Below are 144,179 nucleotides of genomic sequence, written 5' to 3'. Positions count from 1 at the left end.
TCGGTGGCGTCCACTAGGCACACACCCTCCTTCAGCTGCTTGGTAATCATTGTGACGGTGAACATGGCTCGCCTCGTGTACTCAGGTACAGAGGCGATCTCATGACTCATCATTTCACGTTTCACATTAGCGTTACGAATGCCACGATTTAATTCGTCTATCAACAATTCAAGGTCCTCATGGCTGTAGGCCTCCCTATACAAGGCACACTTTGTGGATATGTATGCTTGTATAGGTTCTGTCGAGTGTTGCCTGTAATCCCTGAAGGCTTGCTTCAAAGTCTGGGATTCAAAGGCGGGACGAAATAACATTTCACACTCGGCCTTGACTTGTTCGTATGTCAAGGCTTGGCCTGCCTCGCCAAACAGATGAGAGGCCATCTCCGCCGCTTGCCCCACCAGTGACAGTAAAAGGGCGTTGCGGCGGTTTAGTGTGTCATGGGGCGGCACGCGGTAAGCCGCCCATGACATCTCGAGCCTGCGGATGTGGGAACTCCAGGATTGCTTGGGCGGTCCTCTATACTCCGGCAGGTTACTCAGCATCAGCTTGTGGTACTCGGCTGGAGCCGGTTGGGGGTCATCCTGGAGCCATCCTTGGGCTTGGTCGCCTCCTGGCGCTTGTGGCTGCTCCATCGGGTCAACGGTTCAGCGGCGGGACACAAAGTTTTAAGTCAATACTATAAATGGTTTACACTTGAGGCTTTCTAGCCTAGCAGCCAACACTGTTTATCACTAGGTTGGTAGTTTAACTACAAAGATGTAACTTAGATGTACTTGTCACTAGTTTTTTTTCTGAGTTGTAGAGTAGGCTGGTAGGGGTAGATAGCTGTTGAGGGTCTGAACTGCTGTCAGGAACTGATTGGGTTTTCCTTTATCACACTATAGATAGGAGGGAGAAGCTTGTAAGTCTTGTTTTCTAAAAATATCTCTGTTAGATGCTATGGAGTAGCTCCGCTCCTGTGTGTGTGTGTGTGTGCGTGAAATATCCTTTCCTTGCAGCGCGCTTACGCACCGTCAAATCCGCGCACACAGTTAAAACGCGCACTTATCCCTCAACTCGCTCTCTCATTGATCCGCTTTGTCCGTTGAATTTTGTGATATGTCCCGAACTCTGCTGCGCGACCCGTAAATGGCGCTCCGTTCTCCCGGTCGCTATCTCCACACCGTGGGCGGACTTAGTCAAGTGTGGGTAGGAGGGGGGAAGCGCGTGAGGGGACGGGGTAAAACCGTCCGTTCCCCCTGTGGGGAAGGGGGGAGTGCTGTGGGTTTGAGGTAACTGTGTGGTGAGGTAATGGTGCCCTTTCTCCTTAATCCTGGGCTTATTGTTATGTCACCTTGATTGTATTTTCTTCAATGGATGGTGGGCCCCTCCCTTTCCTCTGGAATAAGGGGTGTATTTGTTGTGCTGGAGGCTTGGGTGGTTAGATTGTTTATCAATGCATTGTTATATTACATCTAGATTCTATTTTTTGGCCTTATCACAATACATAACAGATTTGCTTACCAAGCCTGTTCTATTTTTAGTTTTATCACAATACACAACAAATTGTTTACCAATCCTTGCTCATAAATCTATTGTTCAGCCTTCACACTAGGGTGGTAATCCCTACAATGTGATATAATATCTGCTTTTCTAGATGGGTGGCTGCGCTCTAGCCTCTCAGGATACTTGGAGTTGACGTAGTTTCCTCTGCTTGGTACACTACACTCGTATGTTGGCTCGCAGCTCGCAGCTATTTGGCGTGTTTCAGCCTGTCGGTGGCAGGGAATGTCCCGTCCTGCAGCGCCGTATATCCAAATCCGGCTGGTGGCGGCAGGGAATGTCCCGTCCTGCGGCGCCGCTTGTTCGAATCCTTGGCTTGTTTCAGTCTGTCGGCGGCAGGGAATGTCCCGTCCTGCAGCGCCGTGTATCCGAATCCGGCTGGTGGCGGCAGGGAATGTCCCGTCCTGCAGCGCCGCTGGTTCGAATCCTGCTATCTCTTGCAGTAAATGCTGGCCTATTTTCAGCCGTTTACACTTAGTTGGCCTGTTTCAGCCCGTCCGCAGGCCTGTTTCAGCCCTTGAGCGCTCGATTCTCCGTTAGATGTCGGCGCTTCTCGCGGTTCTCCGTCAAGTTTCGCTTCCACAACTACCGGATGCAGAGTTAGACCTTGCTATCCAGGGTGGGTAATTCAGGTTGCTTGTGTCAGTTTTGCCAGTTTCACTGCTGGGAGTACCTTAGCCTCAGCTGCGCGTCTGCTCTACACTTGTGGTTTGCCGTAATCTCACACAGCTGTCACCAAAAGTTGTGGTATCCGCCTAGGATAAATGGCAGACACCAGAGTTCAAAATGACTACGGCAGTGTGAACAGACGTGGACACCTATACTATAGAGAAGCTACGCTTCTCTAGCAATCACTAAATAATAAACAGCATCTATTCAGTTGTTCCTTTATTGAAGGTCTAAGGATTACTAAAGTTATATACAACAAACAATAACTACACAGATAGGAATAAATAATCATAAAATAAAGCAACATAATACATATACAATAGTCAGTTTGGGCAATAATGATCCCCCATCCCTGGAAAGGGTGGGGGGAATTAACAATACAGCTTAACCATAGTAAGGCTGTCAAAATCAGTCATTAATTTTAGGCATAGGGAGGGGGTCGGCAGACCCCTTCCCCAGGACTCGGGGGAGGGCCTTTGGCCCTTCCCCGAACCCCGGTCAGGGGTGCCATAGGCATGGCTCACGGTTGCCGAATACCACATTTGATTATGAAAGCTGTATAATACATGAAGAGGCGCGCAATTACCATGCTCTGTCCAATTATTTTTCTTCTTCTTGGGTTGGGGATAAACCCCTTCCCACCTTAAAGAAACAAATTAGGTTACAATTGTTGAACTTTCTGGCAATAGGAAGTAATTTTTCAACAAAAATTTACTTTTGTAAGTCAATAAAAACTATACTTCTTTCTTCATGTGTCAAAGATGACAACATCTGTAAAAGCGCAACTTCTTAAATACAGGATACTATTTAAGGACATGGTTAGGACTTGATTACAGAGAGGATTTGCTTATAACATTGAACATTGTTGTAATAGGGATCCAAAATCAGATGAATAGGATAATTATAAGTATAATATACAAAAATTGATTGCCAAAAAAGTTTTTAAAAAATGAAAGTATAATTCAAACACAAAAGAGCTGTCAATGACAGGCGGACAGACGAACCGACGCTATTTATAGAAAAGCTTCGCTTTTAAAACTCTAAACACTTGTTAAAAAGCGCAATCTTGAATGGTAAATGAAAATAGTTTTTAGAATTGAAGCTTTTCTATTGTTAGGATCATCATATTCACTAGCTTTTTGGTAATAGATACCTAGTACTGTAAAGTATAATATTACAAGCTTAGGATCTTTATAATCAAGTCTTAATGTTCACTTGTATGACCATTATGCTTAGTTTTTATGGATGTTTTCATCCTTGTTCTTTTTATAAATTATTCCTTCCTGCCCAAAAATATTCACACCAAATTATAGTTTTATGCATATAGCCTATTTGTTTACTAAACCCAATTCTGTTGTAGCGCGGCTACTCAATAGCTATGGTCTGTCCGTCAGTGCGGCTTGACGGATAGCTCTTATCGTCAAATTAAATTGAAACATGTAAAATCAACTATTAAAATTATAAATGATGATTCCTATAACAACTGGAAAAATATAGATATAGTATATTATATATCATTATTAAAAGTCTTGGTTCAATTTTAAATATTGTAAGATTAATTTTCCTATAATTTTCAGTTTTAGAGTAAAACAATCGAAGGGGAAGGGGTTAAAAAACTGTATATCCCCACCCCGAAGACCAATGTCCACTTTCAACCAAAGGCGTTGGGAATACTAACACAGCCAAGTCGCTACAAAAGAGCAGAAAGCAATTTGCTCGCAGATGAAAGAGGTCCCCAACAAGGGGATCTAGGCAGATGATTTTTTCAATGCTGAAATTATCATACTGATTTAAAATTTTAAATTTTGTAAACAATGAATAAGAATCAGGTTTTTATGTAAAACTTATAAATAATGTTAAAAGTGTTCATGCTCAACTTTTGTAGTTGTTACCATCCTTGTTATGTTATAGAGCCTATTTGTTTAGAATACAATACATACTTATTAGCAAAATCGAAGCTGTTTTAAAAATAACTTTGTGCACAATTTTAAAGCATTTTACGTCCAAACTCCACAGGCAAATATTTTAAAAACAAATAAACATTTGTTTTTGTATCTTAACCATTTTTTATGATATCAAGATCTGTTTTGACACTACAAGTTTGTGTAACCAGCCAATCAAAATGCAAGAAAAGCACCCAAAGATTTTTATTCAACGTTGTTATAAATCTTTGGGTACCAGTGTAATTTACAGTCCAATGTCCTCTCCCTCCCTGTTAACGCGCTCTTGTATTATAATATTTCAATTTGCCCCGGCTAGCAATTCAATGAAAAATGAACTCGTTTTAATAAATGATTATTGCTATAGGCCTTCCTTAGTAATGGATGTGAAATGACTATCATAAATTTATGCGCAAAATTAGGTATTTTCGGTACCATTGCCACCCAATAGTTTTCTAATGATTTCAAAATATTTTTTTATTTGCATTGACGTCAATAAGCCGAAATTTTCACTTTATTTGTAAATCTAAATCTAAAGCTGCAGCCGCCATTATAAATACCTATAATTTGCGGAATTTAGTTAACTAATAAACAATATTCAAACAACAGACAGTTAATTACTAAATGATAAGAGTATTAGATAAAACACCTAAGCAAACTATAATCATCTCAAATGCCATACTATTACCGGCTACTTTGCTAGCAACTTTATATTTTTGTATGGTGGATTAAATGAAACACGCGTATATATGCAAAAGGATGTGGTTGGGCAGTGTTGCACTTTACTATAATGTCCTCCATTCCATTGTAATCTTATCCCCGTATCCTACTGGAGAGGTTGCGTGATAATGTGATTGCGTGAATCTCTTATATTATGGTAGGTTACGTTATGTTGGTTATTGTAACCTAACCCAACCTAACAAAGCTTATATTTCATGCACGCGCAAATGCCGCCTAACCTATCTAATGTGATAGGATATGGGATAAGATGCCAATGGAACAGCTTTTCGCAAAATGATTTCTTACTCTTTGCTTTTTGGTTTGAGTGGGAAAGGGGGGGGGGGTTACTTTCCCCCTTCTCCTCTCATCTTTTTTTTATGACGTCACACATAACACTTTCCACAATTTTTGCAATGGATGTACAGAAAAGTGAGTGATTTCCCTTAAAGTACCTAGATAACACATCTCCCCACCCCCTCCACCATAAACTTATATTTTTTTAAACAGCAAGGTGAAGTATTATTTCTTTATGCCTAAACCCTGCGGGACTGCCCTGTATCCAATATAACCCGGTCTAACCTAACCAAGCTAAAGGTATCTATCAACACCAGAAAAAAATTAACCCCAACCCTTAATTCAAATTATTTTTTTAACAGGAGGGGGGGGGGGGAGGTTGCAACTGTGCTTGACTAGACGTATTGAGGGAAACCGCAAAACAGTTAAAATAGTTGTATTTACAGCTTTAAAAATCACTAGAAAAAGACCCTACGTGAAAATATTTGGTTATATCTTTTTTTAATAAATTAGAAAAATCAATGTGTATCCATTGTTTATGCAAAATGACCAGGGAGACAGGAGACATTGGGCTGTAATTTTTTATGATATCCAAAGTTTAGTGTACACGCTCTCTCATTAGATTTTTTACAACTTGGTTCAAACTAGCAGTGTCTAAACTTTTAAACCAATAATTGTAATCAATAGATTAAGTGATTTTGTTCATATACAATGGGGATATGCATCAGTTCTTCCTCCATTGTCTTATCCATTATGATCCATGAAAATGACCGATATGGCCTAGAGTATAAGGTGTTTTGTTGCAAGGTATTTTTCAAATACAGTACAAAAATCCAGGAATAAGGTATAGCCAAGAAGCGAAATAAATATAAAATTATATTTGGGGGCAAAAGTGAGGTTGTCAATTTTACTATATGTTGCCTTCTTCTACAGCTCAAAACCACGTATAGGTTTCTTGATTATTAAAGCTGACATGCTGTATTTTATGCCTACAAAGAAAAAAAAATAATCATTTATTGTTTTTTCACTCGCGGAAAAGTTACATCAAAATCCTAGCACATTTTACGTCAACATCTTTAATGGTAGTATAAAATGAACAAGATCGAAATTGTCATAGATGCGTGGATGTGGTAAAATTTATATCCTGAATCTAGTAAAAGTGGCTGACTCCGATTATGACGATAAAAAAATTAACCAATGAGAGGCCACTATAAATTTTACTATTGGTCAATTACAGTGTATACTGGCCTCTCATTTGTTAATTTTTTTTGACGTCATAATCTGAGTCAGCCACTTTTACTAGTTTCTTATATCCTTATATAAAAGTAACGATATCTTTGTCTATCTCTCTGTACCGAAGGATCACGCTTACCACTGAACCGATATGGTTCCGCTTTACAATTTAGCTTCTCATAGGTTCTGGAAAAATTATAATTATTTTAGGGGGGGGGGGGGGGGGTAACCCCTAAAAATAGATTATCAAGGGAAGGGTTATTAGTTTTTGAAACTAAAAAATGGAAAGGTCGAATTCAAACTCCAACCACCTCAAGTGTCGCTAGAGGCCTGGGTACTTCTATCAAGTTTCATTGAGATTTGCATATTAGTTGGGGTGCTAGTTCGAATCCTAGATTTTTAAGTTTTCATGATTTTCTAGACTCCTAAATAAATTCAGGGATAAAATAATTTCACATTTTACATATTCCACAAAGTTTCTTGAAGATTTGCTTATTCGTTGTGGTGCTAGATCGATTCCTAGATTTTCACATTATAAATATAAAAGGTTTCGTGATTTATTTTAGTTTTTTTTATATTACTGCTCAATAGTTCGTTTTTTTCTGGATGTCTATTAGGTCAGGTTCATATTGGAATGAAACAAAGAGAGGCTATGCAACAGATAAAATATACTTTTAAAAAATATCTGACCAAAAAAGAATTTTTAAAAAAGGAGTTTTATAAAACTCTTAAAATATGCAAAGACGACATTCATATAAAATACTCTCCAATTATATTCTCAGTTCCCATTACAACTAGAGGGCTAAATTTTTTAAGGCATTTTTCATTTCTAAATCAGTCAAAAACATATTTCGCTTCCTTACCCTTTTATTTACCAACCTTTGTTTTATGTCCTTTTCTGCAAAATTTAAAATGCTGTAATTTTCTTATTTTTAAAGCTAGAAGAACATTTTTTTTCAGGAAATGTTTGTTAATAATAATATAGATATAAATTTCGGTGGCAGCAGCTGTACTTGGCTGCTGTATTGTGCAACTACTGCAATTGGCGATCGGCGGCAAAACAGCGGCAGATTTTTCACAAAATTTAATATTTTATGAAGACATATTAGAAAAGCTTACGTTTAAAATTTGATTGTATTTAAGTCAAAAATTGCGGTCACAGGAGCCATTTAAAGTTCGCTGGAGCCTGGAGGATCAGGACCTACAGGATCGTACCGGGAATCTGAAATTGACTTGAACACCTATATTTCATATTAGGATGTACTACTAGATGACATTTTAGTATTTTGGTAACATAAAATACTTTGTTTAAATCGACCCACCTTAATCAATAATTTTTAAGCTTCGCTACTTATGGATGTTGTCACCCTTGTTTTTAAATGAAAGGATTCAAATATAATCACCAAATATGAGTTTCAAAATATTAATGTTTATATAGGAATCAAATATTACAAATACAATTTTTAGTAGAACACATACTTTATTACCCACTTTGTCTGTCCGTCAGTTTGAAAGTTCTTTTGTCTGTTGGACAATCAGTCTAATTTAACTTATATTTAAGATAGACAGGTGTTTTTGTAGCGAAGCTACTCTATAATTCACTTTGTTAGTCCGTTAGTCCGTCAGTAAGTCAGTCCGTAACGCTATGGGGGAAACGTGATTTTCTCGGCCCTATTTAGGATAGGCAGCTGAAAATTTTAGTGAAGACTATATATGCCCATCTAATATATACATTTTTTGTGAAACTGTCTGTTATTTGGGGTGCTAGATCGATTCCTAGAATTTTACGTTTTTGTGATTTTCTCAACATTTCTAGATAGAGTGCTGAAATCTTCAGGGATTAATTAATTTCACATAGTACATATTTTCCATAAGTTTTATTAAGAATTGTCTATAAATTTAGGTGCTAGATCGATCCCTAGATTTTTAAGTTTTCGTGATTTTAAAGGTTTTGTAATTTTCCTATTTTATAAACTTTATTGTATGACACTACTCTATATTAAATATTTTTCCGATATCACTTCATCATTTTTGAACTTCGCTACTTATGGATAATGTCATCCTTGTCTTGTAAGTACTTTGCATTGTAAAATTCACAAGTTGTTTAATGTATGAGCTTTGCTTCTAATGGAATTTATCCTCCTTGTTTCTATATACTTTAATTGAAAATAATCACTTATTTAATATAAAAATATATAAGAATAAATGTATAGAAAACAAGGAAAGCAAAATATAGATGAAAAGACACTGACAATTATAAAGAAATAATGCATTAAATGTTAAACGTGATTTTAAAATTCTAAATGATTTTATTATTTCAAATCACTTGAATATTGAATGTATAATGCAGACAAACTTTAATTGAAAGTAACGATACCCTAATTGTCAAAAGATCTGTCAAAAAATATGACATTATGATATTTCTTTTTATACAACATAAGAAACTTAAGATCAGACTATAATTATACAATAACTGCAAAGCTAAACAAAAAATGTACTAATTAATATAAAAAATTTATAATTTAACGCCTACATTTTTATTTTTAAGATATTTTTTGGTAATTGATTTTCAACATTTGTTTAAATATTCATTATATGTACACTGACAACTTCGCCACTAGCCTCTAGAGGCTTTGCCTCTGTGTTAAAAATGATATAAAACATATAATATCTATTGACAGATTTACAGGCATTAAGATAGCTTACTGGTTGCGATATTTAAATGATTTCTATATTTTTCCACAGGGTTAACACTTTCATTTCCTACTTAAGTTTTAAGAAGCTTGATTATATGGAACAATTTATTTCAAAATCTCCCTTTCTATCATATTTAAAGTAGATTTCTATTTATAAATATATTTAAAACTCGACTATTATACAAATGAATCACATGTGAACAGGGGTAGATATTGTAACAATCAAATTTACAAAAAAAAATCTCGAAACCTTTTACATTATGTGGAAGTATATTTTGTTTTCTCATGTAAGTGAAGAGGGGTGGGTAAGAAGGGAATGAAAAGGGAAGGGGGTTTTGGGGAAATTGTTTGTCAGAATATCATTCCCTTGTTCCTGCATGTGACTAAATATAAACAAAAAAGCTTTTTCTGGCAGAAATTCCTATTCTTTGTTTGACGGTAATTTTGTCTTGTAGACCATCTAAAGTAATATATCTATTTGTTTATGTTTACAGCAAGAAATAAATTGAATCTAAAAATTACATAGATACAGATATATTAAAATCAATTAACGTCATAAAATTAAGATAATCTATAATGGTTTGAAAGAATTCATTAGCAATATATAAAATAATTTGATACTTATTAATTAAAAACTTTCCATCCCAAAGTACTTTTACTCTCGTTTCGAAAGCATAGGAACTCTATAATCGTCACCAGAATGGCCGTACATCTATTTTCAACATGTTTATTTTTTTTACTTTTTTAACAACAAATTTTTAATTATCTGATTTTTGGTATACTGATTCCTGGGACAACAAATTACAATAACATAAGCAAAGCAACTCTATAATCAAGTTTTAAAATGTAAGTATGTCCTTAAATATTATCCTTCATTAAGCAATTTTACAACAAATTTACTTACAATTTTGCTTCGACTCTTTTGGTCAAAGGGATACCCCCTGCTATTATTGCTGCAGTAGGAACCATTTTTAACCATTCTTAGTCATAACACAATGTTAAGCCAAGATTCAAACCTATCACCTCCCCAACATGCAGATGCACTACATGTTTAGCCGCAGTGGCAGTACATCTGTGGTATGCGGCAGCTCTGGACCATGCAGAAACCAGGACATTATAGTGATGCTACGCACCTAGCTAAATCCTGTTATTCTACAGTTATAAAGCCACCTGAAAATATGTCAGATAACGGTACTGGTTTCATCTCTCAGTTGTCCTGCAAATGGAGGGAGGGGTGTTACCCCTCCCTCTCCCATCTTAAGCACCGGAACCTTCCCCTTCAACCACCAAGTTATCAGCACCACCTCAACCCTGAGGATAAAGGATCTAAACCTGCCCTCACCTGATAGAATCACCCCCATACAGATTGTTGTTGTTACAAGTAATCATCAAACCTTCCCTCTTTAGTACCCAGACCTACCACTCAACCCCTCTATGCTTATCTACCTATTGTGCTGCTCCAGGGGCTATCCTGCCTGCCCCAGACAGGGATAGCCATCTACCTAACCATTGCAATTATCCATGTTTTACTGTATGATTTATCTTTAACTATCTTTATTCCTAATCCATATGTATTTATATTATGGTTAACCGTATTCTTAATCCCCCCCACCCTTTCCAGGGATGGGGAATCATGATTGCCCAAACTGACTATTGTATATGTATTATAATGCTTTCATGTTATGATCATTTATTCCTATCCATGTAGTTATTGTTTGTTGTATATAGCTTTAGTATCTCTTAACCCTTCAATAAAGTGACAACTGTAAATAGATGTTGATCATTATCTAGTGAAAGCTAGAGAAGCGTAGCTTCTCTATAGTAAGGTGTCCACGTCTGTCACACTGCCGTAGTCTTTATTCGAACTCTGGTGTCTGCCATTTACCCTAGGCGGATACCACAACTTTGGTGACAGCTGTGTGAGATTACGGCGAACCACAAGTGTAGAGCAGACGCGCATCTGAGGCTAAGGTACTCCCAGCAGTGAATCTGGCAAAACTGACGCAAGCAACCTGAATTACCCACCCTGGACAGCAAAGTTTAACTCTGCATCCGGCAGTTGTGGAAGCGAGACAGCGAAATTTGACGAATAACCGCGAGCAGCGCTGATATCTAACGGAGAATTGAGCGCCAAAAGGGCTGAAACAGGCCTGCGGACCGGCTGAAACAAGCCAAATAAGTGTAAACGGCTGAAAATAGGCCAATTTTACTGCAAGAGATAGCAGGATCCGAACCAGTGGCGCTAGCAGGACGGGACATTCCCTGCCGCCATCAGCTGGATTTGGATAAGCGGCGCTAGCAGGATGGGACATTCCCTGCCGCCGATAGGCTGAAACACGCCACATAGCTGCAAGCGGCGCTAGCAGGACGGGACATTCCCTGCCGCCGATACGCTGAAACACGCCACATAGCTGCAAGCTGCGAGCCAACATACGAGTGTAGTGCACCAGAACAGAGAAAAACTACGTCAACTCCAAGTATCCTGAGAGGCTACAACGCAGCCACCCATCTAGAAAACAGATATTATATCACATTTGCAGGGATTACCACCCTAGTGTGATGGCCAAACAATCGATTTATGAGCAAAGCTTGGCAAACAAATTGTTGTGTTGTGATAAATCTAAGAATAGAACAGGCTTGGATTATTGTGTATTGTGATAACAGCTAAAAATAGAACAGAGTTGGTAAACAAATCTGTTATGCAATTGTGATAAGGACAAAAATAGAAGCTAGATGTAATATAATAAAGACCCTGATATACAATCAAAACAATCTCAAGCCCACAGCACAACAACAATACACCCCTTATTCCAAGGGAAGGGGAGGGGCCCCTCTCCATTGAAGGCAAATACAATCAGGGTGATATAATAGATAAGCCTAAGATTAAGAAGAAAGGCCCTATTACACCAGCACACAGTTACCCCCCTCCCTCACAGGGGGAACGGACGGAGTTACCCCCGTCCCCTCACGCGCTTCCCCCTTCCTACCCACACTAGACTGAGTCCGTCTGTAGTGTGGGGCTAGCGATCGGACACACAGAGCGCCATTCACGGGTAGCGCAACAGAGTGCGGAAAATATCATAAATCCAACGGACGAAGCGGACCAATGAGAGAGCGAGTTGAGGGGTGAGAGCGCGTTTTCCCCGTGTGCGCGGATTTGACGGTGCGGACGCGCGTTGCAAGGACAGGAGATTTCACGCACACACACACACACACACACACACCCACACAGGAGAGGGGCCACTCTCTAGCATACATCAGAGATATTTTTTTAGGAGAAAAACTTGCAAGCTCCTCCCTCCCTGTCTACAGTGTGATAAGGAAAACTAAACCAGTTCCTTAAACCCGCTCACACCCTCAACATCTCCTAGCCCTGCCAACCCTACTTCAAAGCTGAGTGGTTAGTGAAACAAATATATGTATATATAAATACCCAAGTGATAAATAATGTTGTTTTTTGTATCATGGGTACAAGCAAGTGAATACTAACCTCACCAAACAACACTGGAAACTGATATGGTAACTGAACGAAAGTACGCCCACCCTGTGGACATAGCCTGACTTGATGCCCCACACTGGGCAGTGGTGGTGTGTACCTGGACCATCGACCTCATAGTTGTGAACTTTATACAGAGGAAGCGTGATTTTTTTTGGAGCAAGGAGGAAAGCTAGCTAGCTCTGGGGATATTCTTATACACGTATATATATATATGGGAGTGTAGCCATATATATATATATATATATAGTTAGCCTACCTATCCATATATCTACCAGCGGATACGCTCCTAGAGACATCTGTGGATGCCTAACATATTCCCTGTTACCTTTAAGCTAAGATCCGCTGGTTACCACAGAAATCAAGAGCTATACTGGAAAGGAGAACAACTCAGGCTCAACAGTTAAACAAGACGCTGGCACCAACAAACCAACCCCCTGCTACTTATCATGGGGGCGCGCCAGCCACAGAAACTCTTGAGCCAGGAGGACCGAGCCTACGGCTACGTGGACTACCACCCTAATTACACAGCTATAGTATTTATACTAGGGGTGAGCCGGCTCGAACCTCCTTGCGGCGCGGCTACTCTACTCTGCTTCTATATCTACAAGATACTACTTCTGTTATTACTTTGGCCTACTGTGTTGAGTACAGTGAACATCAAACACATGCCAGGTCACAGACCCCTGGTCCCTGAGCTGCCCTTGTCTGGAAGGGTGACTAAATGTCCGCTGCACAGCTCCTGTTCAGTTGGTGCGCAACGCACGAGAAATAGCAATACTGGACTGGGGATTGCTGAACCTGTAGGTGTCCTCCTGGGGGTGTTGAACGATGCAACTGAGCCTAATAAGAAGGTGACAAGCTTCAGAGACTTAGTGGCCAGCCCCAAGATGGACACTACCACCAGAACTGAGACTCCAACGGGGCCCAGCCCTAGGGCCAGTACCACCTGTTTCTGGGGTGGAAAGGTCCTCCCTGGCGCTGGCCCCACCAAGCTGGAGGATGGGGAGCTGTCCCAGGGGAATAGGCTCTTCACCCAGATGCCCGACGCGTACCTGGGGGTGGGGGAGCCGCCACCCAAGCCTCCCTGGGAGCCCCCAGGCATGGAACGACTGGGGACCGGCCTAAGGATGGGGACTGGTGACCTGCTGCAGTGGAAGACTTTACCCAGCACGGAGGGAGCAGGGTTGACCAGCAGCAGTGAGGCTGTTCCCCCACACTCCAAGACCAGATGCCGCTACTCTGTTGAACCACTGCACATGTCCCAGCCAAGTTCCCCCATGCTGCTGAAGATGGAGGCCCACCAGGATGCAGAGCTCCAACCAGGGACGTCAATAAGAAGGCCACCCCTTGCCAAAACCAGAACCACCGCAGGGGCTCCCCACCAGCAGCTGACGGAGCCTGGCAGGGACGCCATACCAGCTGGCAACTCTGGCCCAACTCAGGTGGCTATCAACAGTCTGCTGACAGTCCGGAATACAGTTCAGGCTACCATCAGTATGGCATCTTCTGGGCCTTGCTGGTCCACCTGTGGGTACCTGTCCACACACTGGCCACAGGTACCCCCCAGAGATCATAGCCCCCTTTCCGACTGGCACCATCAACGGCCTTTGCTACCAACCACCTGGCATACCCAGAGGCAGGATCCCTCATGTGGAGAAGCACCTGCAGAAGCTAAGGCCGAGGCTGGCCTCGCCACCCAGGGGAGGAGAGCCGCTGTTGGATGGAAGGAACCTGTGTGTATGGGGAGGAGGCTGAATGTAACCAAGGAGCCACCACAAGCAGCCCAGCACCACCTGACCCCTAGTAGGGGAGACCCTGTTTGTCAGCTGGTGCCCCAACTGGAGGAGGAGAGACCTGGCAGGTTGATACACCCTGGGGAAGCCGGCCTAATGGGACCCAGCTGGACGAAGGGGCGCTGCCGCTTCAACGGCCACACAGCCGCCAAGTGTAGAACCGGTGGGGACCGGGCAATGAAGAAACACCAGGCCGCCCAACAACCTGCATGTAACCAGTCTGCCACCCAGGTCCACCTGGAGGGAGATGCCCAGCCGTCACCCCAACTAGCTGCCGCCGCTGGGGCCGCGGCTACCAAGGAGTCTGTGTCTCAGATTGGGACCATGGTGGCCAGGATCAACGTGCTGGGAGGAGCGGCTGAACCCAACCGGGTTGGCCTGGACCTCAGCCGCAACCACAGGGGACCGGTGTCCGTAACCCCTGTCACCCCCAGCAAGAGCCGAGGGGCGCTACCCAGCGCCACCGGGACGGTGTACGAGGAGGCCCTGGCGGCCGCCGAGTGGGAGAGGCAAGAGGCGCTAGCCAGCGAGTCTGAGTCGATGTATGGGACGCCAACCGGCGTCGCCACCTGGAAGGAACGAGAGGTGCTTCCCTGCACCACCAAGCTGATGTCTGGGGCGACAACCGTCGCCGCCACCTGTGAAGACTGGGGGGTGCTATCCAGCGCCCCACGCTGGTGCCTGGGGCGACAACCGTCGCCGCCACCGAGAGACCTGGACCCCTGTGAAGACTGGGGGGTGCTATCCAGCGCCCCCACACTGGTGCCTGGGGCGACAACCGTCGCCGCCACCGAGATACCTGGACCCCGGAAGGAGCCCGCAGCCCCAGAGGAAGGGGTGACACCCGTCACCCCCAGCCAGCCAGAGCCCCCAGCCAGCAGGGAGAGTCCAGCTGTCCCACACCCTCAACTGCATCCAGCTGTCTACCTCCCTCAACCAAGCCAGGGTAATTGTATTGCACTGGTGTACCAGGAAGTTTGGACTGGGCCAAACTTGCCTGCGCCCCCTGCATCTGCCCCAGGAGCCAGGGTATCAGCCATTACCAGCCAAACTGAAGAAGCTTTGACCGCTGCCTGGGGAGTAACACAACTAGATGCGCCAAGTGCCGAGCCTAACCAAAGAAGTAGAGGATCCCCAACAATTATGTCTACCCAAGATGGAGACAATGTGCCTGGACCCCTTCAGGCTAGGGGAGGAAATCCGGAGCCTTGTGCCTCCAGTCCACCAGCAGCAGTGTCCGTGGATGGGCCTGTCTCCCAGCCAACTAGAGCGGAGCCACCCTTGCAGGTCCAAGACAGCCTCCGGCATAAAGGATGGACTGTTGCCTTTCCCTACCCCGCAGGTCGGACTGCCATGCACCACCCTGCCAATGTCCAGAATGAGCCTGAAGGAGGCAACGCTCCTACAGTATGGCAACCACCACCTGCCCGCGTTGACAGAGACCCTGGAAGCCGAATGAACCTGACCAGCCCCGAGGGCGAAGAAACTGCGCCTGCATCCAGTAGCCAGCCTGCCAGCAGCAAGGTGACCAACACGATGGAGACCACCAGCCCAGTGGAGAAACCTGAAGAGGTGTATACCAGGCGGCTGTTGGTCCAAGCCCCCTCATGTGCTGTGCCACCCCTGGAGGTTGCCAGGGTGGCCTCAGAGGTACACATCCAACGGCCAGAATATCCAACAGGACCAGCTACTCCAGCAGATATAGCCGACTCCGTTAGACCTGGGGAGGGCTGGAGTCCACCACCGTCCAGCAACTGGTATCCTGGCGGACCCATTCCACAAGGACAACAAACTGAAGGCCGCAACCACTGTCGGAAGTCTGGCGGTGCAGACAACCCCTCCAGCCTTCCGAGGGGAGAGTTGTGGTATGCGGCAGCTCTGGACCATGCAGAAACCAGGACATTATAGTGATGCTACGCACCTAGCTAAATCCTGTTATTCTACAGTTATAAAGCCACCTGAAAATATGTCAGATAACGGTACTGGTTTCATCTCTCAGTTGTCCTGCAAATGGAGGGAGGGGTGTTACCCCTCCCTCTCCCATCTTAAGCACCGGAACCTTCCCCTTCAACCACCAAGTTATCAGCACCACCTCAACCCTGAGGATAAAGGATCTAAACCTGCCCTCACCTGATAGAATCACCCCCATACAGATTGTTGTTGTTACAAGTAATCATCAAACCTTCCCTCTTTAGTACCCAGACCTACCACTCAACCCCTCTATGCTTATCTACCTATTGTGCTGCTCCAGGGGCTATCCTGCCTGCCCCAGACAGGGATAGCCATCTACCTAACCATTGCAATTATCCATGTTTTACTGTATGATTTATCTTTAACTATCTTTATTCCTAATCCATATGTATTTATATTATGGTTAACCGTATTCTTAATCCCCCCCACCCTTTCCAGGGATGGGGAATCATGATTGCCCAAACTGACTATTGTATATGTATTATAATGCTTTCATGTTATGATCATTTATTCCTATCCATGTAGTTATTGTTTGTTGTATATAGCTTTAGTATCTCTTAACCCTTCAATAAAGTGACAACTGTAAATAGATGTTGATCATTATCTAGTGAAAGCTAGAGAAGCGTAGCTTCTCTATAGTAAGGTGTCCACGTCTGTCACACTGCCGTAGTCTTTATTCGAACTCTGGTGTCTGCCATTTACCCTAGGCGGATACCACACATCCACTATGATATTCAAACTATTAATAGTATATATGATTAAAGATTGTATGTTACTGAAAATTTGTTTGTCATCTATAGATCTTCTACCATTTTACACGTCTAAGTGTCTATTAGAAACAAGAAAATTTTCAATTCAGCATACGCATCAGATATTCATATTTAGTAAAATAATATAAAGATTACCATGATAAACTATAATCGTTCTAGTTATTTTAAAACAAGAAAAGTATGCTCTAAGAGTTAATTTGTCTAAATTAATTCATATTATATGTATGATTAAAAGATAATATATATATTATATAGATATCTTATTCCTTCCCCCCCCCCTCCCCATTGTTTATATTAAAGTGTTAAGAAATTTAAGTACTTTGTATGAAAAGTTTGCTTGTAATTTGTTTTTTGTAAATTTGATTAATAATCTGAATATCATTCTAATTTTTCTTTTAAATAAAATATTAGAAATATCTAACGTCACATTGGAATATTAATTGTTAAAAGAAAATATTTGATTTGAAGATATATTTTGCTCTCAAGAGGTTTATAAATTGAGTGGGATAATATTAATTCTTGGTCAATTAGTATAATATTATACATTTCTGTGAAAGCATAATAATCTTTTAGACATTAAATAAAAATGATTTATTGTCTAATCTTTTAAAGAAAACCTATTACTTATGAACAAACAAATGAAGACAAACATAATTCTTGGTGTCTTCTCTTTTGTTGCACTGATTAAAGACTTTCATTTACTTCCGGTATATATCAACATACCGCTTCACCAAATTATATGTACCATAAGCTTAATAGCAGATATCATTGTATACTGCTATTACTTAAGAATGCCTGATTCAAAGAAAAATGTATTAACATATGTTTTCAGGCTCTTATCGGTAGTGAGTGGAATAACAATTGTTTGGTATAATGTATCCCAAACAATGATTGAATTAACAGTGGTAACTAAACCATGGCTAGAAAAATATCCAAATTTAGTCTGTAGCATGCTAAGATCAGAAGTAATGGGTGAATTGATATTTGTTGGCTTTACTCTGATACAGTTTTGTAAAGCAGGCTTAGCATATAATGCATTGTTATTTCTAAATTTAGATCATGAAAGGTTATTTAAATTTATATTGAGTGGAGTCATAATATTATTTCTAAGTGAAAATATTTTCAACATAATTTATGCAGGAACATTATGTACTGAAACTAAACTACAGCGTTTAGCTAAGGTTAGTCAAACTGTAATTCCAAAAGACATGATCAAGCATGCTCCATCTTTATATATTGTGCATGCTTTTGTAACATTAATTGCAACTGTGATATTTAAAATTGTAAAAATCAAGAAAAGGGAAAAAAATAGGATTGTACCAATAACTAGTAATTCTCTTATAATCAATGTTAAAGAATGTAAGCATAATATTAAACCAGAAGAAGGTCATAATGATTATACTAGTAGAAGAAATCATAACAGGGTTTCAGTAGCTACAGTAGACAGTATAATTGAATATTACAATCTAACTATAGATACCCCTAAAACAGCTGAAGGTGATTACTTTTCATATAGAAGTGTGATTGATTTAAAAGAGTCCACATATTGTCCATCACTTAATAAGTCTCTGAAAGAACATTCACCTAAGGGTCTATCTGATATATCAGAACATCAAAAGGATCATCCAACAACTGAAAGAGTCAACATATCAGAAATGACAGGAATGTATTAACAAAGTAGAACAAAATAATTTTTAAAAATTAAATGAATTTAAATCAGTTTTATTTCTTTTCCAATTATTTATAGTCTAATTTTGTAGTATGAAAAATCTTGTATGATAAATATAGATTTAATAAAGTAATTAGATTTTATTTAGATTATCATTATTTTAAAAATTGATAAAAACAATTTTTATTACTGTATGATACATTTTTTTCTAGATCCTGAGGATGACTCTGTAAAAGTAAACATATCTGTGTCAATCAGTGTTTGTATAGCAGTTGTTGGCCTATCATCTTTATTCTCAGATGGTCAAATCTTTCCACATATCCTGCAAACTGGAGTATCTTTTGGCATTCAAATCCTACCTATAACTCGATTGCTGAAATCTAGAGATCATGTAAACTTTGCTATGCGAAGAATTAAACAAATTAAGCAAACCTATTTTAACTAAGTTTACAAATCCAGGGAGAACGAAGGACATTGACATATAAATTTTGTTAGTATCCAACATTACTATTTCATTCATTTGTTCAAAAATAGATAATTTCTTTCATATTGAAATGAAATAAATGTCATAAAAAATCATATTAAAATAAAATTATTTATTTAATATTTATTTTTCATTTAAAGCCATTTATACTATTAAAGCAGTTTATGTATTTTTAAATTATTTAACATTATTTGCCCACAGTATGGAAAACAAGGTCATGTACACAACTATAATTATTGACAACATCCATGAAAGCGAAGCTCTAACATCAGAAGGAAGGACAAACAAACAATAACTCTTTAGTAAGCATAATATGAATTTCTAAACTAAAGTTGCAAAATTGCGTAAATATAAGATACAGTAAAGGAACATTTTTAGGGTTTGATTATATAGATATCTAGATTTTGATACTGTATATTGTTTTCCTAAGAATCATTATTTCAAAAATCAAATGAATAGGGTATTGATATGACACAAAAATATGTATAATGTTAAACAATGTTTTAAATGGACGTACAGACTTTCTGGTAACGATTATAGAGTTGCTACGATTTCTAAATTGTACCTAACAGTTATAGTAATCATCATGCAAAGTTTAAAATCGAAAGGATAATTCTAACATGTCTATTTTAACAATTATAATTTATATCATACAAAAAATGTTACATTTGGCATGTAAAATTTGAAATTGATAGGACAATTCTAACTTGTCTAGATTAACAAAAAAAGCTAATCGTTACTTACGGACGAATCCTGATAATAAAAATTTAAATTTTCAAATAATAGTTTGTTATCAATCGAGATAAAAACATTCAGCTGCTTTTTATACCTATATTGACAGTTCCTAACAGCGTATACCAGTATAAAATTTGGGTACCTGTATAAAACTTTGGGTACCAGTATAAATTTTGGGTACCAGTATAAAACTTTGGGTACCAGTATAAATTTTGGGTACCTATTTATATTAAACTACAGCCTCAGCCGCGCGGCTTAATTAAGCTTAAGCCTTAGAATAAGCCGCGAGGCCTATGTTCTCTTCAGCCTCTTCAGCCACTATAAGCCGCAGCTGCAATGAGCCGCGCGGCTTAATTTTCCCATCAGCCACTGTAAGTCGCAGCCGTACTAAGCCGCGCGGCTTTCAGTAAGCTACAGCCGCACTAAGCCGCGCAGCTTTCAGTAAGCCGCAGCCTCAGCCACAAATCTTTCAGCTACTGTAAGCCTCAGCCACTCTAATCCTCAGCCCCCCTGACTCTTATTCAGCCGCAGCCGCATTCAGTGGCAGCAACACTCAGTCGCATTAAGCCTAAGCCATCCTCAGCCACAGCCACTTCAATACAATAAAACTCAGCCACGTCAGCCGCAGCCGCAAACTAGGATTAAGCCGAAGCCGCAGCCGCGCGGCTGATAGCGCGACTTCCGTACCCTGATCCCTAATATTAAAAAGAATAATTTCTTCGATTGCACGACCTTTGTAAAGGAGTTTAAACTGTGCATGTTAGGAGTAGAACCTGCATGAGGTGCACATCTGACATAGCTGAACTAGTGGATTTTACGTCTTTAGGGTCGATATTCGAACTTATTCCCAACGAAGAGCATTGATATCAGTAGTTAGGTTTTTAGTTTTAGTTATTTATTGCATCGTATCAAAGACATCTTTCCAGGACTATTAAAATAAAAAATTATAAGACTAAAACCAGTTTTGTTAACTATGGGGGGGGGGAGCCAGTTCTAACAAAACTTGTACTATTTCATCATTGTTTTAATATTCGTGGAAACTTGTCTGTAATGCGATGATGTCCAGCGGATATTAATTGGTTTCAAAACCATAGTGGAAAAGTCTTTCCTTTCCCACTGAAATCATAATTAATGTTTTTTTTCTATAAATATAAAATGAATAAACTGATTGACTGGTGCTTTTTAGATAACCTAACCATGAGATAGTTTTCAGCCATTTTTAAACCAGGAAGCTCCAATAGAATTCGCAGTGCTTGTGATGCTTGTAAGTTAGGAACATACTATACTACGAATAGTTAACTAGCTGCTATGCTACAAAAAAATATGTATAATTGTTTTAAGGCAATTCCCCTCTAGCCAAACAACTGCCTAATGAATTGATATTTTATAAAGATGTTTCCTCTTGGACACAAATTTTAAAAGCGAAACTTTTCTATAATTACCATTATTGTCCTCCTTGTTAAATTAGTCTTTTCATCTATACATAAATAACAGGCTGTGTGTCTGTTAATTTGAAAAGTTATCTTAAACATCTAGCGGACTAACGCATCTTAGGGGTGAGGGGAGGGTAAAACTCCTATCCCCATCCAATCCCGAAAAAATATAATTTACCTTGCCCCAAACCCTCCAAACTTGGACGTCCTTAATTCTAAAGTTATCATCAAGAATGATGAAGAGAGGGGACAAAGGGCTGTTTATTACAATAATTTTGGAGCCTTTTAATGAAATTTGATTAGTTGTTTCATTAAGTTGAGTGTTCAAACGTTTCATCCAGTAATTATAATTACTGAAGGGGTAATTTTGTGCATCATCATTAGGAATTTACATTAATTTAACAGCAATTGTATTATCCCTGTCAAACGAATCGCAACGAATCTTTTATATTATTTTTGTTGCTTATTTTTTTGTGATTTAAGTCCCTTTCCTTTCTAATTCTATGTTTCCTGAAATTTAGAATAAAATATAAATTAAGAGAGAAACAGTTAGGTATATAAATTAATCTTTTATACCAAAGCCTATGGCAAATCCGAATATAATAACAAGGATGACTATATCCATAAGCAAACAAGACTCACCTCATCAGATGGGGGGGGGGGGTGCTCTAAGAGAATGCCTTCTATTTCATAAATATTTTAGATTTAAATGCTATACTTTATTATACTACTAGAGGGTACGCCCCTAGCATCAAGGGGCTCTATTTTAGCTTAAAACCATCCGATGACCTATAAGAAGCTTCACTGTAAAGGAGGACTATATTGTTCAGACAAAAAAATCTTACTACTTTATATAATAGGATAGACTAGCGGTTGCATCAAGGTGCTTCATATTAAAAAGATATGATGAGAACAAAAAAGTCATGTAAATCTTTGATAGGTTGATATGTAAGTTAATTGTTCAAACATTTGAACCACTAATCTTAATCTCCAGAAGGGGTGATTTTTAATCATCGTTTACTATTTTGTATGAACATTTTATAGAGAAAAGAGAAAAAAATACAATTAATAAATAAAAGCTAAGCTTTTCTATAATAAGAGTTGGTCTGTCCGTCCGTATGTTAGAATGATTTCAAACTTTAAATGATGATTCATATAACAGTTAGGTATGAATCAAAAAGCGTAGCAACTGTCTAATCAAGTCCTAAAAATGTAAGCTTGTTCTTCAAACAGTCATCACTTTCAATTCCATTTAGCTTTTTTAGTTCTGACATTCTACAAGAGTAAGTGTTCGTTTTCCCTACCGTTTCAGAGCTTCGCTTTTATTGACGTTGTCATCCTTGTTTATAATTGATGTTGTCATCCTTGTTTATTATTGTTGTTGTCATCCTTGTTAATTTTTTGCTCTTACACTTTCTAACCTTAAAATACTGAGACAATGACATAACAGTTTTTGAAGTACAAATATTTCAACATCCAAATGATTTTTTAATTATGATTTATTATTTAGCTATCTTTTATAAAGTTACTGCAATATTATACCAAAAAAAATAATGACTGCATTTAATTTTTGTATGTTTAACTGCCACAAATAGACCCAAATGCAATGAAAATTTTAAAAGATTTCTATGCTTATAGGTTGCCAGTAACTATCTTTAAATTCATAAGCATAAAATCATAGTAGAGAGAAATGAAAATAATGTAAGCTCTGCTGTGATTTGTTCTTAAGCTGATTCAGCCTTCTACTTTTGGTACAACGAAATTTCTTTTAATGACTATAGAAATAGGTCAAATATTATCAACTTTGCACTGGTAATATAAGCTTGTGGTTTGTTAGTAGATTCATGAAGACGTTATAATCAGGAATCCCACCCGACTTTCAGAAGTATAAGCTTTTTCAGCCTTCTGACAGTCGAGTGGGACACCTGCCCCACCTACACCACCCCTAACATAATTTCGGCGTTGGCCAGTTTCGGCGCAATGGCCAGTTTCAGCGTGTTGCCAATGAAACCCTAAAGTGTAAGCAAGTGAAAAACAAATATTAATGTTGCATCTTTATTATGACAGCAGTAAAAAGAAAAAAGGGACCAATCCAACAACCAAAAAAAAACCAACCCAACAACCAAAAAAAAACAACCCAACAACCAAAAAAAACCAACCCAACAACCAAAAAAAAACCAACCCAACAACCAAAAAAAACCAACCCAACAACCAAAAAAAAAACCAACCCGACAACCAAAAAAAAAACAACCCAACAACCAAAAAAAACCAACCCAACAACCAAAAAAAAACCAACCCAACAACCAAAAAAAAACCAACCCAACAACCAAAAAAAAACCAACCCAACAACCAAAAAAAAACAACCCAACAACCAAAAAAAACCAACCCAACAACCAAAAAAAACCAACCCAACAACCAAAAAAAAACCAACCCAACAACCAAAAAAAAAAAAACCCAACAACCAAAAAAAAAACCAACCCAACAACCAAAAAAAAACCTACCCAACAACCAAAAAAAACCAACCCAACAACCAAAAAAAAAACCAACCCAACAACCAAAAAAAAAACAACCAAAAAAAAACAACAAAAAAAAAAAACAACCCAACCACCCAAAAAAAACCAACCCAACAACCAAAAAAAAACCAATCCATTAACCAAAAAAAAAAAAAAACAATCCAACAACCAAAAAAAAAAACCAACCCAACAACCAAAAAAAAAACCAACCCAACAACCAAAAAAAACCAACCCAACAACCAAAAAAAACCAACCCAACAACCAAAAAAAAAACCAACCCAACAACCAAAAAAAACCCAACCCAACAACCAAGAAAAAACCAACCCAACAACCAAAAAAAAACCAACCCAACAACCAAAAAAAAAACAACCCAACAACCAAAAAAAACCAACCCAACAACCAAAAAAAAATTAACCCAACAACCAAAAAAAAATTAACCCAACAACCAAAAAAAAACCAACCCAACAACCAAAAAAAAACCAACCCAACAACCAAAAAAAAACCAACCCAACAACCAAAAAAAAACCAACCCAACAACCAAAAAAACCAACCACCAAAAAACCCAACCCAACAACCAAAAAAACCAACCCAACAACCAAAAAAGAACCAACCCAACAACGATAAACCAAAAAGAACCAACCCAACAACGATAAACCAAAAAGAACCAACCCAACAACGATAAACCAAAAAGAACCAACCCAACACCAAAAAAAAAGAACCAACCCAACACCAAAAAAAAGAACCAACCCAACAAAAAAAAACAATAACAACAACCAAAAAGCCAAATCTGCAACCAAAAAGAAAAAACAAACCAGGGTAAAGTTTTTTTTGTCGTTTTTGAAAAAATTCTAGAAAATTTTGAGAGGGCAGGTTGGGAAGGGGAGAGCAAATTTCCTGAAGATTAGAGCAATAACAAGGATGAAAACATACATAAAAGCGAAGCTTATATTATGTTTAAATATGAATATGAATGTATAAAATTCGAAAAAAATAAAGTAAAGCAAACTGCTTACATGCAGGATAATGTTAAAGGATTATCATCAAAAAAATTTTTAAAAATCAATATGAACACACATCATTCTGATAATGAGTTGCTACTTTTTCTAAATCGTACCAACAGGAATCACCATGCTAAGTTTGAAATAGATAGAGTAATTCTAACATTCCTAACCATAATTTTAGAAAATATTAGCTTTTTTACATTTCAGACAAAATTTAAAAACTACTTCCATAAAGTTAATTTAGAATTTTGGGGGGGATGAAAGGTAGCATCACGAACACTGTGTAAATCCTCTGGGATAGTATGTACAAAATTACCCGATTAATATTCCTGCCATGCTGTGGCGTACTGATACGTGTACCCCCCACTGCTGGGATATCTTATAAAAATAAAAGAAAAATTAGTTGCTGTGATTCAGACATCCATAAGTAGTTACAAGTAGCTTTAAGGTGTATTTATTAAAATAAAGAATAGAAAATATATAGATATATGAAACCTTGAATCAAAGTACGGACCAACCCTAATTATAAAATACTCACAAATTTCACCATACAGCATCACTATTGGAGGACTGACAAAGCCAAATGACATCCCACCAAGGGCCAGGAGCAGTGGTTTTCAACAAAAAGAACGACACACAACTGAAATAAAATAATTATATTTACATTATAGAATCTATACAAAATTAACAGGATATGTGTGTATGTAACAGACAATATGCCCATAAAATAATACCCCCCTGAAAAATCTTAATTTTAAACTAAATTAAAAATAGGAGTGTACAAATCTTAAGACGCTTGTGTATAAACTATAAAGAAGGTTAAACCAAAAAAACCACCCAGCAACCAAAAAAAAACAACAACAACAAAAAAATAACAACAAAATAAAACATATCAACCAAAAAACCATCCCAACAACCAAAAAAAATCATCCCAACAACCGAAAAAAAAAACAATTCAGCAACCAAAAAACCAAACCAACAACAATCAAAAACAAATCCAACCAAATAAAAAACTAATCCTACAACCAAAACACAAACCCAAACAAAAAACAGCCTAACTTACTAACAATAAATAAAAAAACCCTACCTACTACAACAATCAAAAGTAAACCCAATCTAATACAATAATCAATAACATACAGACGGGCATTTTAAATTTTAGAGTAGCTTCGCTTCCACACCATACAACAATTTATAAAACTATCATGTCATTATGTTACAACAGTCAGACAGACGAACAACGAAAAGAATAATTATTGTCTCAGGGGAAGAAGGGGTGCTATTTAAACCATTTTTCTATAATATGACTGATAAATTATAAATAATAAATTTTCTTTGTACATTAAATGCCTAGATCGAACTTTTTTAATTCTTGCAAGGTTCCTTTAAAGTATAAAAACAATGAGAACATCCATAAAAGCAAAGCTCTGAAATAGTATGACAGAGCTTTGCTAACAATATAACTCTTGTATAGTACCAGAATATGAATATATAAGTTTAAAAAATTATACGTAAATTTGTTACAACTTCTTAAATACACATACTGTTTAAAATGGACGTACAGACATTCTAAATCATACCTAAGTTATAGGAATCGATGCCCAAATTAACAAAAAAATATATCCGTTACAGACGGACTGATCCTAATTATAGAAAAGCTTCGCTTTTAATAAAGATTATATATTCAAGAATAAACATGCAAATCATATTATATAGCAAGATGAATATAGAACCGATTGAGCACAAAACAGAATACCAGAAGTAATGTACATATGACCACTCCTGATGCCCTGTTACATGCCCAAGAAGCCCCATGCCTGACTAGACTTTAGAACAAGGAACTTCTTGAGGGGAAGGCACACACCCCTCCCAGTCGGCGCCGGATAGCGCACCCATTTCTAAAAATAATGAAGACAAAAAAATCTTGAGGGGAAAGGTCAACACCCCTCTCAGTCTGCGCCGGATAGCGCACCCATTTCTGAAACTTTCTAAAACAAAAGAATATTAATAACATGAAAATAACAAAATGGGTATATGGGGAACTTTAAGGGCAAAACTCAGACTAACTCTATTTACAGTTACTTTAACCAAATGGAGCAAATCTCATTTAGAAAATAAGGATGGGAGAACTTCAGCCACTTGATAAAAAAAATGGAATGAACTAAAACGGTAAGGCGCCTTTACCGTTTTAATTCAAAAAAAATCTGCATAAACTATTTTACGTCACACCATATTGTTGCGACAAAAGGAGAAAAAAAAAAGAGAGGCTTCAGTTCAAGGGGGAAAAATGAATGTCCATGTCTATATTCTTTAATTTTACGCTCAGAAATCCTCACGTAAAATTGCAAAAAAAAGTAATGAACATAAAAAAACTAAATGAACAAAGTAAATGAGATTTACTTCAAATGTGGGAAAATTTGAGGAGTAGAAAATCAATTAACCTCCCCCCACCCTCAAAAATATTTTGCTTTTCTTTTAAAAATTGGGCAAGGGAATGAAAGTGCACCTAGGGGATTCTAGGGGCGTAACCGTTGGAAGAAAAAAAAATAAAAAAAATAAAAAAATAACTTTCCTGAAAGAGATCCCCGAGATGGAGTCAGACTTGTTCACCAGAGGTGGCATTACACCACCTGAGTGCCCTACCTGTAAAATATTAATTATATCAGGATAATTATCATTATTTCTATCCTATTATATAAAGTAGTAAGTGTTTGTGACATCTCGCTAACCGCTAAACTCCTTTACAGTGAAGCTTCATAGGAAGGTTTTAAACTATTTTTGGGGACGGTGTCTTCACAAAATATATTTAGCCGCTAGTAAATTATCAAAATTTTCAATTAAACCTAATAAAGTCCGAAAATAAATAAAATCTGATGCCTCCCGGTTAAATTTCCTTTAGTGTAAAGACATACAACCTCACTTTCAAATGTCCCAAAAGAATATTTTATAACTAGGTGCTATTAAGTAAAAAGATTATTTACTCAACCCTATTTTTATTGTTCTCTGATATGTATCTAAATTATATTTATTGCCCTACTGTTAAGGAATGTAAATATATTTACCTAAGTAGGGCCTGAACCGTGCTTGGGTTAGGTAAAGTTCCATCGCAGCAAGGACCCTAGAAAAAAAGGATAAGTATTCTAATATTCTAACAAGGATACAAATATTCATAAGTAACAAAGTAACCAAAAAAAGTAAAAGAGTAAAAGTATTTTTGCGCCTTTAAAGAATATGGAATCCTCTTATTTTTTTCAATTTTGAAAATTATTACACCTCCCCCCTACAGAACAACTATTTTAGGTTAGGTTTTAGGCTAGGCAGGCAACGGTACCGAGCTAGAGTTCATATTTCTGTTGGGGGAGAGAGGGGGGAGAGATAAAAATTTTAAAAACATTTCTAAGAGGATATTACCCAAATCCTTAAGTAGCATAGCTCTTAAATATTTTAAAGAAATAACAGGTGTTAATTAAAGCTTTGTAATATAGGGTTGCTACACTTTCTATACTGTACCTTCCTACTACAGGAATCACCATGCAAAGTTTGAAATCGATAGGACAATTTTAACATGTCTAAGTTAATGACCTAACCGTTACAGACATACTAACCGACCCTTAGTATGGGAAACTATGAATACCTGATTATCAACCTTGCCAGACAGTGTTGACGGACCATTACCACCCTTGTGATGGCTACCTCCTGAACATAATTAACAAGGTTTAATAACTCATACTTTATGTCAATACAATCAGAGGAAGAAGAATTCGGCCATATTATTGAAAAGATTTTTGTTGCATAAGTAAGGTAACTTTTTTAAAGAAGCAAAACTACTCTATAATCTGGTCCATCCTATTTAAGATATACAGCTGAAATTTTTAGTAAAGATTCCTATGACATATTTATCCATCTGTTTTCAAGTTTCATTAATATGCTTATTGGTTGGAGTGCGAGAGCGATCCCTAGTTTTTAGTGATTTTTTTCCTTCTCAAAATAAACGACTGGTATTTATATGGATTAATTTAGACAACATTCTACATAATTTTGATAAGTTTTATTGGTTGGGGTGCTAGATTGATTTTTCCTATTAGCTTCAAAAGACCATTATACATTTAAAATGTTTCAGGACTTATTTATTGCATATTCTATAGATCATTTTTCCAGATATTTTCGTCGAAATTGTTGAAATAACTAAAAATAAACCCCCCCCCCCCAAAAAAAAAAATGACAACTTACCCTTTCACCATCTAGCAGCGCTTTGGAGAGTGTGTCAATGGCCAGTATGACACTCCACTCCTCCCGAAGCCAGAGTAGACCTGCTCTCATTGGAAATCAGGACCCAACGCAGCAAGTCTATCAGCCAGTGGACTGAAATAAATAATAAATTATTAATAAACTAGTGACTGTATTCGAAGGTCAGAGGTGTAAGAAAGTAGAAAAATAGCCTAGAAACATACATGGGCATATAATATATAGGGGTAAATGAATTTTGGAGTACCTAAGGCAGTCCCAAAATTTTGATGTTTGACGTCCTTGCCTTTATGATTAAGATTACCCCACCCTTGAGCTACAGAATAAAAAAATAAAATAGTTTCATTATAACAATATCAAGATTAAATTTCCCGTCGTTTTAACATTTATGGCGGTCATATTATTTTCATAATATTTTACTTATTTTTGGGAATGACAGAATCATAGTAATAACAATGAAGTTAAAGCAGTGCAATTCCTGCAGGCTTCCTTTAAATCAAATTCTTACCTTTCACTGAAGAAGTCCTTGCAGGGAGGTTCCTTTCTCAAGGGAACACTCCCGGTAAAAGCTAAAACCGTGTCCTAGGCCACAGTTTCAGCTTGCAAGCGTGAGAGGGTGGACTGGCCCCAGACCCAGTGTCTTAGGGTAACAGTCCAATAGGCAGCACTCCACAGGACTAAAATAAAGAATATGTTACTAAAAGAACTAAAAATACACCGCTTTAAGACTGCCACAAGAATATCCCAAAATTCAAAGCCTTAAGTTTAACAAAAATAGGTATTGAAAGGTATTTATTAGATACGTCGCCTAGAAACAAAATTATAAGCTTACTTTTGAAAAAGTCAGGTACCAAACCCAAATGAAATGAAAACAAGAATGACAACATCCATAAGTAGTGAAGCTATAGAATTGTGAATAGATCATGTTTTCCAGATGTCCATCAAATATGTCATAAAAAAAATCGATCTAGCATCCCAACCAATAACAAGTTTTTATAAAAAATATTTATAATGTAGACTTAATCTTTATAAATTACAGCCGTTTATCTTGAACAGGAGTAAAAAAACCACAATAAAAACTAGAAATCGATCTAGCATCAATAAATAAACTTATTCAATCCCTGAAAATTTCAAGGGAGGGGGGTTGCACGTAATTATGATGATCATATTTGTTGCTAACACACTAGAAGGAGAAAGGGTTAATTAACTGTATTTCCCCTTTACAATGCCAATTTAACCAATGATGTAAGGAAAAAAATTTGCTAGAAGACAGAAAGGGTCAAATTATGACGTCATACGATAAAATAGCCAATAAGATGCCAGTATGCACTGTAATTGACCAAAAATCTTACTGCCTATCATTGGTTATTGTATCGTATGACGTCATACTCTGTGGAGGGACATTAATCATCATTAAAGGGAGGAGGAAATTATCTGTATATACATCAACACTATAGATCTGTTCAAAGGACATTACAAAAAGTTACCTGGCTATATAAGGATAGCAGCCATATTGTCAACCATAGTCTGGCCTGGAAAAGACTAGTCCCAGATTTACGAGCGACTGAGTTGACCAAATGTCCTGCTTCATGTCATCTGCCTTTCATCACAAGACTTCAGCTGACCTAAAAAATTAAAATAGACTAGTAGATGTGCCCTTAGAAGCTAGAGCTTTGTATTTAAAGGATGTATGCGTCACAAGGCTTTTAACATAAAATCAAATAACCTAATACAGTTCAGGGACTTATGAGGCTTGCCTCACTACTAAGGGAAAGATAAAACTAAATATCAAAATATTATTAAAATGAGACCAAAATTAGGTAAAAAGGAATATTTTGCTGAAGTCAAATTTTGGGAGATGAAAAAAATCATAATTGAGTTAAAGAGATAGTATAATAGATAATATATAATGAAAACATAAAAGCATAGCACTGAAACAGTAGGACAAACGGACATTAACACTTATATAGTGTCAGAACTGAATAATCAGAATATAAATGTATAAGAGTCGAAGCAAAATTGTAAGTAAATCGGATGATTAGATCAATAAAAATTAGTTGATAAAAAAGTAAAAAATCCACATGTTTAAAATGAACGTACAGACATTTTGATAATGATTATAGAGTTGCTACGCTTTCTAAATCGTACCTAACTACTAAAGGAATCACCATGCAAAATTTGAAATCGATAGGACAATTCTAACGTGCCTAAATTAACGACAAAAGCTATCCGTTGTAGACGGACGGACCAACCCTAATTATAGAAAAGCTTAGCTTTTAAAAATTCATATTACTGGACAAAGCAATTTGAAAAATAAAGTTTACCTGGTGCTGAAGTGTTGCTAGCTAGTCCCGAACCTTGCAAGAACCAGCCTGGATCAAGCAAGGCAATTCTCCCCACTGTTTCTACTCGAACTTTAAGTTAGAATTTAGGGAGGGAGTAAGCTGAAGAGATTTTAAGTTAGTGGGCCCCCTAACAAAAAAGCTCTATAAAAAAGGTGTAGCTAAAGCTACAGGAAATCCTAACACAAAGCCTTTCAAAACACATTTAACCTGAAATATGAAATAAAAATATAATAATTAAAGATTAAAACTAGGACGACTACATCCATAAGAGTCAAAGCAAAGTAAAAAAAGAAATTTTAATCTCAAATACAGTAGATAAGAAAATTTCAGCAATGATATAATCTTATAATATAAAGTAGTAAAGTTTTTGTCTAAAGCTAAAGACCTCGGAAAATACAGTGTGTGATTTTTAGGGCAGTTTATATTTTAGGGTGGTTCTAAGTAATTTCTGACCTCCCCTATAGGCTAGGGGCGAAGCAACTAGTATTAAATAAAAACGGGCCAAATATAACGGTTAACAAATTTAATGATTATAAGGCCAAGTACAACACAAAAACGGACACGACAGACAAAGTGTGTCATAAGATACTTGGGTATAGTGCCTTTCGCGGCATTTTTTTCACAGTAGCATTTGATAGGTTATCTATATTGGGCCCCCCGCAGTGGCTAGATATAGGAGAAAAACTACTGTGAACATACGACAAAATGCCCCTTAAAGGGTATGAGACGCTGATATGGTTCTTAAAGGATCTATTTAGAAGCTTTAGCCTAATACAATAACATTAACCACTTATAGAAAAATTAATAGATCCTTTTAGCACCAATATATATTCCTATAAAAATATGGTGCTTAAGGAAGCGTTGTTAATTAAAGATAAATATTATTTGCAATTCTCATGTCTAAGTACATATTTTGTGTGAAAAAATTAATCCTTCATAATTTGTTAACTCTGACAAATTTGACACAATAAAGAATTGCTAAAAAAAAACAATAATAAGTAATAATTTTTCCCATTATTTTATTGACAACAAAAATTTATTTAGGCGGCTAAACTAAAAAATGCTTTACAATGCTGCTTATATTAACCCCTTCTAAAATACTGGATAAAATTAGATTCTCAATTACTTTAAGAGGCATTGTCACTTTAAATTCACGCAAATTAAAACGTATTACAAAATAAGCAAACATATATTAATTACAGAACAACTGCGCTTCTAAACATAGGCAAAGACATAATAACTCAATAAGATAAAACAATTAAAATTCGCAAAAAAATAATATCAATCTTAAAATTCTTCCTTCTAGTAAGGACCCAGAAAAGAAATACAAAATATGATGTGATAAATAACTATAATGTAAAATAATAATTGATTAAATAGACACACACAAGATATATTTAATGAGTAGCTGCACTAGAAAAAATTTTACACTTACCCGAAGGATGAGGAGACAACGCTCAAACTATACTGATTGATTGGAAAACGATCCAATTTATAGCCATCTAGCCAATAAAATGGACACCACTTGTTCAAATATGACAATACAATAACAAGCGTGTCAAGTAATATTTCTATTGTGACACAGCATGAGAATACTTTAGAAATCCAGTAGGACGGTCAGATTTAAAGTGTTCCAGCAGTGCCGCAAAAAGACCTGTTTTATTTTACTGAAGAATAAATATCTATTATTAAACAATCCAAATAATCTAAAAATTTATAATAATATACATGCAAAAAAGACATCAAAATTATATTAATTAAAAATTTATCTTGAAAATATTAAGATTGCAAAACTTTATTATCAAAATAATGTGAATATTTAATTTTGAATATTAGATATTTTGTCTGAATTGTTTGAACGCTAAATAATTCGCGGCTGAAACCATGGACTAAAGGAATATATAATGTTAATCGCCTCATATTGTAAACAGCTTTCTGCAGATAAATTAAAATATATAAGATTAGACCAAGTTTTGTTAGTCCAAAGGGCCGAAGGCACGGGCTAACCAAACTGGTATTAATTATAAGATTTTTATTTTATTTGTAGTAAATTAAGGGAGGGAGGGGACCTGTTTAATTCACTTGGTTTAATAACTATAGGGAGTTTTATTCTATTCTGAGTGTCCGAACGTTTCAATCAATAATTATAATCCATAGAAGGTTCTGTACTCTGAACGTCCTTCAGATATATGCTTACACTCTATAAACCTGGCATCGAGCATCACTCAAGAAAACCTAGATAATATCAAAATATTAGGATTCATTATAATTCAAACATTACTCATATGATTTTCTTCTTTTTAGTAGCGAAGCTACTCTATAATTCACTTGGTCCGTCAGTCCACCCGTAACGCTAAGGGGGAAACATGATTTTCTCGGCTACTGTTCAAGATAGACAGCTGAAATTTTATTTGGGGTGCTAGATCGATTCTTAGATTTTAAAGTTTTCGTGATTTTCTCAATGTATTTTCAAGATAGAGGGCTGGAAGTTCCAGGGATTAATCAATATTAGATTCTACTTATTTTCACAAAGTTTTGTTAAGATTTGTCTATTAATTGGGATACTAGATAGATTCCTAAATTTTTAGATTTTCTTGATTTTCTCAATTTCTATTCAGGATTGACGGCTGAAATTATCAAAATTGAACATGCTCATATTATACATATTTCCATCGTTTCTTAGATTTTAAAGTTTTCGTGATTTTAAAGGTTTCCTGTTTTACCTATTTTATCATGTAAAATGTTTAGTGAATGACACTGCTCTATACTAATTTTTTCCCGAATATATTATCTATTCATAATTTTTGAGCTTCGCTCCTTATGGATGTTGTCATCCTTGTTTCTTTATTACTTTCAACGTTATGAATCAAGTATATAGTACATGGAAAAGTGTTGCTAGAATTCTCTATGACTAATAACTTTATTAATGTACCCTAGCGTATAGAGGCTGAACATCCATGTTGTATTCAGACTAAGCTTGACAAGACTTCATTAAAGCCTTCCTAAGAAGCAATGAAAATAAAAAAAAATAGAATTTAAAAAATCGTGGATGGGAATGTACAAGTAGATTTAAAGTGTATTTTTAAAAAATCAAGAATAGATTTATCGGAGAAAATAAACACAAAACCTTGTTTTATTTTGTAAGATGACAACATAAAAGATGCTTATAACAATGGAAAACTAATTTTGATTCTGATATCCCAAAAAAGTTTGAAAATTGGACCAAAAACACCAAAGATAAGGGGAAATATGTAAAACATATAAAAATAGCCCAAAACCTGCTAAAGGGCAGTCTGACTGCCATGTTTTTTTCTTAAAACGACAGGAAATTTAATTTTGATATCTATAACTAAAAAATTTTGGAAATCGGACCATGAACACCAAAGATATGGAGAAAAATGTGAAAAATATAAAAATAACCTAAAACCTGCAGAAAGGCAGTTGGACCGTCATGGTTGTTTTCTTTAATCGACGGGAAATTTAATTTTGATATCTATAATGGACGAAATTTTGAAAATCGGACCATAAACACCAAAGATATGGAGAAAAATTAGAAAAATATAAAAATATAAAAATAGCCTAAAACCTGCTAAAAAGGGGTCCGACTGGCATCCATGTTTTATACTTAACTATGCTCCATATTAATGGGAATGTTGACAAGAAATTTCAGCCTTCTATCTTAAACAGGAGCCGAGAAAATCACGTTTCCCCTATTCTGTCTCAGACGGACGGACGGACATTTCGAATTATAGAGTAGCTTCGCTATTAAAAAAAAGAAAAAAATTTCATTTTCTATAAGTGTACAAACTTGGTTATACCTTATACCTGCTAAAAATACTATATTTAAATCTTTAGGCATTTTTTGCTTCATACACGAAGTACCAAAAGTACCTTTTTAACTTACTTTCCCTTTTTATTTCACGAAGGAATACATATAAGGTCAATATAAAACAAGGATGACAACATCCATAAGTAGCGAAGCACAAAAAATCGTGGATGGAAATACGTAAAAGTAGATTTAAAGTGTATTTATCCCAAAAAAGTTTGAAAATTGGACCAAAAACACCAAATATATGGGGAAATATTTAAAACATATAAAAATAGCCAAAAACCTGATAAAAGGCAGTCTGACCGCCATGGTTGTTTTCTTTAAACGACGGGAAATTTAATTTTGATATCTATAACTGAAAAATTTTGAAAATCAGACCATAAACACTGAAGATATGGAGAATAATGTGATAAATACAAAAATAGCATAAAACCTGCAAAAAGGCAGTCTGGCCGTCATGGATGTTTTCTTTAAACGACGGGAAATTTAATTCTCATATCTATAACTGAAAAAATTTTGAAAATTGGACCATAAACACTGAAGATATGGTGGAAATGTGAAAAATACAAAAATAGCCTAAAACCTGCAAAAAGGCAGTCTGGCCGTCATGGATGTTTTCTTTAAATGACGGGAAATTTAATTCTCATATCCATAACTGAAAAAATTTTGAAAATCGGACCATAAACACTGAAGATATGGAGAAAAATGTGAAACATACAAAAAATAGCCTAAAACCTGCTAAAAAGGGGTCCGACCGCCCTTGATGTTTTATAGTTAATTGTGCTCCTTAATAATGGGAATATTGTCAAAAAATTTCAGCTGTCTATCTTTAATATGAGCCGAGAAAATCACGTTTCCCCTATTCTGTCTTACACGGACGGACAGACGGACGGACAGACGGACGGACAGACGGACGGACAGACGGACGGACGGACGGACGGACATTTCGAATTATAGAGTAGCTTCGCTACTAAAAAGGGAGAAATAACTTTGATGAAAGAACGTATTTAAAAGGGGGAGAGATTAAGTATTGTTTTTTTCTTGTCATCATAGAAAGTTTCTTATGATTTTTTTCTCTTTGTGAACAAAGTGTTTAGAAACGTAACATATGTGTCATCATTAAGTATTCAAAATGTTTTAATTTAACTAAGATAAAAATATGACCTTAAAACAAAAATTATTGGTTGAAATGTTATGTTTCAACTAGGATGACAATATCCATAAAAGCGAAGTTCTGAAACGGTATGACAGACGAACATTCACACTTGTAGAGTGTCAGAACCAATTATACAAAACATGGATATATTGGTTTTGACTAAATCATACCTAAATTTGTTGCAAAACTTCCTAAATGCAGAATTCTGTGTAAGTTCATAGTGACATTTTTAGGACTTGATTATAGAGATGCTTCGCTCAAAATATTATATTTTATTACCACACACACACACACACACACACACACATACACATACACACACATACACATACACATACACATAGACATACACATACACACACACACACACACAATCAGAGATACACTTTCTCTATTTAGATACATTTAGGTCAAAACAAATCTAGTACACTCTAGATTTCAAATCATCTATTGTTCTTGGACTTGGAAAAAAATATTATTTTTATAAGCGAAGCGGAACGTCCGTAAGTCCATTTAAAACATGTTGTTTTTAGTAGCGAAGCTACTCTATAATTCGAAATGTCCGTCCGTCCGTCCGTCTGTCCGTCCGTCTGTCCGTCCGTCTGTCCGTCCGTCTGTCCGTCCGTCCGTCTGTCCGTGTAAGACAGAATAGGGGAAACGTGATTTTCTCGGCTCCTATTAAAGATAGACAGCTGAAACTTTTTGACAACATTCCCATTATTAAGGAGCACAATTAACTATAAAACATCAAGGGCGGTCAGACCCCTTTTTAGCAGGTTTTAGGCTATTTTTGTATGTTTCACATTTTTCTCCATATCTTCAGTGTTTATGGTCCGATTTTCAAAATTTTTTCAGTTATTGATATCAAAATTAAATTTCCTGTCGTTTACAGAAAACAACCATGACGGCCACACTGCCATTTTGCAGGTTTTAGGCTATTTTTATATTTTTCACATTTCCACAATATCTTCAGTGTTTATGGTCCAATTTTCAAAATTTTTTCAGTTATAGATATGAGAATTTAATTTCCCGTCGTTTAAAGAAAACATTTATGACGGCCAGACTGCCTTTTTGCAGGTTTTAGGCTATTTTTGTATTTATCACATTATTCTCCATATCTTCAGTGTTTATGGTCCGATTTTCAATATTTTTTCAGTTATCAAAATCAAAATTAAATTTCCTGTCGTTTAAAGAAAACAACCATGGCGGTCAGACTGCCTTTTATCAGGTTTTTGGCTATTTTTATATGTTTTAAATATTTCTCCATATATTTGGTGTTTTTGGTTCAATTTTCAAACTTTTTTGAGATAAATACACTTTAAATCTACTTTTACGTATTTCCATCCACGATTTTTTGTGCTTCGCTACTTATGGATGTTGTCATCCTTGTTTTATAACTTTTTTGCCAATAAATTTTTATATGATGAAATTAGCCGATTGGAATACTTATTCCTAGGACAACATTTGAACATAGTATAATGATATAAGCGAAACACCTCTATAATTAAGTTCTTAAACATAATCCTGTATTTAAGCAGTCTTTCAACAAATTTCCTTTCAATTTTGTTTTGATTTTTATAAGTTTATATTCTTATTATTCAGTTACACTGTTACAAGTGTTAATGTTCGTTTGTCCTAGCATTTCAGAGCTTCGATAAATGGATGTTGTCATCCTTGTTAAAATATATATAACTAGCGGCTTCGCCACCAGCCTCTAGGGGCTTTGCCCCAAAAGGTTTGATCAACCTAACTTTTCGTATTTTAGATTTAAAAAGAATAAGTAAAAAAAATTTGTAGACCCCAATCTCTATTTCTAAAATAGTTATAAACCTTCCCGGGACCTATGAGAAACTACCTTGTTAAGTAGAACCCGATCGGTTCAGCGGTTAGCGAGATCCGTCGGTACAAACACACAAACATCCTGTTACTTTAGTATAAGGATAAACTAAGACCGGGGGGTAATTTTGCCAGGCTTTTTAAGAGATAAGACAATGGCCGATAAATTAATGGGCATCCCCAATAATGGCACAGAAACATACCCCTTCTGCAGATTTGAGTGCTTGAAAAGTTTGGACCAATTAATAAAATCATTAAAAGTCCCCAACGTTGTTAAGCCAACGAATAAGAAAACGTTATCTTCACACTTTGGGAACTAGTGTAATAAACAGCCCAATGTCCCCTCCTCCACTGAATTTTTACCAAACATAGATTTCCAAAATACAAAACGCTCAAGGTATAAGGACAGAGCTAACAAACACCTAAAACAGATATTGTCTAATTTTGCATTAATTTTGTCTAATCTAATTTAAGTATCTAAGGGAAGGGAGGGGGTTATAAAAATGAAGTATTGTTGATTTGGTTTTCCTTCGCTTTTTAGGTCCTGGGAAGGTTTATACCTATTTTTGGAAAGGGTACCTACTTCCTGGGAACTCGCCCCTAAATAAATATGACTCCCCCTCTCGCCTCTTAAAGTTCCAGATGCTTTCTTGTACAAAAGTTTGTTTGAAATATAATATACTAGCGGCTTCGCCCCTAGCCTCTAGGGGCTGTGCCCCAAGAGGTTTGATCAACCTAATTTTTCATATTTTAGATATAAAAAGAAAGAGTAAAAAAAAATTTGGGGGGAGGGGGGTAAACGAACCCCCTTTTTCAATTTAAGTTTTAATTTTTTTTTTTTTTTTTGGGGGGGGGGGTTGAGGTGTTTTACCCTCCCCAAGAAAATAGCTTAAAACCATCACAGGATAAGTAAAGCCCAATCGGTTCAGTGATTACTGAGATCTTAAGCTTCAGACAGACAGAATGACAGATAGACATCGTAATACTTTGTAATATAGACTACTTTGTATTATAGATAGAAATAACAGATTCAATTCATTTCATTTGTAATAAGATATTCATCCTTAATTAAATACAAGTAACAAAGTAACAAGATAGCTGTTTGTCGTGCGCGAAAGATCTCGCTAACCGCTGAGCTGATTTTGTTCACATTTATAATGAAGATCTCGTAGATCCAGGAAGGTTTATAAAGGTTTATAAGAGTGTATAATTCTCCCTGGAGTAATATCAAGGTTCAAGTAAGGTTTTTGATTATTTTGGGGAAGGTTCATTTAATCTCCACCATACTAATAGAAATCTCAACTAGAATAAATTTAAGAATGTTTGCTTGCTCATACGCGCCGTACATTTTGATTCTTTTATATTAAATTCTTTTAGCTGTTGTGATTTGCCACATGCGTGAGAAATTTTCGTTCATACAAACCCCTCAACTTAATACGGTACAATTTTTGTGTTACTTTTTCTTTTACCTTTGTGACGAAAACACAATTTGATTATTAGTTGTGTATGTGTGTCTGTCTATCTGTATCTAAGAAAACAGTAAAAGTGTCTGACTATGACGTCAGAAAAAATTAACAACTAACCAATGAGAAGCCAGTATTCACAACGGTAAAATATATAGCGGCCTCTCATTGGTTAATTGTTAATTTTTTCTGACGTCATAGTCAGATACTTTTACTGTTTCTGTATCTAAGGATCTTGCTTATCGCAGAACCGATATGGTTCTACTTTACAATGTAAAGGGTGAGCAAAATAAATGCGTTAATAGTATTATTGATAATATTTTTTCCCATTGTTATGTGCACCTAGTATGTAATTTACTTTAACCGTCTTCATCATACAAAATAAAACAAGGTTTCGTGTTTATTTTCTCCAATAAATCTATTCTTGATTTTAAATCTACTTCTACGTATTCCCATCCAAATTTTTTTGTGCTACTTATGGATGTTGTCAAACTTGTTTGGAAATATAAAACGATTCCTGTGCTACGCATTGGTAAGGAGCTACGCGTTAAAATGTCCCAATTGACGTAAAACTTAACTTGCGAGTATATTACTACATTTGAGAATAGTGTGTGCAATATTAAATGCGTAGATTTTAAAAATTCAAATTGCGCGGCTAGTGTTAATAATAATAAAATGTTATGCATACCGTTAGAACTGTTATGAACTCTATTTTTGGAATTATGAAAACGGTGCCTGTGCTACAAATAATATAGGAGCTAGGTGGTAAAACGTTCCAAATTTTACTCACAAGTCAAGTTTTAAGTCAGTTGGGACATTTTACCACGTAGCTCCCTAACTATATGCAGCAAAGGAATTGTTTTTATATTTCCAAAAAATATACTTCATAGCGGTTCTAACGGAATGCGCAACATTTTTCTACTATTAATACAAGCTGCGCAATTTGAATTTTAAAAATCTACGCATTTTTTTGCTCATTCTTTAGCTTCTCATAAGTTCTCATGTAAAAAAATGTGAGAAAAGAGTTGAAAAGTTTTAAATAAGTTGGAACATTTTACTACGTGGCTCCAATAATACGCGTAGCACAGGAATAGTTCTTATATCCAAACTGTATGCATTAAATATTTCTACTACTAACACAAGCAACGCAATTTAAATTTTTAAAATGTGCATATTTTTTCCACAACCTTTAAATCTGTAAATCTTAAACACCTAATATGTGGAAAAGTTGTTGGCACATAACTATCGTATTGTTAAGAAGATAAACACAATGAAAGAAAAAAACAGAAAGTATTTGTGCACAGGAGCATTATTAGCATGCACTTTTTATTTCATTTTATCTTCCAGGTAATCTAAATATTATTAGGGGGGGGGAGGGTGATGATTAGTTTTTTTCGTGGCCAAAAAGGGAATAAACCAGCTAAGATTCTAACATGCCCCACGGGCTAGTGGTGAAGAAATCATTTTATTTATGAGGAGCGGATAGTGATTCGCCCATAGAGGACTCCAGGGACACGTAAAATTGTGTCTTTTCAACATATGTTAAAATCAGCTATTTACCAAAAATATTTTTTTTTGCCGCTAGATGGTGTTAGTAATGTTTTTAGTTAATTACCAAATATATCTGCAGGGAGGCGTTTTTTTTTTTCTTTTTTTGGTAATTTCTCTGAAGAGGGTGGTGGTTCCCTCCCCAAAATAGTTATAAACCTTCCCAGGACCTATGAGAAGCTACTCTGTGATTACGATATCGGTTCCTTAGATCCTTATGTATAAACAGACAGACAGAAACACACATACATCCTGTTACTTTATCAAAAGGATTTATTTCAACTGTTTGTTATGTTTTTAGCATTCCCCGAGAAGAATTAATGTTAAAGCAAGGCATTACTGAACAAGGGCAATGTAAAAAACTTACAAAAATTGGTTATGCAAAACTTCACAAGGTAATTTATTAATATAACAATTATTAAACAAGGATGACAACATCCATAAGTAGCGAAGCACAAAAATTGTGGATGGGAATACGTAGAAGTAGATTTAAAGTTTATTTATTAAAATGAATAATAGATTTATTGGAGAAAATAAACATGAAACTTTGTTTTATTTTGTATGATGAAGATGGTTAAAGTAAATTACATACTAGATGCACATAACAATGGGAAAAAATATTGTGAAACTGTTAATGCAAAAAAGTTTTAAAATTGGACCAAAAATGCCAAAGATATGGGGAAATATATCAACATATAAAAATAGCCAAAAACCTGCCGCCATTGTTTCTTTTCTTAAAACGCCAGAAATTTAATTTTAATATCTTTAACTGAAAAATTTATGAAAATTGGACTATAAACACCAAAGATATGGGTAAAAATGTGAAAAATATAAAAATAGCCAAAAACCTGCAAAAAGGCAGTCTGACCGTCATTGTTGTTTTCTTCAAATGACGGGAAATTTGTTTTGATAACTTTAACTGAAAAAATTTTGAAAATCGGACCATAAACACCAAAGATATGAGGAAAATTTGGAAAATATAAAAAATAGCCTAAAACCTGCAAAAAGGCAGTCTGACTGTCATTGTTGTTTTCTTCAAACGACAGGAAATTTAATTTTGATATCTTTAACTAAAAAATTTTGAAAATCGGACCATAAACACCAAAGATATGGGGGGAAATGTGAAAAATATAAAAATAGCCAAAAACCTGCAAAAAGGCAGTCTGACCGTCATTGTTGTTTTCTTCAAATGACGGGAAATTTAATTTTGATATCTTTAACTGAAAAAATTTCGAAAATCGGACCATAAACACCAAAGATATGAGGAAAATTTGAAAAATATAAAAAATAGCCTAAAACCTGCTAAAAAGCAGTCCGACCACCATTGATGTTTTACAGTTAATTGTGCTCCTTAATGATGGGAATGTTGTCAAAAAATTTCAGCTCTCTATCTTTTATAGGAGCCGAGAAAATCACGTTTCCCCCAATTCATTAATTACGGACGGACGGACAGACGGACGGACAGACGGACAGACGGACGGACGGACATTGTGAATTATAGAGTAGCTTCGCTACTAAAAAAAAGTGATGACAACATCCATAAGTAGCAAAGCTAAATAATTATGAATGGATATTGGGAATATATTTACTATAGAGCAATGTCATCCAATATATTTGATGAAATAGGGAAATGACGAAAACTTCAAAATCACGCAACCTTTAAGTCACGAAAAATTAAAAATCTAGGAATCGATCTAGCACTGCAATTGATAGACAAATCTTATTGAAATTTGATTGAAATATGTAGAATATGAGCACATAGGCGTCCAAGGGGGGGGGGTAATGGGGCGATTACCCCCCCCCCATTTAAAATTTATTTACCCCCCCCAAACAAAAAAAATTATTTGCGCGCTTCGCGCGCATTTTTAATACTTTAATTTTTGATAAAATTTAAATTACCCCCCCAAAAAATTTTACCCCGGGGGTAAATTTTGGGGGGGGTAAACAAATTTTACCCCTGCCAACAGATTTCAGGGGGGGTAATTACCCCCCCCCCCAAGCAAATTTTACCCCTGCCAACAGATTTCAGGGGGGGTAATTACCCCCCCCCCCCCAAGCAAATTTTACCCCCGGGGTAAAAATTTTGGTGGGGGTAAAATAAAATTTGCGGAACGCTTCGCGCGCCATTTTATCCCCCCCCAAAACCGAATTACCCCCCCCTTGAAAAAATTTTAACCCCCCCCCCCAAAATAAAAAGCTTGGACGCCCCTGTATGAGCATATTCAATTCCTGATGATTTCAGTCGTCAATCCTGAATAGGAATCGAGAAAAATCACGAAAACCTAAAAATCTAGAAATCGATCTAGCATCCCAATTAATAGACAAATCTTAACAAAACTTATTGAAAATATGTTGAATGTAAAATTCATTAATCCCCATAAATTTCAGCCCTCTATCTTGAAAAGGTATTAAGAAAATTACAAAAACTTGAAAATCTAGGAATCGATCTAGCAATCCAAACAACAGACAGATGGACAAAACAATGTAAAGACTAGATGGGTATATGTCATAGGAATTTTCACTAAAAATTTCAGCTATCTATCTTGAAAATGAGCCAAGAAAATCACGTTTCCCCTAGGTGTCCCTTACAGACAGACGGACATTTAAAATTATAAAGTAGCTTCGCTACTAAAAAAAAGTATTATAGCTATCAATTAATTTGCTAGTTTTTCTCAAAAAATAACCAATCACTGCATTTAATTATCCTTGTAAAAACATACATCTTATTTATTTACTTATTATTCACATATTATCCTGTTGTGACGTCATACATTTTGGGAAAGGGAAAGGAGAACCACTTTTCTACTATTTCCTTTGAAGAGGTTTTCTTCCTCCCTTCCCTTCTCCTATCCCGAAATTTATGACGTCACAACAGGACAATATGAGCTTTATCAAAAATGCACTGATAGCTTTTTTCGTTAATTTAGCCATTTTAAAATTGTCCTATCGATTTAAAACTTTGCATGATGATTCCTTTAGTAGTTGGGTACGATTCAGAAAGCATAGTAACTCTATAATCGTTACCAGAATATCCGTACGTCTATTTTAAACATGTTGATTTTTAACAACAATTTTTTATGTGATATAATCATCCAATTGATCTATTTTTTTTATTACTGATTCCTTCTACAATAAGGTACAATATTATAATCGAAGCAACTCTTTAATCAAGTCCTAAAAATGTCAGTATGTCCTTAAATAGTATTCTGTATTAAGAAGTTTTGTACCGGCGAGGGTGAGGTAATAACGAGGAGCTCTCATGAGACAGCGTGTCAAGTCATACTTGAACGTGGAGCTTAAACTGGCCCTGGTGGCTATACAAAAGTGTCTCAACATACTCCAGGAGTCTTTAGGTCCAAACCCTAAGAAACTATGGCTAATCAAACAAAAGAAGTTTTGCAACAAATTTACCTATATTCAGTTCTGACACTCTACAAGAATTAGTGTTCGTCCGTCATACCGTTTCAGAGCTTCGCTTTTATGGATGTTGTCATCCCTGCTATTTCTTTTTTTAGTGTGCGAGTACAACACTGCAGAATATTTTGATAAGATTTGCAATTTTCAACAAACTTAATGTTGTTCTACCCGAAACACTTGCAAATGGCGGATATTTTCGAGTGGATAATCCAATCTTTAACAGGTAATTATTTGGGAGGGAGGGGGGGGGGTGGTTAGTAGAAAAATTAAAAATTAAAAATTAATATTACGTAATCTGTACCAAATTGGAAAATGTACACGCTGTAATTATCTTTGATACGTTTGACAGAAAATTTTGTTCAACTTTAAACTAAACAATTACATTTGATGCAGGGAAAAGGAAATGTGATTCTGAAGGAAAATTTCCCCACAACCCCCTTCCCCTTTTCCTCCCCTTCTTATCTACCCCTCTTCAGCTACTCCATAATTCCTAATGTCCATCCGTCAGACACCAAAAGTTGGACAAGGGATTTTCTCGGCTCCTATAAAAGATAGACAGATGAAATTTTTAGTGAAGCTTCTTTGACATGTGCTCTTTTAATCTATATATTGTTTTGTTCATCTGTCTGTGCATGAATTGGGGTGCTAGAGCAATTCCTAGATTTTTACGTTTTCGTAATTTTTTCATCTCCTTTTATAAACAGACTTATACAATTGAACATGCCAATATCTTTAAGTTATTTATAATCTATGGAATGGGACATTTTTTAGCATCATATTCAACCTTTATTTGCCCTTTATTGGTTGGGGTGCTAGATCGATTCCTAGTTTTTCAATTTTATTTTATTTTCTTGACTCCTGTTCAATTATTTCATTCAAAATTGAACACAGTAATAGTGTCTGACTGATTATGACGTAACAAAAAAAAATAGCCAATGAGAGGCCGTTATTGACCAATGGTAAAATGTATAGTGGTCTCTCATTGGCTAATTTTTTTTGTTACGTCATAATCAGTCAGACACTATTACTGTGTTCTGCAAAATTGCAAATTAATGGCTTAGTAGAACAATGTTTTCTAAAGCTTAAGATCTTGGTTAGCGCTGAACCGATTGAGCTCTACTATCTAATTTGTGCTTTTGATATAAATATATCAGGGCTACACATATGGGTCAATAAGTAAAGAATCTATTCCATTCAATTGTGAAACTCGGCCTTTAGTAGCTTGCATTTTTTATAAGAAAATAGGGAGTAAATTAATTATCTTCCATTGTCCCATTTTTCCCTGACTAATTATGTTATATTTTCATGAAGTTTATAGCTAATTCTCCCTGGGAAAAAGCTGGGATGGAGAATGATATTTTCTGTCTTCATACTATTTGGAATCAGGTAACATATGTCATGTCAGACGCATGATATGATTGTAATAGTGATTTAAGGGGGGAATCCTTTGCATATGAACGGTTGCAAATCATTAACACATAAAGCTAAAACTTTTTGACAAGCATCATGCCATCAAATCATAGGTTGTCTTATGAATATTAAACCATGAAGCTATAGTAAGGACCACCTCTCAGAATGTCCGTCACTCCATTCAATTAGCCTTCCTGCAAAATTAGTACAACCGTGAGAATATTAATGATGTTATGTCCAAGATACCTGCACCTATGAATTGTAACCCATTTTAAATGATCTTCAGGTACTTGTAAACTATTTGCTAAAAATGCACATTTTTACTGTACATGATCTTTGTTGATCATTCTGTGGAAGCAAAGCTTATATATACCAGGGAGTCTGTATGTCTGACCGTGCTTCTAAAGTCCGTTCTAAAGCAAGACAGGATACTACAAAGCAATGCACTTTACTAATTTTAAGATGCTGTGAGTATTGGTGCAAAAAATATGACGTAACAAAAAAAATTAGCCAATGAGAGGCCGTTATTTACAAATGGTAAAATTTATAGTGGCCTCTCATTGGCTAATTTTTTTTGTTACGTCATATTTTTTGCACCAATACTCACAGCATCTAATTTTAATTTTCAGGCAGAGATATCCTCAGTGCTTGGACCTGGCGCCTTTTATTTCACCATGCTCAGGCACAAGCACCTTCAAAGTTGTTGCTTCCTCTCTTTCAATTTGAGTGGAGAGGGAAAAAATGGAAATAGGAGGCAAAATCTATGGAAGAACTATTTTGAAAAGATTGTACAAACTCACTTCAAATCTCTTTATTCTAAAGATGGTAGGAAAACAAAAACATTTTAGGGTTTTTTGTGGTTTCAGCCAAATTCTAGTTGACATATCATCAACTAGCGGCTACGCTAATAGGGGCACTTGAGGAGGAGGTATTTTAATTTGATAACCCATTTTTTATTTTAGATTTTTAAAAAAAATTAATTTTTTTTGGGGGGGGGGCTTGGATCTTTTTTGGTTTGGGGGGGGGGGTTCCCTCCCCCAAAATAGTTATAAACCTTCCAGGGACCTATGAGAAGCTACCCTGTAAAGGAGAACCTGATCGGTTTATAAGCATACAAACATACAGACAAACAGACATACACACATCCTGTTACTTAATTATAAGGATAAGATTTCTCCTTACTATGCCACACAATTTGAAATACTCTGAAACTCAAATACAACCATCTTTCATCGTGCTTGCACAGGCATCCTGTGGACCTGTTTGTTTCATACTGGGAATATTTGAAACTAATAGGCCAAATTACTGGACCATTAGACCAATTACTAAAATTTCTGATAAACAATGAACAAAATAAAGATAAGGTAATTAGTAAACTTTTAATCACTAAAGTAAAAGCCAGCAGTCACCGCTGAATACAAATGTGTAGCTGCAGCTAAATCGTACTCCAAGCAGCTTCCTCAAATCTGCCCAGTTAATTCCTACAGTAATATCAGCGTTGTCTAAAATACATGGATTAATTTGGCTATAGTTCCAGTTTCTTTAAAGCTGCATTAATGATGAACTGAAAATAGTTGCCGAATGTGTACGCAGTTTCCTGGGTGTTTCCTCATCCTAGCTCAATATTTACTACTAGCTACAAATCTTCAAAATTCCCTTAAAAAAATCAAAATTTGATTGTATAAACGATTTATACATTATAAATTTAAATTTTTTAAATTTTGATTTTTTTTTTAAGTTTGAAGCTTTTTTAGCTAGTAGTAAATATTGAGCTAGGATGAGGAAACACTCAGGAAACTGCGTACACATTCGGCAACTATTTTCAGTTGACCGCATTAATTTAGTATTGAAATTTGATGGCTGTGGCTTATTCAGTGTCCATGAACGCCGTATGAGGCTTCTCTAAACCGCACAGCTGATTATGTAATTAGCTGCCGAGCCCTGCAAAAACTGTTATGTTCAATGGTTACAGGAAAGCTTTTTACTGGTCCATTTCAGGTTTTAAGCTTTTTATAGAAATATTAAACTAGCCCTCCTAATTTTTACACCTTTCACAGTTTCAACTTTACATAAATAAATTAAATTTATATTTAAAACCAAAGTTTTGCGACTTATGTGTAAATAAATAAGATTGGGAAGCTCCAACTCTGCTATCTATTCTTTACTCTCGGCCACGCCCCCTAGAGGCCTCTAGTGGCACTTTAATTGTTTGTTTTAAAAAATAAAACGTTACCTACATATCTATGTTGCGTTCAAGTCTCTACGTAAATTTTTTTTTGATTTTTTTGTGATTTCTCTTGAGATGGTGGTGGTACCCTCCCCCAAAATAGTTAAAAATCTTCCCAGGACCTATGAAAAGCTACCCTGTTAAGGAGAAATCAATCGGTTAGTGAGAGCCTTCAGTACAGACAAACAGACAGAAATCCTGTTACTCTAAAAAAGGATTTGGGTAGTACTGCTACCGCTGGCTAATGTGTTGCTTCCATTCATGGGGCTTGTTATAATTCTGCTGCCCTCGGGTAACAACTGCATATTATACTTTTTAGCCACATTTTATGAGAAGTTCCATGTTGAGAGATCTGGGATTAGAGACTGACAAGATTGACAATCAAACAGCTGTAAATGAAAAAATTAATGAAATTGATAAAGATTTCCATCTTGTTTTAATTAAAGAAAGGTAACTTAATACAAATTCTATCAATTATGGGAAGGGGGGGGGGGAGCGTTTACACCCACCTCTCTTGGTTTTATTGCTCTCATTTTTTTCTATTTAACATATGGACCCCAAAAACCTTTTTAAGTCAACTCTCTGTGTCTGTTTTTCTGTTCACCTGTCTCTCTCTCTGTTTATCTGTTTGTCTGTCTGTTTGTCTGTCTGTTTGTCTGTCTGTTTGTCTGTCTGTTTGTCTGTCTGTTTGTCTATCTGTTTGTCTGTCTGTTTGTCTGTCTGTTTGTCTGTCTGTTTGTCTGTCTGTTTGTCTGTCTGTCTGTTTGTCTGTCTGTCTGTCTGTCTGTTTGTCTGTCTGTTTGTCTGTCTGTTAGTCTATCTGTTTGTCTGTCTGTTTGTCTGTCTGTTTGTCTGTCTATTTGTCTGTTTGTTTGTCTGTCTGTTTGTCTGTCTGTTTGTCTGTCTGTTTGTATGTCTGTCTAATGTAGGGCAGATATATGATTTTAATGGCTACTATTTGAGATAGATGGCTAATATATTTTTAGATAGTTTTACAATATCTGATTTACTGTTTATATAACAAGTGGCTTCACCCATTGCCGCTGGGGGCTTAGCCACAAAACCTAATGGGAAGTACAACCTCCCCCCCCCCCCCTATGGTTGTTCTGTGTGTTATAAACTGCGTAGTATTTCTTTAATACCTCCCAACAGATTGTAGGGTAGGGGGGGGGGGGGGGGTAATTACCCCCGAAAAAAATATTTGTGGTGCGCTTCGCGCGTCATTTTACCCCCAAAATAAAAAAGCTAAGACGCCCTAAAATAAACGTAGGGGAAGGGGTGGGAATAATTGTTCTTTTAGGGGAGAGTCTCATCCCTAAAAAAATAAATTAAAACCACAAGACCAGTGGGTATATTCCCTAAAGATTAGAGCCCAATCCGTTATATCTGGTTTTAGAGATCTTGCATGCAATACATTCATGCTGCCGGTCCTATGTACATTCATCAGTTTTTTAGGTTTCCAGAATCTCTTGTACTGTTAAAACATCATCTTTGTTGGGATAAAAGGTTTGTACACCCATTTTTTTAGTAGCGAAGCTACTCTTTAATTCATTTTGTCTGTCTGTCCGTCAGTCAGTCCGTCCGTAACGCTATGTGGGAAATGGAATTTACTCAGCTCCTATAAAAGATAAAAGGCTAAAACTTTTTGACAACATTCCCATCATTAGGGAGCACAATTAACTATAAAACATCAATGGCGGTCGGACTGCTTTTTAGCAGGTTTTAGGCTATTTTTATATTTTTCACATTTTTCCCAATATCTTTGGAGTTTATGGTCCGATTTTAAAGATATCAAAATTAAATTTACCGTCGTTTGAAGAAAACAACAATGACGGTCAGACTGCCTTTTTGCAGGTTTTTTAATATTTTTCACATTTTCCCCCATATCTTTGGTGTATGTGGTACAATTTTCAAGATTTTTTTGCAGTTATAGATATTACAAATTAAATTTCTAGGCGTTTTAAGAAAAGAAACAATGGCGGCCAGACTGCCTTTTAGCAGGTTTTTTGGCATATTTTACACAATTCCCCATATCTTTATTATTTTTGGTCCGATTTTCAAACTTTTTTGAAATGACAGTATCAAATATTTTTTTCCTATGTTATTTAGTTTAACTGTCGTCATCATACAAAATATAAAACAAAGTGTTTATTTTCTTCATTAAATCTATTCTTGATTTTAATAAATACATTTTAAATCTACTTTTACGTATTCCCATCCACAATTTTTTTGTGCTTTGCAACTTATGGATATTGTCATACTTGTTATGGTATTTACTAGGTTGGTGCATGATGCATTGGTAATATTTTGTAATAGTTCCCCTGAACAATCCTTATGCTAAAGTAACAGGATGTCTGTTTGTGTGTTTGTTTGTACTGAAGGATCTCGCTAACCGCTGAACCGATTGGGTTCTCCTTAACAGGGTAGGTTCTCATAGGTCCCGGGAAGGTATATAACTATTTTGGGGGAGGTTACCACCACCCTCCCAAGAGAAATCAAAAAAAATCAAAAAAAAATTTACAATTCTCGATTTAACAAAGAGAGTTCAACGAAACATAAAAGTCAAACGCAACATAGACATATTTAAATATAAAAAAAAAACATTTAAAGTGCCACTAGAGGACTCTAGGGGGCGTAGCCGCTAGTAAGCATATACACTGAGAACTAAAACATAGGCAAACCCGAATTTTTTGAATAGCAGCTTTGTTATTTATTTAGGATGATATTTTACTATAAATATAAAATGTAGATGCATATTTTGGTTACTAGTTTCCACTATTAATTTTTTATTAATCAGCACCAACGAAACACAAGATCTCAAAAACAGTATTTTGTGGACATACTGGAGAACCAAAAAGATATGTAAATACAAATAAAAATCAAGGGGAAAACGATATTTGGCACTTTTCTCCTCTTTTAAAGATTGATTCTGATTGCAACTCCGTCCTTGATATTTGGGTTAATTAACTTACTTATAATTTGTGAAGATTCCCACACATTTGAGCATCAACTCTCACTATATCTTTATTTCCATTTTTCTAATTAAGAAATTTATTAATTTCGATTTTAATGTTCAGCAATTTTGTTACTCTGGAATTGAATAAATTAAATCCTGAAACAAAACCAAAGTTATCACAAGAGTCAAGAAAGTTCCTAGGTAAATAATATCTATTTCTTGTATTCTATTGAAACCGATTAATATCCGGTGGATTAGAACTGGTTCTCATCCATACAAAAACTATGTCTAGCATAGTATTTTATCTAGTTTTTGCCATTTGTAGCTTTCCTGTTAATTTATGGTTTTTGATTGAATTAATCACCCCCTCCTTAATTCATAAATAAATCATGATGTGTCTAATGGGTTTAAGGTATACGTTCCGCAAGCATTAATAAAAAATAAGACAAAAAACAATTTTTAAATTTTTTTAAAAGGCTAAGCTATTTAAAGGAATACACATTTTTTTTTATAAATAGAAGGTTATCTGGCAGCTGATATGCAGCTCTACAATCATTTTAAATCAAAGTTTGAACAACAAATTTTTGATTTTGGAGAAGAGAAGATGAAAATAGAAGTTGATATACTTCATAAATACAACAAAAATTTTGAGGTAAAATATTAACTAGTAGCCAAGCTACACTATAATTAACTTTGTCTGTCCGTCCATTCTTCAGTATAGAACACCATAGGGAAAATAAAATTATCTTGGCGGCTATGAAAGGTACACACGGCATAGAGTTTTTTTTTAAAGACCACTAGCTGCACTTGAGGAGTAGGTAGTAGGTAGAATTCGATAACCCAATTTTTAATTTTTATTTTTAAATTTTTAGAGTAATTTTTTTTTGGTGGTGGGCAGGGGTCGACTATCCCATTTTCAATGTTAGTTTTTTTAAAATTTATAAAGAAAAATACTTTTTTTGGGGGGGGGGGAGAGTTGCAAACCTTACAAGGAGAAGCTACCCTGTAAAGGAGAACCATATAGGTTCAGCAGTTAGCGAGATCCTTTGGTACAAACAGATAGACATCCTGTTACTTCATTGTAAGGATACTCCTCTTATTTTTCATTGTTTAGGAAAAATGTGGAATAAGTCAAGATATTGAAATGGTTGTACATGAAGGTAAAGTTGTTGAGAGCAGAATAGACTTTGCAACAAATTCAACAGATATATATTGCAGGTAAAAAAAATGTGCGTTTACCCTCAAGTGCCATATAAAAATGTACCCAAATGTAACCAATAAATATCACAAATTAAAATTTAAAATCCTTAAAAATTTATTTTTAACAATGAGTATATTTTTATACCTCTTTCAAAAATAGTTCAATAAAGTTTAATGACTTCACAACCTCTCACCCAATCATCTTGGTTAATTTTTTTGTACCCGTAGCGCCCCAAATAGGTCATCATTGGTAAAAAGTTATTCTTATTTATATTAGGCTGGCTGTTCTAGAAAATGAAGATATAACAGACACAGCAATGGAACTCCAGAAAGAAAGAGCAATGAAAATTTTATCAAGCAAAAATTGAAATGAGAATTATTTTTAGTTTTTTATAATGTACTAGTGGCTGCGCTCCTAGCATCTAGGGGCTCTATATTCGAAGGGCGAAAAATAGCCTAAAACCACACCCAAACTTGTTTATAAAAATAAAATAGACTAAAACCATCCCGGGAAATATGTGAAGCTTCATTGTAGAGGAGGACCATATTGGTACAGCGGTTAGCGATATCCTTCGCTACAGACAAAATAGCTTGGTACATTATATTATAGGATGATTATTAATTTTATAATTTGAATAAAGAATACATTTTATTGTGTTTGTTGATTATAGAAAAATCAAAAAAGTATTGAAATAAAAATTGCTTCAGGCATATATAGTAAAAGTAGAAAATGCTAAGCAACGTCATCCTACTGCAAGGAGCAGGAGAAGAAGTCATTTTGTTAACCCTCCTTTCTGTCAAACAGTGGAAACTTATGTTGGTTGATAATCATTTTAAGAACACACCTCTTCAACAATACTTCAACCATTCTACTGTTGTATGCCTAGCATCAAAGCCATTAAAGCTGGACAAATTCTTACTTAAAGATACAGCTGCTGCTAATACTCAACCTGCAAGATTGTGCAACTGCCGTGGTGGCCAAGCTGTGTGTCTCGTTGGAGGCCAGTGCTTGAAGTCTTCTTTAATCTACTAAGCAGTAAGTCATCAATGCAGTCAAACCTGCCCAATATATTGGCCTGACTGGTAACACTCTCAAAGTTTTTGTTGTACATAACATGTAATTTTGAAATGATTACAACTTTTCTCTTATTGAAGCTGAAGGCTTCTAATTTTGGGTATTTGGTCTACTACAGTCTTTCAGCAGTTAGAAAGGTGTATTTCTTGAGAGCTTCCATTTATATTAATATGCAATAAATAGTTTCCTAAGGTGACCGATATGTGATATTCTGTACTAGAAAGATGATTTTTATTTATTATCTTTTTCTCTAACTGCAAACAGGACATATACATTTTAATTTACTTTGTAATTCTATCAATGAATTCTGCGCATTTTGCTACTTACAGACATTGGGTACCATAGTAATTTTCAGTCCCCAATGTTCAATAAGATACTGTTATAATACTTTGGTTACCACAGTAATTTACAGTCCCCAATGTTAAATCATAACCTGTTATAAAACTTTAGGTACCATAGTAATTTACAGTCCCTTATAAGGATAAACAATTATATTTGCTTGTACATAAAAATTCACGCAACCTTGCAGTATTGATATGCAGGATTAATAAAGAGACCTGTATATTTAATAATTTATAACCAGATATTTAAATATTTAGAATCACCCCAGAAGCTAAAATATTTGTATAAATTTTAATCTCACAGATATGAAATCAGCACAACCTTTTATTGGCAAAAATTTGGCAATTTCAACTCTTAAATGTTAATAAATAGTTAACAACCATCTCCTGATCTATCATATGACTGAGGGTCCGTTTTTAAGTGTTAATAAATTTTTGGATCACGGATAGAAAACGAAGTAGCAGGTTTCGTAGTATTTTCACAGTAGCTTTTCTTCTATTTCTAGCCCATGAGGGGGCCAATTTCCTTACCCTGTGACGCAATCATTACCATTAACTTAACCTGTCAAAAGCGACTGTGAAAATACAACGAAACCCGATACGTTGTTTCTTTTTCCATGATGCAAATCTCATAAAAATGTGTCACTGTTTTTTCTGCATGGTGGTTTCCCCCCAACGTACACATCAAGGATGGAAATCCCCCATCACAAAACAAATCTTGTTTTTTATATAACATACAAAATATGTGTTTTTACCCTTTATTTTATATTAGTAGCGAAGCTACTCTTTAATTCGCATTGTCTGTCCGTCCGTCCGTCCATCCGTCAGTCAGTCAGTGAGTCCCTAACGCTATACACTGCTCTATAGTAAATTTTTTCCCGATATCTATTCAGAATTTTTGGAGCTTCGCTACTTATGGATGTTATATAAGTTAACATATATTTTACACATTACTTTTTATAGGATATAATAGGATCCGCAATTATATCTGTAGTTTAGAAGTCGTCATTCATATGTTATTTTTAAAGCAAAGTAATTCTGTGGTATTCGGCGACCCTGAGCCATGTTATGTGGCAACCCTGACCTTGGTTTGGAGAAGGGCCGAGGGCCCTCCCCCGAGTACCGGGGAAGGGGTCAGCCTGACCCCTCCCTACGCTTTAAAATTAATGATAGATTTGGACAGCCGTATTATGGCTAAGCTGCATTGTTTGGTTCCCCCACCCCCTTCCAGGGATGGGGGATCATTGTTGCCCATTTTGATTAATGTATATATAGTTATATTGATTTTGCTTTAGTATTATTTATTCCAATCTGTGTATTTATTATTTGTTGTATTATAAATTAGTAACCTTTGGACCCTGAATAAAGTAACATCTGAATAGACTTTGTTTGTTATTTAGTGATAGCTAGAGAAGCCCAGCTTCTCTATAATTATACGTGTCCACGTCTGTTCGCACTGCCGTAGTCATTTGAACTTGGGTAACGGCCATTTAACCGAGGCGGTTACCACAACTTGTTGACAGCTGTGTGAGATTACGGCAAAACACAAGTGTAGAGCAGACGCGCAGCTGAGGCTAAGGTACTCCCAGCAGTGAAACTGGCAAAACTGACACAAGCAACCTGAATTACCCACCCTGGATAGACGGCTGAAACAGGCCCATTACTTACTGCAAAAGATAGCGGGATTCGAACCCACGGCGCTGCAGGACGGGACATTCCCTGCCGCCACCACCTGGATTCGGACCCACGGCGCTGCAGGACGGGACATCCCCTGCCGCCGACTGGCTGAAGCAAGCAAAATAGCCGCGAGCTGTGAGCAAAAATACGAGTGTAGTGTACCAAATAGGAGAAAAAACTACGTTAACTCCAAGTATCCTGAGAGGCTACAGCGCAGCCACCCATTGAGAAAACCAGATATTGTATCAGATTTTATGGATTGCCTCCCTGGTGTGAAGGCTAAACAATAGATTTATGGGCAAGGTTTGGTAAACAATTGCCGTGAATTTTGATAAGCCAAAAATAGAACCCAGGTGCAAGCTAACAATGCATTGTTAAACACTCGGACCCCCAAACCTGCAGCACGGCAAATACACCCCCCTATCCCAACAGAAGGGGAGGGTCCACCCATAAATTGAAGTAAATACAATCGAAGGTGACATCTGATAAGCCAAGGATTAAGGGAGAAGCCCACCTACCTTATAACCCAGTCACCTCAAGCCCGCGGCACCCCCCTCCCCACCTGGAGAAGGGCGTCCTTACCCGTCCCCTCACGCGTTCCCCCTTCTCCCCACACTCGGAGCAGATTGAGGGATAGATGCTCGTTTCACCTGTGTGCGCGCTCTGACGGCGCATAGGCGTGTTGTGAGAAAAGGGATTTCACACACACACACACAGGAGGGGAGCTACTCTATAGCATACAAAAGATATATTTTTAGAAAAAAAACTTGCAAAGCTCCTCCCCATATCTACAGTGTGATAAGGAAAACTAAATCAGTTCCTGACAGCAGTTCAGACCCTCAACAACTCTCTAGACCTACCAGCCTACCCTAAAGCTGAGAAGCTAGTGAAAAGTACCCCAGTGTACACCTATTTTATATATTTGTATTTCCAACTACCAACCAAGTGATAAACGGTAGCGGTTGCTAGAATAGTGACCACAAGTGTAAGCAGCCTATAGTGTTGGCTTAGAATTAGTGACCCGACGCTGAACCTTTGACCCGATGGAGCAACAACAAGCGCAAGGAGGCAATCAGCTTCAAGGATGGCTCCAGGACGATCCCCAGCCGGCCCCAGCCGAGTACCGCAAGCTGATGCTGAGTAACCTGCCGGAGTACCGAGGACCGCCCAAGCAGTCCTGGAACTCCCACATCCGGAGGCTGGAAATGTCATGGGCGGCTTACCGCGTACCCGCCCATGACACGCTGAACCGCCGCAACGCCCTCTTACTGTCCCTGGCGGGGCAGGCGGCGGAGATGGCCTCCCACCTGTTTGGGGAGGCAGGCCAAGCCTTGACCTACGAACAAGTCAAGGCCGAGTGTGAAATGTTGTTTCGTCCAGCCTATGAGTCCCAGACCCTGAAGCAAGCCTTCAGGGACTATAGGCAACACTCGACGGAGCCCATCCAGGCCTATATCTCCACAAAGTGCGCCCTGTACAGGGAGGCCTGCAGCCACGAAGATCTGGAGTTGCTCATTGATGAGCTTAACCGTGGCATCCGCAACGCCAACGTGAAACGTGAAATGATGGGACATGAGATCGCCTCGGTACCTGAGTACACGAGGCGTGCCATGTTCACCATGACCATGATCACCAAGCAGCTGAAGGAGGGTGTGTGCCTGGTGGATGCCACCGACGGACTCACGGGATCGGCCAGCGTCCAGTTGCCCCAGTATGATGATTCGGAGCCAATGGAGATTGGCGCCTTAGCTCCGGGTCTCCACCAGATGGGGAAGGTCGCACCAGACGACGCCTCCAAGATTCCAGGCCGCTGCTACTGCTGCCATGGGAAAGGCCACCGAGTCAGAGACTGTCCTACCCCTATGGAGGTCAGCCTAGAAGAGCGATGCACCCAGTCCCGCCGTGACCGGCTTGCCAGATGTGAACGTTGCCACTACGCAGGCCATACGGCAGCCCAGTGCAAGGCTGACTGGGACCAGGTAGCCGGGAGGAGACGCGTAGCCGGGAGGAGACGCCTAGCCGGGAGGAGACACGTAGCCGGCAAGGGCGCTAACTCGGGAAAGCCCAGCTCCCAGGTAGCCAACATGGAAGGGAGCGCGCCGCCAGCGACACTCCAGCAAGCCGCCGCCCCCAGTGCTGTGGGCCACTCAGAAGGAATAATGCCGCAGTTTGGGACCATCCCAGCCAGGATCAACATGCTGGGAGGAGCGGCTGAACCCAACCGGGTTGGCCTGGGCTTCAGCCTCAACCACATGGGACCGGAGTACGTGCAGCCAACCAACATTGCGGAGCCAGAAGTCCTGCGGCCGCTGCCCTTTGGCCTCAACATGATGGTACCCGCCAGACCGAGTCCCCCGAAGGAGGAGGTAACCCCTGTCACCCCCAGCGAGAGACGAGAGGCGCTACCCAGCGCCACCGGGACGGTGTACGGGGAGGCCCTCGCGGCCGCCGAGCGGGAGAGGCAAGAGGCGCTAGCCAGCAAGTCCGAGTCGATGTATGGGACGCCAACCGGCGTCGCCACCTGGGAAGGTCGAGAGGTGCTACCCTGCACCACCAAGCTGATGTCTGGGGCGACAACTGTCGCCGCCACCTGTGAAGACTGGGGGGTGCTATCCAGCGCCCCCACGCTGGTGCCTGGGGCAACAACCGTCGCCGCCACTGAGAGACCTGGATCCTGGAACAAGCCCGCAGCCCCGGGGGAAGGGGTGACACCCGTCACCCCCAGTCAACCCGAGCCCCCAGCCAGCAGGGAGAGTCCAGCTGTCCCTCACCCTCAACTGCGTCCAGCTGTCCAGCCCCCTCAACCGAGCCAGGATAAGTTAAAATTGACAAATACATTGTACCCAAAATATTGTAACCCCCCAGCCTTGCCTGTGCCCCCCGCACTAGAGGCTGGGGAGATTGAGATTTGGGGGTATCAGGACTTGTCTGTGCCACATGCACCTGAGTTCCTAGGGCAGGGGAGGGATGTAATGCAGGGCGAGCCTGTGCCACACGCACTAGAGCCCCATGCCACTGGGCATGCCATGGATGAGGGAAGGGCCACCTTGAGGCTAGGGGAGCCAACGCCCAGACAGGCGCCAGTCGCCTGTCAGTCCGTCATTGGGGAGGGTATAGGGAAGCCCCGGGTGTCTAAGGATAACACTCAATGGAAATTTGTATCTAGCCAGGAGCAGACAAACAGCCCTCCTTCCCAAGAAGCCGCTGTGGCCAGAGCCGAGAACCCCCAGATGCGCGCACGAGGATGGTGGCTGTCTGGCAGGTTTTCCCATTGGTGGATGGTTCTGTGGGGCCTATTGCTAGCAGCTGTGTGGCCCACGGCCAGCTATGTCTTAGTAGGGTGGGACTGTGCCAACCCCACCCATGTCACCGCCTTCAACAAGGAGCAGATGTGTAGCAAAGAGCCGCTACACCAGGAGGTGCCTCTGGGCCATGAGGTACATATCCTGCAACAAGTTAAGATCCGGGAGACCACGGGGTATAGCTGTCAACTCACAGTGTCCCAGTGGACATTCAGGTGTGGAGTCTGGGGCCACCTGAAGGTGACGTCGGTCCCCACCCTCATGCGGCCAACCAAGATTGACCCAGAGACTTGCCGGGACCTGGCCCGGAGCCGAGTCTACACCCTGCCAGGCAAGACCAAGCCATTGACGTTCCAGCTGAACCACCCCCTGTTCTTCACCCTTGATATGGTGGGAGCACTGGTCAACAGCCCGAGTGGGTGGGTTGTGAAGGGGAGGACGTCCATTTTGAAGGCCAACTGTACCGCAATGAGTTAGTGCTCCAGGAGCGACGGCTGCTGGTCAAGGAGGAGACCTACGTAGTCAAGAACGGACGGGTGGAGTCCAAGTCCGACCACCTGACCCTGGCGTGTCCCCAGTCCGAGCTGTCCTGCGTCACCGGAGAGGCCACGTACGTGTGGGACCACCTGGGGAGAGATTGCTCCTTGAGGCTGATCCGCAGCCTCCAGCCCAGCCTGGTGATGGATGCATTCCTGGTTGACCATCAGGCGCAATTCTTTATTAACATGACTACCCCCACCTCGATAGTGAACTGCGACTTTGAAGCCCATGCCACCAACCACCCAGCATTGTTCGTGGCAGCCGACCCGGCCGCGGCAGCGTTGCCCAGAGTATCGGCTAGGGACGTAGATGTCCCCCTCCAGGCCCAGATACACGCGGCCTACATCGGATTCACCCTGGAGACTCGGATGCGAAGCGCAGCAGCAGAAGAGGTAGCGGCCAACTGCTGGAAGCTCCAGCAGCTAGACCTGGCCCATCCGGTGCGTGTCCAGGGGAGCACGTTCTCTATCTTGAGGGGAGATGTATTGCTCCAGCTTACCTGCCAGCATAATAAGTACATGGTAAGGGAGAGCAATGAATGCTGGGACAAGGTGCCGGTGGAGCCCACAGGATTTGTAGATGCCGTGACAAAGGTGTATAGCGGTCACGCCACCAAGATTCCCTGCTCCTCCACCTACCCTCTAACTGTACACGCCGAGGAAGGGTGGATAGAGCTAACTCCATCCCCTAAGAAGAGGCCGCCCCTGCTGGATACACCCAAACAACTGCTGACCGAGCCCTTGGATGACTTTAGCTCGGGAGGGTTGTATTCCCAGGCCGAGCTGAATGATTGGCAGCAGCTACTGTCGTTTCCGGCGTATAAGGCCGCCATGCTGACCGGCCTGTCTTATGGCTCCTGCGTCCAGCAGGGAAGCTGTTCAGCCACCGGAGACCATGGCATAGTTTCCTATAATATTGACCGACTGGCGGAGGAAGGGGAGGAAACCCTGGATGTCTGGGCTGGATTTAGACAAGCCATTCACGAGTGGGGAGATGGCGCAGCCATACTGTGTTTGTTGCTGTTGATTCTCAAGCTACTGGGAGACTTAACCATCATCTCCCTGGCAGCAGCACAAGGAGGTGTACGTGCCGCCCTGAACGCGATGTAGCAAGTATTCCTGTATCACCCAACCTTGTATCGCAAGGCCTTGGCCAGGGCCAGGGCCAACCATGCCAAGTCCCAGGACTTTTCAGTGGACTGGGATGCCATTCCTATTGGCCGGGAAGCAGCAGAGGAAATGGTGTCTATGAAGTCAGCCGATAGTGGGAATGACCGCCTAGGCAAGCCTGGGCCGCACTCCGGAAATGTAAACGGGAATCCCCGCGGCCCCTCGGGAGGCCAGGCTGCCGCCCAGACAGTCAACCTTGTAGCCAGTGCTCCAGCCGCTGCCACAGCCAACCAGAACGCCCCGTTGCTGACCGGCCCCGCAGCGGGCGCGCCCCATGGTGGCCTGACACCCACTGGCACCAAGCTACGTGTCCAACAAAAGCCAGCCTCTACCTTCTACCCCACGTTGGGGGCCCATCAACTCTAAAAAAGCACCACTAGGATTCCATTGAATTGTTAACCCTTGTAAATAACAGTCCCATAATGAGCGGGCCGAAGGCCTCAACCACTGTCGGAAGTCTGGTGGGGAAAACCCCCTCCCAGCCTTCCGAGGGGAGAGTTGTGGTATTCGGCAACCCTGAGCCATGTTATGTGGCAACCCTGACCTTGGTTCGGAGAAGGGCCGAGGGCCCTCCCCCGAGTACCGGGGAAGGGGTCAGCCTGACCCCTCCCTACGCTTTAAAATTAATGATAGATTTGGACAGCCGTATTATGGCTAAGCTGCATTGTTTGGTTCCCCCACCCCTTCCAGGGATGGGGGATCATTGTTGCCCATTTTGATTAATGTATATATAGTTATATTGATTTTGCTTTAGTATTATTTATTCCAATCTGTGTATTTATTATTTGTTGTATTATAAATTAGTAACCTTTGGACCCTGAATAAAGTAACATCTGAATAGACTTTGTTTGTTATTTAGTGATAGCTAGAGAAGCCCAGCTTCTCTATAATTATACGTGTCCACGTCTGTTCGCACTGCCGTAGTCATTTGAACTTGGGTAACGGCCATTTAACCGAGGCGGTTACCACAATTCTTCTTGTAGTGTCATTCCTTCTGTATATAATGTTCATTATATTTTCAACTGATACAAAGTTACAATTCAGGAGTCATAGCTGCTCTATAATTGTCAACAAAACTTCCGTGGGGGTTAATTTTAAACATATTGATTTAACAGTAACTTACTATTTGATTTAATCTTGATTTATGGATGACGATTCCTGCAAATATCAGGCACATGCTATGGTTAATTATCTCCATAATGAAAGGTAAAGATATATATTTGTATTTAAGTAAATTTGAAAGCAAAAAGAAAGCAAAAATATACGACAAATAAGCAACACACTGACGTACAGCAATACCCACAGACAAGCTTCGCTTCTCAAGATCATCAGAGCATAACACATGTTTAGATAGATAGATAGATAGATAGATAGAGGTAGATAGATAGGTAGAAATAAGAGGTAGAACAATTTAAATTAAATTCACTAGTGCGGAAACTAATATTAATAGTGTATAGCCAGCTAGATAGATAGATAGTAAGGATAGATAGATAGCCAGCAGTGCATGACACGTGGTATCTAAACTTATAATCTTTCTCCCTTTTCAGTAACGAAGCTACTCTATAACTCGGTTTATTTCTGTTGGTCCTTCCTTTTCGTTATAGGAGAAACATAATTTATTTTTCGTGAAGATTCCTTTGATTTAATATTAATTAATAATAGTTGTACATAAACTCTCAAACAATTAGAATTGAGAAGGCTTGAATAAAGCGAAATATATTTTCTACAAAGAAGTGTGTTCTTACATGTGTAGTTAGCTCTAGCCGCGCGTTTTTTTTGAATATTAATGACATTACTAGAAAAAGTACTCTTTTGACTTTTTTGGTATCCTTATTTACAAAGTAATGTGTTTTTTAAGGACTCGCTAACGACTAAATCAATTGAATTTTAGGGGAAGCTTTATTAAGGTACAGGGATGGTTTTATGCTAGCTTAATCCTTAATTTAGACTATCTTTAATTAGTTAAGGTGACTTTCAAATCCACCCCCCCCCTCCCCTCCCCCCACCCCCCTATAGCACCAAAACTTTAGGAGATCTTATTTAACAAACATACATTCAGCTACCTTAGAATTTGGTATTAGGGGGTTTTATAATTCATCTTCCGCAAACCTTTCCCTGTGTCACTTACGGTTGGGCCGGATATCCGGCAAAATAATCTTTTATATCATACAACAAACAGTCACAAGCAATATTTCTTGGCACTATATAGCAATAAGCAAGTAACACCTTATTAATATTACAAATTGATGGACTTACGGATTAACTTCATAGTTACTTAATTTATAAGTTTTGACCTTTTTTTCTGTAATAAAACAACATTTTATTTTTGCTATATCAATATTAAAATTCAGCCGGATATTTGGTATCAAGTATCCGGCCAAAATTTATTTGACCCAACCCTAGCATCACTTTGGACACACTTCCTTTGCAAGTGAATTCTTACATCTCAGCAAATATTTTATATTGAACAGGATGAGTAATGTGAATTGTCTTGTACTGTATATTACAATGGTATCTAAAGTTTTATAGCCATGTTAGCCTATTCGTTAGCTCAAAAACTTTGGATTTGAGGCTTAGCTTCGGCTGACGCGCGACTGTCAAGCTCTGATTATGGATATATCAAATTATCATCCAGAGTTAAGACTTTCAGACAAAGATCATACATCGAAATAACGGTTTATTATATTCCTTAAACGGCGAAAAATTGGTACATTCTATTTCACAGAGAAATATATGTGTCAAATAAAATTAGTACTGTCCTTTTATTATCAAATACTGTTTGACCAGTAGGCAAGTAACCAGAGTGAATAAGCCAAGTGTAACGGCATATCTCACAAAACGCCATCGTAAAAAAAGCCACCGTAAAAGACGCCATCGTTAAAAACACCATATGTAACGTCACACATACATATATATTGAATAAAAACATCAAAATTTTTAAAAGCGAATCTTTTCTATAATGGTTAGCTCTTTTCGTACATTTAAACAGGTTAGAATTGTCCTGTCGATTTCAAACTTTGCATGCTGATTCCTCTAACAGTAAGGTACCCAGCAACTGTATGATCGTTACCAGAAAGTCCGTAAGTCTATTTGAAACAAGCTGATTTTTTTACATTTTTGACAACTAATTTTTATATGTTAAAATTATCCTATTCATCTGATTTTTTTTAATACTGATTCCTATCACAACATGGTACAATGTTAAAAGGGAAGCATCTCTATAATCAAGTCCTAAAAATGTCCGTATGTCCTTAAACTGTATCACGTATCTAAACTTTTTTAAAGCAAATTTGCTTAAAATATTTAATAGACTTTCACTTATGCATTAATATTCTGCTTATTCAGTTCTGACACTTCTCAAGTGTTAGTGTTCGTTCGTTCTTCCATTTCAGAGCTTCGCTTTTATGGATGTTGTCATCCTTGTTACATTGTAGAGTAATGGAGGAAACATTGGACTGTAAGTTACATATGTACTAAAAGTTTTATAAATAATTTTCTTATTTGTTGGCTTAAAAACTTTGGATACTTTATTCAGATTTAAAATTTCAAATTTTAAACTGTGGATTTCCCTGACTTTTAGAAACGGCTGACGCGCAGCTGGTATTTATCTATGTTTGATATTTTTTTACCTTCCTATTAGTTTATTTATATAAGTTAATATCTAGCTCTATAGAGATATTTTTTTCTATATCATATTTATATTTTACTTTCTATGTATAATACTTATATGTATCCTCCTAAATATCTGTATTCATTTTATCTACCTCTTTCTATCTATCTACCTGCTTCTATTATATCTACCTTTCTATCTATCTATCATCTGTATTAAATATATTCCTACTACCTCTTTCTATCTATCAACTGTATGAATTGAATCCTATCAATCTATCTAACTATATTTTTTTGTCTACCTTTCTATCTATCTCTCTTTCTATCCAGCTAAATACGCAAAGACAAGCATGTTAGGATCCGATTTTGTACATTAATTATTATGATAAATTCACTGAGTGAGAAAGTCTTTGACACTTCTTACATATATCTTTAAAAGACTCATTTAATGAAATGTTTAAAACACAAAATATTTTAAAAACAAATATCAATTAAACTTTTAGAAGCTGATTTTTTACCCTTGTACTTTTTAAACATGCGTGCATTCCCCGAATACTGGGTACCTATCACCAAATAAATAGTGCTTATCGGGGAAATAAAGGGATAAGACAATTGCTTATGAATTAATGCACATCCACAATGATAACACACAAAATTATCTCTATCCTAGTGGCTGAAACGCTTGGACACTTCATGAACCAATCAAACAAAATTTTATAAAAGTCCCCAAAATTGATAAGCCAACGAATAAGAAAGCGTTATTAAAAAACTTTGGGGACTAGTGTAATAAACAGGCAAATGTCCCCTCCCTCCCTAAGTGCTTATGGCTTTAAAGAAATCGATATTTTGTATCCTGTGTGTACTATAACTATTTATTGGTGTTTATTTTTACCAGCAAAGTTTTTTTACAGCGAAGATTTGAAAAATCTTGCAATTATTCGAATTTTTTTAGTCCATTTAAGTATATTGATATTTGAATTTGGCCCTATCCTATAATATAAAGTAATAAAGTTTTATATCTGTAGCTTAAGATTTTAATAACCAATGAACCGATTAAGTTATCCATTTCAGAGCAGCTTTACATATGTCCCAGGTTGATTTTAGTATATTTTTCTTTTCTTCCCTGCCCTCTCTAATACAATAAATAGCCCCTAGATGCTGGGAGCGCAGCTGCTTGTAAACTATATTTTATATATGTGTTACTGATACAAAAAAAAATACGAAAAAGTATAAAAAAAGATCATGGATAGAAAACGAAGCAGAGGGTTTCGTCTTGTTTTCACAGTAGCTTTTCTCCTATTTATAGGCCCTGCGGGGAAATCTTTAACATTTACCTGACCCAACCAAACAAGAACTATTTTGAAAATACGACGAAACCCACTACTTTGCTTTCTTTCCATGATCCTAATGAAATACTGTTTAATTTTGGAGTCAGTTTGAAGAGCCTTTGATTTGAAAATATGGCTTTTTAAAAAATATTTGCTACATTGCAGAAACTACTTATATTTAGTTTATTAAAACCAGGGATAGAGCTGTAGGTGATAAATTAATCAAAACCTCAAATTATGTGTATAAACATCACCCTTGAGTAGCTGGTAAAAACTAGGGAGAATAAAGGGTTGTAAATTAATTTAACTGCCATTGTCCTTTCCTATCCTGATTAAAGCATAATAAGCTCCACGTTTGCCACGGAGTGAACATTTCTTTTAAAACAACCAATTTTTTTTTATTTCTTTTACTGAACACAGTAATAGTGTCTGACTGATTATGACGTAACAAAAAAAATTAGCTAATGAGAGGCCGTTATTGACCAATATGGTAAAATTTATAGTGGCCTCTCATTGGCTAATTTTTTTTGTTACGTCATAATCAGTCAGACACTATTACTGTGTTCTTTTTTACTTTAATTTTTACCCTCCCCCCACTTCCTTTTTTTAAAAAATAAATAGAAATAAGGATGGTAGGGGGGGGGGCGGGGTGAATTTTCGTTAGCTTGTATTTCACTTTAAGTAAGGTTAGGTTAGGTTCACCAGGGTATAGGCTGCGTAGGATTTGGTTATGAATGAATTGTCCATTGTCTTATGCCTGGAGAAACTTATTTTTTGCTGTACTGTGGAAACGGTTTCAATTCGTTATTAAGCGAATATACGTGCATGACGGTGTGTTTGTGTGTGTTTGTGTGTGTATGTATGTGTGAGTGTGTGTGCGTGTGTGTGTGTGTGTGTGTGTAGGTGTCCAGTTAATTGTGAGAAAGAAGCCAATACGGAGCTTAAAGTCCTTTTCTCTCCCTCTGTCTCTCTATCTCCCTCTCTCTCTCTCTCCCTATCTCTCTCTCTCTCTCTCTCTCTCTCTCTCTCTTCCTCTCTCTATCTCTCAGTGACAACCAGTTAAAATATAACTTTCTTTATTATAATATAATATAAAGATATAAAAAATTGTATGAAAAAAATAGTGAATGAAGTGAATAAATTTTTGTTTGAGTTTCTTTGTTTCATTTAATAAAGTAAATTTATAATTAGATATTCTATAATTTTGTTAGTTAAAAACAATTTTTATTTATTTTCTATATTATTATTATAATAGTAGAAAAAAAAGGATATAGTTGAAGCCTATTTTTGAAGCTGTATTTAATTTGAATTTAAAAAGAGCAGATACTCCAGTACTTGCACGGATCTAAAGGGGTAAGACAATAGCCGATAAATTTATGTACATCCCCAATGATGATACACAAAATTACCCCTTCTGTAAATTACAATTAGTGGTTGAAAAGTTTGGATACACAACTTAATAAAAACCAACCAATCAAAATTTAGTAAAAGTCTCCAAAGTTGTTAAGACAACAAATAGGAAAACGTTACTTTAAAACTTTGGGGACTAGTGTAATAAACAGCCAACTGAAATTTGTGAATCCAATTTTTATTTAAATTTATCAATTTATATTGTTGCGCTACTAATAGACAAATTTATCCCTGTTAACTATTTAGAATATTTCTTTAAAGAGGCAGGTAGGAATTGAATTATTTTCATAATGAAATTTTTTTGCTCTGTTGCTTTTTAGATATTTTGTTTGAATTTTTTTCATCTTTTTCTATTGATATTGCGTTTTTTTCTCGAATTTACCAAGGGAAGTTAAAAAGTTTGATGTGAAAAAGGCATAAAAAGCTTTTTCATGGTTAAAATTCACTTGTATTATTAAGGGAGGGAGGGGGCATTGAACTATAAATTACACTAGTACCCAAAGTCTTATCGGTTATCACAAAAAACTTTGGATACTCTTATTGAATTGCAATTGGTTAGTTACAGACTAGTAGTGTTCAAACCTTTGAACCAATAATTTTATCTTTTAGAAGAGTGATTTTGAATTATTAAGATACTCATTCAATTCAAGAAAAACGGCAGTTAAAATGGCTAAAAAGTATTTAATTGGATTGCTGATTATGTAAAATATCTCTTTAATTTCAGAAAAATATTATTTTAATAGGCTGAATTTTCTAGCTATTGATTTCAGAAAAAAAAATGTAAAAAATCTTCAACAAATTTAATAGAAAAAATGTTGTAAAAATGGATGAATCTGAATTTAGTTTTGATTTGACTCGACATGGCCTAGAGGATAATGATGGTCTTGTAGAGCTGGATCAAGAAGATGGTCTTATTCAAGGTACCATGCTTTTTAATGTACTAGAGGCCTCTAGGGGCACTTCAGGCGATGGGACTTTTACCCTCCCCCAAAATAGCTATAAACCTTATCAGGATCTATGAGAAGCTCTACTGTAAAGGAGAATCGTATCAGTTCAGCAGTTAGCGAGATCCTTCACTACAGACAAAAATATTTTACTACTTTAAATAATAGGATGTGGAAATAATGAATACGTTTAAAGATTTTTTGGGATGTTTTGCATTTAGATATTTTGGCGCTTTCCTTCAAAGTGCTTTGCCAGCACAAACCCTCACTTTTTTACAGAAATGAATTAAAAGGGGAGGGATATTATTTTTTTTATTATGCCTAGACACACTGTAAGGGGCTCTAACCCAGCGAGGCCTATATCTGCGGTGTCCTAACCCTTCAGGGCTATCCTGTACACAACACGACCTGACCTAAAGTAAACATGAAAACCCAACACCACTATTGTTTTAATTTATTTTCATATAAGGGGGGGGGGAGACAGTTATATGCCCGGGAAACTCTCGTAAACAGATCTTTAGTATAGATGTGTATATACAGACAACTACCTCCCTTTCTTTTTCAATGAACTTTTTCGTCTGCTTCTAAATTATTTTCTGCTACTTGGTTGACTTTCAATGACCCAAAAGAAAGGTTGCACAAGGTTGATGCGATGGGGAGATACAATTATTTAACTCTTTCTCCCTCTAGTGTTTCACTCTAATCTCTCGTATATGTTTTCCAACAATCTTCATTATGAAAATTTTCAAAAGATAAGACGATTAAAACACCCATATTTTTTCAGGATTGGAACTGAACAATAAGAAAAGCATGTCAGATGATTTAACCACCGGACCCAAAAAAGACATTGAGCTTGTTAAGAATGTAACAACCAAAGATACTAATAGTGATAAAGCAAAAAGTGATAATGATACTCCAACAAGTGATATAAAACCAGGTTCAGTAATATTTGTCATGAAGATGAAAACTTTGTCTGTTCAACGTTTGACATAAATCCTATTTTGATATAAAAGTAAATTTGACATAGGATACAGGGAGGGAGGGGACATAGGGCTGTTTAATACACTAGTTCCCAAAGTCTTATAATAACATTTTCTTATTCATTGGCTTAACAACCTTGGAGACTTTAGTTGAGTGTCCAAACGTTTCAAAAACCAATTGTAATATTGTGCATCATCATTGGGGATGTATAGTACATCAATTTATTGGCCATTGTCTTATCCCTTTATATCCCTGATATAAAATTTAATATGACATAAAAAATTGGATACATAACATTTTTTAAAATATGTGTGCCAATTGTATCTTTTTGTAAAATATACTTTTATGTCAAATTTGATTTTATCTCAGAAGTATCTTTAATTCAGATAAATCTTTATGTCAATGGTAAATTTAGTTCAAATGTAACTTATGAAATATTCACAAATATTTTTTTATAAAAGAACCTTAAGTCAAATGAATTGATAACAAGTTGAGTACGTTTATGTGTAAAATATTAAGCATATAAAGTGAGTTAATGTGAAATGTTACCTCCTTATATGGGCGTGGCTGCTGTCAATGACACTTTAACGCCAGGTCCAACAATCCAGGATTAATAAGGGGAGCCAATCAACTCTTTGATTCCACGACCTTTGGCCTGAAGTCCTAAATGTGCATGGTAATGAGTTGCGCCTGTTTTTGGGCCAAGACATTCCCCCTACTCTAACTATAAATGTCGCGCACCTGACATAGCAGTAGTAGGAACCATTTTTAACGTATTTTAGATACGCGGTGTTTAGCCGAGATTCGAACCTATCACCTCCCCGACTACGAGCGATTGAGCCACCATGTCAGCAAAAAGGTAGCAATTGATTATCAATCATTTATAATTATTTAATATATATATTTGCGACAACTTTTACTACACAGAAACTTTCAATTTTTAACATTTACAAAATGCCCTGCTCTATTGTTCAAGATCAATGTCGGATTTATAAAGGAAATAAATGTCTATGGATGAGCTTGAGTTATCCAAACATTTAGTGTTTAAATCTGATACTAGTGGCAAATATTACTGAACCATAATGAACCAGGTCTCAAAAGCAACAATGGATCTTTTGATATCAGCAGTGATAGCATAGACAATGATGATGATGATATCATTGAGCCCAGGAAAATTCCAGATAAAAATATCTATTTTATAAAAATTTGAAAAGGAACATCAAATATTTATACAAGTACAGGTCAAACAATAACAACTGCCATCTTTTTTTAAATGTCTTTGAATTCTTTTACAGTCAAGGCTATAAAAGATTGTCAAAACTTACAGGTCCAGAGATGATTTTAGTGTGATATGATTTGCACAAGAATCAAAAATATAGTTTGGTAACGTATTGCAAACTTTTTTCATCTTATTCAACTTGTAAGGATTGATTTTACATTTTATATTTTAAAATTTTAAGTCATTTATGCCCTACAATCACTACACTGTTCAAAATTAAAAATTATGCAAGATAAAATTTAATATTTTGAGATTTATATATATATATGTTAAAGAAGAACAAACATTGACCATTTATAGTTTTAAAAAAATTCTTCTACGGTATTTTTTTTAAATAATTAAAATTGTATTTTTCTCACCTAAATTGTTATCAAATGCTTTGCTAAAATCAAGACAATTCAGCCCAAAATCTATTTTCTCTAAAATGAATCATCATTCTTGTCTGTTGAAACTGTAGGAGTGGTGATGGCAGTGATTTTATCAGTGGCAGTGATTCTAATGACTCCTCAGGCCAATATTATCATATTCTTTTATTTATAGAGGGCTGGGCAGCCGCTTGTGGGAGACGAAGAAAGTCCCTCAAATTCAGCATCGATCTCTTTTTTAGGGGTTTCTTTTCCCACCCCTCCTCTCCTCTACTCATCCCTCATTTTTATGACGTCATTGAGGGACTTTCCTTGTCTTCCCGCTTGTGTGCAAAAAAATAATTCCGAAAAGATGGATTGTCTGTTAGAAAAATGTTTAGCCATCAAGCTGAATATAAAGTTGTAATATTACAATTTGACTAAGGCTTACACTATAAGCTAAGCTACTAAGCTACTCTATAGTTATTATTTGTCCGTATGGCATTAAATGTTACTACACTAACAAAAGAACTAATAATGGTTTCTTAGAAAGAAACCAATCATTTTCGTTAGCGCAGCTAGACATTAACTCAGGGATCTTAAGGAATAAGATGATGAAAGAAAAATTTGTGTACATCTGCACTAATGATGAACAAATTACCCCTAATGAAAATTCCAGTTACAAATATGATCAACTTTGTGTACTAGTGTAATTCATAGTCGAATCATTCATCACCATTTTAGGAAGCTTTTTATTGGCTTAAAATAATCCAAAAATTTAAAAAAATTAAAAATTAAAGAATATTCTAATAATACAGACAATGAAACAGTTCCTAATGAATTGAATGAAAATGCAAACAGCAATGATGATAGCATTGAAATAGAACCTACGAGTAGAGATGATAAAAGGTTAGTAGATAGATAGATAATCATAGAAATAGATATATAGTATGATTGATTTAAATAAAAATTTATAATAGAACTGATACAATACTAGTAGATAGACTGATAGATATCTACCCTATAATCTAATTATGTATCTTGACATTACTAGAAAGATTCAAGATATTTAGAAACCCTGTAAATCATAACCTTTTAACTTTATATCTTCTTGTCTATCTATCTATCTACCCAGACATTACAAGAATGATTCCAGATATCTAAAAGATTTGTACACCATGATATTATCTACCTATCTACCTTATTATTTATCTATATTTCTAGACATTATAAGAAAGCTTTTTAGATTTCTAGGAGATTTGTATACCCTAACCATTTACATGTATCTTACTTTATATCTGCACAGTCTTCTATTTATCTCTATCTATCTACTTATCTATATATTTATCTTTCTATCTAATTATCTATCTAAACATTATAAGAGAGATTCCAGATATCTAGAAGATTTGTACACCCAAATATTTTCTGTCTATCTACCTACCTTATAATTTATCTATCTATCTAGAATTATAAGAAATTCCAGATATCTAGAAGATTTGTACGACGAAGCCCATTTTGTTCCGAATTTGTATCACTTTTGAAAAGTGCGACTCCAGTTACGTCATATTTTTCTTTCCCGAAAAAGGGAAGGGGGAAAGAAAAAAAAGGGAAGGGGGGAAGAAAAAAGAGATGAGAGAAAAGGGGGTTTTCCCCATCTCTTTTGAAGAGATTTTCTTCCCCCCCTTCCCTTTTTCGGGAAAGAAAAATATGACGTAACTGGAGTCGCACTTTTCAAAAGTGATACAAATTCGGAACAAAATGGGCTTCGTCGATTTGTACACCCAAATATTTTCTGTCTATCTATCTATCCAGCTATATTTCTATCTATCTAGCTAGCTATCTAACTTTCTATCTAACTGTCTAGACATTATAAGTTATATTCTAGATATCTAGAGGATTTGTACAGCCTAACCATTTACATGTATCTTACTTTATATCTGCAGAGTCTTCTATCTATCTACTTATCTATATATTTATCTTTCTATCTAATTATCTATCTAGACATTACAAGAATAATTCTAGCTAGATATCTAAAAGATTTGTACACCATGATATTTTCTATCTATCTATCTACCTTATTATTTATCAATCTATCTAGAATTATAAGAGATTCCAAATATTTAAAAGATTTGTACACCCAAATATTATCTGTCTATCTATCTAGCTAGCTATATATCTATCTATCTAGCTAGCTAGCTATCTTTCTATCTAGACATTATAAGAAAGACTCGAGATATCTTGAGGATTTGTACACCCTAACTTTTCAAGAAGATGATTCAATGGATTTTTCAGGTGAATATAAAACCATTTCCAGTATGGCTTCGAAACTGATCAATATACAATGGATTAGAACCGGTTCTAAGCCTTATTGAAAAATCATGTATCGTATCGTATTATATTCAATTTTCTACGAATATAAAAACATAATATTAAAACCAGTTTTGTTAGACCGTGCCTTTGGCATCTCAGTGCTAATAGAAATATCTTATAATTGTAGATTTTCATATCCGCGCAAAACTGGTTAAAATACGGTGCAATAAATTACCTATTATTTAATTTTCAGATGTTATATTCATAGGCCTTTTTCGCCTCAAAGGATTGAGTAGGGTCATCTTAAAAGTGACCAAGAAATATTATATTCAGAGTATTAGGTAATAGACACCAAGCTTTTATATGCAAGATCTTTAATTGTCGGTCCTAACTACACAAAAATATTTTATCAAAATATTGGAAACGTCTAGTTTTTTTTGTTTTTAACTCAATCTACAAAACATTTAAATTCCTAAGACAAAACATTTTTATAGTGTTAGCTAGGTTAAGCAAGTAAAAGAAATTCCTGCAGGGTTAGATGTTACCCAAGAGGCTAGAAATATATCATAAAAATTATTTCTTCAAAAGTGATGTTTTGTTTTAATAATATGAGTACTGAGTAGGTACTTGAGAAGTACTAGTGGCATACAGGGATCTAAAAGGATAAGACAATAGCCGATAAATTAATGCACATCCCTAATGATGATATTCAAAATTACCTCTTCTGTAAATAATAACTTGTGGTTGAATGGAATGTTTTGAATATTTGAAACCAACGAATCAGAAAACGATATTATAAAACTTTAGGGAGTAGTGTAATAAACTTCTTATTGTCCTTGAGCAGCTTGTTATATTATTGAAAAATAAATATTTTTGATGAATCAGAATTTAATATTTCTGAAGAAAAGATGGCATAATTTTGAAACAAGAACGCATTATGTCTAAAGATACCATAGATATATGTCCATGGAAGTTTTACAGCTATTTTGAGGGAGGGTACCTCCACCCTACCAAGAGAAATCACTCATAAAAAATACCCCCATGCAAAAAAAAATGTTAATGAAGGGTCGACTTAAACCCCCCCCCCCCTCCCTCCCTCTAGAGGCGTCGCTGCTATGATACTTATAGCGTAGCTACGCTGCTGAAAACATATAAATATTTGCACTCTCAATGATAAATTACGTATTTTTAACAAATCATCTAACCTTAAATTGCAACAAAATTAATGCAATTTAAATAAATTTTCGGCAATTTCTCTTCAAACGAAAGTGGACCACAAACAAATTTTTTAGTTTAGGTTATTTGATTCCTAAATTTTCAAGTTTTTGTGTTATTCTCGACTCCTATTTAAGATAGACGGCTGAAATTCTCAGGGATAAATTAAATGTCATTCAAATTTGTCTATTATTTGCAGTGCTAGATTTTTATTTCTAGATTTTTAAAATTTCTTGATTTTAAAGGTTTCATGATTTTTATATATCAAGTTTAATGTTTAGTTTTATGTTACTGCTATGTTAATTTTTTTCCGATATCTATCAATAATTTTTAAACAAGCGCTGGGTTAGACATCCTTACTGCAGGGGCTTAATCACGCTTATAAATATTTTAAATAGTATGGAGAGGGGAGGGGGGGCTCTGTGCTTCACTTGTAAGTTTAAGGATTTTTACTAAATTTTCTTTAAATATGTAATATGTGCAAAGATACATACATACATTTTATTACAAAATTCCTAAATAAAGTGATAATTACTTAACTTGTTGCATAGATACTCTTTAACTAGAGTCTGTCCGTACGTCACTCTAAAAAGAAACTTAACTCTTACTTCTTAAAATTAAGAATTAAGATTGCTTAAAATTAAAGCGTCAAATATTCAACGGGTATATACTCTATGAATACAGACATGCATTGCATAAATATATCTTCTTACAAAATTCTTTAGTAAAATTGAAATGCATAATTACTTAATTTATAACATAGCTACTTTATAACTGTTTGTAGTTTTGTACTCTAAGTAGAAACGTATTTCTTCCATTTTCTATTGATGATTTTTAAAAAGAATTAAGATTGCTTACAATAAAAGCTTCAAACATTCAAGGAGCATCTAACTTATGAATCTCTTTATCCATATCAGTCAATCCAATGTATTGTATTGGAAAATAGCTCTCCTAGTCTGTAGGGGCTCTGTCTTTGAAAGGGTAAAAGAAGCTTTAAAATAGCCTTAAACCATTCTAAGACCATCCTGGGGCATAAGTTCCCTAAAATTGAGAACCCAATCGGTTGAGTGGTTAGAGAGATTTTAAGCTACAGACAAAATACCGTACTACTTTCTTTAATACTAGCGGCTACGCCCCTAGAGGCCTCTAGTGGCACTTTAAATGTTTGGTTCTTTAAAAAAGATAATACTATACCTTGCAATGTTTCGAAGGAGTCTCTATCAATATTCTACGATACTTTGCAATGTTACGTAGGAGTCTCTATTCGAGAGAAAAAATTTCGAATTATTTTGATTTCTCTTGGGAGCGTGGTGGTACCCTCCCCCAAAATAGTTAAAAACCTTCCCGGGAACTATGAAAAGGTACCCTGTTAAGGAGAACTTGATCGGTTCAGCGGTTAGCGAGATCCTTCGGTACAGACACACAGACACACAAACACACAGACATCCTGTTACTTTAGTATAAGGATGATTTAACATAGAAGAATTTTCTGAAAATGCTTTCCATATTCTCTAGATACTAAACTAATCTTTCCTGCATAAATAAACTTTTTTTTAAATTAAGTCATATAGTTTCAGAGATCTAAATGTACCAACAGGCAATCAGACAAATAAATAGATAGACAAACAGACAAAATTCTTCTACCTTGTATTTTAGTAAATTAAGTGTCATTAATTTAATCTGTTTGTCATTTTGCCTACTGAGTATAAGGCCAGGGCCATTAAGGATAATGCACCTGGCGAAAACTATTTTTCGCCAAACAAAAATATTAGATTTTTGAAACAGAATAAATTGTTTTGTTTTCAGCCATTTTTTAAATTAGCATACTGTAATTACTTTAAAACTTAGTTGTCTGTCTTTTTTTGTAATATCTCACTAACCGCTTTGGTTCTTCTTGACAGTACAGCTTTTTAAGGTTTATAACTATTTTGGGGGAGTGTAGGTCCAATCTCATAAGAGCAACCCTCTTCACTTATTTATCTCTTTTCCCTGGGTAGTGAAATTTAATTTACAACGTACTTTATAACAATCAAAATATTATTTTATTTGTGGTGGATGATGCTTCCTTATATGTTACTAACGGCTACGCCCCTAGAGGCATCTAGGGGCCTGTGGGATGGGGGATAAGTCGATCCCCCTATTTCAATTTAAGTTTTTAAAAAAAATTTAATACCCTCCCCCAAAATAGTTAAAAACATTTCTGGACCTATTTCACTATGACGATTAGCGAGATCCTTCGGTACAGTCATCCTGTTTCTTTATTATAAGGACGAGATCCTTCGCTACAAACAGACAAACAAACACAAAAACAAACAGACAGACATCGTTCTACTTTGTATTATAGATAACAGGTGTCTTTCCTTATAGTCTATTACTCTTTGTGATAAAGTACTATTTCTTCTATTTTGACTAATTTTTAAATTAAAATATAAATTGTAACAATTTACTATGTACAATAATTGATATATATCATAAAGCACAAAATTTCACTATAAATCCCTTTTTGAGCACCCCTTTCTTATTTTTAAACAAAATTGAAAATAAGGGGGGGGGGTTTAAAAAACACGCATTTACCTTCCTTTCTTTTTAAGTATTTTTCTATATATCTTTTTGTCTCTCTGTTTATTCATCTGATGGCAAAGTATATTTAATTACAATGGCTATGCTTCTAGAGGGATATAGGGGCACTTTAAGGGGAGGGGGGAAGTTTACCAACCCTCCTTTCAATTTTAGTTTTTAAAATATTTTTTTTGGGGGGGAAGGGTGGGTTATTTTTTTAAGGGGTGATTTCTCTTTGGCGGGTTGTGGTTTCCTCCCAAAAAAATAGTCATAAACCTTCTCAGAACCTATGAGAAGGAAAGGAGAACCATAACGGTTCAGCAGTTAGCGAGATCCTTCGGTACAGACAAACAGATATTCTTTTACTTTATTATAAGGATAATTGAAACCACTATTTCTTGAGTTGTGGTAATGATTAAAAATCAATCAAACTTCAAAATTGTTGAATCATAATTACTTGATTAAGAATATCTCATGGACATCCTATTATGTGTATAATGTAGTAAGCTTTTTTGTCTGTAGCGAAGGATCTCACTAACCGCTGAAACAATATCGTCCTCCTTTACAGTGAAGCTTCTTGTAAGTCCAGGAAAGTTTTTGTTAACTATTTTTGGAGTGGGTATCTTCACCCTCAGAATAGAATACCCCCATAGCAAAATTTAACACCAACCCCCCTCCCCGCCCAAAAAAAAGTCCCTACTTTTTAGCTGATAGTACCAATAATAATAAACTTTGAAGTGACTTCGGTTAGTATCTCGCTGCTGGAAAAATCCCCTGCATTTTTGTGGTTACTCCCGGGGAGGGAGGAGACATCTGGTTTTTTCTTACACTAGTCCCCAAAGTTTTACAATAAAGTTTTCTTATTTATTGGCCTATCAACTTTGAGGACTTTTACAGAATTTTGATTATTTGGTTCATTTAGTTGAGTTTCCAAACGTTTTAACTATTTATTCAAATCTACAGAAGGGTAATTTTTTGTGTCCTCATTGGGGATGTACATTTTTTTATCAGCCATTGTCTTATCCCTTTAGATTCCTGAGTTACTCCCTTATAAAAAATGTCAAATCAATGAAAAAGAAACTACATAACCATGGCATATGGACTGAAGAAAGGGAGAAATAGATAGATAAATGGATAATTGCTACATAGATATATGGATTGATAATTGTTTGTTATATATATAGATAGATAGATAATATTTAGTTTGACAAATTGACATGTAGAGAGGAAAAGTAGAGAAAAATACAAGGATTTTATGGGATAAGACACAGAACAATAAAATGATATACATACACAATAATTATAAAAAAAGAATACCCCTTCGTTAAATCTAAATTATTGGTTGAAAAGTTTAAACATTACAAGTTTGGAAAACATCCTAAAAAAGAGGCTCTGCTTTTCAGAGAATGCATCTACCAAAAAATGTTATAAATCCAAGTGGTCATTGCTATTATATTATTATTATAATATTTTTAATACAATTTTAGGTTTATATAATATTTTTAGGTCAGATGACGCCACTAGAAGTGATGTTGACCCCCTCCGATGGGTCCCCCCTGCCCCCCGACTCTGATGAGGCCCTGGATGACTCACTGAGACTGAGTTGGAGCCCCGGCGAGTCGCTGAGACTCGCAGAGCTAAGACTTATGAGTTTACAGGTATTATGACCCAGGGATCTAAAGGGATAAGATAATGACTGATAAATTGTTGAACATCCCCAATGATGATACACAGTTGATCCCTTCTGTAGATTACAATTAGTGGTTGAAACTTTTGGACACTCAACTTAATGAACCAACGTATTAAAATTCAATAAAATTCCCCGAAGCCAACGAATAAGAAAACGTTATTATAAAACTTTGGCCACTAGTGTAATACAACAGCCCAATGTCCCCTCCCTTCCTGACCGCTTATCGATGGGGTGGAGATAGCTCCGAATCTCGACCCAAACCAGGTCATAACTAAAGACGTTAAAGATTGTACCTACTGCAGCTATGTCAGATTAAGAGTAGGGTGAATGTCTTGGCCCACAATAGGCACAGTTAGAAATCCAGACTAAGGTCGTGCAATCACAAGGTCGGTTGTCTACTATAGCTGGGATGTTAGTGCCTTTGGACCTACTATAAAGGTATATTACAGGTTTTATTAGTTTTCAAAACAGCGAAGTTACTGTACAATCAAGCAAGGACAATTAAGTTCATAAGGAGCGCAGCATTTAAAATTAGAGAACACAGTTAAAGTGTCGAACTATTACGTCAGAAAAAATTACCAATTAACCAATGAGAGACCGCTATATATTTTACCATTGGTCAATTACAGTGAATACTGGCTTCATATTGGTTAATTGTTATTTTTTTCTGGCGTCATAGTTCGACACTTTTACGAGGTTCAAATTAGAAAATATATATCTGCATTTTTGTTAATAATTCTTTGTATATTTACTGAAAAGTCTTATTTACGGCAGAAACTATAATTAACTCCTTCACGGTGAAGCTTCTTATAGTTCAACAAAGTTTTTTATGACAATTTTAGGGTAGGGTACCTCTATCCTCCAGAAATAAATCGTCCCTAAAAAATCCACAAAGAAATTATGTAATTATTTGATTTGTGAAATATCCCCTAAAAAAGATATTTTGTAATTATATGATTTAAGCGGATCATGGAAAAAAACGAAGTAGTTGGTTTCGTCGTATTTTCACAGTAGCTTTTCTCTTATTTCTTGCACCTGCGGGGGGCTCTAACCCTGTGGGCCAATCATTAACATTTTTCTAACATAACCTAAAATAAACTATCAAAAAGTTTATGTTTTTTTGCAGCCATCCTTTGGTCACGAGTATGTGCCAGAAACGGGTCCAAAATCTCTGAGTTTTCTGGCGGTCAGGCCAAAAAGTCAGAATGATCAATTTAAAACCAGTCCCCAAAAAGTTAAAGGTAAATTGATTAGTTTTAAGATGATGGGATAATGGTCTCTAAAACGTTTTTTTGTCTGTTTGTCAATTTTTTTGCACTAATACAAAAAAATTCAGGCGTTCTATACAGTAGATGGATGTCTATTTGAATTTGCCTATCTTGAGTATTTTCATTTGATTGAAAAGTTAATTTCTATTGAGTTTGTATGCCTATTTTTCAATTTAAAAGGTTTTCATGGAAACTAAGTTCTAATTCTCTTCCTTTAAATCAAATGTCTATTAATTTGATTTAGGTTCAGCCCATACAGCTCTAGAAACAAATTTACACAAAATTCTGGCTAGACGAATTCAAGAAGGAAGGGTAAGTTGTTGATTTTTCTTCATGGGATATTAATCTGATATTTGATAGACAATGCATATATTTTTTAATTACTTGAATTTTAGCGTTGTCAAAAAACTTCTGACGACTTCTCATTGTGTCTTAATACTGGGTCTAACTTTTCCATAATTATGGTACAATTGAGAAAGCGTAGCAACTCTATAATCAATACAAGAATGTCCGTACGTCCGATTTTTAACTTTTTTTAACAACAAATTTGTATGTGATACTATTATCCGATTAATCTCATTTTTAGCATACTGATTCCTAGAACAACAAAGTACAATGTTATAAGCGAAGCATCTTTATAATCAAAACCTGAAAATGTCAGTATGTCCTTGAACATTATCCTGTATTTCAGCAGTTTTTGACAAATTTACTTACAATTTTTTCGACTTTTATATTCTGATTATTCAGTTCTTATACTCTACAATTGTTAATGTTCGTTTGTCCTACCGTTTCAGAGCTTCGCTTTTATGGATGATGTCATCCTTGTTTTTAGACTGTTAGTTATGAGACAACGAAGTTGCTGACCAAAGCTTACTATACCATGCTGAAAAATTCACCAATAACCCCAACGGGACAAGATACCAAGCTTTCAAAATCTAAACAGGTTTAATTTCTTTCTATCACTTTCTCTCTATCTCTCTTTTTTTATAGCTATCTATTTAAATTTTTATCTATCTTTCTGTCTTGTTTGTCTATCTCTCTGTCTATCTTTCTGGCTATCTTTCTATCTATCTTTTTATCTATCTAACTTTGTGTCTTATTTTGTCTATCTATCTCTAACTATATCTATCTGTAATTATGTATCTATTATACCAAAATAAAAAAATTTCTTATAACCCCAACGGGACAAGATACCAAGCTTTCAAAATCTAAATATTTTTGATGTCTGTCTATCTGTTTCTCTCTGTCATTTTTGTCTATATATCTTTAGCTATATCTATATGTCAGTCTGTGTATCTGTCTATAAATCTCTTTATTTGTATACAGGGGTAGCTATTCTAAAAACCAATTCTACAAAAAAATCACGAAACCTTTTAAAGTAAGGTGTAAGTATATTTTGTTTTTTATGTAATTGAAGAGTGGTGGGTAAGAAGGGGAGGAAAAGGGGGAGGGGGTTGTGGGGAAATTTTCCATTGAAATTGTTTGTCAGTATCACATTCCCTTTTCCCTGATTTGTATATCTTTCTAACTGTTTGTCTGTCTTATCAATTTATCTATTTACTAACTGTTTTTTTACTAATCTATCGTTTAAGCTTATTATCTATTTACTTATCTATCTGTAATTTATCAGCAGTTACCAGCTCAACTTATTTAAATCGGAAATAATCACGAAACCTTGTCGTGATTTTATAGCATATTTTGGGTCCAACGCATAGTAGTACCTTTTCATCAGTCCCCCAAATATTATTTTAGTTTTATTTCGCTTGTTGGCTATATACCTTTTACCCTATTCCTAGTGTTTTATATATTTTAACCCTTAACGGTGGGGGGGGGGGGGACGTTGAACGCCCCCCCTTCGGTTTTTTCTAACTCATTTTCTGTGTGTGAAAGATAAAGAGCCCAAACTGCGTGACTTTTTAAGTATGGGTATGACACATAACTGAGTGTTGGAATTTTTTAAATATCTCCATCCTGGCGGGCACAGGTAAAGTTCAAAAATATTTTTTGACTTACACAAAGCATTTTATCTTACCAAAATACTAAAATATGCTCTAGTAGTATATTCTCATATTAAGTACAGGTGTTCAAGTCAATTTCAGGTTCTAGGTATGATCCTGCAGGTCCTGATCCTCCAGGTCTCCAGAAATCTTTAAAAGGCTACTGTGGCCGCAATTTTTGACTTACAGACTTCAAATTTTAAACTTAAGATTTTCTTACATGTCTACATAACAAATTAAAATTTCATAAAGATCCGCCGCCGTTTTCCCGCCGACCGCCGACTGCGGCGGCTGGCAGCTGCCAATTACAGCTGCGGCCGCTAATATTTATATTTCGTATTTCTAATATAAAATTTACATTAAGATAAACATTTTCTGCAAAAAAAAATTGTTTATCTAGCTTCAAAAATAAGAAAATAAAAGCCGTTTGAAATTTTTAAGTAAAAAAATAACCTAAAAACAAAGGTTGTTAAATAAAAGGGTGAAGGAAGCGAAAATTGAATTTGACTTACTTAAGGTCGGAAATTCTTTATCAAACATCGGACTTGCATAAAATTTTTAGGCCCTCTTGCTCTATTAGGAACTGAGATAATAGGGGGGGCGTTAAATGCCCCCCCCCCCCCCCGACCGATTAAGGTGCGGCAAGGGGCCCGACTGTTAAGGGTTAATATTATGCGGTAAGGTTTTTGTCTTAATATTGCAGGTCTCAATGCATTGTAATTTTGAAGGCAGCTTTATAATTTGTAAATGTCTTGGGCTATGCTTGGGCTGGTTTTAAGTTTTTTTTCTTGGCCTCCCCTAAAGGCTAGAGGCGAAATATCAAATATATGAAACCTATTTAATTACTTTTTTTTTTATTTAGGACCCAAAGTTAAAATGGGAAACACTACTTCAAACAGATATCAATCAACTGAAGAATATTATCGGGTAGGTTTTTATTTTAGATAAAAATCAGAAAAAGCTAGTGAAAATTAAACTTATGAAGGCTTATGTATATTAAAATCAATTTATAGGGTTTTCTTTATTATGAGTAAGATCTCTTACCAACAACGAAAATAATTCGAGAAAAAATCACGAAACCTACACGTGATTTTCAGCTGTTGTTGGGGGCCAACACATAATAGAATAGACGACCTTTTTATCTGCCTCCGTAATATTATTTTAGATTTATTTCGCTTGTTGGCTATACCATACTCCTTTATAGTAATTTGTTTAAAAATCGAGGTTTCGTTACATTTTTTGTTTCATCAGGAAGGTAAGGGAAATTGAATTGTAAATTATACCATTGATTGGTTCGTACAAACTGGCATTGTCTGAAGTTTTCATGGATAGTTTCAATTTACACAAGGGGTAATTTTGTTCATCATGATTGGCCTTTTGTGACAAAATTTTTATTGTTTAAACCTTGTAAGTAGAAAATCAAATCTATAATTTTAAATGTCCGTGTGTCTGTCAGCTATATTTAGGGGAGAACGTATTTTTAAGCTAATTAAGAATTTTTTTGTGAATTGTACTATCTTTAGCGGCTACATCCCTAGAGGCTTCTAGGGGGCACTGGACGGGGAGGGGGGAAGTTAAATTTGATAACCTTTTTTTATTTGATATTTGAGAAAAGAAAAAAAAATTTGGGAGAGGGGATTTTTTTTGGGGGGGGGGTATTTTTTTCTATGGGCGATTTCTCTTGGGAGGGTGGTGTACCCTCCCCCAAAATAATTATAAACCTTCCCAGGACCTATGAGAAGCTACCCTGTAAAGGAGAACCCGATCGGTTCAGCGGTTAGCGAGATTCTACAGTACAGACAAACAGACAGATAGACATCCTGTTACTTTATTATAAGGATAACTTGCGCACATTATTGGTCTACTGTCTCTCTCTTATCTATCTACCCTATCTATAAATGTCAGGGAGGCAGGGGACATTAGGCTGTTTATTACACTAGTCCCAAAATTCCTATAATAAAGTTTTTATTTTGTGTTGGCTTTACAACTTTGTAGACTTTAGTGAATTATGCTTGGTTGGCTCATTAAGTTCAGTTTTCAAATATTTTAACTACTAATTTAAATCTACAGAAGGGTTATTTTTGTGTATCATCATTGGGGATGTACATCAATTTATCGACCATTGTGTTATCCCCTTAGTTCCCTACTTATCTACCTATCTATTTATGTAGTGGATATCGCGAGCTTTGTGGAAATCTAAGTGATGAACTTTTACTAGAGCTTCAAATTAAGGTAAATATAACACTTTCCTGAAAAGCACATTAACAACAATCGAACAGACTAAGTCGATTGAGAAAATTTGCTAATTAAACTTAGGGAGGGAGGGGACATTGACCTGTTTTTTACACTCGTCCCAAAGGTTTTCAAATAAGGTTTTCTTATAGTTGTCTCATATTAACTTTGGGGCTTTTATTGAATTTTGATTGGTTAGTTCATTAAATTAATTGTCTAAACGGTTTAACTAATAATTTTAATCTTTAGAAGGGTTAATTTCGGTATGACCATTGGGATGTACATCAATTTATCGGCCATTGTCTTATCCCTTTAGATTCCTAATAAAACGATCTTTTTGCACATAGGTTAAAATAAATCACTATATTCCCCTCTATAAATTTCATGCTCTAAAAACAAAACAAAAAATTGGCGTTTTCCGTCAAAGTGTCTAGTCGAGCACCGAAACTAGCCACCTGGCTTTGTAAATGGGTAGATTTTCAAGTGTTTGTGACTTCAATGAATTTTGATTGGTTGGGTCAGGTGTCTAAACATATCAGCCAATAATTATAATCTACAGAAGGGGTAATTTTGGGTATCATCATTTGGGATGTTCATCAAGTTATCAGAAATTGTCTTTACCTTCAGCTGCCTGGATTCTAAAAGATTTTTTATTATTTCAGGATGATTTACAATCAGAACAAGATGCAAAATTGGAATATATTAGTGATTTTATTACTAATATTGTCATGTAAACTTTCATTTTTTTCATAAGTGATATTTATACTTGAAAATTGATATTTGCTAAAGTTGCTAAAATCAAGTCCAAAATAACAGGGGTAATTTTGAAATTGCTGAAAATTCACGGTCCCTTGTTTCAGCAAAGTCAGTATTAATACGGATTAGGTATCAGGGAGGGAGGGGACATTGGACTGTTTATTACACTAGTCCCCAAAGTTTTATAATAACGTTTTATTTTTCTTGGCTCAACACCTTTGGGGACTTTTTATGAATTTTGATTGATTGATTCATGAAGTTGAGAGTTCAAACGATTCAACCACTAAATGTAATCTACATAGGGGTTAATTTTGTGCATCATCATTAATGATGATATTCAATTTATCGGCCATTGTCATATCCCTTTAATCCCTGATTAAGTATAATCCTTTTATTATTGCAACACAAACAAAAAACTTATTGAAAAATGTTAAAAAAAACATAATTATCAGTTTATAATCATCTTAATTAAATTTCTGAATGGACTTTATGTGATTTATTGAAGATAAATAAATTCTTGAAATAAATATGTATGTATATTTTTTATTTTCTTTAAATTTGCATATCTTTTTGGTTTACCAGTATTTCCCCCAAATGCTGTTTTTGAGATCTTGTGCTTCATTGTTGCTGACTAATAAAAAAAATCACAATGGAAACTTGTATCTATATTTCATATTTATAGTAAAATCATCCCAAATGAATAATGAAGCTGCTTTTCTAAAAATTGAAGATTTCCTATTTTTTTGGTTTGCAGTGTATATTTTGCTCATGGAAGCTTCATCAAGGTCCTGAAATATTTTTAGTTTATCGGTTGGGAGGGGAGGGGGAGGAGTGTGGGAGGATAGTATTCTATAAGCTAGGCAGGGGGATATAAACAAATAAAGCAAATAGTATATTTTACTATCAGGTATTGTTCTATGTGTTTATGTAAATTTGGTAATTTTGACATCATTGGAATACCTTCATATGTTATAATTGAGACTGCAAAGATTTTTTTTGTAAATTTCAGGTTTATATTGACAAATCTTTAAAATAGAGATCACACAAAGGCTTTGCAGTGCTTATGTGGTCGCAATTTTTGCATTACAGAAAAAATATTTTGCAAGGATCATTTTTTGCATAAATTAACCACATTTTGGCTGGGGCAAAAAAATTATCAAAATTTTTCTCGGGCGGAACAATTAAATGTTTATAAAAAATCTTGTATAATATAAAACCTCTGTGTTATTGGGTATAGAAGCGAAGCTTCTCTACTGAGTTAAACCGAGTAACGTCCGTCCGTCGTGATCTGCAGCTCGCGACTGTTACGCCAGCATTTGACATTAAAAATCTGTTTTGATATTACTATAAATGAAACTTTGAAGCGTGCAAAAGAGGGTGGTGAAAACATCCCCCTAAAAATCAAAATTGAAAGGGCACGTCTCCCGTATACGTTTACAACCACCCCCGTCCCCTTGCAAAAGCACGCCACAGATATTTATGCTTAGACTCGCGTTTCAAATGTACATACCGTAAATTGCAGAAAATCTGCGCTTCTAAAACTAATAAATAGTATGAAAATGGGATGTAGTGCAGTTCAAGGTAAATTGATCCTGGTAACGATTATCTCCCAAAATCTATGAATTTTAAAGAATCCAAAGCTGCCAAACGGCTTAACGTACATGTTATGCCCGCACACCGTTTTAAGCGGCACCAGAAAGCCTAAAAATAAAGTTCTATGGTGCACAGGGTAAGCTTCACTGTAGAAAAAAGGAGAAATTAAGTCTTTTTTATGTGCACTGCAAGATAACTGTGCTTTATTGATTAACTAGCGGATTCGCCCCTAGCCTCTAGGGGCTTTGCCCCAAGAGATGATAAAAAAAATTCAGTTGAAATTCGTAAAAGGACCAGGGAAATCTTCTAAAAAAAAGGACAAAGGAAATCTTCTGCAAAAAAAAGGACCAGGGAAATCTTCTGCAAAAAAAATGGGGGGGGGGATTTTTTGGTTTTAAGGGGGGTTGGGGGTGTCCCACCCCCCACGAAATAGCCTAAAACCACCACAGGACCAGTAGGTATATACCCTGAAGAGTAGAATCCAATCGGTTTAGTGGTTACCGATATCCACCGTTTGGCAGTTAGAAGTCTTTAAAGTTCATAGATTTTTGGAGACATTCGTTGTTACCAGAAACTTTTACCGTGTGACCCTGAGAGTCAAATGTTTACTATATAGTACGAGGATATTAGGTTTTGGGAACTAAAATATTTACATTAAACTCAACCAGTGATAGTTTATATTAGACGTATAATTATAGAAAGAGCATAGAAGATTTAGGCAAAAATTGGCTTCTTTTTTTTCTCTTATTTTCTTTTTCTCTCCAATTACACTTTCTTTATTCCTTTCTGTCTCTCTCTGTCTTTCTCTCTCTGTCTCTCTCTCTCTCTCTCTATATATATATATATATATATATGCAAGTACTTTCAATATATACTATCAGACCTAAGCAACATATTTGAAAAATCAGGGATGCAGGTATAGGGAAATGGATGAAAAATTATTTTTCTTGTTCTAATTATTTTTTTTTGTTAATACCTTCAAAACAGAAAAAAATAGATGAAGTAATAGTTATTTCTTCCATCGTATTATTAACAGCTTTCTGCGGATATATAATGTACAATTATAAGATTAAAACCAGTTTTTTAGCCCCGAGGTGCCAAAGGCACGGGCTAAAAAAACTGGTTTTAATATTATGTCAAATAATTTTTTTATATAATAATTGTTTAAACACGTCCGTATGTCCGTTTGTCACAATACCAATTTATTTATTTACACTTTAGACAACTTTCCGCGTCTAGTAAAATGCAAGTTATAAAGATCGATTCTAGTTATGTTAGACCCATACAAAACGATACATGACTTTTCAGTTTTTATCAGAACCGGTTTTAACGCATTGGATACTAATCTGCTAAATTCTATAAATTCAAAGAATTTCTATTTAAAAAACAATATAAAATTGATTGCTCTATTTTATTTCTATTATATTAGGAAAATTTTGAATTACTAAGCATTTTTAAATGTGATAATCTTAGTTTTCAAAGAGTTCTCTTTATTTTTGATAGATTTCCTAAATGTGATAATTTTAGTTTTCAAAGATTTCTCTTTATTTTTGATAGATTTTCTAATGAAAAGTTTATTTATTAATATATTTAATTAATGAATTATTTAATTATTAGTTTGAAAGTTATTATATAAATGTTACAGTTAGTTAAAAAGTGAATTTATTTACTTTATAATTTTGGTAGTTGTTCGTGCTACAGTTTTTAAAAATTTAAGCGTTTAATGTTTTAAAATGTTGGTACATCAAAAGACGTCAAAGCTTTTGATTTTTTTTGGGGGGGGGAGGGGACTCGATACAATTACCCCCTTCCCCCAAAAAAATTTTTGGAGTTGATAAATATCCACATTTAAATGTCAGAAATGAAAAAATAAATCACTTGTGAAAAGTGAAAACCCAATGACTTGGAACAAATTTTTTTTAGTGGGTTTTAGAATATATAAACCCCCAACTCCCCCCCTTATCTGTGACGGGGGGGGGGGGGAAGAGAGGTTGGTACGTTGACATCAATTTCTTTTGTGGGGGTGTTTTATATTTCATTGTTGGGAGGCCAGATGAAAAAAGTTTATTTTAGTGTTAGGCAAAAATGACTTTGCAATTTTATCAGTAAGTAGGTCTAACAACACCCTTTGCTAATTTTAAAATCCAACTAAATCTAAATTTTGCGAAAATTTGAAAATTTTAAGGTCAATTTTCATCCCCTAGGAGTTAGCGAACAATTATGACAAGAAAAGCAAAGATTATCAATTTAAAATTTTGAACAAGTTTGCTTTTATAAAGTTCTTCATTAACCCACTCCTTTTATCTTTTGAGCTGAGAAAATCCTATTTTCCCCCATAGCGTTACGGACTGTCGGACGGACGGACTGGCGGCCTGACGGACAGACAAAGTGAATTATAGAGTAGATTCGCTACTAAAAATTAAATTGTTGTCATCCTTGTTAATTTAAAATTTAAATAGTTTTTTTTTAGATTTAGTAACAAAAGTAAATTAAAAAATAAAACAAAAATGAAAATGAAAACTTTTTTATTATTATTCATCAGTTTTTTACAATTAATATCAACATCAAGACAAGAAAAGGTAAGATTATAAAAATTACATTTTTCAAAAAAATAATAGAATTGTAAAAATTAGGAAAAAAAGTGTCCTAACTTTTGTGATTTTTTTTTTAAAAAGCTGAACGGTGCTTTTAGCATGTAGTAGATGTAAAATGATCCATAGAATTTAGATATGCAATCGTTTTTTGTAGACTTCTTATTTTTGAAGTAATTTAAGTTTTTTTAAACTAAGTTGGTTTTAAGGTACTAAAACGCAACGAAAAAAGAAGAAAACTGCCATTATGAACAGAAATAGTAAGATCTTTAATTTGACACCTTACCTTTTTAATTATGTTGAGTAATTATTGAAAAAATATATTTTATTGAAGCCTGGTGAATCAAAACATTGAACACAAATAGGTTAAATAAAAATCACAAAAGTAAGGACACGTTCTTTACGAAAATTCAGAGAGATGAAAGGGACGTTGGCAGGGACCGAAAGGGATAAGACAATGACTGATAAATTGATGTACACTCTCAATGATGATACAAAAAAGTATGCCTACTGTAAATAGATTACAACTCGTAGTTGGAACATTTCAACGCTAAAGTTTTAATGAACATACCAATCAATATTCAAAAATAAGTCCCCGAAAGTTGTTAAGCCAACGAATAAGAAAATTTTATTATAAAACTTTGGAGACTAGTACGAAAAGTTCAAGAATCACATTCACTATTGGATTATATAGTTTAAAACTTTTTTTTAAAAGCAATATCCAAACTTTTCAACCAATAATTTTTACCTGCAGAATATTTAGATTTATATCTTATTATGGGGGTTGTAGTAAATCAATCTGACGTGACGTCCATTGTCCTATCCCTAATGATCCTAATAAAGAATTAAAATTTTTGTGGGTCACATCATTCGTAATTTTTCCAATAAAAATAGATATAAGAAAATTTTAATTTACTGCCAAAGTTTTTATTAAGATTTATTTAAAGCACCTAGTTTTTGTATTTCGAAACAAATCAAAAACAATATCAAAGATGCTGAGGGCAGACAAGCCAAACCAAAGTCCCAAAGCACTCCCAAGATCAACAACAAAATCAAACACATCATAGGCATACACAAGAGTCTTGACAGTGATAGGTTTCCGACTAACATCAATTCTGACCCCAGCCTCCTCGGGTTGGTTAGTGATATGCTTCATCTCCTTGAGTTTGATGCTGGTGGTCAGGCAAGGTGGCAGGCAGGAGTTGAACATGTGAAATTCTTGTCCAACAGCTAACCGGTTAAACTCCTCAGATAATTCTTTTCTGGATTTGTCACTTAGTTTTATATCCTTTTTTTCGTCACATGCCAAGCTTTTGTTGCCTAAACAATAGATTTATAAATCTAGATGGACTGTCAGACACATTAATCATCCCTACTTAAAAAAGAAATTTTTTGCAAAGTATTTTGAGTATTCATAGCCAAGAAATTCTTAAACTTTTTATAGACTTATATCAATAAATCTATAAATAAAGATGTATAACCATAAAAATATCTGGATCTCACTGTTGGGGACCTTTTTTTGTCTGCAAATTGCTTTCTGTTCTTTTGGCTTTGTTAATATTCCCGATGCTATAGGTTGATTTTCAAGGACCCAATTGAAATTCGGTATATGGTCCTTGGGATGGGGACATGCAGTAGTTGAACACCTTCCCCCTCTATTGTTCTATCTTAGGGCAATGATTTAAACGGAAAAAATCGTTCTACCGAATAATATGGCCGGGTTGTTCCTTCACTGTGTTCTTATTGGTCCTATTTACTAAGTAGGGATCTTATTACCTGAACCTTCCCATGGGGGCAGACATCCATACCAGTCCAGTACCTTGTCAGTCATTGCATTGGAAACACAATTCTGGTATCCACCATCTTCATATTTAACACAATTTTTACCAACAAGGAGGGTGGTGTCTAGCAGGCTTATTTCCATTTCATACGAGAAGTAGGCAAAGAAAGATTCTGTAGTTGGTCCAAAGGCACCATGGCCATTCTCCAGGTGGGTAATCTTGATGTTGTTGTCAGTTTGGGGATCAACAATCAGAAAGATAGAGTTTTTTACCATTGCAAAGTAGGTGCTTTGTTGGGATTGGACAAATTTCTTGCAGAATCCATGTGGAGCTATAAAAGTCTCCTCACTCTCAACCTTGGTCCATTCAAAGGATGAAGAGGTTTGTGAGTTGTAGGTTACAGCAATGAACTTATCATAATCAGCTTTGAACAGAATCTTAGTTAACTCCTTAAAAGTTGCATTTCCAAATTTTCCATTCCATGTGATTTTTCCAGAATCCACCAACTGGCCACTTGCAAAGTTGTCAATCCATTTATAGCCATAGAAATCTGACTTGATGAAGTCATACTGGGCATCCTGACATTTAGAGACAAGGGACTGTGATTCTGCTTTAGTGATGATTTCATAGATTTCAATATAAAAATTTACCCCCTTTAAGAGCTTGTTTAACTTTCCTCCATATTGTTAAAGCCAAAAAATATAAAAAGATATTTTACACAACTATAACTGATGGTAATGAAGCATGCAAAATGAAAAAGAAAATTATTTTGATGTAGCTTTATTTATTCATTATTGTTTTTAAATTACAAATTTTTAGCAATAACAAAAAAAAACTCTTCTGATATTGGCTAAATCTTCTCTTAAAAGACTTTTTTAAAAGGCAAAATTTACGCTATACCAGAGATGGGTTTTTAATAAATGCCGCGTTTTTTCGACAATTTTTTAGACATTGATTGATTGAACGAAGACGATGGGAGAGTATACAACTTAAGAATTCAAAATTTTAAAATTATTATTTTAGCAATTTGGATAATGTCTAATACAACTTAAAGCCATTTTCGCTGCATATTTATTAATGCATCTTTTTAGAGCTGTATTAGATATTATACAAATGGCTAACGGTAATAACTTTAAAATTTTGATTTCTTAATTTGTATACTCTGTTAAAATCGTACGGGGCATTGATCTTCAAGATGAAATAAGGTTTAAAACAGAGTATACAACTTAAGGATTCTAAATTTTAAAATTATTATTTTGGCCATTTGTATAATGTCTAATACAGATCTAAAAAGATGCATTAATAAATATGCACAAAATGGATTTAAGTTGTATTAGACATTATACAAATGGCTAAAATAATAATTTTAAAATTTTGAATTCTTATGTTGTATACTCTCCCATCGTCTTCGTTCAATCAATCAATGTCTAAAAAATTGTCGAAAAAACGCGGCATTTATTAAAAACCCATCTCAGATAGAGTTTACTCAGAGAGGTTTCGTTACATATTTTTGAATTGTGTGCTAGTATCACAATCCCCTTGTCCTTACCTGACACACAAAGATGATGGGCATCTGGATTTTGTCAATGGTGGTTGTTGATGTTTGCACCATCACTGGCTTTTGTTGAAACTGAGAAATAGAATGGTGCATCTGGAAAGTGAACAATGCCAGTGCAACAATCTGGACTAGGCCTTTTAGGAGAGTTCTGGCATCCATGATGTCAATCATATTGATGGGCTTCAATTGATTATTTTAATGACATCATCTGCGGACTAAATTAAAGTTGACTAAAAGTAAATATGATTTCCAGTATGGCTACAAAACCGATTAATAAGAACTGGTTCTCAGTCACACTGAAAAATCATGTATTGTATTGTATTATATCAAGTTTTCTACAAATATGGAAATGTACAATCATAATATCAAAACCAGTTTTGTTATACCTTGCTTTTGTCATCTCGGGGCTTAAAAAACTGGTTTTAATCTTATAATTGTACATTTTTATATCCGCGGAAAGCTGTTTATCATACAGTTCGATTAATAACTATTCTCGTATTCATTCGAATCCGGTGGATAGGAACCGGTTCTTATCCATACGAAAAAACTATGTCTAGCATCGTATTATATCCAGCTGTCTACGAATATAAAAATGTACAATCATAAGATTAAAACCAGTTTTAAGGCACGGGCTGAAAAAACTGGTTTTAATCTTATGATTGTACATTTCTATATTAAATTATTAAATTTTTTTAAAAACTGTAAATAAAACTAACCTGAATAAAGAAAAGTTTCCAAATAACTGTTCAAACTGCTTTCAAAATTAATACAAAATAAATTTTTGACACCAAAACAAACTAAATATTTTTCAATAATGTTTTTATACTAGGATGGCAACATCCATAAAAGCAAAGCTCTGGAAAGGTAGGAGAAAACTGCATAATTATAAGATATTGTTTGAGGACATGCATACAATTTTAGGACTTGATTTTAGAGACCCTTTGCTTATAACATTATTTCTTTATGTAATAGGAATCATTATTCCAAATATAAGATGAATAGGATAATTATAACATATAAAAAATGTTTTTAAAAAGGTTAAATATAAACATGTTTTAAATGGACGTAAGGACTTTCATTTAATAATTGTAGAGTTGCTACTCTTTCTAAATCTTACCTAACTGTTATATGAATTATCGTGCAAAGTTTGAAATCGATAGGACATTTCTAATATGTCTATATTAATCAAAACAGCTAACAGTTACAGACAGACGGACTGACCTTAATTATAGCAAAGATTCGCTTTTAAAAGAAGTAAGTTTACTTGTATTGATTTTAATTGTACTTTACTTGGATGAATAAAATAACACAATTTAATTAAGTGCTTTTTATTATTTTTAGCAGTACTGCTACTCTATGATAAGGGTTGGTTTGTTCGTCTGTATGGCTGGATAAGTTCACAACTTCACAAAAATTAAATTTTCTTAGATACTATAATAGATAAATGTCTGATTTTTCTAGTGATTCTCCTTGCAATGATGCATATTTGACCACTTAAGAACATTGACAGCTTAACTGCTTATTTACTGCTTAATAGCTGCTTTCTTATTAAAAAGCAAAGTATTTCTATAATAAGTTTGTCAATTATTTAGCAAGAATTAAAGAGCCTGAAAACAGAAGCCCTAAAAAGTATCATGTGTGACGTCCTAAAAAATATGTATTAAAAGGAAGGACGAGTGGAGAAGTGGAAAAGAAACCCCTAAAAAAATGGATTTAGACGTACTTTTATGACGTCACACATGACAGTTTCCAGCACTTTTAAAACAAAATAAGATTATTATTTAAGGTTAAAAATCTTTATGAAAGAGTTTTAGTTTTTATGAAGTCCAACAGAGTTTTCTCTCTCAGAGATATTAAGGGATATGACCTTACAATTACCTCCAATTATGATAACAAAATAACCCCTCTGAAGATCAAAATTGTTGGTGGAAAAGTGTAAACACTGTTAATTTGTATTTTATGAAAGTTTTTATCCTTGTTCAATATTAAAATCAATACTGTTGTAGTCATATTAACTTTGTTGAGTTATGACTTATTAAAAAGTAACAGAATGTGAGTTTGTCTGTCTATTTGTACTGAAGGATCTTACTAACTTCTAATATAACGATTCTTCTTTGCAATGCAGCAATGCAGTCCTGGAAAGGTTTACAATTATTTTCGGGAAGGATACCACCACCCTTCAAATAAAATCGCCCCTAGAAAAAAATGATCCTCTTCACAATTTTTTCCTTTTTCTTTTTTCAAACAAGTGCCCCTACAGGCCTTTAGAGGCTTTAGCCGCTCGTAAGAAATATTGTAAATTCATTACCCGTATTGCTTTGAAACCGATTAATATCCGGTGGATTAGAACCGGTTCTCAGCCACACTGAAAATTATGTCTAGCATCGTAATACATCCAATTTTCTACGATTAAAATCATCTTCAGGCTAAAAAAAACTGGTTTTAATCTTTTAATTGTAATGTTTATATCCGCGGAGAACTGTTTTTAATACGATGCGATAAGTAACTATTACATTATTTTGTTTCTATTGAATTCTATTACTTTAAAATAACAATCTAATTAAATGCTGATTTTACCTAATAAATGTTTTATTTAGGTAACATCCAATGGCATAGAGGATTTGAATGATTTGAGAAATAAGGTAATCAATTTATGGATCTGGGAAAGTTCACAGTAAAATATATCTATGATTCTACAAAAAAAATATATGAACTTGAGAGGCTGCTAGCTGCAAAACGCCTGTAAAAAAGTATAGGTTATGTCCTCACATTGTTCTAAGCGGCATACAAAATCTATAACGTGCGTAAAATAAGTTTTTTTTGCGCATTTGTATGAACTGCGACATAACTGTGCGTTATTTCTTCTTTTATCGGTGCGATTATCATAAATACGTTGAGCCATTTGGCTGCTAATAGCCTTTAAAGAACATCCATTTTGAAGATCTAACGAGCATTTCACCATCAACTGAACCTGATTCAAAAATATTTGGTGCTTTCCTTCGTTTTAACTGAACCCTTCCTTCTTTATTTTCACCTTTCGAAGAAATGTCCCTTTTGTCGTACGTCTGTAACGCTATGTGGGAAATATAATTTTCTCGGCTTCTATTTAAAATAGATAGCTGAAACGTCGCGTTGGTTTATGATTCCCAGTACCAATGAGTATCCAGAGCTGGATCTTTTAATCATTTCAGTGGTGAGCCAGATCGGGGTGAGCCGAATTTCAGCTAATCACAGCGCAGCATTTCATAGAATGTTGTGCTCTCATTGGTGGAAAGTTGGCTCACTCCGATCTGGCTCACCACTAAAATGATTTAAAGATCCAGCTCAGTACACAACCCGTGTCCATTGCTCAACACTTAGCGCATCAGCTCGTCGTCGGGGAGGTGAGAGATTCGAATCTTGGTCCAACACTGCTTCATATACTAAAGACGTTAAAAATATTTCCTACAGCTGCTATGTCAGATGCGCGACATAAATAGTTAGAGTAGAGAGAATGCCTTGGCTCAAAACAGGTACAACTCATTACCATACACAATTAGGACTTTTCAGACACAGGTGGTTCAATCAAAGAGTTGGTTGTCTGATGGGTGTTACCCTGGGCGATTGAACAACTTGAATCCGAAGCGTCACCATAATCTACATTGTCTGTCTGTATGTCGTTCATTCTTTTAAAGACAAAGAATTTTCTTATAAAGGTTTCGTGATTTTTTTTATTGTTCGCATTTTCTTTCCTAACAACTGCTCTATACAACACATTGTCCGTTTGTCTATCAATTATTTATTTGTACTTGCTACTTTTAAGTAGTTTCTTGACTTCGTGGCTCGCTACTTGCAATTATGGAAGTTATCATCCTTGTTGCTATAATAATCAGGGATCTAAAGGGATAAGACAATGGACGATAAATTGATGTAAATCCCCAATGATGACACACAACATTACCCCTTCTGTAAATTGAAATTAGGGGTGAAAACGTTGGAACACTCAACTTAATGAAACAACCAATCAAAATTTACTGAAGTAACCAAAGTTGTTAAGCCAACAAATAAGAAAATGTCATAAAACTTTGGGGACTATGTTAATAAACAGTCCAATGTCCCCTCTCTCTCTGATAATAATTGTTAATTTAGATGATAGAGAATAAGCTTATCCCAGCCAGCGAAGCTAGACCTCCAACAAATGAATACATTTCTGTGGGGGCTATTGCATGTGATGTCAGGTAAATTTATCCAGGAATCTACAGGGATAACACAATGGCCGATAAATAGATGTACATTCTTAATTATGATACACAAGATTACTCCTTCTGTAGATCAAAATTAGTGATTGAATTGTTTGAAAACACAACTTAATTAATCCATTAATGAAAATATAAAGTCCCCAAAGCTGTTAAGCAAACAAATAAGAGAGCGTAAATATAAATCTTTGGGGACTAGTGCAATATACAGCCCATTGTCCCCTCTCTCTCTCTGTCCGTTTGTCTGTCTTTCTGTCATTTTGTGCAATCAGGTTTTTTTTAGGATTTTGTTACTTAACGGTTAACCCGCGTCAGTGGTGTAACACATAGCGAATCTACCCGTTGCTTGGGTTCAAATCTCAGCCCAAACCGAGTTTTATTTTTAGACTTTAAAAGTTTTACCTACTGCTTCTATGTCATATGAGCGACATTAATATTAAGAGTACTGTTATGCGTTTGTCCTAAAACAGACCGAATACATAACCATGCAGTTAGAACTTCGAGACAAAGATAGTGCAATGAAAGAATTGTTTGTCGTCAATAGTTAGAGGATATTGGTGCATTTTCAGGAATAAGGTATAGCCAACAAGCAAAATAAATCTAAAATAATATTTGGGGGGAAGATAAGAAGGTCGTCAAGTGTTGTCCCCCAACGACAGCTGAAAATCAAGTATGAGTTTTGTGATTTTTTGCAAATTAATTTCGTTGTTGGTGTAAGCTTGTGCATTTCTACCGACTTTGGTTTGGCTCATAGTTGTTTTCAACCGTGTATTAATGATTTTCAGAAAAGCTTCTTTTTTGTTGAATTTAAGTGCTAATATCTGAATTAGCTTAAAATATTAGCCTATTTCATACTGGACGTTGAAAATAGGCAATTTTGTTAGAATGAGACCGCCTATTTTGTCCCTTTTTTGTATCTCTTTTGAAAAGTGCGACACCCTGTGACGTCAATGAAATAGGAAGAGTTGATCGTAATAAAATTAACAACTTTTTTTAAAATAACTATTTTTAATGCTTAAAAAAAATATTAAAAATCTTAAAAACAATACATAATTTCTATAAAACGTATTTGCTTCTTTTTTTTGTAACAAAATTAGTTTTTTTGCTACTTTTTAAATAAATTCAATCTTCAATGTTCATCACATCAGCTGATTTCTATTTTTTATTATTGTTTTGATTGTTATTAGAGGCGTGTTATAATTTTCATAACAATTTTAAAATTTGTTGAAAATATTAAAATTATAGAAATATAGAATAAAATATAGAAAGTGATGGTACTTTATAATCATTAATAGGTCCGTTATAAACATTTATTGTTACTTAATGCATACAAAATATAATTAAAGGAATAATATTGCCAGCTTTAAATTATTATAAGAGCTAATTTAGTACAAACCAAAACTGAAGAAAACTTTTAAAAATACCATTTGTATTGCATCTAGACAACAAATGATGCTCAGTTTAGGTTATGTTTGATTAAGTAGATGTAAGAGAAGGGTTTATTTATTCATCTTTAAATTATACTTTTGACAGTAATTGTCGGTTTTTATGGATGGGGTCGAATGGGGTACGGACGGAGGGGGGAATGAGCGGCGAAGGGGTCATCGGGGGGGGGGGGGAGGGAAGACTCAGCATTAGAACTTTATATTATTTGATGAAATTTATTTTAATTGATGACGTTGGGGCCAGCTTCTTTGGCAAGGACCCAGGCCAGCTAGGCTATCCTATCCCTTGATCATATATGTAAAGTTGTGGAGGACCCAAAAGATTCCATCTGAAAAGGGAAAGTCTCTCATCCTAGGCACTGTGTAGAATTTGGGGGGGCCCCAGCGACACGGAAGCTGGAATCGCCAGAAGGGGGAGAGAGGTACTCTCTCCAGTGTACCAGGGAAGGTCAAATGGTTGTAGCAGAAGAAATTCTATGGTTTCTTGGATATCTTGAAACCGGTTTATGATAATAACAATAATAAAATGGAAATCTCATAATTCGCTCTTTTTTTAAGTTCAACTACAAATCCTAGCGATTTTAAAAGACTAAAAATGATTAAAAGATTTTAGAATAAAATAAGCATAATATTTGAATTGTAAACCTAGATATTTAATTACATCCAAGAAAAGCCACAAGGCAAATAAATTAAAGAGTAACTGCACTGTTGATCAACAACTTTTGGGCTGGAAATCCATAGTTTGAAAATTATAGGACAACTCTAACATGCTTAAATTAATCAATTTATCGCCTCATATTATAGACAGCTTTCCACGGTTATTTAGAATGAAAACATATACAAATAAAACCAGTTTTGTGGGCCCTGAGGTGTCTAAGGCCCGTGGTAAAAAAATTAGCATTAATTTTATGATTTTTATTTTAATAATTGTGGAAATTTGACTGTAATACCAAGTTAAACATTATTTTTCAGTATTGCATAGAGCCGGTTCTAATCCAGCGGATATAAATCGGTTTGGAAGCCATACTGGAATAGGTATTTATCGCATTGTATTATAGACAGCTTTCCACAGTTATTTAGAATAAAAAAATATACAAATGAAACCAGTTTTGTTTGCCCTGAGGTGCCTGAGACCAATGCTAAAAAATTAAACATTATTTTATGATTTCTATTTTAATAATTGGAAATTTGACTGTAAAACAAAGCTAAACATGATTTTTCAGTATTGCTTAGAGCCAGTTCTAATCCATCTTATATAAATCGGTTTGAAGCTATACTGGAATATATATTTATCGCATTGTATTATAGACAGCTTTCCACAGTTATTTATAATGAAAAAATATACAAATAAAACCATTTTTGTGGGCCCTGATGTGCCTAAGGCCTGTGGTAAAAAATTAACATTAATTTTATGATTTTTATTTTAATAATTGTGGAAATTTGACTGTAATACGAAGATAAACATGATTTTTCAGTATTGCTTAGAGCCAGTTCTAATCCATCGGATATAAATCAGTTTGAAGCCATACTGGACTAGTTATTTATTGCATTGTATTATAGACAGCTGTCTGCGGATACTAAAATGGAAAATTATAAGATTAAAACCAGTTTTGTGATAAAGGCCTGTGATATAAAAACTGACATATTATTTATGATTTTTATTTTAGTAATTGTGGGAAAATGTGGAAATTTGACTGTAATATGAAGCTAAACATGATTTTTCAGTATGGCTTAGAACCGGTTCTTATTCAGCGGATATAAATTGGTTTGGAAGTCATACTGGAATAGTTATTTATTGCATTGTATTATAGAAAGCTGTCCACGGATATTAAAATGGAAAATTAAACTGTTTTTAAACTATTTTTGAAAGGTATATAAAAAACATACTGTGACACCTGTAGAATCATACTGCAAAGCCAAAAATAAGAACAATTGCCCACGTCGATTTTTATTAGGATTTTAAAGTTTATTTTTTACTATGGATTCAATAAATTTTACTGAATCATGATGTTTCTTTCCTTTGTGGGTAAAATACTCAGCTTTTAGAGTGTCTTGCGTCATAAATATTGTATGCTAGTATACAGTAAAGTTACATGTTTTGATTTTATCAATCAAAACTAATTAAAAATTAATTCTTTATAATATATCAATGAATTAACATAAAAATGTTTCATGTCTATAAACAAGTCCTAAAAATTTAAGTATGTCCTTAAACAGTATTATCTATTTATGCAGTTTTGCAACAAATTTACTTACAATATTGTTTGTACTGATGCATTAATATTCTGCTAATTCAGTTCTGACAATCTACAAGTGTTAATGTTCGTTTGTCCTTCCATTTCAGAGCTTCGCTTTTATGGATGTTGTCATCCTTGTTTAATTTTATTTAAAAGGGGGCCATTTATAAGTTTATTTTATTATATCCATTTGTTTTATCTGATACTTTCCAAAATATGTTTTATTAAGACTTTATCAATAAAAAGTAAATTTTTTGTAACTAGACCAAATATAATTAAGAATTAGAACCATAAATCTAAATACAAAACTAAAAATATCCTTGAGACATTCTTTTCTGCAACCTTTTTTATTCATAAACATTTTTAATCAAGTTAATTTGTTTATACCTAGTGTATATAACTGTGTAGGTACGTCGTATACAAGCACTTTTAATTTTAAACTGACAAATTTTTTAGATTTTAAAAAGTTAATCTAATGGATTTTATTTTTATTTATTATTTTGTTGTAATTAAATCAGGGTAGCCCCTTTCGTGACAACACCCCTTAAGGGGAGTTTCTTTGTATTTTCACAGTAGCTTTTCTCCTATTTCTAGCCCCAAGCAATTTTGAAAATACGACGAATCGCCACTTAAGGGGCGTTGCCATGAATGGGACTATACCCATAAATCATTTTTAATTCAATTGTTTTATATTTATATATGTATTATTTAAGTAGAATTTGTTGTTATTTTAATAATTTTTAATACAATTGTTTTAACTGATTCTTGTTTATTATTTATTACGATTTAGAAACCATAGAATCCGTACGTCCATTTATAATATGCTGATACACATATAGTAATCTGCGCTAATATCCAATAAAAAGTAGTAAGCTTTGTTCATATATAGCTTAAGAATTTGGTTACCGATCCGATTAAGTTCTACATTTTAGGGAAGATGCATAAAGGTTCTAAAATCCTTTTAGACCGTTTTCATCATTAAAATCTGAAGATGGTTTTATGCTATTTTTCTACGCTAAATTCTAAAACTAATATTCTTTAGTAAATGAATTGCTACCAAGTTCTTTATCTTGATAATCAGAGGCTTTTAGTAAAGTAGCGTTTGGGGGATGGTGCATTTTGAATTAAAATTAATTAAAAAATGAAAAAAATTCCAATAAAAGTTGCACTATCAGAAATACTCGTTTTATCTGGAATTATCTGGTTTTTCAACCTTACAGTGTCACAACTATAAAATTGAATTAATTGCCCATTGTCCCCTCCCTTCCTCCCTGCCTAAGGCCTGTGCTAAAAAAAACTGACATTATTCTTTAGGATTTTTATTTTAGTAATCGTGGGAAATGTCTGTAATACAATGCTATACATGACTTTTTCAGTATGGCTTAGAACAGGTTCTTATCCAGCAGATATAAATTGGTTTGGAAGCCATACTGGAATAGTTATTTATCACATCGTATTATAGACAGCTGTCCGCAGATATTAAAATAAAAATACAAGAGTTAAAAACTTAAAAACGAAGTGAAAAACGTTATTCTATATCCATTATATTTATCGGTTGCAAAGCTGTACTGAAAAAATAAAAGATCCCTCATTCATTGAAATATTTACAAGGTAGAACATGTTGTATAGTTAGGTTGCTAATATGGACCTCATTTATTTGTAAGTGGTAAGGGGTTGGGGGCAGACCCACAGGGCAGGATTTATGCTAGTTTTCATTTAGTAGGTTTAAATTTCGGATCAATTATTTTTTTCCTGTAACAAAATTTACATTAACTTTTCGTGCAAAAATAAACCACTAAAAATAAAGAAAGGAGTCTGAAATTTTTTGTGTAGATTCTTTAGACAAATGAGAATCGCAGTTCTTTTATGCTTCATGATCCATTTTTATGTTTAAATCCCTTTAATTATGCAAACTTTGTCCATAGGTACTACATTTAAAAAAGTCTTTTTTTATACTATTAAATAAAAAATGTTGATTGTCTTTCAGTGTCGTTAATTCGTTGGCCTTTCAATGTAGATCGATGACATTTTAAACATAGCTAGTTAAAGTAATTGGTAGTCTCTAAATAAAATTTCATTAATATCACATGAATACAAATAAACTTATTACATTTCCTAGTTTGTTTTTATTTTCCTTCTTGAGATTTTTAAAACTAAAAGGGGGGGGGGGCGAAAGTGACACTTTTTGAAACCAAAACTAAAAGTCAACAAAGGAACTCCACTAAAAAAGGAGTTACAGGTCTGAGATTTTGCATGGCAGTTGCTTTATAGGGGTAAAATATGGAACTGTGAAGAAACGGCGGCGCAACCGCCGTTTCCCGCCTAATTTTTTTTGCCTTTTCTCGGCGGTTTTCGGCGGTTGCGACGCCGTTTCTTCACAGTTCCATATTGTACCCCTATAAAGCAACTGCCATGCAAAATGTCAGATCTGTAACTCTTTAATTAGTTGAGTTCCTTTGACTTTTAGTTTTGGTTTCAAAAAGTGTCACTTTCGCCCCCTCCCCCCCCTTTAAATAATTAATTTCTGTCCAGGTTAAAGATAGCCGGCCAGTTCCTCATCCTGAGGATAATCACATTCCAGTCTCCAATAACCTGCCATTCAATCCACCTATTAATGGCCAGTACAGGTACTTAGAGGTCCGGGAAAATTGTTTTTTTTTACACTAGTCCCAAAAGTTTTATAAGAAAATGTTTTTGGCTTGTTGGCTTGACAACTTGGTGACTCTTAATAGATTTTGATATGTTGGTTTATTTTCAAGTTTCAACCACTAATTGTAATCTGCAGTAGGAGTAATTTTGTGCATAAACATTGATGAGTTAACATTAGTTATATAATATTTTCATTTATACGGTCAGATGAAAGTCAGAAAGTCAAAAATCATATTTACTAAAATCACTAGAACCCAAAGTATAACAACCACGCTATTGTAGTTATTGTATTCGTTGGCTTAAAACATTCAATACTTTAATTTAATTTTGATTGGTTGGTTCCAAACCTGAAGTGTAAAAACTTTTCAACAAATAATTTTAAAGCTCTTTATTATTTTTTTGTTATTTAAAGAAATGTTTTAAGATATTTTTGTCGTGAAAATAATTTTTTTTTTGTTTTAGGAGACCAGCAGTCCAAGACAGCTAGCCTTTGTCCGCGTGTTCTCGGCCCTAGCGCGCATTGCGTAGTACCTAAAAGCAGCCTGGCGGCCGCTCACATAGACACAACCACCAAACCTGCCATTATTTTCAGGTATAAACTTTTATTTTAAGGTTTATTAAGATTCGTTGCTATCATCATAAGTGAAATTACTCAAATTACTTTTTTAAGTGAAGCCACTCTAAAATTTTCTTCTGTCTGTCCGTCATTCAATCCGTAACGATATAGGATGAATATGATTTTGAATTGTTTCATTGTTTTATTCATCAGTCTGTCATTTCATGACATGACAACGAAATGATGTCACGAAATTTTTGTATTCGTAGGTGATATTACCTTTTTTTTAAATTGCTTAGGAAGAAATAGAGTTTATGCATGGTTATTCATTCATATACACCATTAAAAGTTGCAAGAATGTACTTCGAAAACTACCTAAAAAAAATTAATGAAAAGTGCTAACCGTTAATGAAGGACAAAGCGAACCTTTAAGTTCTCTTTTAAAAATTGAAGTCATTTCATCTATTATAAATCTTTGTATTAAATATCATTTTTTGTTCAGATGCTAACAGCCCTGCAGAAAACTGGTTTCTAATCGCAACCTACATCACAATAAAAAACAGACTTTTTATATCTGTAAAATTTTAGTTAACATAACAGTCATTTCGGTTTGTCATTAAGCTATAATTGAAAGCTTATTAATATTTGTACGGGTCATACAGAAAACTATAATTATTACAAGATTTATAAATGCAAGGTTGTAATCAATGATTATTTATCTATCCTTATATAATTTTGTTTATCAAAACTTGAAACTACAGTTTTTCAGTCTTCATTTTTTAATCTATTAAGTCATAATTAATAATTTGGCATAAAAAACGTGTTATACTTAGTGAAACTACATTTAACACATCTTTTTTTCAGAACATTATCTAATGTATTTTCTTAAGAATCTAGACATGTAAGAAAAAAATACAGGGGGCGATATTTAATCCAATGAAAAACTCTTTATAATCAAACTTTTTCGTTAGTTATAATCTAAAACAATAGTGTACAGTAGTCTACGCTATTTTGCTAAAAAGGATAATTTCAAATAGTTAAATTGTTTTTCTTCGGGTAAATTTTTCTCTCTCAGTAAAAACTATTTTGTTAAAATAATATTGTTCATAGTTTGTAAGTAGGTAAGAACAAGTTTAAATTTAAATATTAATTCTTTCATTTCTTCCATGCATTTGTAACTTAAAATTAAGGATTTTTTATTAAATAATTTTTTAATTTAGAAAATAATGAATTTTACAAACAAAATATATTGAAATTATAAAATTTAAGGTCACTAAAAATTTTGTGAAACTGTTGAATTATAATTATATTTACTATATACTATGTAATATCAAAATGTTACTTGTTGTATATTTAAAGGGTTAGTTGCACGAAATGCATTTATTTATGAAATTAGTGAACTGCATATATTTTCTTTTTAAATGGTTTAAGCTATATTTATAGGGCATATATTTAAAAAGATTTTAATTTTGTACATGTAGTTTTAAAAATATCAATTGAAATTGTTTTTCTGAAATGCACTTCATGCAACTATCCCTTTATGTAAAAGCTGTGGTAATATCCTCTTAGGAATATTTTATTTAATTTTGAAAATTCCCCCCCCCCCTCTCCCCCCCTTGACAGAACTATGAACTCTGGCCGCGGCGCTCGGCACCCTTGCCTACCTAATCGCAGCGCTCGGCTCCCTATTCTAAAACCTAACCTAACCTAAAATAGTTGTTTTGTCAGGGGGGAAGGGGGAGGGTATAAAAATTTTCAAAATTGAAAAAAAATATTTCTAAGAGGAGAATGCCAAAACTGTTCCTAAATGCCATTAATCACAATCCATTTTAATTTAAAATATAAAACATTTTTGAAAGATTTACTTGTTTTTGTGATGTTTAGCCTTTACTAGCGTGGCTACTCTAAGATTAGAAATGTTTGTCTGTTAGCTATGTTTAGGGGAAAACAAAAATTGGAGACTAAACTTAATTTCCGTAAGAAAAATGAATTTTTTTCAGCTGGTTTTACAAATGATTGTTTAGGTGAAGATTATAATATCTGCGTTTACTATACAACCCACTTGGTCAGCCAGTCTGTAGTGCGCTAGAAAACATGATATCAACAAAGCGGAAATTTTTTTTCCCTGCAATGTAATACAGATGTCTGATTTTTAAACCTTTTCTATAATTAGGGTCTGTCCTTACGTATGCCCATCCGTCGGAACAGTTAGCTGATGATTCCTATAATAGTTAGGTATAACTTTGAAAGCATAGCCACTCTATAAATGTTACCAGAATGCCCGTACGCCCATTTGAAACATTATCAACTTTTTTACCACTAAATATTAAAGCAAAGCTTTCTATAATTAGGGTGTGTCTGTCTGGAAAGGATATCTTTTTCGTTAATTTGGGCATGTTAGAATTGTCCTCTTGATTTCAACCTTTGCATAGTGATACCTGTAGTAGTTGGTAGGATTTAGAAAGCGTAGCAACTCAATAATTGTTACTAGAATGTCCGTACTTCCATTTTAGACATGTTTATTTTTATATTTTTAACAACAATTTTTATATGATGTATTAATCCTATTGATCTTATTGTTAGAATACTGATTCCTATGGCAACAAAGTGTTATGTTATAAGCAAATTATTTCTATAATCAGTTCTAAAAATGTAAGTATTATCCTGTATTTAAGCATTTTTTCAAGAAATTTACTTATAATGTTTTGTCGACTTTTGTACATTTATATTCTGATAATTCAGTTCTTACACTCTACAAGTGTTAATGTTTGTTTGTTCTACCACTTCAGAGCTTCCCTTTTATGGATATTGTCATCCTTATGGTTCATCTGATTTTTGGAATACAGATTCCTAGAACAAGAAAGTTATAATGCTATTGGCGAATCATCTCTATAATCAAGTCCCAAAAATGTAAGAATGTCCTTAAACATTATCCTGTATATAGACAGTTATTCAACTAATTTACTTTCAATTTTGTTTTGACTATTAAACATTTATATTCCGATTATTCAGTTCTGAAACTCTACAAGTGTAAATGTACTTTTATCCTACTGTTAGAGCTTTACTTTTATGGATGTGGTTATCCTTGTATTATGAAAATTATGCAAACAACACAACTACTTATCTATAGCCTTCAAAGGGGGAGGGAGGGTGTGACACTTAAAGATACCAAAAGTAAAAGGAACTCAACTAAAAAATAGTTACAACACTAAAATTTGGCATGGCGGTTAATATTAAGAGGTATAGTGTGTAACTATGCACATCGAGTCAGAGGCGAATTATACTATCCACACCTCTCCGCAAGAATCCGCAAAGTGTGGCGATAAAATTAAGGCCTATATTTCATGTTTTCATTTACAGTTAAATCCTTCTTTCCCCTTCTTCAGAGATATTTAAGTTTTTTTTTTAAATTAAAAACCTTATCATTAAAATCAGTACGACGACTTTCAATTTTTAGGACTAATATATTGCCTATCAAAAATATATTATATTGAAATACGATTATTGACAATTAATTAAATTATCTTTTAAAATGAAAAAAAATCTAAACTTTTTTTTATATCCCTGAAAATTTTACCTTTATAAATTTAAAAAAAATAATTGTCTGCTAAAATGTTCACAACATAACATAAATGTTCATATAAATAACTCCCAGTGGTAAAAAAATAATAATATTAATTTGTTGTAATTTATAACAGATTTTTAATGCATTAGCGTTTGTATTTGATTTTATAAGAAATAATACTATAAAAAACGTGTTATTAGGCAATTAGCATTGGAGTTTTTTTATTACAGTCAAAGCAGTGCCGCATTATTTTGCGGTAACCAAGACGAAATTTAAATTATCTCCCGCAAACATGTATTCAATTTGCAAATGAAAAAATAGGGCCCAGATGCGTGCAAAAGTAGAATGTGAGAACTTTATAAGCAGGCAATTAATTTGTAGTTATTAAACAAAATTGTACATAAAGTTGCAAAATTACGTAATTACTGTTGAAGAACATACATTTGAATATAGAGATGCTTCGCTTATAAAATTGTTGTGAGTAATCTAAAAATCAGATGAATATGATAATTATATCAACAAAAGCTGTTAGAAAAGTAAAAATCAGCATTTTGTGGTCAGAAATATATAGCTTTTTTGCTTCCTAAATCGTACCCAACTTTTATTTGAGTTTTGTTCAATAAGGAGGACATCCTACTTCTTATATTTTAGGCTGGAAACTAAAAATTTTAAACTAAAGCTTCATGAAAAAAATTTCATGAAAAAGTTTTCCCGCCAACCACCATCTGCGGCGGAGCTGCTAAGTACAACTGGTTAAGATGCGGAAAGGGGTCCTACTTTTGAGGGTTAAAGACTGTTAAAGATATATAGTTTTTAATTTAAATTAACAGGGTTCAACAGCCGCGGGTAAGCCTCAGTTAAATCGTCATATTATATCTTTAAAATTAAGCTGAAAATCTAAACTTGTTTCTTAACAGACAATTCTCCTTATTAAAATCTTATTTTGCACACCTGCGGAATTTTAGGCTTGTGTGCGGCTGTCGATCCCTTGAAATTACTATTCGTAGCCCAACATAAGAAAACGATATATTCTTTGATAACAGCTGATTTGATAAACAATATTTCCTTTTAATGAAAAAATATCTATTTTAGCAAAAATCATGTTTTAAAATTTTTTTAAAAGTTATACAGCTTAAGAAATAAATATAGATAATTTTTATTTAACACCTTTTTTTATTTTGCTGCCTTTATAAGGAAATATTTAATATATTTGAATCGGCTTAATGCAATTTTTTTTCTTTTTTTTATGATTATTCAATGCATATGAAAAAATAACATTTAAAAATCTCGCCACAAGAAGATTTAACAAACAAAACATTGATTTTAAGTACGATTTGATTTTTAAGTTTTAGAAAAAGTATAGAAATATTCAAAGTTAAGTGTTTGTTTACATTTTGAAAAAATAATTTTGCCCTGTTCTATTTGATTAGAACTTTTCTAACAAACTTTCTTTTATAAAAGATTAATATTTTTTAATGTTTTTTAAAACATATTATTTTAGTTTGGTTAAAAAGTTTATTTTTCTAGGTGATTTAGGGGTTGCAATTTTTTTTGCAAATTACGTTTTTTGGCTTTTCATTGAAATAAGTTGCACAATTCTGGTTTTTACTGTATAAATTTATTAAATGACTTCAGAAAAACATATTATAATACTTACATTTACTTTTTTTTATAACAATCTGTTTTTAAGGAGACTTTTTATATCGCTGACATAAATGGCATTATTCTGCAAAAAAATATCTTTTTTTTGCAAATTTAAAGATATGAAAGTATTTAATAAATGGTTAACTTTAATTTTTATTTTAGCAAAATGGATTATTGTTTCTTATAAGATGAAAATAAGGTATCGCAAATATTTGTTGCAATTTTAATGCGATTTTATTGCAAATAGGAAGACATAGGATTTTAGTTTTAACAGATTATGATTCTGGACCCAAAATTACATAGGACTGAAGTTTTCGTTTGTTGATTGCTGAAAGTTAAAGTTTCTTGCTCTAGAATCGCTATGTGATGAAGAATTAAGTTAAGGTTAGATTTGCCCCGCAGGGTTAAATTAGGTTCTTGCAGGGTAAGAGTCGAACGCAGGTTAGGATATGGCCCTGTAGGGGCAATAAACCAGCAAAATACGAGATTATCCCTAAATCATTTCCAAGCTGGATGAATTTAAAAGTTAATTAATTTCTAGAAAGTACAAATTAATTTCTCTATGGAAAGGCAACATAAAGTAGAATTACAAAGAGCATAGCAAATATTGCAGTTTGCACTCGTTGCATCTTTATATATGATTTTTTTTTGTCTAATCGACTCAGCCTATTATAGTAAGAAAGCCCCCTTTTCTCCCATCTCTTTTGAAGAGATTTTCTTCCCCTCTTCCCTTTCTCTTTCCCAAAAGGTTGATGACGTCATAGGGTGTCGCACTTTTCAAAATGATACAAAAAAGGGACAAAATGGGATGTCTCGTTAGAATTAGTTAAATAATTAGTCTGAATCTACTCCACAATTGTCGCATACAGTGTCCAGTACTTTATTTGACGCACCATGGTGTATTATTGCAGCATAAATTATATTAGAATAGCTTTGCTCTTTAAATTTAAGTCATTCTGTATTCATTTTGATCGAAAATTGCAGTACATAGTTTTCGTATTTTTAGACAAACTTATAAAGAAAATTCTTTTCAAATCTAAGTAAAAAGAATCTATTTTATAAAATTTATTGAAATGATAACTATTGTAAATTTTGTAAGTTTTTTTGAGACATCTATTGGGAGAAATAATAACTACATATCATACAAGTTTAAATATCTACAATTTAAATTGAGACGAATATCTATCTTTTCCAAGTAAACAATTTCTCATACATTAGTCAATAATTTTATACATTCACCCATCACTGAATCCATTTATCAATATATCCATTGATATCAATCAGAATCAAACCCATATGTCCAATGACTATCTATTTATCTATCTATCCATCCATCTATTGAACATCAATTCAACTATCTTCTTATCTATTTAAATAATTCATCCATTTATTCATCTATCCATCCATCTATTCAACTGTCTATTTAACTATCTATATATTTATTAATCTATTTATTTATCACTTTAATTCTATTCAGCCATCTATTGTTCTTTCTAACTATCTATCTATTTACCTTTCTATCCATCTATTCATTATATCTAACATATCTCTGTCCTTCCAATATTTTATCATCTGATTTGTATATTATGTAGAATTAAATAGTGTCAATAAAAAATGAAGTCATACAATACAAATGACCAATGATAGGCCAGTATACATTCTAATTGACCAAGGGTACAATGTAAACTGGCCTATCATTGGTGTATGGTATGACGTTATTTTTTGTAGACAGTATAAGCTGCTTCTATTTTGTAGTGTAAAGAATTTAACAGAAGGTATCCTGGCAAAGTTAGGAACACTTATCAAATCTATTTTCATGTATTCGCTGGTAAGTAGTTTTTTGGTGATTTCCCTTAAAAAGTGGTGGAATTTGTTCCACTGGCAAGAAATTTGGGTTTTTTGATAACTCGTTTACCCCATCCCTTATCCTCCTTCCCCACTTTTGCTTTCATTACAAAATTCTTCCATCCAATCTTAACAGCGCTACTCAATAATATAGCTCACCAAATTTAAACATGAGCTGACGTTAAAATCGGAAATACATATCATTCATTATGAAAATAATATATCCAAGTGAGTCTGTCGATAAAAAGAGAAAGACGCAGTCACTCATTTAGCTCTATATTTAAATTTTAAGTATAAAAATATCGTTTTCGGCTATTCCTTGTCCGATTTAGGCTTTTAATGATATCCTGTCCGAGACAAATTTAGATCCGTTGACTAATCAAAAATCGTTTCAGTTGGAGGTGTACCCATTTATTGCTACCCAAAGTCTTATAACTACGTTGCAATTATATAAGAAACCCTAAATTAAGTTTAACAAAAGGAGTATACTACACATTTAAATCACGCCCCCAACGCGTGGTTTAGTTTGGCACTAGTTTGTTAGCAACCTAAAAAGTGCCTAGCGAGCCAGAACTCCCTTCCCCTTATTTTTTGGGGTTATCTTTACCCAATATAACATAACTTAACCCAACTTACAGGGGCGTCCAAGCTTTTTATTTTGGGGAGGGTAAAAATTTTTTAGGGGGGGGGGTAATTCGTGTTTGGGGGGGGTAAAATGGCGCGCGAAGCTCGATAGAGTTTAACTTAAAGTCAAGAAAATAAAACATTATGATAACCTGTTTTACCCCATCCCTTATCCTCTACCCCACTTTTGCTTTCATTACAAAATTCTTCCATCCTAACTTAACAACGCTACTCAATACTGTGGCTCACCAAATTTACACATAAGGTGACGTTAACATGGGAAATACATATAATTAATTATGAAAATAATATATCCAAGTGCGTCTGTCGATAAAAAGAGAAAGACACAATAAATCATTTAGCTCTTTATTTTTAATTTTTTAAGTTTAAAAATATTGTACTCGGCTATTCCTTGGCCGATTTAGGCTTTTAATCATATCCTGGCCGAGACAAATTTAGACCGTTGACTAATCAAAAATCGGTTCAGTTAGAGGGATACCCAACGTCTCAATTTATTGCTACCAAAAGTCTTATAACTACGTTGCAATTATATAAAAACCCGTAAATTGAGTTTAATCAAAGGAGTATACTACATATTTCAATCACGCCCCCATCCCGTGATACAGCGTGGAATTAATTTGTCATCGACCGCGAAGCTCGCCGCAAATTTTTTTTACCCCCCCCAAAATTTTTACCCCGGGGGTAAAATTTGATGACAGTAGTTAGAAATCTCGGATTTTTAAAAACTTGTTTTGTCCCCCCCCCTTATTTTTGTGCATTAACTGGTGTTTATACAAATGCGCCAATATCAAATCCCCTACCTAAAATTTTTTTATAATATTTTTTATTAAAACTCAAATTAAAAAGTAGAAAGGCGGTTGACTTATCCCCCTCCCACTTTAATAATACCTAAAGGCTTCTAGGAGGCGTTGCCCCTAGTCTATCTTAAAATAAAAGCTATATCTTGCATTATTTTTTTCAATTAGGTGTTTGAACACGAATTGCATATAGTAAAAATATTTTTCTTTTTTAATTGTTATCCTTATAAGATAAAAGTTATACTTAAAAATTGTTTTAGTAGTTATCATTATATTTTGCATTTTTAAAAAACACCAAAATTGACCAAAATATGCGTATATATTTTGTACTCACTTGCGTAATTTATATTTAAGATTTTATTTACCCGTCATCTAAAATTTGCTTGGGGGGGGTAATTACCCCCCCTGAAATATGTTGGCAGGGGTAAATTTTGTTTACCCCCCCCCCCCCAAAATTTACCCCCGGGGTAAAATTTTTGGGGGGGGTAATTTAAATTTTATTAAATATATAGTATTAAAAATGCGCGCGAAGCGCGGAAAAATTTTTTTTATTAGAGATTTTTTATTTTGGGGGGTGTATTTACCTACGGCACCCCCAAAATCGTTTGGACGCCTATGCCAACTTAACCCAATATTTTATCAATTAAATCAAGCATGCCAATATTTCATCAAGTAAAGCAGAGAATACCAAAACGGGGCATTGACATGCTTTGCTGAGCTGGATCCCAAAAACCTGTAGGGGCGATTAAGTTTTTTTTTTGGGGGGGGGGGGGTTGACCCCACATTTTCAATTTAAGTTTTAAAAGGAAAAAGTAAAGAAAATATTTTTTGTGACGGGAGGGGGTGATTTTTTTCCTAGACCTATAAAAAGCTTCACTGTAAAAAAGAACCATATCAGTTTAACGGTTAAGATCTTTCGCTTTACAGACAAAAAAGCTTACTACTTAATATAATAGGATATATTTTATTTTAGGGAAGAACGCCAATACATTTTATTATGATAACAGATGAACTTTCTTTTAATTTAGTTCATAGTGTTGTCATGAGAACTGCAGGTTTGGATTCTTTTTTATTAATTGAAATATTTGTCGCATCTTATTATAGACAATCTTCCGTGGTTAGTGAAATAGAAATCATACTTATAATTACAGTCTAATTTGTTTTTTATTTAATGTCGCAATATTCTATGACAATATTCTATTTGTCATAAAATATACGACGGTTTCCCTCAAAGTTACTTATAGAGCACAGATTTCCCTCCACTTTATTGGAAACTAGTGGCTTCGCCTCTAGCCTCTAGGGGCTTTCCCCAAAGAGGGTTGATTAAACCAATTTTTCGTATTTTAGATTTAAAAGAAAAATGGAAAAATAATATTCTTTGGGGGGGGGGGAATTTTTTATTTGGGGGGGGGGGGTAGTCAAGAAAATAGTTATAAACCTTTCCGGGACCTATGAGAAGCTACCCTGTAAAGGAGAACCTGATCGGTTCAGCTGTTAGCGAGATCCTTGGCTACAAACAAACAGACAGACAAACAAACAAACATCGTTCTACTTTGTATTATAGATATGTTAAAAATAAAGAAAAGGGTTATTTGTTGGATTTTTCATTAGGTCTGGCGAGGTTTAAATTATTAAAAAAAGAGGATGTGTGATTTTAGTGCTCGCTTTTAATTTTAAGGGAAATCACCATAAGTTTTTTTTTTAATTTCAGGAACCTACATAACAAATCTTGTGGTGCGTCCTGATCTAGGGAAACGATCATTTTATTCATTACTATGAAGCCTCTAGAGGGAAAGGGATGTAGAGTCAACACACATAGACGGACATTCTTCTACTTTTACATACGGATTTGAAGTTTTTTTTTCAGTATGGCATCGAAATCGATTGAATAAAAATCGGTTCTGACCCATACTAAAAAATATTCCATCACTTAAAAACAGTTTTCCGCAGAATTAAAAATGTATAAAATGATTCTTCTAACCATAGAAGGACCAGTATGGACAATCAAAGCAAAAATACCAAAAATTTTGTTTCAATTTGTTGATATTAAATCTATTACTGATAAATACAGGTAAGCTTTACCAGTATAAAAGAAACAGAATGTATTGCTGTCTTCGTAAAGCAAAGGATATTGCCAACAGCTGAACCTATATGGTTCTTATTTACAGTGAAGCTTCTTATCGATCCATGGAAGATTTAAATTAAAACTATTTAGGGGGAGGAACTTACAACCCCTCAAAATTTTACTATTTGTTTTTAAATGTGAAATGGACAGTGAAGGTTTTTTTCCAAGTATTAAATAAAGGGAAAAACATCAACATTTTTTATTAAATTCGATAATAGCATGAAATGCTTTATTTAGACGTATTTTTCATGACACTTAATACTAGAGATAAGGCAGTAGAAGTAATCCAATTTTGCTGAAGGGGGGGGGGGGAGGATTAATTAGTTATGCCAAAAAATTCAATAAATTTTCAACTTTTTGTAAGGTTTCGTGATTTAACAAATAAAATGATATATAAAATTTTAACAGGGACTAGGGGACAAGGATTCTGGCAAACAATATAAACCTAAATTTTTTCTCCAACTCACTTTCCCGTTCATACCCACTTCCATAACCTTATTATACTCCAACACATATAGGGGCGTCGTAGGTCAGTGGTAACGCACTGAGTTACGGTGATGCGAGTTCGAGTACAAATCCCCATGTGGCAACTCGAATTTCTCAGTTGCAATTCATTCACGCAACTTCCCCTTGGTTGTGTAAGAAGGGTGACAATCGTGTAGTTTGGATACTCAACAGTCAAGTACATAATATCAACCCTTACCCAAGCTTCTATGTGGAGAGCGTCATTTATTACAGTGACTTAATTTGGGACACGTGCCATACTCGGCGAGGGTGAGGTAATAAAGAGTAGGTCCCTTGAGACAGCGGGTCAAGTTCTTTTACTTAAGCGTGGACCATAAGCTGACCCTGGTGCTAGCATACAAAAGTGTCTCGCTCTACTCCATGACTACTTAGTTCCAAACACTAAGTAACTATGGCTACACACACACACCCACCAACGCATTGTTCAAATTTAAAGTTGACCTGAATAATGACACCTTTTTTTCATTTTTATTAAACAAGCTACTCTGTAATTCACTTTGTCGGACCGTTCATCATTTTTTTAGGTTTTCTATTAAAACTGAACACCTGCTCTATAACCTACTTAGTCCTGGATCGCTATTTTTCCCTCTTAGACAATTTTACGAGGACACAGAAAATTGTAGAGTAGCTTCACGAGGGAAAAAATCCAATCCTACTTTAAATTCTATTTTATTATGCAAAAATCTTAAAAGAAACATCTAGAAATAAATAATCCAGATAAATCTAGTTATGTTTAAAAATCATTGAACTATAGTCCTTGACATATAACTTTTCCACAATTCAACATATGAAAGACTTTTTCCTCCCCTTTTTTCTTTGTATTAGTACTTGAATTAAAACTTTACCCTTTTTATGAACAAAAATAATCAAGAAAAATCCTGCTAAAATCAATGAACTATAGTTTATTGACATGTATCTTTTCCACAGCTCAACACATATGCCTAATATTTTCCCTTCCCTTTTATCTTGAAACAGTATCTGATCAAAATGTTACCCCTTTCATATGCAAATATCCAAAAAAATCTGGTTAAGTTTAAATTCAATAGGCTATAGGCCCCAATAAGAAGTTTTCCACGAGTCAACACATGAAAAGATTTCTGCCTTCCCCTGTGTCTTGGGGAGGTGATCAACAATAATTTTTACCCACTTATATGAACAAATTAACATAATACCCTTCCCCTTTTGTCTTTATGCATTTAGTCTTTGAATTAAAACTTAACTCTTTTTATGGTAATTCTCACAAAACAACAAAAAATTATCAATATAATAGTCAAATATTTAGAATGGTTTCTAGTTCATAGAATAACAATAATATAATTGTAGGATTCCTGGTTTCAAATAGTCTCAGTTTGGGATCTTATAAAGTTAAATGGTTCTTAAAAAACATATAAAAAGAACAGATATTGGCTAAAATTTCCTAAACAAAGGAATCTTTGAAATCACTAATTCTATATCTTTGTTTTACTATGTAGTAATGATATGTGATCACTTTATAATCTTTAATTTGCTAATTAGTCACATTGTAACAACACTCGATTATTTTATTTCAAATGTCTCAAAGAAAAGGGGAAGGAAGATCTTTAGGTGATATTCTGCCTAGATAGCAGGATCTGCCTGGCTAGCAGGCTCTGCCTGGATAGCAGGCTCTGCCTGGTTAGTAGGAAGTCAGGCCTATAAAAGGCAGCCCACTTGGGCTCAATAGTTCAGTTGTGATACTACACTCTCTATCACCAGTCGAAAATCTTAAGGGTTAAGTCGGGTTATAATCTTTGACAGAATTTAGCTTGAGTAAACTTTTCTTTGAGATCTTTGGCCAAAACATACCTAAAATAAAATAGATTTTGTTAATTAAAATTATTCCGTTCCCTTAAAAATAAAAATCTGAAATATTAAAAAACTTTGTTTATGTATTAGGTATAGGGGGGAAGTAATAGGGTTCAAGCCCTTATGGGCGAGTATTGGTAAATAGTCATTGAAATTAGTTCACAAGGAGTAAAATTTGCTCAGACCTTAAGATATCACAGTAGAACCCATATTAAGGGATCGCATGATGGATCTGAGGTTTTGACAATTTTATTTCTCTAGTAGTATAATTCCATAACCAGAAGATAACACAGTAGACTTACCACCTAAAGGCGTCGCATGCTGGTTAGCAGGTCCCCACTAGAGTGGATGTCTCCTCGGAGATAAAGTTACCAGCGCAATCTATAGATCTTGGCCTAAAATATTTATTTGGGTTTTATATGTTACCAATAACTTAATAGTTTGATTTCCAATAAACGTATGATCGTTGATGTACAATCCTGAAACTACCGATAGCACATTATTTTCGGAATAGGGTTTTTAGGTAAATTATATATCTACTGTTTAGTAATCTATTGTCTAGTGATTTGGTTTGAATATAATTAGTCATTTCATTGGATAGTATTTCTAACCAGACAGATATTAGTGTTTCACTGAATCAGACTTGGACTGTAACAGGAGGTGAGAGCACTGCGCCTTGATCATAGTAGTGTGATTAAAGGGTGCGGCTGTTTCGAGGACCAGGTTGTGAAGCAGTCCATTGGTCCATCCATAATAATTGTATACTTCGCTTCTTATAGATGATGTCATCCTTGTTTATATATTTAGGAAAGAAATTGATATGATGAAAGAAATTTATTCAAAAAATCTAACAGGTAATATTTGTAAAATAGCATAAAGCCTGCCCTGAACTATTTTTTGGTTAACTAAAATATAATCATAAATAACAATTGCCTAGTTGTAATAAAGATTTTATGGAATATTAACAAGAGAAGTAAAACTATTTTTCTCACTATAGCTGCAAATACAATTAATTTCCTATTGATTAAAACCGGTAAAGAAAAAAAGTTAACGTAATTTAGCTTATAAGGTTTCGTGACTTTTAATGACTATTTAGTTTTTATTCCTTATTTCATTATTTTAAACATAATCTTTCAAAAGAAGGTGTCCTAACTTTTTGATATTTTTTTTTAAAACAGCTAGTCGGTGCTTTTAGTGATTAGTAGTTGTAAAATGATCCATAGAATTTAGATATGCAATCGTTTTTTTGTATACTTCTCATTTTTGAAGTAATTTAAGTTTTTGAAATTATGTTGATTTAATTATGTTGTGAAGATTCCCCATACACTTAAGCATCCAGTATGTTATTTAATTTGTCCGTCGGTCTGTCAGAGATGCTACAAAATATGAATATAGGAATAATGAAAGTACGTGAAAATTTTCCCGTTTTTTCTATTCTTTTTTAGTAAATTCTCTTTAAATCTGTATTCCCATAGGATATTTTTTGCCTCTGTCTTAACCTCTTTTCGAGGAAGCTTTGTGTTTATCAAGTTCGAAATTAAATTCCTTATCATTAACCTAAAACTAAGCGCAAATGTCGTCTTTTCATGGCTTTCCTTTCATAATGTGGCGCGGCATGGATTGTTTGTTTATTTTGAAGCGCACGTTCTTTACTTTTGAATGAGATATGAGAGTGTGAAGATTTCGGAGAACAAAATTGGGCCTATCATTGGTCTCATAGTGTGTGAACGACCCTAGTGTATCAGGGATTTGAAACCATAAGAGCTTCAGGTAGAATTTGTTAATTTGATTAAGAAGAATGGTGTATAGGACGATTATATGTAGTTTTAAAAAGGCTTTAGCCAGCTAAGCATGAAATTTAATTATGATTAATATATGTTTTAGTAATTTTTATGTGCATTATTGTTGCATTTAACAATGATTTATTAAACCAAATAATTTTCCTTTAAAGCCAAAGTTTCCAAAGATTTTTTACCGTAGAGAAAAATGATTTTTAAAAAGCAAATAAGATTACGTGGTTATAAATAACTGGAATTATGAACTAATTGATATTGTAATTTCAGGTCTTTGAAATAATTTCATCAATAAATCTATATTCAAACCTGCTGTTGAAACTTGATGGTTCCTGGTATTGGGGGTTTGTATGTTCGCCAACTGATCTCGTGAACTTCCCGCTAATTCGGAAGTCAAGCTCAACCAAAGTGTCATGGTTGAGACAATTTCAAAGTATCTGATGAATAGGCGTTAGCATTCATCAAGAGATCAATAGCATCCAGTGAATTATTGATGCAATAAACTGTGACAATTTTTCTGTGAAATAAGTACCTAGTGAATCAATATGCCACTAACCAAAAAGCAGAAAATTGAGCGAGCTATCGCTATTGGCAGTGAAAGGCTAGAAGTTTTTGATGAACAGTTAAAAGTGTTTTATGACAATCTAAAAGCCTGCCAAAGTTTTAGTTCATGTGAAAATGTGACTGTAAAATCAATTCGTGACATTTTAGTGAGGTCAAGGACCAATCTGACCTAATAAAAAGTCTAAAACCTGCCGTGGAGACTAGTGAGCTGCGCGAGTTCAAGCGTGATTTGGATGAAGCTAGTGAGCAGAAAACTGTTGCAGATAAAGTTTATGCGTCGTTGGAGCAGTGTACAAAAATTCTGTACTGGCTTGACAATGATTCAGACAACGCGAGGTCAAGCACTGTCGCCAGGAACCTCGACGTCATTGAGAAGGTGAAGATGGACATGGGAGTGCTTAAAATTTCCGTGGAGTTGCGCCAAGAAGTACGTGATATGTACCGAAGGCTTAGAGAGATGGAACGTCGTTCATCTAACCTGGATGAGAGTGGGACACCTGCCATGCTCTCCAGAAGTATGTCTGCCGTGGATATTCGGAGTTCCAACCCGCAGTATGGGCGCTGGGACAACAGTTTGTTGCCGTCGTTCGACGGTACTGACACGGATTACCCAAACTTTAAACAGGTCTTTAAAGATCTATGTTCTGGTTATGGATTTGCTGACCAGAGGTTAAGTCTGATGTTGTGTATGGAGAAGGTGATAACCAACCCGGAACTACGCAAGCAAGTGTCAGCGATTAGAGATCATAATGAACAATGGGCGTTTCTTGATCAGATGTTTTTATCAAACACTCGCCGGTTCATGAGGATTTTAACTAAGTTGAACAAGATGAAACCTGTGGATAAACCTGTGGACGTGGTTAGCGCAATTGCTACCTTCAAGAGCATGATGCAGGAGGTAGAAGCCATCGTTGGTTCTGCAGCTAAGGATTACAATCACCTAACTCTTATTCATATTTTTAAAGACAAGTGCCCTGAAAATTTGAAAGACAAAATTATGATGGAGCTAGGTAGCATGAACCAACCAAACATCCCGAAGATTGTAGAACTGCTGGAGAGGACCAGGGGTGCCATGTTGGCCGGTGATATGTCTTATGATAATGGCGCCGGCAAGAGAAATCGTGACAGAGCTGCCGCCGCGCAAGTATCTGGCCGCAACGACAATAAGAATGGAAAGGCTGGAAAGGACAAGGCTTCCAAGTGGAACAGTGCATGTCCTGTGGAGAGCTGCAAGGAGAAACACCCGATTTTCCGTTGCCTCACGTTTAAGAAGATGGACGTGGTTGACCGAAAGAAAGTTGTCCAGCGGAAGAAGTTATGTGAACTCTGCTTGTGTGACGGCCATACTGCTGACAAGTGTAATAAATCTGATAAGCTTGGTGTTTGTGGTACAAATAATTGCGACAGATACCATTCCAGGTTACTCCATGAGGCTAGTGCTGGTGTGAATACAGTCTACAAGTCAAGTTCTGCACCCAGCCCCTGTACCTTCTTACTTCAGTTAGTTCCTGTTGTAGCACCTGGCGGCGGCACCTGCCACACCACGGTAATGTTTGACTCCGGGGCAAATTTGCCACTTGTGTCTGAAAAGTTATCCAACAAGTTGAAGCTGAAATCTACTGGCAGATATACAACTATTTCTGTAGCTGATGGCAGTGAGTCTTCCTGCCGCAATGTTGTGTTTTATCTGAAGGATAGGGACGGCAATTTGAGGGAGTTTGAGGCAGCTGTCATGCCTACCCTCGGCGGGGCCAACGAGATGCGCTCGGTCCACCCCGAAACTGCCGCCGAGATATTTAAAATGCCGCCAGAAAGGTTTACATATATTAGTGGAGGCTTAGATATCATCATTGGAAATACACATCCTGACGTGTTTCCTTCAACCTACCAGAAAGTGGGCCAGTCTATGTTGTGGCGAACCATTTTTGGTAGTGGTTTTATCTGTACGAGTGCTGATGGTGGAGCTGGAGATCAAAAGTCGGCTTATAAGGCTGTCAGTGTCAGTGGAGGCACTTTGCCAGACTTTCTGACGTCTGAATCGTTTGGCGTACAGCCGCAGGCACTTTGTCCAGGATGTACTGCTTGTCAAGAGTGCAAGGCTATGGCCGACGGCACTACCTGGGACCAGCGTGAGAGGCAGAGGATAATTGAGGCAGGTTTAACACTAGACTTGCAGTCCAACAAGTGGACAGGTCAATATGCTTATATTGAAGATCCTCACACTTTACCCTACAATGAGAGTTTAGCCCGCAAAATTGCTGAAAAGGATCGTGCCAGGATGGTCAAGGAAGGTACCTATGGAATGTATGTGGAGGTATTCAACGACGCCATAAGAAGAGGCGTTTTTCAAAAAGCCACGCCTGAAGAATTGCAGTATGAAGGACCTAAGTCTTGTTCATCAATAGTGGTTGCTTTCAAGGAGGATTCAAGTTCCACACCCATGCGATTGTGTGCAAATAGTTCTCTGACGTTCAAGGGTACCAGTTTTAATAACATAATGCTGGGAGGCCCGCCGCCAATGCAGAAGATTTTTTATCATTTGATGCTTTTCCGCGGTTACAAGGTTGGTATAACCGCGGATATCTCCAAGTTTTATAACTCCATCCTGGCCACAGAGTTCGACAGCCAGATGAAGAGAGTTTTATTTTCCCCGACGCCAGATGGTCCACTTGAAATTTACCTGACCAAAGTTGTGAATTTCGGCGAGTTGGCTGCGGGAAACTTGGCAGTTACAGCCCTGAAGTTGACGTCCCGCCTGTTCGGCGGAAAGAGTGAAGCAGAGGTCAAGGAGATGTATGGAGAGGGGCAGATAAACGGTAGTGAAATTGTTGCTAAACCTGAGTTATGGAAGGAGCCACCAATACCTACCTACCCTGATGAGGAATTCAAGTTACCTCAGATTCCAGTTGCAGTCAAGCTTGAGAAGCACAGCTTCATAGATGACGTTATTTCGGGAGCAGGATCGAAGCCAGAAGCCAAGGAGATGATGAAAGAGGCCGACAGAATTATCGGCAAAGGTAGTTTTTCCTTCAAACAAGTCATTTATTCTGGAGATGATTGCCAGCCTACCAAGGTTCTCGGGCTGATATGGAAGCCAGCCACCGATGTGTTGTCCATCGCCACAAGAGTCAACCAAGATGGTAAGGTCAAGGGAAGGAAGGTGAAAGAGGATGCTGATTTGTACAACCTCCAGGACGCCTTGGACGAGAATCTGACAAAGAAGATGGTCCACAGGTTCGCCGCCCAAACCTTCGACCCGATCGGGCTTTGCAGCCCTATTCTGTTAAGAATTAAACTTGTCCTGCGGAAAACATGTTTGCTGAATTTGGGTTGGCAAGATTTCATTCCAAAAAGTCTACGGGATGAACTTGTTAAGTCGCTGGAGGATAGAGCTGAGGTCGCTAAACTGGAGTTTGACCGTTGTGTGGTCCCGGATGAACCAACTGGCCTTCCATCCTTGATGATGTTTTCGGATGGGTCATCAGAGGCTTATGCAAGTAATGCATATTTGAGGTGGCCAACTAGACAAGGATTTGAAACGTTTCTGCTAGCCACCAAATCAAGAGTTGCGCCGGTCAAGTGTGAGTCAATTCCACGCCTTGAGTTGATGGGATGCCAAATGTCCACAAGGTTGGCAAAGTCCGTCAGAGATGCCCTGCCCTTTGATATTATCAGAGTGATGTACTTTACTGATTCATCATGTGTTTTATCACAAATAGTTTCCAACAGTGCTATGCTGAACACATTTAATTCTCATCGTATTGGAGAAATTCAATCTGCAACCAACAAGGATGACTGGAGGTGGGTCCCGGGGACGCACAACGTTGCAGATTTGGGCACCAGAAGCACCTGCAAGGTATCAGATTTGGGACCAGGTTCCAGGTACAGATTGGGCCCAGAATGGTTGCGCCAGGATGAAAGTGCGTGGCCGGTGAAAACTGCCGAAGAAGTCAAGCAGGTTTTACCCCCAGAGGAGTTGAATACCAAAATGGTTAAGTTATGTTCAATGAAAGTTGCCGGAGAAGCCGCTGAAGATGTCTTTAGGTTTAAGCACAGGAGATCATTTGGACAGGCCAAACGTATTATGGCAGCTGTCCTGCAAGTTGCGAACACCTGGTTGAAGAAGCTAAAGAGCAGACAAGAAGGTAAGACTACAGCCGCTGGTAGTCATGTAGCAGCCGCAGATTCTGTGTACAAGCCGTCTTTGTACAATTTTATGGCGGCGGCGGAACTTTTCATTGTGTCACGAAGCCAAGAGGATGAGTGGATAAATGACGCTAAAGGCAATTATGCGTCATTAAATCCATTAGTGCATGAAGTATCATTGACCTGGCCTGTCGTTGGTCCCGGAGGAAATTATGTGACCAGGGAGATGAGGATTCTTAAAATGGTTGGTCGTGGACAGCCAGTCATTGACGCCATTACTGGCGGCCGTAAAATGATATTTGAAGACATGCCAGGTTTAATAATTTTGGAGCCTGGTAATTGGTTAGCTGCTGTTTTTATGAGAGAAGCGCATGTTGAGCTTCACTCTGGAGTCCGTGGAACTTTAGCTGAGAGCCGCCGTTGGTGCTGGATTGTGAAGGCAAGGAGGTTGTCCATCATGGAAGTGAAGAAGTGTTGGCCCTGCAGTGTTGAGAGGGCTAAGGAATGTCGTGCTACCATGAAGGACGTGTTACCTGACAAGTTGGTCCCGAGCAGGCCTTTTGAAGCTGTGCAAGTCGACCTGATGGGTCCGCTGGTTACGAGGAGAGCTGCCGCCAAAACGAGGAGTCAGACAGCAACGAAGAAGGTGTGGGTGTTCGTGGTGGTCTGCAGGTTCTCAGGGGCGTTATGGTTAGATGCCTTGGAAAAGTATGATACCAGCAGTATCCTGTTGTCCCTGCGCAAGTTGGAAGCTGTTCATTGTCTGCCGAAGATCATAGTAAGCGACATGGGCACACAATTATCCGGTGCTCGCAAAGTTTTAGAGCAGAAGTTGGGCAGCCAGGTAGAGTTTTCTTGGTCTCAGATCCCGGCCCGAGCCCACCATTACATTGGGCAAGCTGAGAAAATGGTGGGATTAACCAAGAGGTTGCTGTCCAAGAAGTTGGTGAATAGTTCTGTTAATTTCAACGAGCTCCTGGTGCTGTTGGCGGAGGTTAGCAAATTGATGAATAGCAGACCATTGACGATTGAAGCTGCGAACGACGTGGAGAATTGGCGGCTGATTACCCCTGGCCAGCTGCTGGGAAATGTTGACCGCCAGCCGTTGTGCAATGTGGCGATGAAACCGGAGGACCAAATTTCCTCCAGGTTGAAGTTGTTGGAAGATTTGTCTGCCCAGTTTTGGACTGCCTACCGCCAGGAGATCCTACCGAAGATATTACGGATGTCCAAGTGGAAGGATGAGATGGCGGAGCCACTAGCTGACGGAGATATAGTTCTGGTTACGAGTACCAATCCGCTGATGAGATGTTTGAGGATGGGCCGAGTGACGAGAATTGAGGATGGAAGAAAGACTGCAAGAGTCTTGTTCAGACTGACAGATAAGTCTCCCCTAGAAGAACATGCTGTATCAGTCAGGCAGTTGTTAAAAATTATGATTAATAATTGATTCTTATTTTATGGAAATTGAGATTTTTTTAGTAAAAAGCCACATTTTTCATATGCCTATTTTTATGCCTAAAATAAGAATCAAATGAAATGCGATTAAATAATCTTCTATTTCGTATGCTCAAATTTAATTTTATTGAGTTTAATTTCTTTTCAAAAGTACAATTCATTTTAAAACTTACCTGAAAAGTTTAACAAAAAGGAATAAATGTGTCGAGGTTGCGTGATTCGATATTTATTCTAAGAAAAAAATCAAGTATTTTTTTAGCAGATTTTTTTTAAAATTATATATGAATTTCAATCAAGTAAAACATTTTTATTCAGATCAAGGAATGATTGAAAATTCATATTTAAAGTCTCATATTTTTTTACAAAGAAAAATTGGTATTTTTTATGATTCCGATGAAAATTCTAACGAAGATATTATTATTTGCTATTCTTTAAGTATTAAAAAGTTTTATTGTTGATTAAGATATTACAGTTCTTATTCATTAGGTTTGAAAAACTTTCTGCCCAAGGATTTTGAAAAATTTTTTCTTACTACTCTTTTTGATGCTTAACAAATTTAGTTTTAAGTACCTATAAATCTTAATTTTCTTGTCTAAGATTTATTTCGTTTTATTTTTACCATTATTTGTTTACATTTACATTTCAACCTGATTTCGTAGGTACTTATTGATTTATAATAATGATTTATTACCTATTGATTATGAAATGATTATTATTTAGTATAGTTGTTATATTACAACATCATGATTAATAGGATTATCTATTTTAGGATTTGTGTATGTGATCATGTGATTGTCATGTGCATGGAATGTTGTATGGTACAAACCAATCCCCATCCTTCTATCCTAAAATGTGAGGTATTGTGAGTCCTAGTGAGGAGTATAATATTGTGTATGCATTTCACGGGGTTTCATTTAGTTAGGAGCAAAATTGTCACGTTTTCGGGATGTGGCCATTCTCATGTGATTATGGTGAGTTGAGTTTAGTGAGAAATGTTGCTAGTGCTCAGCGCAAAAAAACCTTGAATCTCGTTAAGGAAGTTAATTTGACTTTCAAACGGGGGGTGTGTCTTAACCTCTTTTCGAGGAAGCTTTGTGTTTATCAAGTTCGAAATTAAATTCCTTATCATTAACCTAAAACTAAGCGCAAATGTCGTCTTTTCATGGCTTTCCTTTCATAATGTGGCGCGGCATGGATTGTTTGTTTATTTTGAAGCGCACGTTCTTTACTTTTGAATGAGATATGAGAGTGTGAAGATTTCGGAGAACAAAATTGGGCCTATCATTGGTCTCATAGTGTGTGAACGACCCTAGTGTATCAGGGATTTGAAACCATAAGAGCTTCAGGTAGAATTTGTTAATTTGATTAAGAAGAATGGTGTATAGGACGATTATATGTAGTTTTAAAAAGGCTTTAGCCAGCTAAGCATGAAATTTAATTATGATTAATATATGTTTTAGTAATTTTTATGTGCATTATTGTTGCATTTAACAATGATTTATTAAACCAAATAATTTTCCTTTAAAGCCAAAGTTTCCAAAGATTTTTTACCGTAGAGAAAAATGATTTTTAAAAAGCAAATAAGATTACGTGGTTATAAATAACTGGAATTATGAACTAATTGATATTGTAATTTCAGGTCTTTGAAATAATTTCATCAATAAATCTATATTCAAACCTGCTGTTGAAACTTGATGGTTCCTGGTATTGGGGGTTTGTATGTTCGCCAACTGATCTCGTGAACTTCCCGCTAATTCGAAAGTCAAGCTCAACCAAAGTGTCATGGTTGAGACAGCCTCGCTATTTATGTATGTTTTCATCCGTTTTTCAGAGGCAATAGTGAGTTATGAAGATGAGGGGTTAGTCGTCATGGATTCTCCAAAATATAATAAGGTATTCTAGTTCGGCATCTAAACCGATAAATACCCGCTGGATTATAACAGGTTCTTAGCCGTACTTAAAAATTATGTGTATATCCTATTATATTCAATTTCCTACGAATAATATAATGAAAAATCATAATATTGATACCAGTTTTGTTATCCTGGACCCTAAGGGGCTAACAAAACTGTAATTAATCTTAATATTTTTCAATTTACTATCCAAGGAAAGCTGTCTCTGGTACAATTAGGTAAAAAAAACAATAATATCATTTGGGGAAGATGTTGCCTTCTCTAAAAGTGCCTAGTCAAACAAAGAAACCCTTTATCCCCATTTTGAAATGTCATAAAAAAAAGTTTTCATTTGTATTTTGTTAGGTCAGGTTGGTTATATTAGGTAATGGGAAGCCCCGCAGGATTAGGACACCGTAATTAATGGTCCTGAAAGTTAGGGGCCCCCCGTAGGGGTTAAGCAAGGAAAAAAATTCACCCCTCTCTGTTAGGTTCAATAAATCTTGAAGATAATTATAGGTGAATGGCGTTTTTGTGCTCAACAAGGCCTTTATACGGAAAGCATATACCTTTAGCAATAAACTTTTCGTTTTTTAAAATAATTAGTAACTTAAAAAAAAACAATTTGAAACCTACCTATAAAATTCAATTCTGAGAACTTGTTATTTTGTTTTCAGTTTACTAACAGCCAGGGGTAGCTATTCTGAAAAACAATTCTACAAAAAATCACGAAACCCTATAAAATATCTGATGGTACATTTGTTTTTTTGCCATGTAACTGAAGAAGAGTGGAAAAGAAGGGGATTAAAAGGGGAAGGGGTAATAGAGTTGTTTGTCAGAATATCATTCCCTTGTCCCTGACTAACAGCTAATTTTATGCTGTTTTAATTTAATGTTTACATTTTTCAATCCCTACCCCAAGGATTTTTTTTGTCAATTACCTCATACGGGCGGAGATGCTGTCCATGACATGAAACGCCATGGTCCAACAACCCAGGATAAGCAAGGAGAACCAAATGTCTCCTTTTCTGTCCAAACACCCGGGGTATTAGGTTAAATAACACCCATCAGACAACCAACCCTTTGATTACACGACCTTTGTCTGAGAAGTCCTAACTGTGCATGGTAAAGAGTTACGCCTCTTTTGGGCCAAGGCATTCCCCCTACTTTAACTATTAAAGTCGCTTACCTGACATAGTAGCAGTAGGAACCATTTTTAATGTCTTTAGTTATAACGCGGTGTCAAGCCGAGATTCAACCCTATCTCCCCAACGACGAGCCAGTGCGCTACGTGTTGAGCCACGGTCGCGGGTTAATAGCCTATAACCATTTTATGACTAATAGATATATTTCCTGAAAAGTAGAACCAAAATGATACATTTATAGATTTTCGGACAGACGAACGAGCAGACATTGTTCTGCTGCGAAGATAATTAAAGTTCCTCAACAGATTATGACGTCATACGATTGAATAGCCAATGAGAGGGCAATATACACTGTAATTGACCAAAATGGTAAAATATATGCTGGCCTCTCATTGGTTATTTTATCGTATGATGTCATAATCTGTTGAGGGACTTTAATCATCTTCTTCTGCTTTATAATTCAAACATTCGTTTATTTTAGGATCTTTTCTACATTGGACCTTTTTATGGAAATACTTTAACACAAATTGATAGGTATTTTTTTAACAAAGTTTTAAAACAATAGAACGATTTTATATAGGCAAGATACTCTATAATTCTAGTCAATGACAATCACTATGTTTGTATGTCTGAAATATAATGGTCAGATAGGCTGGATATCAGGCTTCAAATAACATTAAAATTAAAATAACCTCACAAAATACAAAATACCTCTCTTTAAATTTTTCAATCGAGAATCTTTTATTAGAGAGATCGAGAGGGGACATTGGGTTTTTTATTACACTTGGCCCCAAATTTTTATAATACAGTTTTTTATACGTTGGCTTATTAACCTTGGGCACTTTCATTGAATTTTGGTTAATTTATAAAGATTAGTGTTCAATTGTTTCGACCACTAATTTTAATCTAAAGAAGATGTAATTTTGTGCATCATCATTGGGGATGTACATCAATTCATCGGCCATTGTCTTATTATTTAGAACCCTGGTTTTTCTACAATTTATTTTTTAGGTTAATAATGTTTGACGCGGATTTGTTTGTGAAGAAAGATTTATCATATCTTGATTCTTATTTTGATTCAATGAACAGGTTAGTTAATGTTTATCTATCCTTGTCTGTCTATATATCTATCTATTTCTCCTTGTCTATCTATCTATCTATCTATCTATCTATATATCTCTTTAATTTTGGCCATTAAGGTAGTGGAACAAAGTGACTTATAAATCAGTCATGTGGCGTCATAAGAATGATGAGAGGAGAAGTTGGGAAGAAAACCCCTAAAAAAAGAGATGGATTTAATTTATCTTTAATTATCTATCTATCTGTTTATCTATTTATCTATCTGTTTATATCTATTTATTTATATACCTATCAATCTAGCTACCTATCTATTTTTGTCTCTCTTTACCTATCTATTCGGTACTCAATTGATTGGTTTATCAACAGACTAGTAGTAATCTATTTATCTATCTATTTACAGTACTCAGTTGATTGGCTTAACCAGAGAACAGACTGGCTATTATATGAATATAGTTACAGTTGCATTAAATAAGGTATCATATTCATATTTTAATTGGTGAAGGTAGGGGGAATGCATTGGCCTCGGGTGTTTGTTGTTTGTTGGTCCTGGTGTTACAGTGTTATGAACAGCAGCTACGCCCCTAGAGATAATATCAGATGGTGAAAAAAGTAGAGTAAGTAATTGAAGTTTGTCATAATTAGTTTAAGTTAACTGCCCTAACTGAGTGGTTAGACTTGAGGCTTCGTGCAATTAGTTGATTCAACTTGGTTTGGGTAGAAATATGTTGGAACAATTATAATAATGACAATAAGACGACAAGATTTTTTTTAAAAAGTTTACTTATTACTTATTTAACAATAACAATATTTGATATTGTATTTTATCTAATGACGTTTGGCCAGCCCCTAATCATTTAGTAGCTGTGCTACTTAAATCAAGAAAATAGGAGAAGATTAATTTAAGTTTGTTTGATCTCAACAAAGCATTTAACTAATACTAAAACAAATATATTTATAATTTAAGATGGGCTGTCATACACAATAATCCGTCGAAGATAAAAAAAAAGAAATTTTGAAGCGCCGGCAAGCGTCATAAAAATACGATTATAAAGGAGGGATGAGAGGAGAAGTGGGAAAGGAACCCCCTAAAAAGAGATTGATTTAGATGTATTTTCATGATGTTAAACATGACACTTTCAGGCGCTTCGAAAATTTTCCAGACAAAAATATTTGTTTATGTTTACTGTTAAGTCACATGTGATTCATTCCAATACTAAGAGCGACGAAATTTTTGGAGGATATTATTACCCGAAAGCTAGCTTTATCCTGAAAAATTTAACTAACATATATGTATATATGGATTAAAAAAAAATTGCCCTTTCGCACCAAAATGTGTACACGATATAACCTATAATATGGCTGTATTGTTCCTTAATTAACATGTCTTTAGTCAGGGATTTAAAGGGATAAGACGATTACCAATAAATTGACGTACATTCCCAATGATGATACACAAAACATCCCTTCTTTAGATTACAATTAGTAATTGAACTTAATGAACCAACCAATCAAAATGCAATAAAAGTTACCAAAGTTTTTTAACAACGAATAAGAAAACGTTATTATAAAATGTGGGGACTAGTGTAATAAACAGCCCATTGTCCCCTCCCTCCCTGGTGCCAATAAAATGAGAAAGTATCTATGATTCTAAATGTAATATACATATTTATAATTTTATAGGTTAGAGATAAATTTTTATTCACCAATGACAAAGAAAAGATACAGGGAACTAACACTGGAGTTGTTCTATATCATTTAGGTAGTTTTTTTTTATCATGGAAAGAAACAAAGTAACAGGTTTCGTCCAATTTTCAAAGTAACTTTTCTCCTATTTATAGCCACTGTGGGGCGCTTTAACCCTGCGAAACCAATTTCCTACCCTGCAGAGCAATCATTAACTGTTTTGGGAATGATTTTTGTTTGTTTTCAGAAAAGATGAAAATAGTTTCTGATATTTTAATGGAACTTTGGTATAAGGGTTGTGTAATGTAATGCAGCATTGATTTCCCTTTTCTCTAAGAGGTTAAGAAAACGCGGCATTGTGTCTCTGATGCGCTCCGCACATGCGAGGCCTTGAGGGGGCAGTTGTTGTGTTGATTTTGAGAAGGAAAGAGCAGATTATTTTCTTGTCATTTTCGAGGGGTATGAAGCTTCTAGGAGCATAGATCTGGTAGTGGTTTGGGTGCTTAATGAATGTGTCTAAGAGGTGAGAGTTTATGATTTATTTTAACCATCCCTAAGTATGAAAAATTGCGTGTTTTGTGTGGCGAAAAACCAAGATTTATTTTGGTGTAATAAAATGTTTTCTTTATGAAAAAAAATATTTTTAAAGATTTTCCTAAACCCCAGATTTTTTGTTATTGAGTAAATATTTATTTTTAAAAAGCTTAGATGTTTCTTTTATTTGTCAAATACCTAAAGATTTGATTTAATTCTTTTGAAATTAAACAGAGTCCAATCGGTCACAACAACAAATATTTTTTTTTCTTCTAAAAATAAGCAATTGATATCTTATTTTATAATGATTTAAATGTACTAATTATGTATATTTTTTTAGAATTGTCAACTGCTTGTTGATCATTCATCCCATTCCTGGCCAGCTATTCTATAATCAGACATCTATGCGTCATAATTGGACTATTCAGATTGAGTCCGTGACATTAACATTTACTTAACCTTACCTAAAATAACCTATCAAATGCTACAGTGAAAATACGATGAAACCCGCTACTTTGTTTTCTTTCCATGATCCGTTTTTTTACTAGCGAAGCTATTCTACATTTAGGGTAGGTCCGTCAATCTGCATATGATAGCTTTGATGGTTGATGTAATTGTCCTATCGATGTAAAACTTTAAGCATGATGATTCGGTTCGAAACATTTGAAAGCGTAGCAACTTTAAACGCATTGCTAAAAAGTCCGTATATTTCACCGTTCCCCTGTTTTATACTTGTTTTGAATTTGTTAAACCCCCAATGAAATACCTGATTTTTTTTCATTCTTTTGTGACAGATGATGATAGACAAAACTACCCCTTCTATTGATTATTGGTGCGAATTTTTGAACACTGATAGAACCATCCAATAACTAAATAATAAAAGTACCCACAACAAAAATAAATCCTTTTTTCCTTGACAAATATTTTTTGTGGACATGCTTTTTCTTGTTTTTTCAATATTTAGAATTTTTAGCTGTTTATCTAATTCTTTTTTTTGTAGCTAAAATGAGAGAAAGTGCTGAATACCAAAAACTGATGAAGTTTGAGAATATTTTGGGAATCTATGAAAACTTCGTAAATTTGGGATCCCAGGTAAATTTTAGTAGAACTGAGGTGAATACTTTTTAAAAAATTTACTCACTAAAATCATTTTGCCTCACTTAAATCAGTGAGGCTCACTAAAGATTTAGATGGGATAATTTTGCCTTACTAAAATTTTAGTGAGGCAAACTGATTTTAGTGAGGCAAAAGTTTTTTTAAGAATTCACCTCTGCTCTCAATTTGGTTCTCACTTCCGTACATAATCCTTATAACAAAGTAACAGGATGTCTCTTTGTCTATTTGTACCAAAGGATCTCGCTAACTGCTGAATTGATATGGTGCTCCTTTGCAGTGTAGCTTCTCATAGGTCCTGAGAAGGTTTATAGTTATTTTGGGGGAGGGTACCACACCCTCCCAAGAGAAATCTCCAAAAAATAAAAACCGCCGCCCTGTGGATATTTATGATAATAAGATAACACCATATAGCGGGGAAAAAAACTATTGAAAAGCTTATTTTATTATTAAAAAGAAACAATTTTACATCATCAGTTACTGGTATCTTAAGTTTCTGCCAATAATAAGCTTATAATTTTCTTTCTAGGCGACGTATTTTAATAATGAAAATTCTATTATTAGCAATGAAAAACTTTCAAAATTTTCATTGTACCAAAAATATGAGTCTATTCGTGGCAGTCTTTCAGCAGAATAACAAACTGAGTTACAGAATAAATGAGAAATGATATATATACATCCCCAATTATTTTTTTTAAAATTACCCGATCTACAAATAAATATTATTGGTTGAAAAGTTTGGACATAACTTGTTTGGAACCAACCAATCTAAAGTATCTTAAGTTTTTGAGCCAACTAATAAGATAATTTGGTACCAATATGGTGAATTACTGTCCAATGTCCCCTCCCTCCCGAACTAAAACTAATTGAGTAATTTTCTACTTTTTAGAATGGCTTCAAAATAAGTTTTGTGTGTGGGGACCAGGAATATTTCACTCTACTCATGTGGTATTATCCACATTTAGTTCAGGTATAAAATTAAATATTTCACTCTACTCATGTGGTATTATCCACATTTAGTTCAGGTATAAAATTGAATATTTCACTCTACTCATGTGGTATTATCCACATTTAGTCCAGGTATAAAATTTAATATTTCACTCTACTCATATGGTATTATCCACATTTAGTTCAGGTATAAAATTTAATATTTCACTCTACTCATATGGTATTATCCACATTTAGTCCAGGTATAAAATTGAATATTTCACTCTACTCATATGGTATTATCCACATTTAGTTCAGGTATAAAATTGAATATTTCACTCTACTCATATGGTATTATCCACATTTAGTCCAGGTATAAAATTAAATATTTCACTCCACTCATGTGGTATTATCCACATTTAGTAAAATGGTTCCACACATGATGGTTCCACACATATAGGTCAATCCTTTGAGTGGTTTTAGGCTATTTTTCTCCTCCCTTTTTACCCTTTAGAAAACACGAGTTCTTAGATGCTAAGGGCGCCACTACTATTCAAATATATAGTAGTATCTCATTCTTTAGAATATAAAAATACAATAATTAACTCACTAACCAATGAACCAATATGATTTTACTTTATAATGAAGCGTCTTATAGGTCCTGGTAAGTTTTATAACTAGTTTTGAGACACCCTGACATCCTCCCAAAAGAAATCGCCTATAGAAATTCTTTTTCATTATTTAATGAAATATTTAATTTAGTTAGGTATCTATCTTATGGAATCTTCAGTGCTTTACAATAACATCATAGATCCCCGGGATGGTTTTAGCCCTTATAAAGGCCCAAGCAAATAAAACATGATCAAACTATTAAATTTTTTGTTATCATGGTTAAGAACTGTTTTAACTGGTTGGACAGTAAAATTTTTTTTTAAGAACATTCAATTTGGGGGGGGTAAATACCCCCCCAAAAAATTTTTTTTTAAAGAACATTTATTTTGGGGGGGGGGTAATTACCCCCCCAAAATGGTTTGGGGGGGTAAATACCCCCCCCAAAATCGTTGGGGGTGCCTACGGCACCCCCAAGGTAGGGGTAATTATTTTTTGGGGGGGGTATTGTTCACAAAATTTGGGGGTGCCAAATGGCCCATTACCCCCCCCCCTTGGACGCCTATGCTCTACTCATGTGGTTTTATCCACATTTAGTTCAGGTATAAAATTGAATATTTCACTCTACTCATGTCGTATTATCCACATTTAGTCCAGGTATAAAATTGAATATTTCACTCTACTCATGTGGTATTATCCACATTTAGTTCAGGTATAAAATTGAATATTTTATTCTACTCATGTGGTATTATCCACATTTAGTCCAGGTATAAAATTGAATATTTCACTCTACTCATGTGGTATTATCCACATTTAGTTCAGGTATAAAATTGAATATTTTATTCTACTCATGAGGTATTATCCACATTTAGTTCAGGTATAAAATTGAATATTTTATTCTACTCATGTGGTATTATCCAGCACATTTAGTTCAGGTATAAAATTGAATATTTCACTCTACTCATGTGGTATTATCCACATTTAGTCCAGGTATAAAATTGAATATTTCACTCTACTCATGTGGTATTACATTTAGTCCAGGTATAAAATTGAATATTTCACTCTACTCATGTGGTATTATCCACATTTAGTCCAGGTATAAAATTGAATATTTCACTCTACTCATATGGTATTATCCACATTTAGTCAAGGTATAAAATTGAATATTTCACTCTACTCATGTGGTATTATCCACATTTAGTCCAGGTATAAAATTGAATATTTCACTCTACTCATATGGTATTATCCACATTTAGTCAAGGTATAAAATTGAATATTTCACTCTACTCATGTGGTATTGTGGTAGTCGGACAGACTGTCACTTCCTAGAGCATGCTACGCTCCGAGACTCCTGATAAACACGCAGGTGGTTAATCCCCACCCAGCACATTCCTCAACAAACCCTTTTTCTTTTGTTGGCCGCCAGCTTAACACGGTCAATCCTACCAGCCACCGACGGGGGAAGGGATTGCCCCTCCTCCTTCATGATCTAGCTAACCTACCCTTTTCTGGGGGATGCCAGCCTTACCCCCACACTAGCCTGCCCTTCTGCCTTTCACCTGGACGGCATTTCCCCATTCTCTCCACACCCATTTGCTACCTAACCCAACATCTATAATTTGTTGTATATAAAGCGATTATTTTGTTATGTGTAGTTAGTTCTAAATAAATCTTCAAACTGTAACTACTTGGAGTATTTTATTGATAGAATCATTAAGGCTAGGGGCTCTTTTGCCGGACTCACCAAATAGGGCTTGAACTGCTTCACCCCTATTACAGCATTATCCACATTTAGTCCAGGTATAAAATTGAATATTTCACTCTACTCATGTGGTATTATCCACATTTAGTCAAGGTATAAAATTAAATATTTCACTCTACTGATGTGATATTATCCACATTTAGTTCAGGTATAAAATTGAATATTTCACTCTACTCATGTCGTATTATCCACATTCAGTTCAGGAATAAATAGAATATTTCACTCTACTCATGTGGTATTATCCACATTTAGTTCAGGTATAAAATTAAATATTTCACTCTACTCATGTCGTATTATCCACATTCAGTTCAGGAATAAATAGAATATTTCACTCTACTCATGTGGTATTATCCACATTTAGTTCAGGTATAAAATTAAATATTTCACTCTACTCATGTGGTATTATCCACATTTAGTCCAGGTATAAAATTGAAAAACAAAACAAGGATGACAAATTGACAATATCCATAAAAAGCGGAATTCCGGAATGGTAGGACAAACGAACTTGTAGATTGTCAGAACTGAATAATCAGAATAAAAATGTGTAATAGTAGAAGCAAAATTGTAAGTATTTTTTTGCTAAACTGGTTAAATACAGGATATTGTTTAAGGAAATATTTACATTTTTAGAAATTAATTATACAGATGCTTTTCTTGTAACATTATACAAATTGATGTAATATAAATAATTTTTCCAGAAATCAGATTAATAGGATAATTTTAACACATAAAACTGATAATACATTTATATTTCAGATGATACCCTGTTCTTGGAACTTCCAATCTTCCAGATTTATGATAACACGGGATTATGTCTGTAAAGAAAAACCTTTCATTGTACATCAACATAGTTAAACATTAGTCATCTTTAACTGCATTATATCATAGACACATTTCCGTGGATATTAAAATGAAAAAATGTTTGAAACCATTTTTGACAGCTCTGAGGGGCCAAAGGCTAGGGCTCCCAAAACTGGCATTAATCTTGTGATTTTTATTTTAATATTCGTCGAAAATTGTCTACAATACTATTGTTCATTAACAGAGTTAAACATTAGTCATCTTTAACTGCATCGTATCATATTAAGTTTAAAACCAATTTTGACAACTTTTATTGGCCGAAGGACAGGGCTACCAAAACTGGCATTAATATTGTGATTTTTATTTTCATATTTATGAGAAATTGTCTATAAAACGATACGATACATGATTTTTTTGTATGGCTGAGTGCCTAGTAGAGAACAGAACCCACCCACTGAAGAAGTTAATAATAAGTGTGCTTTAACGTGCGTTTATTTTTTATGTTAGGTTAGGTTATATTCCATGTATAGGCAGGATTAGGGAATATGAGAAGAGGGAGGGGGGGGGGGAGGCTCTGTTCTGTGCTCGCAAGGTATTTTGAGATAAAGCACCTAAACTTATTTTTAAAAATATTTTGTGTTTAATCACGCAACCTTTCAAACTTTTGAAAAAAAACAAAGGGGGAGGGGTGCTGTCTTTTTCTTAAACCTTATCTACTCTCTCCCACAATGCCTTTTCACCTTGTTGGGGGGGGGGGGTTGATATTGGACTGTAAATTACACTAGTACCCAAATTTTTATAAAAAAGGCTAAAAAAGTTTGATTACTTTTATGGAATTTTGAAACTTTTCGAATAATATTTTTTTCGTATTCATTCGAATCCGGTGGATAGGAACGGTTCTCATCCATGCGAAAAAACTATGTCTAGCATCGTATTATATCCAGTTTTCTTTAAATATAAAAATGTACAATCATAAGATTAAAACGAGTTTTTATAGCCCGTGCCTTCGGCACCTCGAGTCTAAAAAAACTGGTTTTAATCTTAAAATTGTACAATCTATATCCGCAGAAAGCTGTTTATAATACGATTCGAGAATTAACTATTAATCTGCACAAAGAGTAATTTTGTTTATTATAATCGAAGATGTACAACAATGTTTTTTATCCATTAAGATCCCTACTTTATACCTTGTTTTTTAAAAATATCAAAATTATTTGTTCTAATTTATGCATGAATACAGTTAATTGTTAAACCTTTATTTGGTATTTAGAATAATCATGACTAATTAAAAATAGATAATTAAAACAACAATGTATTGCTCTTTAATCAATTAATAATTTATAATACACTTTATCATTAATTTTACAATGATTTATTTTATTACTCATCTAAACAAAGTGACAATATCCATAAAATCAAAGCTATGAAAGGTAGGACAGACGGACATTAAAACTTGTAGAGTGTCAGAACTGAATAAGCAGAATATTAATGCATAAGTATAAACAAAATTTGTGGCAAAACTTCTTAAATACCGGATACTTGTTAAGGACATACTTACATTTTTAGGACTTGATTATAGAGATAATACGCTTATAACATTCTCATTGTTGTAATAGAAAACAGTATTCCAAAAATCAGATAAATATGATATAATTATAACATACAATATTAACATACATAAATACATAACATAGATACGCTTGCTAAATCATACCTAATTGTTATAGGAATCAACCAGAAAAGTTTGAAATCGATAGGACAATTCTAACCTGTTTAAATTAATAAAAAGAGCTAACTGTCTGTGACGGCGACACTAATTACAGAAAAGCTTTGCTTTCAAAAATACAATTAATTTTTATTATAATTCTTTTTATTACTCACGTAAAAAATATGCCAAAAGTAGCGCAACAATAACAAGCTAACAAATATAAAAAAGACAAAAAATCCAGCTTATATCATCAACAAAATTATTCATAAAAAAATCACGCAACCTATACGTGGTTTTCAGATGTCGCTGGGGGAATTGGCGGCCTTTTTAACTGCCCCTCAAACATTATTTTAGATTCAATTTGCCTGTTGGTTATATAGGTTTAGTAGTAATTTAGAAAAAGGAAGAGAGAGAAAGAGAGAGAAAGAGTGAGAGAGAGAGAGAGAGAGAGAGAGAGAGAAAGAGAAAGGGATTTAGAGAGAGAGAGAGAGGACGTGATGAAATAAAACTGCCCCTCAAAATATTATTTTAGAATTAATTCTCCTGTTGGTTATATAAGTTTAGTAGTAATTTAGAAAAGGGAAGAGAGAGAGAGAGAGAGAGAGAGAGAGAGAGAGAGAGAGAAAGAGAGATAGAGAGAAAGAGAGAGAGAGACCGAGAGCGAGAGAAAGAGAGAATGTGATAAAATAAAAAATCACCAAACCTTTATATTGAAATTTATGCATGACTGAGAGACCAACGGACAGCTTACATTATATACTGTACGTACATTGTTGTAGAAAATTTTACCATCTACCTTGAATAGCAGCCCTGTCAGACAGACGGACATTTTAAATTATAGGTTAGCTTTGCTACTAAAAACTAGATGCTATAAAAGACGAACGGATAATTTGGATATGCGAGAAAAAAAATCTTACTTCCGTATGTAATGAAAATCTTTAATTTTCAACATTTGTTTTAAGCAGGGATCTAGAGGGATTAGACAATGGCCGATAAATTGATGTACGTACTCAATGATTATACACAAAATTATCCCTTTTGTAGATTATAATTAGTGGTTGAAATGTTTGGACACTCAACTTAAGGAGCCTACGAATCTAAATACATTAAAGTCCCTAAAGTAGATAAGTCAACGAATAAGAAAACGTTATGATAAACTTTGGGGACTAGTGTAATAAACAGCCCAATGTCCCCTCCATCTCTGGTTTTAAGAGATTAAAAAGTCAGTCAAGTGAACAAATTTGTACACAATTAAAATCAATGCAATGAAAATAATGTCCAATGGTAGCAGGGATCTAAAGGGAAAAGACAATAACCAATAAACTAATGTACATCCCCAATGATGATACACAAAGTACTCCTTCTGTAGATTTAAATTAGTGGTTGAAAAGTATGAACACTCAACTTAACGAATCGACAAATCAAAAAATACATTAGTCCCCAAAGTTGTTAAACCAACGAATAAGAAAACATTATTATTAACTTTGGGGACTAGTGTAATAAACAGACCATTGTCCGCTCTTTCATAGCAGGAAGGGAAGAGACACTGGAATGTAAATGCTGTAAATGACACTTGTACCCAAACTTTTAAACCAACGTTATCCTATTGATTAGCTAAAAACTTTTACTAAATTTTGATTGGTTAGTTTCAGACTAGTAGTGTCCATTTTTTAAATCAATAAGTTTGATGGAGTAATTTTGTTTATCATTACTGGGGATATGCATTCATTTATCTTCCATTGTCTTATCCCTTAAGATCCCTGAACAGTAGCAAAGCTTTTTGTTAAAATAAATCAGAATGATTAATATAAAATTATTACCATATACGGTCACTAGCGGCTTCGCCCCTAGCCTCTAGGGGCTGTGCCCCAAGAGGTGATAAAAAAAATAAGGCAAAATTCGTTAAAGGACCAGGGAAATCTTAAGCAATAAAAAAAAATAAAAAAAAATGGGGGGGGGGATTTTTTTGTTTTTGGGGGGTTGGGGGTGTCCCACCCCCCAAGAAAATAGCTTAAAACCACCACAGGACCAATAGGTATATACCCTGAAGAGTAGAATCCGATCGGTTCAGTGGTTACCGAGATCTTAAGGGACAGACAGACATCGTTCTACTTTGTATTATAGATAACACGAAATAAAGGATATTTATACACTAGCGGTTGTGCCCCTAGCTCATAGGTCCTTTTCATGTGGTAATTAGCATAGAACCGACCCTAGCCCCAAAAAATATTATTATTCTTCATAATAGATAGAGAGAGTCCTCTAGGGGCACGTAAGTAAATTTGGAGGGGGGGGGGGGTGCTTAGTCGACTCTCCACTACATTTTTTAGGACTTCTAATGAATTTTGATTGGTTGAAAAACTATTAGAAATCTTTCTCAATCTTTCTTGATTAGTTGGTTCATTTAGTTAAGTCTCTAAACATTTCAACTAATAACTGTAATCTACAGAAGGGGTAATTTTGTGTATCATTATTGAGGTTATACATCAATGTAATGTATCGGCCATTGTCTTATCCTCTTAGATCCTGGTTTGTTTAAAATTCCACATGTAGATTGGCTTCGCTACAAGTAGAGGGGGGTGGATTTAATTATGAACCGCTACATAAATATATAATAAATAATTATTTACGGGGGTTAACAAACTTATTTGCGGTATTATTAATTCAATTTAACAATTATTGAAATAAACGGAATTTTAAGGTCATTTTGATTATGCTATTGTTATATGCATATAATCAAGATCGAATAACAAGTGTTATTCTTGAAAACAAGGATGACAACATCCATAAAAGCAAAGCTGAACAAATAAGATGGCCAGACAAACGAACATTGACAAATATACAGTAACAACGCATTAAATATGTACGTTACTAATATAGAAATACTTTAATTTTAATACCTAATTATAGAGATTCTTCGCTGATAGCATTTTGTCAAAACATACAAGGAATCAATAGTGAAAAAGCAAGCTGTTTAATAACTTTAATATTATTATTTTGTAGTAGGTAAAATAAGCAACGATTCCCTGAACCTTCAGTATATAATTTACTTGGTCCATCAGTCATGCTTCAAAAGATATGTTTTTTTATTCTCTTAAGGTTTCGTGATCTTTATGATTTATCACATATTCTCTCTCTTTTTTCATTTTTTTTTGTTACAACTAAACATTTGCTATATTACTTACTTTGTCATTATACTTAAAGGGCGTTTTAAAAAAAACAATCGCTTCAATTTTTTTAATATAAACCCTATATACAGTTTTAGTCAAAAAATAACAAAAATTTACCCAATTCATGTCCAAGCAATGACAATAAGAAATCAATATTGCATTTTGAATCTACTCACTACAACTCGAGACCTAGCCCTTGTGGAAAGTTTTTCTCTACGTGGAGCGTGCTTATTTTATTACAAAGTGAGACAGTTTTTTTCTTTTTTCAAAAAGAACAAACTGTCTAAAGTACTTGAAATCTTGTAGATAGACCCAATAATGTTCAGAATTTTTGTTGGGGCATATAAAGACCATTCTATAAGCCTTAACCGGGTTTCTAACTCAATCCTTGCCAATTTGGCATCAAAAAGACAGACCCAGCAATCATTGAGAAATGACGCCTCTGTCTTTAAAAAAAGATAACAAACTGCCTTAGGTACCTAAAATCTTGTAGACACCATTATGTTTAGAATTTTTGATGGGACATGTCAATATCACCTTAACAAAGTTTCTAACACTATCTTAGCTATTTTGGTATCAAAAAGAAAGACCTGTCAAAATTCAAGAACTAGAGAGACCCGCCATGTCTTAATGTTTGATGGGTCTGTCTTTTTATATGCCAAATTGGCTAGAATTGAGTTAGAAACCTTAAAAAAAAAAAAATATGAGAAGTAAAAAAAAATGGGGGTAATTTTTCATATTTTGGTTGTGAAGGTGTCTCCTCCCCAAACAAAATAACTTAAAACGACTGAAGGACCAATATCTATGTGCCCAATCGGTTCAATGGTTACTCAGATCTTAAGCTTCAGACAGACATACAGACAAATATCATTCAGTATTATCCCTTAAAATCTATAATCCTTATAATAAAGTAAAAGGATGTTTTTTTGTCTGTTTGTACTGAAGGATCAGGCTAAGCACTGAACCAATCTGGTTCTCCTTAACAGGTTAACTTCTCATAGGTCCTGGGAAGGTTTTTAACTATTTTGAGGTAGGGTACCAACACCCTCCCAACTCCTCGCTTCTCAAGTGCCCCTAGAAGCCTCTAAGGACGTAGCCGCTAGTGTTATATAGAGTAGCTGCGCTCTTATGACAATAAAATATTTTTATTTTGTTTTCCTTGATATAATAATGTTCTAATGAAAAGATATTGTTATTTGAATTTTATGATAAGTACACCTACACGCATAACTGATTATAATTAAAACAAGGATGACAACATCCATAAAAGCGAATCTCTGAAACGGTAGGAAAGACGTTAAATTGTTCCCACTGCTGTTATGTCAGTTAATAGTTATGCATTATTCTAAAACAGGCGCAAGTTCTTACTTTGCACAGTTGGGACTTCTAGGCAAGACAAAGGTCGAGCAATGAAAGGGTTGGTTTTCCCTTTACACGATGTATACCATCTGTACTGCTATTACACTTTAAAAAACACATTTCTTGTTATAAATTACTAAATCTATTTACTTCCGACTGTAGGATAAAAATTAATTAACGAGTGGCTGCTTCATTAAAATAAAATATTATTGTGTACATCTTACCAAAGAGGCATGGTTAGATTTTCTAACATTTTAATTAATTGTAATCATGCTAAATACAATCCAGAGCTGGATCTTTAAATCATTTTAGTGGTGAGCCAGATCGGGGTGAGCCGAATTTCAGCCAATCACAGCGCGGCATTTCATAAAATTCTGTGCTCTCATTGGTGGAAAGTTGGCTCACCCCGATCAGGCTCACTACTAAAATGACTTAAAGATCCAGCTCAGGGGCGTAGGAAATTATCAACATCCCTCTATTGAATTATGAAACCCTACAATTGATTAAATTTATTTTTAGGGGGATAGGTGGGTAATTGTAAAAAGATAACTGAAATAAAATGGCTTATGAAGATTGAGTGCCTAAAAGCACAATTTAAAGTGTAATTAACACTTTGATTTAAGGATTTTTGCCTGTATGTCCTAAATATTGATTCATGATCTATAGTTTTATGCTAAAATTTTTCGAGCACAGAAAATACCCTTTTGTGAAATATAATGAAATTAAGGAGGGGATTAGGTATTTTTTTTCAGTATGTCTCAACCCCGCAGGGGCCCTATCCATATCCTGCAGGGCTACACTGTACCTAATATAACCTAACCTGAACCTAACCAACGAAAATAAAACCTACCCATCCTCCCAATTATTCATTTCAAAATAAATAACTTACAAAGTGTCTCAAAAATAAGCCATGTGACGTCATAAAAATGAGGGAGATAAGATGAGAAGTGGGAATGAAAACCCCTAAAAAAAGAGATGGATAATCTCTTATTTTTATGACGTCACATGGCTTATTTTTTTAGACACTTTGTAAATTTACCAAAATAAGGTATGTATAAGGCTTGAAAGGCTCTTTGACAAAAACTGCAAAACAAACACACAAACTTTAAAATGAATGAATCAAAGTCCCTGTCACTGAGTGGCTATCTTAAAGAAATCGATTAATAATTACTTGGATATTGCGCTATGTTTTCGCCTATAAATTGGTATTTAATCTGGCAAATGTTACGATACCCCCCATCCATCCTATTCATCCCACCCCACCCTATACTACTGACAAATTAATAATACCTATAGTAGCTACCTAAATATTCCCTGTCATAATATCCTAGTATATTATATCCGTTGTTAAAGAAGTGCTTGGCTTATTATTACTGAGGAAGTTAAATAGAATCATTCAAGTTGAAAAGTCTAATTTATATGCATGGTTTTACAATAAACTTTAATTCAGGACTTCAAAGATTGGCAAATTAATACATTTTTATCTACTAGCGGCTACGCCCCCCTAGAAGCCTCTAGGGGCACCTAAGGTAGGAGAGGGGAAAGTCGACCTCGTCCCATTTTAAATTTGAGTTTCAAAAGAGTACATAAAAATATTTTTGGGGGGAGGGGGTGAAGACACCCTCCCCTAAAATAGTTTAAAACCTTCCCAGGACCTATAAGGAGCTTAACTGTAAAGGAGAACAATATAGGTTCAGCAGTTAGCGAGATCCTTCGGGACAGACAAAAAACGCTTACTACTTTATATAATAGGATAATACAAAGAAGCTTGATGTCTGTCCATCTGTCCGTCTGTCTGTCCATATGTCTGTATGTCCGTCCCTTAAGATCTCGGTAACCACTTAACCGATCGGAATCTATTCTTAAGCTATTTTCTTGGGGGGAGGGACACCCCCAACCCCCCCAAAAATGAAAATCCCCCCCCCCCAAAAAAAAAAAAGTTGTTTTCTGGGGAAACTACTTCACATAAAATGGCAGCACCAGAAATACTGAATTTTTTTAAAATTAAGTCTTGGTTATTAATAAAGTAACAGGGTGTCTGTTTTTCTCTCTGTATGTTTGTACCGAAGGATCTCGCAAACCGCTGAAGCGATCAGGTTCTCCTTTACAGGGTAGCTTATCATAGGTTTGGGAAGGTTTATACCTATTTTGGGGGAGGGTAACACCACACACCCATGAGAAATCACTAATAGAAAATATT

At 35.2% G+C, this 144,179-nt stretch overlaps 5 protein-coding genes and 3 long non-coding RNA genes across 14 annotated transcripts; 7 read left to right on the top strand and 1 right to left on the bottom strand.

Moving 5' to 3' along the window:
- Positions 1-28,598: 28,598 nt before the first annotated feature.
- LOC145334933 (uncharacterized) lies at positions 28,599-29,860 on the bottom strand. The gene is made up of 3 exons (XR_013885058.1): positions 29,716-29,860; positions 29,193-29,324; positions 28,599-28,658 (listed from the first exon to the last, which is right to left on the bottom strand). It is a non-coding gene; the product is annotated as an uncharacterized LOC145334933 (long non-coding RNA).
- An 11,232-nt stretch (positions 29,861-41,092) lies between these two features.
- Positions 41,093-45,018, top strand: LOC145303766 (uncharacterized). The gene is made up of 3 exons (XR_013873810.1): positions 41,093-41,183; positions 41,686-41,779; positions 44,900-45,018. It is a non-coding gene; the product is annotated as an uncharacterized LOC145303766 (long non-coding RNA).
- A 2,442-nt stretch (positions 45,019-47,460) lies between these two features.
- LOC145304248 (galactosylceramide sulfotransferase-like) lies at positions 47,461-53,244 on the top strand. Its single transcript, XM_080146096.1, has 7 exons — positions 47,461-47,575; positions 48,758-48,888; positions 49,894-49,944; positions 51,516-51,595; positions 51,913-52,046; positions 52,509-52,612; positions 52,872-53,244. The coding sequence occupies exons 2-7, from the start codon at positions 48,767-48,769 to the stop codon at positions 52,960-52,962; spliced, it is 582 nt and encodes a 193-aa protein (XP_080002222.1). The 5' UTR covers positions 47,461-47,575; positions 48,758-48,766; the 3' UTR covers positions 52,963-53,244.
- Positions 53,245-67,819: 14,575 nt separating this feature from the next.
- LOC145335264 (uncharacterized) lies at positions 67,820-70,180 on the top strand. Its single transcript, XM_080181002.1, has 3 exons — positions 67,820-67,965; positions 68,774-68,926; positions 70,062-70,180. The coding sequence occupies exons 1-3, from the start codon at positions 67,869-67,871 to the stop codon at positions 70,178-70,180; spliced, it is 369 nt and encodes a 122-aa protein (XP_080037128.1). The 5' UTR covers positions 67,820-67,868.
- A 499-nt stretch (positions 70,181-70,679) lies between these two features.
- LOC145335519 (uncharacterized) lies at positions 70,680-85,122 on the top strand. The gene is made up of 10 exons (XM_080181304.1): positions 70,680-70,759; positions 71,412-71,502; positions 72,806-72,885; positions 78,184-78,335; positions 79,494-79,608; positions 79,880-79,947; positions 80,468-80,578; positions 82,495-82,559; positions 83,804-83,864; positions 84,527-85,122. Exons 3-10 carry the CDS (start codon positions 72,873-72,875, stop codon positions 84,596-84,598), a joined length of 657 nt encoding a protein of 218 aa, XP_080037430.1. The 5' UTR covers positions 70,680-70,759; positions 71,412-71,502; positions 72,806-72,872; the 3' UTR covers positions 84,599-85,122.
- Positions 85,123-88,687: 3,565 nt separating this feature from the next.
- Positions 88,688-113,540, top strand: LOC145335263 (uncharacterized). Its single transcript, XM_080181001.1, has 6 exons — positions 88,688-88,792; positions 94,741-94,785; positions 96,272-96,360; positions 110,230-110,302; positions 112,735-112,816; positions 113,473-113,540. Exons 1-6 carry the CDS (start codon positions 88,721-88,723, stop codon positions 113,538-113,540), a joined length of 429 nt encoding a protein of 142 aa, XP_080037127.1. The 5' UTR covers positions 88,688-88,720.
- LOC145335411 (uncharacterized) lies at positions 102,478-105,125 on the top strand. Of its 7 annotated transcripts, none has more exons than XR_013885210.1 (6): positions 102,478-102,687; positions 103,172-103,301; positions 103,768-103,962; positions 104,130-104,386; positions 104,486-104,819; positions 105,048-105,125. It is a non-coding gene; the product is annotated as an uncharacterized LOC145335411 (long non-coding RNA). The 7 variants fall into 7 exon arrangements; XR_013885208.1 differs by having other exon boundaries at positions 102,493-102,687; positions 104,486-104,625; positions 104,815-105,125; XR_013885209.1 differs by having other exon boundaries at positions 102,497-102,687; positions 104,535-104,625; positions 104,815-105,125.
- Positions 113,541-113,763: 223 nt separating the features above from the next.
- LOC145304087 (xyloside xylosyltransferase 1-like) lies at positions 113,764-135,860 on the top strand. The gene is made up of 10 exons (XM_080145845.1): positions 113,764-113,832; positions 117,043-117,089; positions 126,028-126,089; positions 127,715-127,767; positions 128,245-128,322; positions 128,714-128,786; positions 129,994-130,072; positions 131,531-131,622; positions 132,533-132,613; positions 135,698-135,860. Exons 2-10 carry the CDS (start codon positions 117,056-117,058, stop codon positions 135,794-135,796), a joined length of 651 nt encoding a protein of 216 aa, XP_080001971.1. The 5' UTR covers positions 113,764-113,832; positions 117,043-117,055; the 3' UTR covers positions 135,797-135,860.
- Positions 135,861-144,179: the final 8,319 nt, after the last annotated feature.

The sequence above is a fragment of the Acartia tonsa genome, chromosome 13 (genome assembly GCF_053477335.1).
Source record: "Acartia tonsa isolate MP-2025a chromosome 13, ASM5347733v1, whole genome shotgun sequence".
NCBI classification, from domain to species: domain Eukaryota; kingdom Metazoa; phylum Arthropoda; class Copepoda; order Calanoida; family Acartiidae; genus Acartia; species Acartia tonsa.
This window is presented reverse-complemented; position numbering and strand designations above follow the sequence as displayed.

Bases quoted from the DNA above. Each gene is read 5' to 3' on its own strand.
- LOC145304248 (XM_080146096.1), top strand. From the start codon at position 48,767: ATGAGAAGTTCCATGTTGAGAGATCTGGGATTAGAGACTGACAAGATT. The intron at 51,596-51,912 runs GTAAATAATATC...TTTTATAAATAG, and splicing joins AGAGTCAAGAAAGTTCCTAG to AAGGTTATCTGGCAGCTGAT. The intron at 52,613-52,871 runs GTAAAAAAAATG...TATTTATATTAG, and splicing joins TCAACAGATATATATTGCAG to GCTGGCTGTTCTAGAAAATG.
- LOC145335264 (XM_080181002.1), top strand. From the start codon at position 67,869: ATGGATGAATCTGAATTTAGTTTTGATTTGACTCGACATGGCCTAGAG. The intron at 67,966-68,773 runs GTACCATGCTTT...ATATTTTTTCAG, and splicing joins AGAAGATGGTCTTATTCAAG to GATTGGAACTGAACAATAAG. The intron at 68,927-70,061 runs GTTCAGTAATAT...ATAATGAACCAG, and splicing joins AACAAGTGATATAAAACCAG to GTCTCAAAAGCAACAATGGA.
- LOC145335519 (XM_080181304.1), top strand. The intron at 79,948-80,467 runs GTAAGTTGTTGA...CCTTGTTTTTAG, and splicing joins GACGAATTCAAGAAGGAAGG to ACTGTTAGTTATGAGACAAC. The intron at 83,865-84,526 runs GTAAATATAACA...TTATTATTTCAG, and splicing joins TACTAGAGCTTCAAATTAAG to GATGATTTACAATCAGAACA.
- LOC145335263 (XM_080181001.1), top strand. From the start codon at position 88,721: ATGAAAATGAAAACTTTTTTATTATTATTCATCAGTTTTTTACAATTA. The intron at 88,793-94,740 runs GTAAGATTATAA...TGTTTTATTTAG, and splicing joins CAACATCAAGACAAGAAAAG to GTAACATCCAATGGCATAGA. The intron at 110,303-112,734 runs GTAAGTAGTTTT...ATTTTATTTTAG, and splicing joins CTATTTTCATGTATTCGCTG to GGAAGAACGCCAATACATTT.
- LOC145304087 (XM_080145845.1), top strand. From the start codon at position 117,056: ATGATGAAAGAAATTTATTCAAAAAATCTAACAG. The intron at 117,090-126,027 runs GTAATATTTGTA...TCCGTTTTTCAG, and splicing joins TTATTCAAAAAATCTAACAG to AGGCAATAGTGAGTTATGAA. The intron at 128,323-128,713 runs GTTAGTTAATGT...ATCTATTTACAG, and splicing joins TATTTTGATTCAATGAACAG to TACTCAGTTGATTGGCTTAA.